The sequence below is a fragment of the Budorcas taxicolor genome, chromosome 15 (genome assembly GCF_023091745.1).
Source record: "Budorcas taxicolor isolate Tak-1 chromosome 15, Takin1.1, whole genome shotgun sequence".
NCBI lineage: Eukaryota > Metazoa > Chordata > Mammalia > Artiodactyla > Bovidae > Budorcas > Budorcas taxicolor.
The window spans coordinates 77,631,326-77,775,504 of NC_068924.1; the positions used below are offsets into that span (position 1 = coordinate 77,631,326).

The window sequence follows — 144,179 nt, forward strand, 5'->3', positions numbered from 1 at the left end:
AGTAATAAATATTAAAGACACTGGTGCGTTTCAAAGTGCTTTTTAAGCTGAAGCCATTGCTACTATGGATACTGAAAAATACTGTCAGTTGATTGCCCACTATATGGTACTGAAGGTACAAATTTGAACAAGGCACATTGCCTGCCTTGTACTTTTAACAATCTAATGCAGTAATGCTCCAGGTTCACCTGATTTATTCTCTGCTTACTGCTCTGGCTTATCAGAAATCAGTTTTCTTCATGCCGGGGGAAAAAAGATTCCAATTGAGGACAATCAGAGGGTTTGATTTCAGTCCCTTACCTTGAAATGACTCATTTGATCATCTCCAACTCCCTGACCCATGAAAGCAGCACCTGCACAAAACTCTATTTCCTTACACACCAGGTAGGTGAGAAATATAACACACGTGGGGCGATGGAAATGGATCTCACAGAAACAAATGTCTCTCCAAACTCACATCGTGGACATCTTTGCTAATCTCTTAAGTGCAAAGCAGAATCTTTAAAGACTCCCTTGTATAATGTCTGTAATCTTGTTCACCTCATTAATTCAGTCTACATCTGTCTAATGGGAAACTGAAGTAATCAACCAGATAATGAACACCTGAAAATTTGCCATTGAGAGGCCTGAATTACTCATCTAAGCTGGTGACATTAGGCAAAATGATTGGGGGAAAATGCTTCTCTCCACCTCATGATGCTAAGCTACACACACACAGACACACAGACACACAGACACACACATAAAATGTTATGTAATATGACATCATAATATACAGTTTAAGTTAAGCCTCCCTCTGGCCCCAGTGAGCTTGGATGGTGAGAAATGGAATTCAAGGGAAGAAATATGTGATTTAGAACTTAGTTTCTACCACTGCACACATATTGGGGTTCCCTGATAACATACTGTCTTTAGGGTCTAAGTACTTTAAATATTTCTCTATAAAATCAGAAAACCAGGGTTTAAAAAAAAAACTAATTACATAAAAAAGGAAAAAATACATTTTTTCTCTCTCTCTCTCTTCTGCTTCCCCAAGGTGAAATTAAGCTCAAAGATATTACTTGTCTTAGGGAGGTAGGAAAAGATTTCCCTCCAGAGAATTTTTAGAGGGAGAAGATAATTAGACTCTTTTTGATAAGATATGCAGATGAATTATGAGTGATTATCTGACACCAAGGTGCAAGCAGCTGCAGAGCTGCTTTCCCCCTGAGCTTGCATCTTAGAGAGGCCATGGTTCTTTGCTTTCTGTCTGTTGTGGAAGAAAACCAGAATGCAACTGTAATGTGGCAGGGGAAACAATGAAAGTCGTATTAATTGTAGAAGGTCAATCTATGGAGCAGGAAAGTGGCCTTTCTTTGAGAAACTCTTTAAATTTTATTTAATTCTTACTCCAAATATGACTAAACAACAACTCCAAATGCCTTCTATATGAGGCAAGTCACACTGTTAAGGTTAAACAAATAACCTGAGAAAGGACCTGAAAAAGTATTTGAAGAGATATAATAGCTGAAAACTTCCCTAACATGAGAAAGGAAACATTCACCTAAGTCCAGGCAGCAGAGTCCCAGGCAGAATAAACCCAAATAGGAACACACTGAGACACATAGTGAGCAAACTGACCAAAATTGAAGGCAAAGAAAAATTACTAAAAGAAACAAGGGAAAAGCAACAAATAATATACAAGGGAAACTCCATACAATTATCAGCTGATTTATCAGCAGAAACTCTAGGTGAAAGGGAGTGGCATGACATATTAAAATAATGAAATGAAAGGCCCTAGAACAAAGAATATTCTAACCAGCAAGGCTCACACTCAAGTTTGATGGAGAAATCAAGAGATTTACAGACAAGCAACAGCTAAGGCAATTCAGCACCACCAGAACAGCTTTGCAAACAAATGTTAAAGGAACTTCTCTAAGCACACACACACACACACACAAAAAAAACAGAAATAAGAAAATTACAAATGGAAAAGCTCCCCAGTAAAGGTAAACAGAGTTGTTGCCATTGTTTAGTTGCCAAGTTGTGCCTGATTCCTTGTGACCTCATGGACTGAAGAATGCCAGGCTCCCCTGTCTTCACTATCTGTCGGAGTTTGCTCAAACTCCTGTTCATTGAGTCAATGATGCCATCCAACCATCTTATCCTCTGTTCCCCCTTCTTCTCCTGCCCTCAATCTTTCCCAGCACCAGGGTCTTTTCCAACGACTTGGCTCTTTCCATCAGGTGGCCAAAGTATTGGAGTTTAGGCTTCAGTATCAGTCCTTCCAATGAGGGATTTCCTTAAGAATTTCCTCTCCATTCCGCTCCAATGAGTTGATTTCCTTTAGGACTGACTGGTTTGATTTCCTTGATGTCCAAGGGACTCTCAAGAGTCTTCGCCAATACCACAGTTTGAAAACATCAGTTCTTCGATGCTCAACCTACATTATGGCCCAACTCCACATTTCTGCCTGAATACTGGAAAGGTGTGAAATCATTTGCACACAAATATAATAAGAAAGGCAGCAACTGTGATAGAGGAGAGAAGAAATGCAGTATATTGGAAATGCATTTAGAATTAAAAGACCAACAACTTGAAGCAACCTTGTTTATATATAGACTGCTATATCAAAACCTCATGGTCACCTGAAACCAAAAATCTATTGGGTTGGCCAAACAGTTCATTCAGGTCTTCAGACAAATCCAAATGAACACTTTGGCCAACCCAATACAACAGATACACACACAAATAAAGAAAAAGGAACTCAAACATGACACTAAAGTTAGCCATCAAATCACAAGAGAAGAGGGGAAAAGAGGAAAGGAGAGGGAAAGGCCTACAGAAACAAATCCAAAACAATTACCAAAAATGGTAATAAGACACGGATATCAATAATTACTTTAAACATAAATAGATTAACTGCTCCAACCAAAAGGCACAGACTGGTTGAATGGATAAAAACACAAGACCTGTATACACGTTGTCTTTAAGAGATCCGCTTCAGTCCTACGGACAAATACAGACGGAAAGTGAAGAAATGGAAAAGGGGGGTCCATGCACATGTGAATCAAAGGAAAGGTGCAGTGGCAATACTCACAAGAGACAAAATAGACATTAGAATAAAGACCATTAAAAAAGATAAAGAAGGACACTATGCAATGATCAAGTGATCAACCCAAGAAGAAGATACAATAATTGTAAACATATACACATGCACCATAAGAGCATCCCAATACATAAGTCAAATACAGCCAGAAAAGGAGAAGGGAAAATGACAGTAACACATTAAAAGACAGATCATCCAGAACACAAGGAAACACAGAACTTAAGTAGCTTGTTAAGCCAGACAGACATAATTGATACTTATAGAGCATTCCACTCAAAAGTAGCAGAATACACATTCTTCTCATGTGCACAAGGGAACATTCTCCAAGATTCACCACATGCTGGGCCACAAAGCAAACCTCAGTAAATTTAAGAAAATCAAAATCACATCACGCATCTGCCCCAACCACAATACTATGAGATTAGATATCAACTACTAGAGGAAAAAAAAAAAATTGTAAAGCAGGTGGAGGCTAAATAACATGCTACTAAACAACTAGTGGATCACAGAAGAAACAAAACAGAAAATCAAACAATGCTTGGAGACAAATGAAAATGAAAGCACAGTCATCCAAAATGTATAGGATGCAGAAAAGCAGTTCTAAGAGGAAAACCTGCAGCGATACAGTCTCACCTCAGGAAGGAAGGGAAATCACAGACCTGAGAAAGCCTGACATCATACTTAAAGGACTAGAGAAAGAACAAGCAAAACTCAGAGGAAAACCTGCAGCGATACAGTCTCACCTCAGGAAGGAAGGAAGATCACAGACCTGAGAAAACCTGACATTATACTTAAAGGACTAGAGAAAGAACAAGCAAAAAAAGTAGCAGAAGGGAAGAAACCAAAAAGATCAGGACAAAAATAAATGAAATAGAAAGGAAGAAAACGATAGAAAAAAACTCAGTGAAACTAGAAGTGGTTCTTTCAGAAGATAAACAAAGTTGATAAACCTCTAGCCAGACTCATCAAGAAAAAAAGGAAGGGGGCCCAAACTGATGAAGAGATAAATGAAAAGGAAGTTACAACAGACACCCTAGAAATAAAAAGAATCATAAGAGACTATTGCAAGCAACTACAAACAACATGCCAATAAAATGGACAACCTAGAATAAGTGGACGAGTTCTTAGAAATGAACAATCTCCCAAGACTGAAGCATGATGAAACAGAAAATATAAACAGACTAATCACAAGTGCTGGCATTGAGACTATGATCATAAACCTCCCCGTATGCCACATTCTCATCTATTCATCTACCTATGGATGGGCATATAGGGTGCTTCCATAGCTTGGCAACTATAAACAATGCTGCAGTGACCATTCCGGTGCACATATCGTTTTGGAATTCGCGGTTTTGTTTTCCTTGGGTATATACCCAGGAGTAAAATTAATGGTTAATGTGGTAGTTCTACTTTTACTTGTTTTTTTGTTTGTTTGTTTTGTTTTGTTTTGTTTCCCATAGGTGTCACAATTGAAGAAAGATTCCTTTCTGAAATATCCAATGGCTCTGCTCAAACTCAGGGGGAAAGTTGGAGGGTCATTAGGATGCAGGTTGACAATAAACTGCTATGTAACAAAATTAGTCATAGTGGAATAACACTGTGTCAAAACAGAAACAGCTTCAGCTATGAAGCCAACCATAACCAAGTTCAAATCCTAGTTGAGTCACTTTCCAGCTATGTTACTTTGAGCTGTTCATATCTATTCTGAAACTCATCTGCAATGGGGCTAAGGATCAACTGTTAAGACTGACTGAGAAATTGCAATTAACATTCTGAAACATAGCAGTTGTGCAACAAAAGGTAAAAACAACTATGAGAATCAGAAGGTCAACTGCAGTGCTGAATGCAAAGGCATGAATCTGCCGCTTGAAACAGCAAATGCTTCTTAGAAAACCACAGTTTGGGTCTTTAGTTTGTCACCGGAAGAGTTTGTTAGGCCGTCAGAAATCACCTTTTGCCCTTCATGAGAATTTACTTAGCAGATTTTGCGATTATCATCAGACTTAAAGATTATGTAAATGATACAAGAATGTTAACAGCACATCAAAAGATAAATGAGTACACCTAGCATTAAAGACCTAAGGACACTCCTCATCAGGTGAGAAAGAACAATCAGGGATAACACTGACATCAGTCACAAGGCTTGGCACTGCTAAGGTGAGATAGGACCTGGGGGGTTAGTTTAAGTGGGACTTGCACTCACCCCCTTCATCTCCATCACAGAAAGTATATATGACAGAGCAGAGGTGCACAGCTCTGGGTCTTAGCTTTCCACTGAACCAGTCATTCACTCTGTAAGCAAATACTGAACACTAGTTAGTGCCTGCTTTGAAAAACGCAGACGTGAGAAAGGCATGCTCCCTGCCTTCAAACCATCGCTGATCTAGAGGAGGAGAGAGACAACCAAGGTGACGGCAACACGAACAAGACGCGACCAAAGCGGAGACCTCACCGCGGGAAGGGATAGCGGGGCACAAACAAGGAGCTTCAGCTCCATCAAGGCTGAGCACGAGGCAGCAGAACCGTGCGCTTCAACCGAACTCAAGAATGAGCAGGAGTACCCTGGAAAGGCAGGGTGGTGGGGACTAACCTGGGCGTGGTGACTTCTTTGTGACGTCACACATAGACCTTAACAGGAGTGCAGAAAGTCTAAGAGGGGGGCAGATGGGAAACCACTGTGAGCAGAGATCACACACCCTGCCTTTCCTGTGTATCCTCTAAGAAGGCCGAGCAGGATGATTGGCACATATGTCTACAGGAGATAAATATTTATTATGAAATGTCATATTATCTGAAGATTTAATTTGATATATAACAGTCACACGTATTTATTATGAAATCTCATTTCATCTGAAGATTTAATCCCATATATAACAGAGACAAGTATTTATTATGAAATCTCATATTATCTGAGGATTTAATCACACACTCAATAGAGCAGAATCATAAGTACATTTTGTCTATGGTTAAGGGAGAAAAGTGAAGACCCAACTTTACCAGAGCAAGGAAAACAGACAGGGCTTCTGTTTATCTAAGAGCCAGAAGGCATCTCAGATATTCTCCGATGCAATGTTCAATGATCAGCCAAAAAAATAGCTTTTGATTTATAAGTCAGTATTCTTTGGGATCCCTGAGTCCTTGAGAACAGCATTAATGCATCACTCAATGTGAGATAAGGATATGGAGACCTCAAAAAGAAAAATGGTTGTGCAATGCATCCAGCTAATCAACAATGTTCAAACTACCGTGCAATTGCACTCATTTCACAAGCTAGCAAGGTAATGCACAAAATCCTTCCAGCAAGTCTTCAGCAGTATGTGAACCAAGAAGGACCAAATGTACAAGCTGGATTTAGAAAAGGCAGAGGAAATAGAGATCAAATTATCAAAAGCTGTTGGATCATAGATAAAGCAAGGGAATTCCAGAAAAACATCTAATTCTGCTTCATTGACTACACTGAAGCCTTTGACTGTGTGGATCACAACTGTGGGTAATTCTTAAAGAGATGGGAATACTAGACCATATTACCTGCTTCCTGTATGTAGGACAAGAAATAACAGAACGGGATGGAGAAATGCGCTGCTTCAAAATAGGAAAAAGTACATCACGGCTGTTTATTTTCACCCTGCTTATTTCACTTCTCTGCAGAGAATATCATGTGAAATGCCAGGCTGGATGAATGACAAGCCAGAATTAAGATTGCCAGGAGAAATAACAACGTCATGCATGCAGAGGATATCATTCTAATGGCAGAAAGAGAAGAGGAACTAAAGAGCCTCTTGATGAAAGTGAGAGAGTGAAAAAGCTGGCTTAAAATTCAACATTCAAAAGATGAAGATCATGGCATACAGTTTCATCACTTCATGGTAAACAGAGGAGGAAAAAGTAGAAACAGTGACAGATTTTATTTTCTTGGGCTCCAAAATCACTGCAAATGATGACTGCAGCCTCAAAAGTAAAAGACACTTGTTCCTTGAAAGAATAGCTATGACAAACCTAGACAGTGTCTTAAAAAGCAGAGACCACTTTGCCAACAAAGGTCCATACAGTCAAACTATGACTTTGCCAGTAGTCGTGTATGGATGTGAGAGTTGGACCATAAAGAAGGTTGAGCACCAAAGAATTGATGTTTTTGAACTGTGGTTTTAGAGAAGCCTCTTGAGAGTCCCTTGTACAGCAAAGAGATCAAACCAATCAGTCCTAAAGGAAATCAGCCCTGAATATTCATTGGAAAGACTAATGCTGAAGTTGAAGCTCCGATACTCTGGCCACCTGATGTGAAAAGCTGACTCATTGGAAAAGACCCTGATGCTGGGAGAGATGGAAGGCAGGAGGAGAAGGGGATGACAGAGGATGAGATGGTTGGATGGCATCACTGTCACAATGGACATGAGTTGGAGCAAACTCCAGGAGATAGTGAAGGACAGGAAGCCTGGGGTGCTGCAGTCAGTGGGGTCACAAAGAGTTGGACGCGACTGAGTGAACAACAACAACAACAATTAATAATGAGGGTTAAAACCCAGGTGCCTTGATTAATATTTGCTTTATCACGGTTTAGGCACCACCTTTTTGAATAGGCAACCGCCAGCACCATGACTCTCAGAATCTCTAATTACAGACCCATTCACAGTTCACAATGGTGCAATTTATGTTTATGGGCAGAGTTTCAGCTTCCAGTTTATCTTGAATAAAACTAAGTCTGTGGAAAGCAAACAGAAAGTGTCAGGATAAATGAGGCCAGCCTACAATGATGAAAAGAGGGTTTTTTAAAAACCCACATTCTTTGGCCTTGTCATATTGCTGATTCGTGCCTTCACACATGAAAGCGGGGTTTGTCTTACATTCTGACTAGATGGTAACTTAAACTTCTGAGCCAAAAGTCGGAATTGTTTTCTTCGTTGAAGGATGGTGGTAACTGATTTTTCGCCAGGAAACTGTAAGAGCAGAGCCATCAGTTTGCGCTGCTCTTTACCTCCGTCCGACCCTCTCATCAGCAGTCCCTGACGAATGGCAAATTGATGTTATCTGAAGCACTCTTGATGGAACAAGGAGTCTAGTACTAGACCTGGGGGATGAATGAACCATCGGGTGTGGCAGTTCAAGAAGCTCTGAAAACCTATTTGTTCAGTAAAATCATCTGGGAGACCTAGAAAATGCAGAATCTGGAAACCCCGTCTTGAACTAACTGGATCAGAATTTCCACAGGCTGATACCCAGAATTCAACGTTTACTAAAGCTTTCCCGGTAACTCATAATTATCCAGTCCACCCAAGTAAATTTTTGCAACATTTTTTAGAACATAAGATTCTAAGTTCAAATGATGGCATCAACTATGGCAATCAATTCTAATCCTACATGAGATATAAGAACTAGACCTGCTGTCCTTTTCCTTCCTCCAGGTATTTCATCTTTATAGGACCCTGCCTATTTATTCATTAAACAAATAATTATGAAATACCTATTCTGCTAGACTTGAGAATATGATAGTGGGCACAATAAAAATGATTATTTTCTCATGGAGCCTATTGCTCTCAGTCACTAGAATACTACAAGAGATCTATCCAGGAAATTTTCCTGAATTTATATCTTGACTTTTTTTAATCTCACTTTTTGCACTTGCTACAGATAAGCCTTTGGGCTTCCTGGTCCAAGTCGTGGAGAGCAACTGTGGTCAATAGCTCTTAAAATTACATATCCTCCACTCAAGATAATAGCTGATTCCAAAAGAAGTTCTCTGGCTCAGCTGGAGCTGAGTAGCTCTCCTGAATCATCCTCTGTGGCTTCGAGGAGAAGGGTCACATTACAGAGACAGAGTTGATCCAATTGAACTACATCATCGGAGGCTGGGGCAATTCTATTAGAAAGAGATGATGGATAGACAATTAAATACATTTCAACAGCACTTCTCAGAGGACAATTCATTTGAGCTGCTTACTGTCTGGATTTTGGCTCTGCTCAAATAATTAAGCTCTTATAGTCATTCTTTCATTATTCACTCATAAAACATTTACTATACATTGACCCGGTCCAAAAGATAAAAAGAATCAAGAATTGTGTAGAGATTAGCAGTTAAGGCAAAAAGGCACATAATGAACATTAGTGTTTAGCGAAATATTCTAAGTACTAAGAAAACACAAGAGACTTAAAGATATCTTCACATGTTTCCTTAAATGAGTCTTAATGTCTATATAGACGTTGTCCTGGCCAGGTAAAGTGAGAAGGTTCCCAAACAAAGTATACTGTAGAAACAAAGGTTTTTGTGCAGCAGAAGGAAGTTTCATGGCTGAGAAGTGTAACTATGGCTAGAAGACTAGTCATTGTGAAAGTGATTTGCCTGTCCTGCCACTGTGAGCTGTGAAAATAAGAGCAAGTTACTAAAGCATTTAGTGCTTGTCCCATAGGATTGTTGTGAGGATTAGCTTTTCTAATGCACGTGAAGGGTTTAGAATACTGCTGGCACATCTTTGGTGCTTAATAAACGTTTTCTTATTGTTACCACTGTCAAATCATCATCACCATTATTTCAAACAAAAGTGCTATTCCTGGGGGTTTTCTTTTACTTGTGAGAGGAGAGCCCATTTCGTTTATCATCATACCACAAATATCGTGATTCGGATATGGCCCAGGTGCCAAGGAGTAAGTTCAAAGATCACATACATTCGGTTGCTGATAAGGTCATGATAGATGCCATAGGCTTAGCTGAGGAAATTCCTTTCTTCAAAAAACCACATGCTGTTTTTACATAATCATACACTCCCACCAAGAATTACCAATTCTACTTGGTGTCATAAAAGATTTCTACTGGCTCTATCTGTCATTCAGCCCAGTCCCCACCATGGAGTCCATAAACCGGAATCCAACTTCATTCTTTCAGAATAATATTCCAAAGCACGAACCAATCTCAAAAATACAACTCCACACCACAGAGACAGCTAAATTCCAACTTTAGAATTATTTCCTGTGTATTCTTAAGACTTTGGCTCAAGAGATGAGACCAATGCTCCCTTAGGTTTTAGTAAGACTTAGAAAATTGTTTCTATTCCTGCCAATCCTTTATCTCTTCAATTACCAACCATGAGGACATTATCATTTTGAACCAGAAAAATCCATCCCCAAACCACTATCTTTGTGGATTCTTTTATTTCTAGCTTTGCCAAGGACCCCAACCTTGCTTCTTCTGTACAAATAGGGCTCTTTCTATTAAAATTTGCCAGTCACTGTCTAGGTGGTTAGAACGCAGATATAAAGGCCATGATCCTTAGTAAGTGTCCCTGGGTGAAACTCAGGTGATTAAAATGAACACATACAACATTGTAGGAACCAGCACAAGGCCGGCACAAAATAGATGCTCAATGTGAGCATGTTCAGATGAATTTTGTCTCTTACACTGAGCCATAAGACACTAATTATATTTGATTGGCTTGACGTTTAAAACACAGCAAGTATATGTGATTCAACCTAATGAGGGGTCTGATGGGATTAATCATTGGGTATTGTTGGAGTATGAGGAAATAGCTACCTGGACTAAAGATTTGGCTTTTAAAAATTCAACTTTTTTCCTTGTTAGAAAAGCAATATATCAGAGAAGAATCTTAAAGAATAAGTTCATTTGCACAATTTCTCCACTTTAACTGCCACTCCTCATGTGCAATCCATCATCACCTCTCCCTCGGAGTACTGCAAGAGCTTCTTAACTGGCTTCTCTGCTTTCATTCTTCTTGCACTTGGGCAGGAACTTGGGTGAGCATACATGTACACATGTATGAAGGACATGAGTTTGAGCAAGCTCCGGGAGACATCAAAGGACAGGGAAGCCTGGTGTGCTGCAGTCCATGGGGTCACAAAGAGGTGGACACGACTGAGCAACTGAACAGCATAGAAGAAAAACTGAACACATAGGAGACTTCCCTGGTGCTCTAGCAGTTAGGGATTTGCCTGCCGATGCCGCGGACACAGATTCAATCCCTTGTCCAGGAGGATCCCACATGCCATGGAATAACTAAACCACAGCAACACCACAACTACTGAGCCCACACTCTAGGGCCAACAAGACAGCTGCCAAAGCCTGTGTGCCTAGAGTCCATACTGCACAGCAAGAGAAGCCACTTCAACAAAGAGCATCCCTTGTTCACTGCAACTAGAGAAAGCCCGTGCTAGGCAATGAAGACCAAGCACAGCGAAAAATAAAATAAATAAATAAATAAAAATAAACAAACGGGGGCCTATGTAAAAGCTTTCCACAGCAAAGGAAACCACCAACAGAACAAAAAAGAGAACTTAATGAATGGAAGGAAATATTGGTAAATGATATGAGCAAAAAGGGATCCAAACAACATAAATGGCTCATACAACTCAACCTCCAAAAAACAAACAACCCAGTTAAAATATGGGCAGAAGAAATGAATAGACATTTTTCCAAAGAAGACATGCAGGCGGCCAACAGATACATGAAAAGATGCTCAACATCGTTAGCCATCAGGGAAATGCAAATGAAAGCCACAATGAGGATTAAAGAAAAGGAAAAAAGAAAGAAAAGACAAAACCTCAAATTGTAAACAGAAACAAGAACAAAGTAACATATACACAAAAGCAACGACAACAGAACCAAAAACAAAACAAAACACAAGAGGACTAAAGAAACCAAAGAAGAAATTGAACAATTTTTAAAAAGCTAAAATAAATAAATAAATAAAACCAAAGCAGAGTGCCAACTGAAGAATAAAGCAAAGAAAACAAAACAGACAAAAATTATCAGAAATCATTAAAAGATAATTAAAATGATTGAAAGTTGAAATCTTCACACTTTTGGAAATAGGCATGGGCTTCCCTGGTGGCTCAGATGGCAAAGCATCTGCCCACAATTCAGGGGAGACCCAGGTTCAGTCCCTGGATTGGGAAGATCCCGTGGAGAAGGAGACGGCAACCCACTCCAGTATTCTTGCCTGGAAAATCCCATGGACAGAGGACCCTGGTAGGCTACAGTCCATGGGGTTGCAAAGACTTGGGCACCACTGAGCAACTTCACGTTCTTGAGAATATTATACTAAGTGAAAAAAATCAAGCAGAGAAAGACAGCTACCATACGACTTCACTCCTTTCTGGATACAAACGTGAAATGTTAAAAACAAACATACAGTGCAGTGGCTCCTCGAGTGGGAGTGCTGGGAGGATGGTAGAATGGGTAAAGGTCAACTGCATGGCAACTGATGAAAAATAAAACTTCTCATGGTGAGCATGCTGTACTGCTTCAGAAGTTGAATTATATTATAATTTCCCACACCTGAAATTTATATAATGTTGTAAACCAATGTAACCTGAATAGAGTGTTACAAACATTTTAAAGTCAAAAATGCTTTTTTCGGAAATTTAAAACCCTTAGGGAGAAATAACAGCTGTCAAAAGAACAATTTGCTGTATGACTGAGGGAATTCAAACAGGGGTTCTATGACAGTCTGAAAGGGTGGGATGGAGAGGGAGACACAAAGGATATGGTCATACCTGTGGCTGATTCTTGTTGATGTATGACAGAAAGCCACAAAATTCTGTAAAGCAATTATCCTTCAGTTCAAACTTTTTTAAAAAATTTTTTTAAGTAATCTGAGAAAAGAAGAATAAAAGGAAAATTTCCAATCTTAACAACAACAAAGAAAGAACATTTCCCAATTCCAGGAGGCGTTCATAGCCTCCTAGAGGTTTTGCAAGTTTCTGCTCACGTGTTGAATTAAAACAACTCTTCCTTTCAATGGGGGAGAGCTAATGAGCCTGACCCAGCATGACGCCAGTGCAGACAGTCAGCAAAGGAGGAGCCAGCCCCTCCTCCCAGGGGTCAGGCCACACCATCCTCTGGGCTGTGATTGGCTCCAGCTCTTGACTAAGGGACACTTAATGATGGATAAGAACTCTGCTAAAAGATCAGCCAGCAGAGAGAAGAGAGAAAGGTAGACCAACATTCTGGAGTGCGGGGAAAGGTAGTACAGTCTTCATCAGGACAAAAAAGACACAGGACAGAGAAGTGAGAGGCTGGGAAGGAGCTCACCATCAGGTTTGCCAAGAGTCAAGTAGGCTAAACAGTTTTCTGTGTAGGCTTACTTCACAGGAGAGGGAAAAGGTCATTCTGTAGTTCAGTCAGGTGAGAATTAGAAATTCCAGGTGTCAAGCCAGAAATTCTAAAAGTACAAAGACAATGACATTTGAAGAAAAGCCTGAGGGCAATGGGAGCCTCATAGATGAGAACCAGCTGGACCTAGGTGCGAAGCATCAGCCAAATGGGAATCCAGGAGCAAGTGGGAAAGCCAAGCTCTCTGCAAGGCAGGAGGCGAATGCAAAGTGCGACTTGCCCAGAAAAAGCCTCAACACATACACCTGGCAGGAGATCCAGAGACACAATCAGAAGACTGATCAGTGGCTGGTGATCAATCGCAAGGTCTACGATGTTACTGGCTGGGCAGACTGGCATCCCGGTGGGCGGCAGGTCCTCCACTACTGCACTGGGGAAGATGCCACGGTAAGGTGCTCAAAGCCTGCCCTCTCGCTCTCTGTTCCAGCTGCTGGGTGGCTAGGACCTTGGCTGTCTTTCCAAAAGCATTTCAACTACGTGTTCAAGCTCCATGATCACTCATCTCCTCCCAAACCAATTTTCTAGGATTCCTATCCAGCAAAAACTTGAAAGCTAATTGCACTAGGTTTGGGGTGGGCTCACATGCTGACAGTAGATACTATGTATATTGCAGGTTTTGGTTTTTGTTCTTGGCATTATGTTTTTTGTTTTATTTGTTTGGTTTTGAAATGTAGTTATTGTCTTATAAGAAGAAAATTACAAATAGGTGAGCAAAATCTGGGAAAAACGTCTTCACCCAAGTAGAAATTTCTCAGACTCCTAACAACTGGGGTGCGTGAAGTAGACAGCAGTCCATCTGGCGAGCATCAGAATGCTGAGTGGTGTTTGAAGCGTACAGTGACACAGGCTTTTAGACTTTGTAGAGCTCTTTTTAGTCATGCAGTTCATTCAGTGGGATACAGGTGATACAGCCCACTTTTATGGAAGAAGTAACTGAAATCAGAGTGGTTAAGTGACTGACTCAAGTTCACCAAGCCAGCAGATCTCAGATTCAAAACACTTATCTTTCTTAACTTTCAGTCTTAACCACTTTCCTTCACTGGTTTTCCTCATAACTCTCCTCCACCAAAATAGCTGAAAAAAATAGACTTTCAATGGATGCCTAACATACCATGCATCATGCATGTTAAGTACCTTTCAGTTCAGTTCAGCCGCTCAGTCATGTCTGACTCTTTGCGACCTCATGAATTGCAGCATGCCAGGCCTCCTTGTCCATCACCAACTCCTGGAGTTCGCTCAAACTCATGTTCATTGAGTCGGTGATGCCATCCAGCCATCCCATCCTCTGTCGTCCCCTTCTCCTCCTGCCCCCAATTCCTCCCAGCATCAGAGTCTTTTCCAATGAGTCAACTCTTCGCATGAGGTGCCCAAAGTATTGGAGTTTTAGCTTTAGCATCAGTCCTTCCAAAGAACACCCAGGACTGATCTCCTTTAGAATGGACTGGTTGGATCTCCTTGCAGTCAAAGGGACTCTCAAGAGTCTTCTCCAACACCACAGTTCAAAAGCATCAATTCTTCGGCCCTCAGCTTTCTTCACAGTCCAGCTCTCACATCCATACAGCCACATTCAACTCTTTGCGACCCTATGGACCACATCCCGCCTGGCACATCCCATCTGTCCTTGGGATCCTCCAGACATGAATACTGAAGCGCGTTGCCATGCTCTTTTCCAGGGGATCTTCCTGACCCAGGGATCAAACCTGTATCTCTTACCTCTCCAGTAATGGCAGGAGTGTTCTTTACCATCAGCACCACTTGGGAAGCCCTAAGATACCACAGACACATTCAAAGGCATGGCCTCACTTAAACCTCACCATAAGGAAAGTGAATGGTATTCCCATATTAAAGATGAAAAAAACTGATGCTAACACATGAAAATAATGTATCTCACAGTCCACAAATAACAGCGACAAATTTTAAAAATCAGATAGGTTTTTTACCATAAAGCCCTTGATAGCTGATCTTAAAAATAAAATTTCCATTTAATATTGAAGAAGGAGGTTTCTCAATCCTTAAATATATTTAGGAATCCCTTCTAAAATATTCTATAAGAAAGTTGGTTTTAGCCCAATTAGGAACTTTTTCTCCATATTATACACACGAAGAAATGGAGAATAAAAGGTGTTAAATAAACTAATTCAAGATCAGAAAATTAGCATATTATCGAGTAGAAATTTAAACAGATTATTTTTATGTTACCCTTATGGTTTTCATGTTAGTATATAATTTTTCCAACTGGTTTCAAAGCATAGGACTAAAAATATTGATTCATGAAGCTCTGCTCTGTGAGTGTTACCTGACTGATAAAAACAGAATACACAAGCATACGGCAAGCTTGTAAAGTAAGAAAGATTTTGGGTTTTGACACTAGCAACATCTTCTTTCCCCAATTCTCATTTTCTCCAAATTTCTCAACTTCTCTGTCTAATCAGGGTCCTCTACCATCTTCTTGTCTTGATTCTGTAGTCAGAGGAATGCCTTTATGAACACACCCTTCCACATCTCCACCACTCCAATCTGATCTGATATTTTTAAAGCAAAGCTCAACCTTTTCCTGGGAAAGTGTGCATGAGCTTGTAGTCCAGGATGGGAGTCTCACATGTGTCAGGAAGACCCTAGGAAGCCAGAGAGCTGAAGATAGAAGAAGCCAAGTGACAGGCATTTGTGTAAGAATTGAGAGAAAAATTAACAAAAATAAAGGGAAAAAATACTTGTTGACAAATAACAGAAAATCACAAAATTCTGTAAAGCAATTCTACTTCAATTTAAAAAAAAATAAAGTGGCAAAGAAAGAGGGAAAAAATACCACAGATCTCATCTCCACAACACAAAGAAAATATGGACGATGCTTTTCTAACACAAGTCACAGAATCAGCTCAGAGGATGTGTTAGAAAAATATGTACCTTCAACCACCTTGAATATAACTGGTAGATGTAGCTTGCAGAAAGCAGGTCAGCTGATGAATTTGCAATTTGCTGGTGAGTTTTTATCTCCCAGAAGTTAGAGAAAGACCACGATTCTGCATCCAATTCTAGTCAACAAGGAAGAATTGATTAATAAAATAGAAACAATCAGAACCTGTGGGAAAATACCCATGACACCTCAGGATTAGTGCCTTAAGGATGAACACCCTGAGCATGGTCAGTCATGTACCCTAGACTTTTAGAAGGCAGATCCAGAATGTTCAGAGGAAAGTCCCCAGTGGATGATGGCTAGAGAAGATGGAAGGGTGCCAGGAGAATTCTGACAACTGTGGTATTCCATGGCCACTCAGAGTCCATGGAGCCTGAGGTGCGGTATACTGGTTAGATAAGCCTGGGAAAGTCCCTGAAATGCTCTGGAACTCAGCTTCATCATCTGCATAATGGGAATGACCTTACCCATCTAATTAGTAAATGAGACTAAAGTTTGTAAAGTGTTTAGCATAATGCCAGACACCCTTTTCATTAAACCATAGATATTGTTATTTGTATCACACGTCCATAGACTCAGAGGTATGCTTAACATTTCCTCTTTACCACCTGCTTAGAAATCCTGATTGTTTGCTGCCAACTCTTTGGGAACAGAGGAGTATGTGGTGGGGAAACGGCGAGACTCTAGTTAGAGAACCTGAGGTCAGATGCTGTCTCTCTACAGCCTAAAAAGTGTTTGCAGGTGGTGCCCTGAAAGGCAAATGTGCACCAAATATGATCTCTGTGCACAAGCCCTGGACCATAGCTGCACCTGCCCAGAGGGGGGCATCTTTCCTTATTTACATAGAAACTCTTCTCCAAGCGTCCATCCTTCTCATGAAAAGTACACAATGATACCAAGGTAGCTTGTTCCATAGAGTCACTCATTCATTCATTCATTCATTCATTCATGTGGTCAATCATTCTAAAACTTTTTGAGGTGTCCAGTCTAATGATTAAGAGTACAAATTTGGGCATGAAAGAGGTGTGGTTTGCATCTTGTCTCCACTACTTACTAGGAATGTCCTGAGGAGCTTGCTGAAGCCTTGGAGCCTCAGCTCCTTTATCTAGAAAGTGGGATAATGATACTTCTGTCTTAGTATGGATGTCAAAGTCAGCAGAGATAAAATAAAGGTCTTCTTTTTATACCTGGCACAGATTAAACACTCAAAAATGACATTTATTATTCCTTAGTTATTCTGAGATAAGTTGTCATTTTGTCCAAAGAATTCTACTGAGTTAGTTAGTTAGTTCAGTTGCTCAGTCATGTCTGACTCTTTGCCACCCCATGGACTGCAGCACGCCAGGCCTCCCTGTCCATCACCAACTCACAGAGTTTACTTAAACTCATGTCCATTGAGTCAGTGATGCCCTTCAACCATCTCATTCTCTGTCATCCCCTTCTCCTCCCACCTTCAGTCTTTCCTAGCATCAGGGTCTTATCAAATGAGTCAGTTCTTCACATCAGGTGGCCAAAGTATTGGACTTTCAGCTTCAACATCAGTCCTTCCAAAGAATATCCAGGACTGATTTCCTTTAGGATGGACTGGTTGGATCTCCTCGCAGTCCAAGGGACTCTCAAGAGTCTTCTCCAACACCATAGTTCAAAAGTATCAATTAATCAGCGCTCAGCTTTCTTTATAGCCCACTCACACATCCATACATGACTACTGGGAAAAAATCATAGACTTGACTAGATGGACCTTTGTTGGCAGAGTAACCTCTCTGCTTTTTAATATGCTGTCTACGTTGGTCATAACTTTTTACCCAAGGAGTAAGCGTCTTTTAATTTCATGGCTGCAGTCACCATCTGCAGTGATTTGGGAGCCCAAAAATATAAAATCTGACACTGTTTCCACTGTTTCCCCATCTATTTTCCGTGAAGTGATGGGACCGGATGCCGTGATCTTTGTTTTCTGAATGTTGAGCTTTAAGCCAACTTTTTCACTCTCCTCTTTCACTTTCATCAGAGGCTCTTTAGTTCTTCACTTTATGCTATAACAGTGGTGTCATCTGCATAACTGAAGTTACTGATACTTTGCCCGGCAATCTTGGTTCCAGCTTGTGCTTCATCCAGCCCAGCGTTTCTCATGAGGTACTCTGCACACAAGTTAAATAAGCAGGGTGACAATATGCAGCCTTGACGTACTCCTTTTCCTATTTGGAACCAGTCTCTTGTTCCATGTCCAGTTCGAACAGTTGCTTCCTGACCTGCATATGGATTTCTCAAGAGGCAGGTCAGGTGGTCTGGTATTCCTATCTCTTTCATAATTTCCCACAGTTTATTGTGATCCACACAGTCAAAGGCTTTGGCATCATCAATAAAGCAGAAACATATGTTTTCCCAGAACTCCCTTGATGTATTGATGATCCACCGGATGTTGGCAATTTGATCTCTGGTTCCTCTGCCTTTTCTAAATCGACCTTGAAAATCTGTAAGTTCATGGTTCACACAATGCTGAAGCCTGGCTTGGAGAATTTTTAGCATTACTTTACTAGCATGTGAGATGAGTGCAATTGTGCCCTAGTTTGAACATTTTTTCGCATTGCCTTTCTTAGGGATAGGAATGAAAACTGACCTTTTCCAGTCCCATGGTCACTGCTGAGTTTTCCAAATTTGCTGGCATAATGAGTGCAGCACTTTCACAGCGTCGTCTTTTAGGATTTGACTGGAACTCAACTGGAATTCCATCACCTCCGCTAGCTTTGTTCATAGTGATGCTTCCTAAGGCCCACTTGACTTCACATTCCAGGATGTCTGACTCTAGCTGAGTGACAATACCATCATGATTATCTGGGTCGTGAAGATCTTTTTTGTACAGTTCTTCTGTGTATCCTTGCCAACTCTTCTTAATATCTACTGCTTCTGTTCCATCCATACCATTTTGTCCTTTATTTAGCCCATCTTTGTATGAAATGTTCCCTTGGAATCTATAACTTTCTTGAAGAGATCTCTAGTCTTTCCCATTCTATTGTTTTCCCTATTTCTTTGCATTGACCGCTGAGGAAGGCTTTCTTATCTCTTCTTGGTATTCTTTGGAACTCCACATTCAAATGGATATATCTTTCCTTTACTCCTTTGCTTTTCACTTCTCTTCTATTCAAAGCTATTTGTAAGCCCTCCTCAGACAGCCATTTTGCCTTTTTGCATTTCTTTTTCTTGGGGATGGTCTTGCTCCCTTCCTCCTGTACAATGTCACGAACCTCCATCCATAGCTCACCAGGCACTCTATCAGATCTAGTCCTTTGAATCTATTTCTCAATTCCACTTAATAATACTTACAGATTTGATTTAGGTCATACCTGAATGGCATAATGGTCTTCCCTACTTTCTGCTATTTAAGTCTGAATTTGCTGATAAGGAGTTCATGATCTGAGCCACAGTCAGCTCCCAGTCTTGCTTTTGCTGACTCTATAGAGCTTCTCCACCTTTGGCTGCAAAAATATAATATATCTTTTTTCGGTGTTGACGATCTGGTGATGTCCATGTGTAGAGTCTTCTCTTGTGTTGTTGGAAGAGGGTAAGTCTATCATACAAGACACAGGCATATCAATTCCTATTATAGAACATATTGTTGATTTGATTGTTTCTTCAAAATATATGATTTAAAACTAATGCACAATGCTAATAACTAAAGTCAAGGCTTAGACCTTCTCACCTAGAAAAGCTTACCTATGAAAAGCCAGAAACAACCTATATGTCCAGCAAGAGCAATTAATCACATAGATTACAACATGTCCGTATGAAGCATCCTGCATGCTAAGTTGGGCTAAGTTACTTCAGTCATCTCTGACCCTATGGAGCCCACTAGGCTCCTCTGTCCTTGGGGATCCTCCAGGCAAGAATACTGGAGTGGGTTGTCCTGCTCTCCTCCAGGGGAATCTTCCCTACCAGGAACCGAACCTGCATCTCTTATGTCTCCTGCATTGGCAGGTGGGTTCTTTACCACTAGCACAACCTGGGAAGTCCCAAGTTTTATACAAGTAAGTGAACTATATTTCCAGGTTCCACAAAAGAAGTAAACACACACCTCTTGTGAGGTATGCACAAGAGCAGACAGTTCAGAACAAAGGAGTCATGGCTATTACCAAAGCTGCATGCTCAGCCACCTCAAGTCTGAACATCAGGGTCTGAGAGGGACACTGAGAAACTCAAGCTCTTCATCAGAATAAAAATCCAATATGACAGGAAAAAGTTGACAAAAGCCTGGAGGAAATATAGCAAAATTTATTTCAACTGCTTGGAAGACTGCAAGGTGGACGAGGATAGAGCTGTGTGCAGGTCCAAAAGACTCATGTGGAATCAGCAGAGGCAAGGCTGGGGTGGGGCAAGAGAGGAGGTGTACAGAGGTGGCATACAGATCAGGTTCACATCACGAGGAAGCACCAGCAGAATAGGTCTCCCGGCTTGGCCACATCCTTTGCTCAGCACAATCCTGGTCAATATGATGGCTTGAGGATGAGAAGAGGGGAAGGAGGAAGAGAGGATGAAGGGTGTGCGAGGTAAAGAAAGAGAGAAGGAGGAGGGGGAGAAAGGGTCTTGAGTTCTGAGCGAAGGACTCTGGATTTTACCATCGCTGTATGTCTTCCTCTCCTCCCACTGCAGGTAATGACACTTCTCTAGCCCAGCATCCTTCCCTACACCCAATCCTACAAGGAAACCAACCAGGATTCTAGCTGTTTGTAAAAGGAAAGTTGTCATCAGTCATAACTGCATCTTTTGTGGGCTGTCAACATTTTTTACTTTAAAATTAAATTTTAATTTGATTTTCATTTGAATGATGGTTCAAGTTGAAAACAAGGTACAAGAGTAAAGAGACAGGTGCAGTTAAAGGGCTAATGGGTGGCAAAGGCCATGAAGAGGGACTCTTTTTCAAATGTCAGCCTGGTGGTTAAGTAAAAGCTGAAGATCAAGAAGAGTTAGTCAAGGCAGAATGGATACAGGCATCTGTATGGCTGAGTCCCTTTGCTGTCCGCCTGGAGCTATCACAACATTGTTAATAGGCTACGGCCCCATATACATTCTTTTTAAAAGAATCAAAAGGAAGGAAGGAGTCCAGGGAACATGCTGAAGTCCTGAGAAAGGCACTGACAACAGAAATGAGGAAGAGGGGTGGATAACCAGGAGACATAATTTATAATAGGGGATAAGTGGCTGGGTAAGTAAGCAGGGGTAAGGAGTCTAAACTGTCTGATGGATGCCTTATGTATGTAGGTGGGTGGCAGTTGCCATTACGAGATAATGAAGCTGGAAAGATGAACAGCTTTGGTGGGGGCAGTGGAGATAGAGAGAGAGTCTGGCCTGGAGCTTAGTTAAGTATATCACAGGAAAAAATCTCAAATAATGAAAATTCTCAAATAATAGAGTGAGTTATGGCAAAAATAAATAGATAAATAAATACCACTCTGTTTATCCGTGTGGGTGGAGGGGAATCTTAGTGACTTCATGTAAACATTCTCCACTCCAAAGTGGCTCTTTTCCCAAATGAAGGCAAAGACTATATTCTCCAGATAAATCAGCCTACTCAAAACTTGTGATCTCCCAGAAATACAAGGGACCTTGATTTAGCATTTGCCTTGAAACAGGTGAGATCTGAGAAGGAACCAGAAGAGGAACTACCCAAAGGTGTAGGAATGGGTGTCCGTGGTTGGGTATTGAATATTCTGGGGAGGTGGTGTTTTTTTTGTTTTGTTTTGTTTTGTTTTGTTTTTCGGCTGTGCTGAAAGGCATGTGGGACCTTAGTTGCCCAACAGGGATGGAATGCACACCCTCCATTGGAAGCATGGAGTCTTAATCACCAGACTGACAGGGAAGTCCCCTGTGAGCTTTTGGAGATAAGTAAATCAAAATCTATGTTCTGGTTATATTGTTTTGTGACTATATACATAAATTCACCATGGGTGGGTTTTTTTTTTTTCTGAATTTTGGGAAATTTCAACCCACTTCAGAGGAACCAAACAATAATAATAATATAAAAACATCATCATTTTAATAGCATCTGATTCCAAAGCTTAAGCTTTCTGTTGCTTGGCTAAGTCTTCGGCAAGGTTATGTAATGACGGAATAAATGAATGAAGGAATAAATGAATGAAGGGATAAATGAGCCCATGGAGCAGACTAAGTAGTATCCACAGTTAGAAAACAAATCGAAGCCTCAGAGATTAAGCAAATTTCCCGACATAAACAACATGCCGCACTGCTCCCTGCAGTGTGTTCTGGTGTAAGTTTAATAGGCACACACTTTGATTGATTGCAGAACAACATTTGGCAAATGGAGTGTCTCCTGAATTTCAACCCACACATACCCTCTAGGCCAAGTGCCTTGATGCGGGGCACAGCCTGTACAGAGTAGTTAAATTACAAGGACATGATCCTTCTCAGGCCTTCTCACTTTACATACTTGTCTCTCCCACTAGGGATCATACTGCTCTTCCAATAATGGGCACATTTCCAGCCCCCATTAAATATCAGCAAAAAATCAGCAGGATTTCAAAGTCACTGTGAAAGCAAAGATAATCACATCTTTCCTCTCTGCTGATACTGTTTGGGAAATGATCAGTTTTAAGAGGAGCTACAGTGTTAATTTATGAAGAGGTTAGGAAATAGAGATGATGGTTGAGAAGTGAATCAAAAGATAACAGATGAAAATGAGAGATAACAAAGTAGTTAAGAGATCAGAAAATAGAGATGCTGAGGGAGGGGAAGAGACAGCAGTGCTTAAGACCCATATCCTTTGAAATCAATACTTCTCAACTTTCTCCTTTTTAGAGAAGTCATATACTGCTCTGTTCATTCACCCTTCCCCTTATTCATCCGCCATCTCTTGATCACATGTCATATTCCAGGCACAGCGAAAAACATCAGGTATAATTTAATCAATAATGCATTGTCTCAGTCTTCAAAAAAGTAAAAGCCACTAGAGAAAGGCCTTTGTGAATACACAGGTTCACTGCAGCATCATTTGAAAAGCTTTAGGAACAAAGTGTCATGGGAGCCCAGAAGAGTCATGGGAAGCCCATAAATAACTTTCCTAACTGTGTTAAGAAGCCATATTTCATCTGGATATTCAAGACTGAGAAGGAACTTTTAAGTAGGAAAAAAAAAAAATGGAGGAAAGCAGTCAAGGCAACGGGAGCAGCATGTATTAAAAGCTTCAGAACTATACAGGGTCCTGCAGTGTTTATCGAATAGGGAGAGTTCCACTGGACAGGATGAGGCATGAAGCGTATGGTGAGAGGTCAACCTGGAGAAGTAGGTTGGGGCCACAGACAAAGTGACACACGTGATTAAAACCTAAGGTGGGGAAACACTTTACTAACTGCCTAGCATGCATATACTGATCTTAACATCCTCCCAAAACAATCTTGTGTCACCCTTCTTTCAGGAAAAGAACTGTACATGTTAAGGCTGGAATGGACCTTTATGGCTTCCTGGCTGTAAAGCCACATAGCCTTGAGTTCAAATCCTGGCTCTCCCACTTACTGTGGCAATGTTCTGAGATTTGGAGTCTTTATATGTATAACAAAGTGATGGAACCTCACAGAAGTAAGTTGATGATGATGAGCTGGCCCATAGAGCACCTTGTACACAGGATACACTAAGAACATGGTGTTACTCCCTCTCGCCTTCATTTACCCCTAGACTTTCTTCAGGAGGAGCATACTTGTCAAATAAAGTTAATTAAGAAAAAATAACAACTCATTTTTGAAGGTCTTTTGAGAAGATTTCACAACTTACTCAGTATCTAGACTCTAATAGTGAATTCCTTCAAACTGAATATTCTAAGACTGCCTGAGCCATATTTGTACTGCCCATTAATGCAATGAAAAGAGTTCCACACAGCAGGGCAATTCTTACTCTTCTGGAAAACTCTGTAGGTCTTCAGGCTCTGTTGTCACAGTATTGACCTGTGAATCTTGCTGAAGATCAGAAGAAACAGTGAACCCAGAGGAATATTAGCTTCAGCACACTGTTCCAGGGCTCTGGGCGACTTCTCAGAGTAACATGCAAGTCCAGGGCCTCACCCCTGCTCTACACCCTGACCTTGATCCCTCAGAGCGTTTCTCACTCTCCTCTGTTCCTTAACAGCAGGCAGAACATGATTTTTCAGTATGGGCCACCCTGAAATGTTTTAGTCACATTGTTTATCACCGAATGACTCTCATCCTGGTTAGGTAAACTAACTTTAGTGTCATTGAATGTGACAACGAAAACACATCTTTGGAAGCAGCATTTCCCAAGGGGGTCAGAGCAAGTGTACAAAGGCAGAAGGAGCAGCAGGTCCTGGACTGGTTCTCACAGATACAAATCCCTTCTTACATCACCGAATCTAGAAAAGTGAGTCTAAAGAGTTGATACTGCACGCTTCTGAATAGCCTCATTCATGTCATATATATACATACAAGCCTATACATATGAAAATGCTCTATGTGTAGGTTTGTATGTAGTTCTAGATGTATCTAAAGTTGCTTTAGATTTTGAAGATGGAGGGTTCATTGTCTTCACTAAAACAATTCAGAGCTCACTTCGAGTGGAGTATGGAAAGAAAATCTCTGAACTGTTATATTTAATTGAAGAGAAGGAAGGCAGGTCTCTCTTATCCTGTGTATCTTAGTCATTCAGTCATGTACAACTCTTTGCAAGGCTGTGAACTGTAGCCCATCAGGCTCCTTTGTCCATGGAATTCTCCAGCCCAGAATACTGGAGTGGGTGCCATTCCATTCTCCAGGGTATCTTCCCAACCCAGGGATCTAACCGGGGTCTCCTGAATTACAGGCGGATTCTTTACCATCTGAGCCATCAGGGAAGCCCAGAGGCACACGTATAGGAAAGAGAGCTAATATGTTTGAGAATTTACTATAAACCACTCAGATTCTAATCAGCTCAATTAATTTTTATAACTTTATAAATTGAGTAGCTATTACCATCACTCCCATGTTAGGGAAGAGAAAACAGGAGCATGGACTGGTCAAGAGACTTGTCCACAATTACACAGCAAGCATAGACTTACGTGTAGGAAGGCTGCTCGGGGATCCGGTTTCTTAATCAGCACTCTGCAACACCACCACTCCAGGGTATTGTGTGTGGATTCCACATATTCAAATTAATAAACCTTGGTTATTTTTCTTCATAAAGACCATTCCTATTCTCAAAACCATAATAGCATGAAGTCCAGTGTCTTACTCTTGGAGAAAGCTCCTTCCCCCAAAGCAGTTTAAATCCCTCGAGGAAAAAAAAAAAGTCTATGTCTTCTTTCCAAACTTAAGCAGGACATGAGAATCAACACTGCTTCTCATAGCCACTTGGAGTTACTTACTACTTAACATGGGAATGGAGTTGGAAAAATATAGTGGGTCAGCTCTATTTTGTGCCTGTCTCCAGCCCCTACAGAGAATGCTATGGTGCTTTTTTGTTTTTTGGTTTTTGTTTTTTAGAAAGAATGCTAAGGCTTCTTCAGTGATAAACTTAGCCAAGAAAGTGCCACTTTAGACAACTAAGGGTTCAAGGGCTTTGCTCCCATGCTCTCTTAGACATTTGTTATCATCATCAACTTTAACTTGTCTTTCCTTGGAAATAACTCAATGCAAGAGCCTCTGTCCCCTGGTCCTTGACCAAGAACTAAAAGAGAAACTGATAGACGTGGTTTGCATAGGCAGTCTTGGTTGCTGCACGCTCCAAACAGTGTGAGCAACTTCCACACCAAGCCTGAGGTTTGACTCTAAAGATTCACCATGGCCCACAATCTCAAAGCCAACTACTTCTTCTCATGCTCAATAAAATAAACAACAATCTCTTCCAATGCTTGGGGATCAACTTTCCACCCAGGACTTGCCTAGTAAGCCATGCACTCAGTGGGTGGATCTCCAGTGTGAGGCTCTCATAGAAGAATTTCAAGGGTAACTCTGATCAGTGAACTTGAAGTGTCAACCTAGAGTTAGAAGTAAATGCTCTATAACATAGTCTGTGCTGATTCCTAAGGTCGGTACAGAATGAGGTAAGACAGGGGAGATATCTGTGAATAAGCATGTCATTTTTAAGCCTCTAACAGTTCTCTCTGATTCACAGGACGTCTTCAGAGCCATGCATCCGGACCCTGACATTGTGCGGTTGTACCTTAAACCACTGCTCATCGGAGAGCTTGCTCCGGAAGAGCCCAATCAGGAGATAAACAAAAATGTGAGTGAGGTCTCGGGACCCAAGAGTATGTGGAGAGATGAGGAAGAGGTATATTTCAGGGGCAACTTATCATTTTCTGTGGGAAACCAGCCATTCTGCCTGGGAGGACCTGCAATAGCATAAATGCTGTTAAGTCACTTCAGTCATGTCCGACTCCAGGCGACCCCATAGACGGCAGCCCACCAGGCTCCCCCGTCCCTGGGATTCTCCAGGCAAGAACACTGGAGTGGGTTGCCATTTCCTTCTCCAGTGCATGAAAGTGAAAAGGGAAAGTGAAGTCACTCAGTCATGTCCGACTCTTAGCAACCCCATGGACTGCAGCCCACCAGGCTCCTCCATCAATGGGATTTTCCAGGCAAGAGTACTGGAGTGGGTTGCCATTGCCTCCTCCAAATAGCATAAATGAGTGGATTCCAAATATTTCAAAATAATGACATCCTCCTGAGATCCTCAGAATTCTTAAACCTCTGAGAAACAAAGGAATGGGATGCTTGGCCCTGTGCCAAATGGTAATTCCATGTTTCTAACTACCTACTTCTTGCCACACAACTTACAAGTAACTTTTCTTTTTCCATGACTGCTTACGATTGTTTGATGTTCCCTGTTAAACCAGTTTCCATGAGAGCAGAGACTATGTCAATTTTGCTCATCCCTCAGTCCTCAGTACCTACCGGTGCAGGATTGGACCTGTAGTAGGAATTCCATAAATAGCTGTTGAATCAATGATGTGACTATATCCTAATTATAGTTCTTTTTACAATTGGAGAAATTACAGTTCCAGGAGAATAAACTACCTTCTGAAAAGCAAAGACAGGAACTCCAGTTCACCTCTACCTGTCTCCAAACCTTTGGGTATTCCCCACGAAAAGCACCACTTTTTTATTTCACCAAGACTTTGGTTGACTGAAAAAGTGTCTTCAAAGGGCAGGGCCTCCATAAGACTAGAATTCACTAGAATGGTTGCACACAAAGCTTAAAGGGATTTTAGGTAATATTAAGCACTTCTTCTTTTTTTTTTTTTTTTTTTTTTTTTTTTTGCACTTCATGTTTTAAAACAGCTTACAATTGTACCATTCTTTTGAAATACTTTGTACAAGGTGGTGATCCAGATATCACTGTGCAGCAGAAAGAATATGAATTATATTTCCATTTTAAGAAATGAAGAAACAAACTCACAAGGGGATAGCAGGAATCTGAGGAAAGAGGACTGGTTAAGTGCAAGCCCAAGACGAATACTTAGGCTGACACCTGAGGCCCATGTGCATCCCTCAAGGCTGTGTGCCAGGAAGCAAAGCACGGTACTGAGACGAGTGGGCCATCAGGCACACAGACTGGACACAGCCCGGTTCCTATGACAAGGTGTAGGAGCCGAGATATTGTTGTTTGGTCAGTAAGTCATGTCTGACTCTTCACGACCCTGTGAACTGCAGCACACCAGGCCTACATGTTCCTACACTATCTCCCAGAGTTTGCTTGAACTCATGTCCATTGAGTCCATGATGCCATCCAACAATCTCATCCTCTGTCGCCCTCTGCTCCTCCTGTTCTCAGCCTTTCCAGGCACCAGGGTCTTTTACAATGAGTTGGTTCTTTCCATCAGGTGGCCAATGTATTGGAGCTTCAGCTTAACCATCAGTCATTTCAGTGCAAATTCAGGGTTGATTTCCTATAGGGCTGATAGGTTTGGTCTCCATGCTGTCCAAGGGACGCTCAAGAGTTTTCTCCAACACCACAGTTCAAAAGCAACGATTCTTTGATGCTCAGCCTTCTTTCAGGTCCAACTCTCACATCCATACCTGACTACTGGAAAACCCATAGCTTTGACTATATGGACATTTGCTTGCAAAGTAACGTCTCTGCTTTTGAACATGCTATTTAGGTTTGTCACTGCTTTTCTTCCAAGGAGCAAGCATCTTTTAATTTCATGGCTGCAGTCACCAGCTTCAGTGACTTTTGGAGCCCAAGAAAATAAAGTCTGTCACTGTTTCTATTTTTCCCCATCTATTTGCCATAAAGTGATTGGACTGAATGCCATGATCTTCATTTTTTGAATGTTGAGTTTGAAGCCAGGTTTTTTACCCTCCTCTTTCACCTTCATCAACAGACTCTTTAATTCCTCTTCACTTTCTGCCATTAGAGTGGCATGATCTTATCTGAAGTTGTTGATATTTCTCCCAGCAATTTTGATTCCAGCTTCTGCTTCATCCAGCACAGCATTTCACATGATATACTCTGCATATAATTTAAATATGCAGGGTGATAATATACAGCCTTGACATACTCCTTTCTCAATTTGGAACCAGTCCATTGTTCCAAGTCTGGTTCGAACTGTTGCTTCTTGACCTGCATACAGGTTTCTCAGGAGGCAGGAAAGATGGTCTAGTGCTCCCATTTTGTTATGAGTTTTCCACAGATTGTTGCAATCCACAAAGGGTCAGAAGAAACAATAAACCCAGAGGAATGTTAGAGTAGTCAGTGAAGCAGGTTTTGTTTTTGTTTTTGTTTTTTTCAATTCTCTTACTTTTTCCATGATCCAACAGATATTGGTAATTTGATTTTTTGATTCCTCTTCCTTTTTTTAAATCCAACTTGTATATCTGGAAGTTCTCAGTTCATGCACTGTTGAAGCCTAGTTTGAAAGATTTTGAGCATTACCTTGCTAGCATGTGAAATGAGAGCAATTATGTGGTATTTTGAATGTTCTTTGGTCTTGCCTTTCTTTGGGATTGGAATGAAAACTGATTTTTCAAGTCCTGTGACCACTGCTGAGTTTTCCAACTTTGCTAGCATGTCGAGTGTAGCACTATAATAGCATTATCTTTTGGGATTTCAAATAGTTCAGCTGGAATTACACCACCTCCATTAGCATTAAATCACCTCCATTAGCATTTTTCATATCAGTGCTTTCTAAGGCCTACTTGACTTCACACTCCAAAATGTTTGGCTCTAGGTGAATGACCATATCATTGTGGTTATCTGGATCATTAGAACTTTTTTTGTAGAATTCTCTTTATTCTTGCCACATCTTCTTACTATCTTCTTTTCGGTGAGGTCTTTACCATTTCTGTCCTTTATTGTGCCCATCTTTGCATGAAATGTTCCCTTGACATCTCCAATTTTGTTGAAGAGATCTCTAGTTTTTCCCATTCTATCATTTTCCTCTACTTCTTGCTTTGTTCGCATAAGAATGCTTTCTTATCTCTACTTGCTATTCTCTGGAACTCTGCATTCAGTTGGGTATATCTTTCCTTTTCTCCTTTGCCTTTCACTTCTCTTCTTTTCTCAGATATTTGTAAGGCCTCTTCAGATCCCACTTTGCCATTTTGCTTTTCTTTTCCTTGGGGATGAGTTTGGTCACCACCTCCAGTACAATGTTATGAGCCTCTGTCCATCGTTCTTCAGGCGCTCTATCAGATCTTATCCCTTGAATTTATTTGTCACTTCCACTGTATTACTGCAAGTTCCTACCTGAATGGCTTAGTGGTTTTCCCTACTTTCTTCAATTTCAGTCTGAATTTGGCAATAAGGAGTTCGTGATCTGAGCCATAATCAGCTCCCAGTCTTGTTTTTGCTGATGTATAGAGCTTCTCCATCTTTGGCCACAAAGAATATAATCAGTCTGGCTTCAGTATTGACGATCTGGTGATGTCCATGTGTAGAGTCGTTTCTTGTGTTGTTGGAAGAGGGTGTTTGCTTTAACCAGTGCATTCTCTTGGCAAAAATTTGTTAGCCTTTGCCTAGTTTCATTTTGTACTCCAAGGCTAAGCTTGCCTATTACTCCAGGTATCTCTTGACTTCCTACTTTTGTGTTCCAATTCCCTATGATGAAAACGATATCTTTTTTTGGTGTTAGTTCTAGAAGGTGTGGTAGGACTTCAGAGAACCATTCAAATTCAGCTTCTTCAGCATTAGGGGTCAGGGCATAGATTTGGATTACTGTGATACTGAATGGTTTGCCTTGGAATCGAACAGAGATCATACTCTCATTTTTGAGACTGCACCCAAGTACTACATTTTAGACTCTTTTGTTGACTATGAGAGCTACTCCATTTCTTCTAAGGGATTCTTGACCACAGTAGTAGATACACTGGTCATGTGAATTAAATTCACCTATTCCCTTACATTGTAGTTCACTGATTCCTAAAATGTTGATGTTCACTCTTGCCATCTCCTGCTTGACCACGTGCAGTGATTCATGGACCTAACTTTCCAGGTCTCTATGCAATATTGTTGTTTACATCATCAGGCTTTACTTTCCCCACTAAACACATCCATAACTGGGTGTCATTTCTGCCTTGGCCTAGTCTCATATTCTCTCTGGTGCTATTTCTCCACAGTTTCCCAGTAGTATATTGGACCTCTACTTACCTGGGGGGGGGGGGGGGGGGTCATCTTTCAGTGTCATAGCTTTAGCCTTTTCATACTGTTCATGGGATTCTTGAGGCAAGAATCCTGAAGTGGTTTGCCATTCCCTTCTGCCATTCCCACTTCCACCATGGCCCATCCGTCTTGGGACCCTGACTTTGAAGGGCTTGAGACTGTGGGATATGAGTCTAGGCCAGTTACCAAACCTGTCTGTGGTTCAGTGTCTCTCTGTGTAAAATAGCAACAATAGAATCAACCATATAAGTGTTATTGGGAGATTACTGAAAGAGTTAAAGGCATTTAAAGTGCTTAGAACAGTGCCCGGAATGTAGAAAATGTTCAATAAACTTTAGAGACTACAATTATCATAAACTCAGCAGTCACGCAAGTACCTTGCAAGCCTCTAACTTTACAGAGTCATTTAGGGAAGGACGCACTAGGGTAAAAAGAGGAAATGATGCAGAGCTTTGTTGTTTTCCCTAAATATTTTCTCTAAGGAAAACATAATCCCATTCATGGTTGAGAGCTATAATTGTTCATTATCTAAAACAGTGTTGATCCCTGAGGGTAAAGAGCTGATATGAATTTTCTTTGTGCATCTGTGATTACCCGGAGATATGTATATAGACAATTAGTGTTTGAGCACAAAACTGAATGTCAGGAAGTACAGGCTAAAGTCCAGCTTCCATCACTTGCTGAGGATTTCACATTAATCACTCTTCTGGGCTTTAGTGATCCCCAACAGTACAGTGGCTGTGATGGTAAAATCAGCCAAGCTTGGAAACACCCTGTTGCTGTTGTTCAGTTGCTAGGTTGTGTCTGACTCTTTGTGACCTCATGGACTGCAGCACGCCAGGCTCCCCTGTCCTTCACCATCTCCCAGAGCTTGTTCAAACTCTCATATCCACTGAGTCGGTGATGCCATCCAGACATCTCATTTTCTGTTGTCCCCTTTTCCTCATACCTTCAATCTTTACCAGCATTAGGGTCTTTTCCAATGAGTCAGCTCTTCCTATTATGTGGTCAAAGGATTGGAACCTCAGCTTCAACATCAGCCCTTCCAATGGATATTCAAGACTGATTTCCTTTAGGATTGACTGGTTTGATCTTCTTGCAGTCCAAGGGACTCTAAAGAGTCTTCTCCAACACAACAGTTCAAGCATCACTTCTTCGGTGCCCAGACTTCTTTATAGTCCAATTCTCACATCCATATATTACTACTAGAAAAACCATAGCTTTAACTAGACAGACACTTGTTGGCAAAGTAACGTCTCTGCTTTTTAAAATGTCGTCTAGTTTTGTCTTTTCTTCCAAGGAGCAAGCAAGGTTCAGTTTCATGGCTGCAGTCATAGTCTGCAGTGATCTGGGAGCCCAAGAAAATAAAGTCTGTCACTGTTTTTATTGTTTACCCCATCTATTTCTCATGAAATCATGAGACCAGTTGCCATGATCTTCATTTTTGAATCTTGAATTTTAAACCAGCTTTTTCACTCTCCTCTTTCACCTTCATCAAGAGGCTCTTTAGGTCCTCTTCACTTTCTGTCATAAGGGTGCTGTCATCTGCATATATGAGATTATTGATATTTCTCCTGGCAATCTTGATTCCAGCTTCTGCTTCATCCAGCCCAATATTTCTCATTATATAGTCTGCATAGAAGTTAAATAAGCAGGGTGACAGCATACAGCCTTGATGTACTCCTTTCCCAATTTGGAACCTCAGTTGTTCCATGTCCAATTCTGTTACTTCTTGACCTGCATACAGGTTGCTCAGTAGGCAGGTTAGGTGGTCTGGTATTCCCAGCAATTGAAGAATTTTCCACAGTTTGCTGTGATCCACATGGTCAAAGCCTTTAGCATAGTGAGTGAAGCAGAAGTAGATGCCTTTTGGAATTCCCTTGCTTTCTCTATGATCCAACAGATATTAGCAATTTGATTGCTGGATTCTCTGCCTCTTCTAGATTCAGCTGGAACATCTGGAAGTTCTTGGTTCACGTATTGTTGAAGCCTAGATTGGAGAATTTTAAGAATTCTTTTGTTAACGTGTGAAGTGACTGCAATTGTGCAGAAGTTTGAACATCCTTTGGCATTGCCTTTCTTTGGGATTGGGATGAAAATTGATTTTTCAGGTCCTGTGGCCACTGCTGAGTTTCCCATGTTTGCTGGCATATTGAATGCAGCACTTTAACAGCATCATCTTTTAGGATTTGAAATAGCTCAGCTGGAATTCTATCACCTCTGCTACCTTTGTTGGTAGTGATGCTTCCTAAGGCCTACTTGACTTCACACTCCAGCATGTCTGGCTCTAGGTGAGTGATCACAAAACCATCATGGTTATCTGGTTCATTAAGATCTTTTTTGTATAGTTCTTCTCTGTATTCTTGCCACCTCTTCTGGATATCTTCTGCTTCTGTTAGGTCCATATGGTTTCTGTCCTTTATTGTGCCCATCTTTGTATGAAATTTTCCCTAATTTTCTCAAAGAGATCTCCAGTCTTTCCCATTCTATTGTTTTTCTCTATTTCTTTGCATTGATCAGTGAGGAAGGCTTTCTTATTTCTCCTTGCTGTTCTTTGGAATTCTGCATTCAGATAGGTATATCTTTCTTTTTCTCCTTTGCCTTTCACTTCTCTTCTTTTCTCAGATATTTGTAAGGGCTCCTCAAACACTGCTTTGCCATTTTGCAGTTATTGTCCTTGGGGATGATTTTGATCACCATCTCCAGTACAATTTATGAACCTAGGTCCATAGTTCTTCAGGCACTCTGTCTATCAGATGTTATCCCTTGAATCTATTTCTCACTTCCACTGTATAACTGCAAGTGATTTACTTTAGGTCATACATGAATGGCCTAGTGGTTTCCCCTACTTTCTTCAATTTCAGTCTGAGTTTGGCAATAAGGAGTTCATGATCTGAGCCATAATCAGCTCCTGGTCTTGTTTTTGCTGACTGTATAGAGCTTCTCTATCTTTGGCTGCAAAGAATATAATCAATCTGATTTTGGTATTGGCTATCTGATGATGTCCATGTGTAGAGTCATCTATCATGTTGTTGGAAGAGGGTGTTTGTTATGACCAGTCTGTTCTCTTGGGAAAACTCTGTTAGCCTCTGCTGAGCTTCATTTCGTACTCCAAGGCCAAGCTTGCCTGTTACTCCAGTTACCTTTTGACATCCCTTGCATTCTAATCCCCTGTGATGAAAGAAAGCTAAGCGCTGAAGAATTGATGCCTTTGAACTGTGATGTTGGAGAAGACTTTTGAGAGTCCCTTGGACTGCAAGGAGATACAACCAGTCCATCCTAAAGGAGATCAGTCCTGAATATTCATTTAAAGGACTGATGCTGAAGCTGAAACTGCAATACTTTGGCTACCTGATGTGAAGAACTGACTCATTTAGAAAGACCCTGATGCTGGGATAGATTGAATGTGGGAGGAGAAGGGGATGACAGAGGATGAGATGATTGGAAGGCATCACCACCTAAATGGGCATGAGTTTGAGTAAGCTCCACGAGTTGATGATGGACAGGGAAGCCTAGCGTGCAGCAGTCCATTTGGTCACAAAGTGTCAGACACGACTGAGTGACTGAACTGAACTGATGATAAAAAGAACATCTTTCTTTGGTGTTAGTTCTAGAAGGTCTTGTAAATCTTCAGAGAACCATCCAACTTCAGCTTCTTCAGCATTAGTGATCAGAGCACAGACTTGGATTACTCTGCTAGTGAATGGTTTCCCTTGGAAATGAACAGAGATCATCTGTCATTTTTGATTTTGCACCTAAGTACTATATTTTGAACCCTTTTGTTGACTAGCACACTTGTGTGATCTATTAAAGTTATCTGTGGCCACCAGCATTCTGATGTTCATGGGGTCTTTAGAGATGAGCCCATCCAGACCCTTCCCAGGTATTGGATCATTTAAAAGTTGTATCAGTGAATTTTGAAATGAATTTTCTTGCTTCTAGGATTGTTCATACCTTTTTTTTTATTAATATTTCAAATTTTACTCTTTTCTTTTACATCTGAACAATCAAGTTTTCATTCTTATACCCTGGTCACTTTCTCAACAGTCTGAGTTTCAAACCCACTATAGTTATTAAGCTAAGGAGATATTTCTTCCCAGGCCTTCTGCTGACTCTCGAGTATGTGCAAGTTCATAAATCCATGCTGGCACTTGACGTACATACGTAAGCACAGTACATGTACACAGAATAAAGACTCCTTCAGCCAATAGACACACCACAAATACCACAGGACACCCTGTCTTGTTCCTCAGAGCTTCTGAGCATCTCACAAGAAATTCATCCTTTGAGCTAATCTAAGTGAACGCTATCTGTCATAAAGGAGTATTTTGCACACACTAAATAGCTGATAACATAAAAAGTAACACAGAGCCGTATAGATAGCAAAGTTCCCCAAAGTATAATCAGAGATCAAACAACACATTGATTTAAAAAGGCAATTATTATTAATAGCTACACACTTCTACATACAAAACAGACAAACAACAAGGACCTACTGTTTGGCAGGGATCTATATTCAATATCTCGTAATGGTCTACAATGGGATAGACTCTGAAGAAACGATATGTGTGTGTGTGTGTGTATATATATATATATATATATATATATACACATATATATATATATATATGTATGATTTGCTGTACACCTGAAACCAATACAACATTGTTAATCAACTATACTTCAATAAACCTTTTGGTTTGGAAAAGTAGAAAATTAATTTAACGGGTTTTCCCTGGCAGCTCAGTTGTTGACTTCTCCTTTCAATGCAGGGGGTGCAGCTTTGATCCCTCATCAGGGAATCCAGATCTCACATGCTTCACAGCCCCCAAAAAAACAAAAACGTAAAATAAAAGCAGTATTGCCACAAATTCAATAAAGACCTCAAAAGAAATTATCTGCATCAAATTTGTTTAATTAATCAGTTTTTAAACGAATTGTTAAAGTTATGTATCTGTTCACTGAACCTCCTCCATCCCCCCAAAAAGAAGTAAGTTATAAGTCCCATTACAATGTGAGGACAGTTTACAAATCACTACTCATTTGTCTCTTCTCCAGAAAAAAAAAAAAAAAAAAAAATTATCATAACTTGTTTTAAGCATTTTGCTTTCTGTTAATTTTTTAAGGTTTCGTTTTCTTGTTTAAATTATGCCTAATTAAATTTATTAAATAAATAAATGTCTATTCATAAAATTAAGGTATCATACATTGATAAAATAGATTAATAATACATGCTCATCTGTGCTCCCTTTCCACTGAAGGAACTAATTCCTTTCTTGCATGCTTATTTCACAGTCCTGGTTGGTGGAAGATTTCCAAGAACTGCGGAGGACATTAGAGACCTTGAATATGTTCAATGCCAACCTGGGGTTCTTCTTCCTTCACCTTGCCCAGATCTTGATTTTGGAGGCCCTGGCTTGGGTAATAGTGTGGCATTTTGGCAGTGGCTGGCTTATCACAATATTCATTTCTTTTCTTCTCACGGTTGCTCAGGTAAGTAGGTATCTTAAGCCCAGGCAGTGGCTCTATGGGAAGCCTCAGAAGTTTTCTTCTCTCTTTACACTGGTATCAGTGGCTGCCTGGCACTTCCTGTTAAGCTAAGTTATCTGTAACATGGGGTAACAATTTTTTATGGAAATATTCTGAGGAGAACTAAGCAAGTTACTCTGTAGAGTACTTAGCACAGAGACTGGCATGTGGTAAATATCCTTACAGTTGCTGCTCTTTGCCCGACGTTATCCACACAATGTAACTGCAGTTCCGTTCTAGGCCACGTAACCTTCACCTTTGTCCTTCATTCATTAACCAACCAACATTTCTCATGGTTGTTCGACGATTTTGTTAAGATTATAGGCACACACACGAGCTTATTTTGTTCTCTTTTTAATCACTCAGTTGTTTCCAACCTTTTTGACCCCATGGACTGTAACTGGCTCCTCTGTCCATGGATTTCCTCAGGCAAGAATACTGGAGTAGGTTGCCCTTCCCTTTACCAGGGAATCTTCCTGACCCAGGGATCAAATCTGAGTCTGCCACATTGCAGGCAGATTCTTTACTGTCTTAGCCACCATGAAGAAAGGAAGCCCCACATTAATTTATACCTATACGTGTGTGTGTGTGTGTGTGTGTGTATATATATGTGTGTATATATATATATATATATCACTATTTATACATGCTGTTTAAACATGCTTCCACTTTAAAAAAAAAAAAAGATTCTACTAAAAAGAAGTTATATATCTGTATTTTTTAAAAAAATTATGTGAGACCCTAGCCAAAAGCCTCATTTCACCAATACTTATCAATACAGCAGTCTATGAAGAGAGTCTATTTACTATTACATGATAATAGGATGGTTTTTCCAGTGGTCATGTATGGATGCGAGAGTTGGACTGTGAAGAAGGCTGAGCGCCAAAGAATTGATGCTTTTGAACTGTGGTGTTGGAGAAAACTCCTGGGAGTCCCTTGGACTGCGAGGAGATCTAACCAGTATATTCTAAAGGAGATCAGCCCTGGGATTTCTTTGGAGGGAATGATTCTAAAGCTGAAGCTCCATTACTTTAGCCACCTCATGCTGAAAGTTGACTCATTGGAAAAGACTCTGATGCTGGGAGGGATTGGGGGCAGGAGGAGAAGGGGACGACCGAGGATGAGATGGCTGGATGGTATCACAGACTCGAAGGACGTGAGTCTGAGTGAACTCCAGGAGTTGGTGATGGACAGGAGGCCGCAATTCATGGGGTGGCAAAGAGTTGGACATGACTGAGCGACTGAACTGAACTGAAGGATCATGTATTCTACCAGAAATGGCAATCAGCAACTGGCATGTAGCAGGGCAATTGATAAATCCTTTGAATGAAGCACAGATCTCTGAAGATGGCATTCTATGACCACAACACTGTATTGTGGACACAAAGGGAAACACACCTGACCCTGCACTTGGGAAATGGTCTTCCAGGGGAGGAGCTGGTCATTGAAATATGGAGACATGATATAAGGCAGAAGGAAAAGAAACAAGCATGTGCTGTTGGAGCAGAAAGAGGTATCTAATTCTAATTGAGGCAATTGGGGATGATTTCATGGAGAATTAACATCAGTGTTAATTACAAAATTTTATCTGCTCATTTTTTTCTTGAAAAGTCAACGTGCTTTATTCTTTGAAAAACAACTTTTGGAATCAAGAAAGGAAACAAATATTTGACTGCTTAGCATTATCAGGAATTTTACATGTATTCAGCTGCAAAACAGCTGAATGAGCAAGGTATATTATAATCCCTGCTTCTCAAACAAAGAACTGAGTTCAGAGGTACCGACTAGCTTGCCAAGAGTTGTATAACTTGTAAAGTGGTGAAGGACAGTTTAGAGCCCTAGTCAACCTGACTCCAAAGGCATCCTCCTTCCATTCCACAATGGAGATTGTGGCATTTGAGAGAAGAGTACTGTCAGCTAACAGAACCACCTGTGCAAAGGCACAGAGATGGGAAAGAACACAGCAAGTGTGACAGACACACACAGAGATCTCTCAATATTCCCAGGGGTTCCCAAGTCTACCAGAGGGCTCACTTACTAATTTCTTCTTACCTTGTCAACTTCTCTGACAGTAACCCTGTCTCTTCTAGGCTCAGGGTTCATTTCTGCAACATGACATGGGACACCTTTCCATATTTAAGAAGTCCAAGTGGAACCGCCTGATGCAAAAATTTGTGATGGGTCATCTCAAGGTACAGAATGTTCCAGGAGTATGATGGGATTCTGAAAGTCATTTCACTAAGCAGTGCTTTCTACATACACTTATCAGCAAAAAATGTTACTACACACCCCACAAGTAAATGTAAATATACTAACAATGTAGTGACTACACACACACACACACACACACACACACACACATTATAACATATATGCTAAAATTAGAATTTTAAATGTTTAGGAGAAATGGTTAATTTTATTTCAGAAGTTCTGTTTTTTCTTAGCCAACAAACTATTTGGCCCAATCCCTGGTACACCATTAAAGAACCACTTCTCAGGACATATACCCTATAAAGTCATGAGTAGAGATATTCTTAGAAGGGGTCTGGACATGTACTTCTAGGAGGCTAGGGGAATCCAGCAAACCATTTAATCCTGGGAAGACAATGTACAAATAAAAGAAATGATGCAGAATAGATAAAAGTTTAACAAAAGAGAGAAACCATGGAAAGTTAGATGGCTCGGTTTAAGAGTTGAGGGTTGCAAAATCCAGACTACTGGAAAAAGCAGGGGCAGTTGGTCTTATCCCCCTCAGATATGCTCCAGAAGGACAGGAACACTATCCTATGCACCCCTGAAATGCAGCACCTAACAGAGTGCCTAACACACAGTAGGCCTTCAATAAGCATTTGTTGAATGCATGAAGGAATGGATGGATGGATGGAATGATGGATGGATAGATGGACAGATGCTAGATAACAGGACATGGATTGATGAAAGTAAGTTTTAGCCCAGGCTCTGATAATGCTCACTGTGCAACCCTGAACAAGTCAGATTCTATCTCTGGCTCTCAGTGTTCTCATCTCGAAAACCAGGACTTCAACTGGATATCAGCTTTTCTATGATGTTCTAGGATTTGGTGAGAAACCAAATGACAGAATGATCTCTGTTCGTTTCCAAGGCAAACCATTTAGAATCACAGTAATCCAAGCCAAGCTAACTCTGCTAGCCTTTGCCCTGCTTCATTTTGTACTCCTTTTCAGTATTCTTGCCTTGATAACCCCATGAACAGGATGAAGTGGCAAAAAGATATGACACTGAAAGATGAAGTCCCAGGTCGGTAGGTACCCAATGTGCTACTGGAGAAGAGTGGGGATGTAACTCCAGCAAAAATGAAGAGACGGAGCCAAAGTGAAAACAGTGGTGAGCTGTGGATGTGACTGGTGGTGGAAGTAAAGTCCAGCGCTGTAAAGAGCGATATCGCATAGGAACCTGGAATGTTAGGCCCAAGAATCAAGGCAGATTGGAAGTGGTCAAACAGAAGATGGCAAGAGTGAGCATCGACATTTTAGGAATCAGTGAACTAAAATGGACCCGAATGGGCGAATGTAATTCAGATGAACATTATATCTACTACTGTGGGCAAAAATTCCTTAGAAGAAATGGAGTAACCCTCATAATCAACAAGAGTCCTAAATGCAGTACTTGGATGCAGTCTCAAAAATTAAAGAATGATCTCTGTTCATTTCCAAGGCAAACCATTCAATATCACAGTAATCGAAGTCTATGCCCCAAACACTAATGCCAAAGAAGCTGAAGTGGAATGGTTCTATGAAGACCTGCAAGGCCTTCCAGAACTAAAACTGAAAAAAGATGTCCTTTGCATCAAAGGGAGCTGGGATGTAAAAATAGGAAATCAAGAGATACCTGGCGTAACAGGCAAGTTTGACCTTGGGATGAATGAAGCAGGGCAAAAGCCAACAGAATCTTGCCAAGAGAACACACTGGTCACAGCAAATACCCTCTTCCAACTTTATTATTCTTGTATATATTTCAAATATTTTCATTTTAACACAAAAGAAATATAAAAATTCTTTCTTCATTCTGAGGCTTTGAATCTAGTATGTATTATATCCTTACACAGCCCGCCTCAATTTGACTGGTCACTTATTAAGTGCTCAGTGGCCACAAATAGATAAGGGCTACTCTATTGAGCACTGGAGATCTAAAATACACATTAATCAGTTTTTGAGAGATGTCATATATTCAGTAAAAGCTATGACTATTGCTTATTCTTCTATAAATGATTAACATAATAGGGGAAGGGAAGAGAAATTTAATATCTCAATATGCCAGTATTCTACATACAGCAATTCATGTCTCCTTAAACAACCCATGCAGGTAAATGTCATTGTATTATACTATATTTACTGAAGATGAAACTGAACATCAAAGGGTAGATAATTTTCCCAAACCACACAGATGCATTTATACGTCCAGTGGATGCAAGTAAGTTGATGTGCTTACAAATCCTTTTCTCTGTTAAAACCTTAAGATTTTGACTGAAAGAGAAAAAAAGTCCCAAACAACTTAATCAGAGATGACATGAGCTCGGCATCAACTAAAATACTTTTATTCTTTCATATTTAATGAGATCACTGAAGCTTGAACACGTGATGATCAGAGGCAAACCCCCATAGGAGATGACTTCAGATCCATGATTCTTTAAAATATTCATTGAAGTAGGAACCCTGGGGCCATTTTCCCCCCAGAACTAATTAGTTTTAGAGCTGAAGTTTCTTTATTTATAAAATAAGAAGTGTTCTATCTGCTCTACCTATTTCATGGTTCTTTTTAAAAGGAGGACAAAAAAAAAAAAAAAGATGGAAAAACATTTCATTTCAATGGTTTTTATTCTTCTTCATTATCAGGAGTTGTTTTAACCTGGAATTTGTGTTCCTGGGTAAGATAATTATTTGCTGGTAAGCTTTTAGAGCCTCTAGGCAATGAATCATTCTGTGACCCAGGAATGAGGGGTGGCGGCATGTTCCAGGAATCCATATCCTAATTAAACTTTGGAGATGTAGGCAGAAAACTCTGATTGTTACTATTCAGACACTGGTCAGGTCCGACTCATTGTGACCTCATGAACACAGCACACAAGGCCTCCCTATCCATCACCAGTTCACAAAGTCGCTTTTTTCATGTCCATTGAATAGGTGGTATCATCCAACCACCTCATCCTCTGGCATCCCCTTTCCTTCCTGCCCTCAGTCTTTCGCAGCATCAGGGTCTTTTCCAGTGAGCTGGCGCTTCACATCAGGAGGTCAGGATTGGAGCTTCACCTCCAGCATCAGTCCTTCCAATGAATATTCAGGGTTGATTTTCTTTAGTTTTGGAAAACTCTGATAATGAAAGATATTTCAGGAGAGAAATCTTGCATCTAATGAATGTTCTTTTCTCCTTAGGGCTTATCTTCAAAATGGTGGAACAACCAGCACTCCCTACACCATGTAAAAACAAACATCTACCCCAAAGACCCAGATATTGACACAGGCCCATTTTTTGTTATTGGAGATTTACAACCTGTCGAGGTATGTTTAGAAATGCTAAGCACTAGAGAAATGTTTCAGGAAGTAGTTCTTGGAAAGGTCTACGCCTTTGTCTTGAGGAGATCAGGCTGGAGATTCTGGCTTCAAGTATGTTATCAGAGAATCTCTTTGTAAGTCCAGGATATAGATTTTACTCATTTTTTAATATAAATTTATTTATTTTAATTGGAGGTTAATTACTTTACAATATTGTTTTGGTTTTGCCATACATCAACATGAATCTGCCACAAGTATACACATGTCCCCCATCCTGAACCCCCCTCCCTCCTCCCTCCCCATACCATCCCTCTGGGCCGTCCCTGTGCACCAGCCCCAAGCATCCAGTATCATGCATCAAACCTGGACTGGTGATTCATTTCATATGTGATATTATACATGTTTTAATGCCATTCTCCCAAATCATCCCATCCTCACCCTCTCCCACAGAGTCCAAAAGACTGTTCTATACATCTGTGTCTCTTTTGCTGTCTTGCATACAGGGTTATCGTTACCATCTTTCTAAATTCCATATATATGCGTTAGTATACTGTATTGGTGTTTTTCTTTCTGGCTTGCTTCACTCTGCATAATAGGCTCCAGTTTCATCCACCTCATTAGAACTGATTCAAATGTATCCTTTTTAATGGCTGAGTAATACTCCATTGTGTATATGTACCACTGCTTTCTTATCCATTCATCTGCAGGATATAGATTTTAAATAAGTGAATCTGGTGTTGTAAGAAAAGAAGAAAATGTGGAAGGAATGACTTCATGATCTTAAAAATCATTCAGGCTAAATCACATAGAAGGCATAGCAGTACCTTCAACAAGTGCTAAATCATGAAACATCTATATATCTAGTTATGTCAACTAATTCTAGCTGTTGGAGGAAACTAAGCTGTTATTTTTAGTTTAGGTTCGTTTTGGTTCATTTATACATGAAACTCAGCTCAAATGCCTCATAATACACAGGACCTCGCCTCTAATTCAGATTTCTTAAGGAAAAGAAAAAGGAAGGCAAACTCCAGGATGTCTCAGCTGTTGACTTTCTTAAACCTCAGCTTAAACACCAACATGTAAGGATTATTACCAAGATTTTTAGAGTCTGCTTTCAAGATAGAAGGCAGAAGGATAACCACAGAAAGGTATCTTTCCTTGAGAAGAAATGATGGATCCTGAGAATTACGTGCTTAGGAAGAGGCTCTGTTTCCTTCTGGAAGAATTTAGGAGCTTTCTAAAAACAAAGGAGTGTAGCTTGGTCACTTGCTGTGTGGACTTTGTCGTAACCAGAATTGTGCAACTTTCTCAAAATAGGTTTTCCCAGTTTGGGAAGACAACCTTCTTCCAATTAGGGAAGAGTCTCCTGCCAAGATATAAAGAAAATAAAAGAAAGAAAGAAACTTTGACTGCATTCTTCAGTCAGTTGTTCTTCACAATGACTCCACAAACAAGTCAGAGCTCTCCAAAGTTTGCAAACACCTAAAGTGAAGTCGTTCAGTCCTGAGTGACTCTTTGCGACCCTATGGACTGTAGCCCCCCCAGGCTCCTCCACCCATGGGATTTTCCAAGCAAGAATACTGGAGTCGGTTGTCATTTCCTTCTCCAGGGATCGAACCTGGGTCTCCCACATTGCAGGCAGACTTTACAGTCTGAGCACCATGGAATCCCTGTGAACTCCTCTGCTGATCACTAAACTTATGACACTTTGACTTCTCTCCTCCGTCCCTCACAGCAATGGAGATCTGTCTCACTGGAGTTCGTGAGGCAGCCTGGCCCCTCCAGAAGTCCCTCCTGTAGAACTGTGTCCAGTTCACATGCTGCCTCTTCACAGAGGATGGAGACATCATCACTCCTCCATCATTCGAGAGGCATATCCCTCGAGGCTTAGGTTTCTATTTACTATAATTTCAGAGCCAATGCACACCACATTACTTACAATCAGTTATCTCTAAATTCAGCTATTTTACAACACAACTAATTCTGATAAGCCTTAAATGTTTCTGTTCTTCCCATTTTACTGTCAGTCTTTCTACCACTTTCTTCAAACATTCATTCCTTTAACAAGTATTATTTAAATCCTCTAGGCCCAGGTCCTGTGCTCATACTCTGGAAAAGTTAGACTTCTCCTTTGGAACCATACTCATAAGTCAATCCTTCACCTACATTTGCCAACTCTCCAGAATTCTCCACCAACTTCCTCTTCCAAGTTTCCTACCACTTAAATATCCAGAAGCTTGGGAGTAACTGCAAATAACTATCGTTACTTTATCACCATGACATTTATTTTTATTTATGATAGTAAGAGAACCAAGGGTCAAGTCTAATATCTAAATAACAGAAGAAATATATAGAAGGGAAGGTGTCAAAAGAATGGGAAAAGCAAAAAATTAAACACGGCTCACAGTGTTGTAACTGAACATAAGGTAAAATTATAGAGGGGGTTTGAATTATCATTTATTCATTAATTCCTTCAACTAAACGTTTATCAAGTGTCTCTTAGGTTATAGAGTTAAACCATTACTTCTATGCCTCCTCTCAAGATATTTGCTGCCTTTGGGCATTTGGGCACAGACTAAATTAACTAAGAAGACTCCTAGGAAATGACTCAAATTCCAAGTGGTAAGTTTATATATTATCAAGCCTTAAAATGAGTAAACCACAGCATGAGATCCATGATGGAATTAAAGGATGAAAGATGAAGTAGATACCAGAGTTCTGACTATGTGTTTTATAATGTAACTATTCAACAAATATCTGTTAAATGGATGAATGGATACAAGCAGACTGAGCTTCAAACAGAATTCTAAGCACATAGGTTGAAGAAGACCTTGAAAACTTATCAGAAATATTTCTCCTCCATCACCATTCTATTTACACCAGGACAAAAATTTTAAAATGGCTCCCATGAGAATAATAATAAATGATCAGTTCACTTCAGTTCAGTCGCTCAGTCGTGTCCGACTCTTTGTGACCCCATAAATCGCAGCACACCAGGCCTCCCTGTCCATCACCAACTCCCGGAGTTCACTCAGACTCACGTCCATCGAGTCAGTGATGCCATCCAGCCATCTCATCCTCGGTCGTCCCATTCTCCTCCTGCCCCTAATCCCTCCCAGCATCAAAGTCTTTTCCAATGAGTCAATTCTTCGCATGAGGTGGCCAAAGTACTGGAGCTTCAGCTTTAGCATCATTCCTTCCAAAGAACACCCACGGCTGATCCCTTTCCGAATGGACTGGTTGGATCTCCTTGCAGTCCAAGGGACTCTCAAGAGTCTTCTCCAACACCACAGTTCAAAAGCATCAATTCTTTGACGCTCAGCCTTCTTCACAGTCCAACTCTCACATCCATACACAACCACAGGAAAAACCATAGCCTTGACTAGACGGACCTTAGTCAGCAAAGTAATGTCTCTGCTTTTGAATATGCTATCTAGGTTGGTCATAACTTTTCTTCCAAGGAGTAAGCGACTTTTAATTTCATGGCTGCAGTCACCATCTGCAGTGATTTTGAAGCCCAAAATAATAAAGTCTGGCACTGTTTCCACTGTTTCCCCATCTATTTCCCATGAAGTGATCGGACCAGACGCCATGATCTTCGTTTTCTGAATGTTGAGCTTTAAGCCAACTTTTTCGCTCTCCTCTTTCACTTTCATCAAGAGGCTTTTTAGCTCCTCTTCACTTTCTGCCATAAGGGTGGTGTCATCTGCAAATGGAATAAACCATCCCTGCAAGAATTGCCCACATTTAAGTAAAGAAAAAGGCACCACAATATTTCCTTCCCCTTCAGTTCTGGTTCCTCAGTGCCTTCACTTTGACAGTAAATGAACTCTGACCAGATGGCTCTTTCCATAGAGATTCTACACACACACACACACACACACACGCACACAGAGACACACATGCACACACACAGACACACATATGCACACACACATGCACACACACACATACAGACACACACACATGTGCACGCGCACACGCACACACACAGCCTTGAGTATAGTAACAGAAGTCTATATTGTTCTTACTTGTGTTCTATCCTCTCTCCATTCAGTATGGCAAGAACAGAATCAAATTCTTTGACTACGAGAAGCAGCACCTGATCTTCTTCCTGGGTGAGTCACCAGAGAGCCACAATCCTTATCACCCCGTTTCCTTGAAGCAAACAGCTGTCGAGCCAGAAGGCATGACTGAAATGCTCCCACAGAGAGACGATCCCAGGCCTTGTGCCTCAGAAAAGCAGCCTGTTTTATTTCAGACTTACTGGGTTGGAATCTGAAGAGGAAAACAGAAGAGTGATTAAGCATTCTTAATGGGCATCTCATCACTCTGGCTACTGTACAGGGAAGGTGATGGTCCAAGAAGGATGGGAGGCAGGATGCCAATCAAGGGGCCTGGTGTCTGTGACTCTTGTCCTGGATAAACTAAATGCAATACTTATCAAGAAGAAAAGGACAGTGGTATATGGATAGGGAGGAAAAACAGGAAAAGAACGCTCAAGCACTGACAGTAGGTGCCAGGAAAAGCAGAGTCTCATGAATAAAAGCCAGCTGTAGAGCTTCTGTGTGGAAAATAGTTGACTGTTCCCACAGCTTACATACAGCTGTAGAAGGTATTTTAGTGGACAGATACACACACACACATACACACACACACACATTTAATAAGACAGGTCGGGATATGTTCTAGGCTTGAGAGAAAATAGAGTAGCTGAATAATGCTAATAACAATACAAATATTAGAAGCAAAAGTGTTTTGCACTTAACCAAGTCAAACTCATGATTGCTCATGAAGAAAAGTTTAGGACCCCAAAATATGCTCATCTGAAACACGCTTACTCATTTGGAAAAGAAACCCAAATTAGGAAAGATTCCAAACATTTCCTAAAGATCAGTGGTTCTCAACTAAGAACATTGCTGCCCCCAGTGGGACGTTTGACACCGTATAGATACTTTTTTGATTATCGCAACAAAGAGGGAAGAATGGTATTTACACCCATGGGGCAGAAGCCAGGGATGTTATGAAATGTCTTATAGTACGCAAACAGCCCTGAACAATAAAGAATTATCTGACCCTAAAATGCCAACAGTGTTAAGATTCAGAAACTGTTACAGATGATCTGGCTTGCCCACACATTGGCCACCAAGGGTCATCTGTCTCATGCCTGACCGGGATAGCCTGTAAGTCCATTTTCTGGGACACGAGGCTCAACCACCACTGCAGCCTCTTCCACGGCTAGAATTCTGGGCATTTCTCCTAATGCAGTTATTCCCTTTTATAACCAAAAAGGGTGTGGAGGACATTGGTGCCCCAGTTTGAAAGGGAACTCTTCCAGCCCAGACAGACGTATATTCACATAAGAAAAAACTGTTGGAGTCTCTTATCTGAACTCTCCTCCTGTGTGTAGTAAACCAATACAGCCTTAGCTTATGAGGAATGGATGAATACTGTAGCTCGCTGCAGAATGCCCAGCTTACAAACCACATCATCCTCAGGAGCTGTTTCATTTTGTCATTTTCTTTCAAATGTCTTCAACGTAGTATGACAGGTACAAATGAGTCATACTCAACCTGTCAGAGAGAGATGAGGCTTGACACTTCATAAAGGTGGCGAGACAGCTTTCATGCAGATTCCTGTAGTAGGGAAAGGTAATTCAGTATAGGCTGAGCTCAACTCTCCAGCAATGAAAGGTGGGAGACTTTTAAAACACTGGGACATGCTAATGGGAATCAGGGAAAGAGGATAAAGGGAGGGGAAGCTGGTCATGTGGTTAAGCCACATGTGGCTTCTCACTGGTGCTTATCAAAGTCAAACTCCTAACCTCCCAGAGGCTGCAGGACAGAGCCCAATCTTCAAAGATTGTATTTCAAAGGGATAACTCCCAAGTCCTTGAGAAAAACATTTCTGGGTCAGAGAAGATCCATCTCAGAGGGACAGATTAAGAATTTTATAATTGTAAGTTTTCTAACAAATGATTGAAGAAAAGGAGGTCAGAAGCCTACTGAACAAGCAGTAAGTTCTTTAGACAGTCTTGAACTTTCTCAGGCAGGGACTTTAAGGTGTCAGTGTCATCCCAGGAGCACGACCTTAAATTGTTCTTAGAAACTATTTCTAGCATTTGTGTGAGTTTCTTAGTGTGTAGGGTGGAGAAAATCATTTGTGCTGACAGTTCACAGACTCTGAAAATCTATGGGTCACGTTTGAAGCCTAGTTAGGATGGGGACTCAGAGCATCTGACTAAATTTTGATTAAGAAGAGAGTTGTCAAAATCTGAAGGGCCTCCATATGACTCCTACCTGCTCCAGGCAACTTCACTGGTCCTGGGGGAGATGCAGGTCTGCTCTGTATCTGCCACCTCAACATATTGTGACAGGGCCCAACATGAAGGATCGTGAAGAATTGAAGGATTCCAGGGACCTTGAGAAAACTTGAAAGCTCACAGCAGAAGCCCTTCCAGGATGCCTTCATGGAATGACTCAGATCTTCAAAGCTTCCCTAGTCTCCTTAAGGGAGCTTGAACTGAAGGCCTGGTTCACCCTCAGAGGCTCTGAAAGCCCAGCAGCCTCCAGGATGTGGTTGTGAGTTTCCACCGTGCATCCTTCTCAGGGGCAACACTCCAGGGGCAGCATGCTAGGAGATCACCTCCCGGTAGGGATCAGTCTGCTCATGTGTTCACTATCTTCTTGTTTTTTTGTTTTTTTTTTTTTCTTCTTCTTCTTCTTCTTCTTTTTTTCAGTTTCCCCCTTTGTCGTACCAGTAAATTTCAACCTGAGGTCCATTCTACATATGTGCCACGGAAGGCACTGGGAGGTGAGTAACTCGATTCCTTCTCTAGAGCTAGATCAGGCTGGTAGAAAGGGGAAGGGTAAATGCTTGATCCTTTCCAGATGCAGCTTCCTTGAGTATAAGGATATAAGACTTAACCAGTTTTATTTCCACTAGCTTAACTTTCAAGCACTTCTTTCTGCAGGACATTGCCTGGGCCATCAGCTTTTATATCCGCTGTTTCATCACATTCGGTCCTTTCTACGGAATCTTTGGAACCATGGTGCTCATATATTTAGCCAAGTAAGAAAACAATAATATTATCCTACTCTTACTGCCTGGATGGTCCTCTTACCTTTCTTACTTGATCTATTTATGATTGGCAAAGGTTTGCAGTTTATGACACCAGACTGCATTCTTGTAGCTGAGACACTTCAAGAAAATGTGGGATAAAACAGCTGAAATAGTTGAATGAGTTTCTGGGAAACTGCATTTGCCCAGTCTTGCCTGTTTTCCCACGTGATTAATTCCCAATTACAGTATAGTAGTCCCTCAGCATCTGAGGAGGATTAGTCCCTGGACCCACCTCAGTTACCAAAATCCAAAGATATTCCAGCCCCATAGTCATCTATCCATATATGTGGTTCCACAACTGTGGACTCAAGCAACCACTAATCTTGTAGTACTGTGTGTTTTCTTAAAAATATCCATATTTAAGTGGACCTGCATGTTTCTCAAAGGTCAACTGTATTCTGCCTGATCACCAAGTCCTTCAAACTGTAATTGAGCTGGACATCATAATTCTTACCAAAGATAACAGGAGGCCAATCTTTTTAAATTTATTTTATAACTACAGATTTTCCCCAAACCAAAATGACTTTAAACTGAATAACCCTCTTCAACTTCCCAATGTATTCCTTCCTCATTCATTTGCACTACTATTAATAAAATAACGGTAGCTACTATGCATCAGGCAATTTGCTAAAGGCTTTACCTTGTGGGCTGCCCTGGTGGCTCAGACAGTGAAGCGCCTGCCTGCATTGTGGGAGACCCGGGCCAATCCCTGGGTCAGGAAGAACCCCTGGAGAAGGAAGTGGCAACCCACTCCAGTCTTCCTGCCTGGAGAATCCCACGGGTGGAAGTGCTGATGGGCTACTGTCAGTGGGGTCGCAAAGAGTCAGACACAACGGAGCAACTTCATTCACTTCACATGCATTGTCTTATTTGATGTATCAAAAATGCACACCCAGGCAACGCAGATAGTCTCAATTTCATTTTTCTGATAAGAGAACTAAAGTTCAGAGAAATTAAATCCCTTACTCAAGAGCAAATAAGGGCCAGTGGCAGTGCCAAATCAGAGCTTGTACTCAGTTCTATCTGACGACAACAGCCAAGCTGTTAATCACGTTGCGTATATCCTTAATTTGTTGTTGCTTTAGTCGCTAAATCATGTCTGACTCTTTTGTGACCCCATGGATTGTAGCCTGCCAGGCTCCTCTGCTCTGGGGATTTCACAGGCAAGAATACTGGAGTTGGTTGCCATTTCTTTGTCCAGGGGATCTTCCCAACCCAGGAATCAAACCTGGATCTCCTGCACTGGCAGATGGAATCTTGACCACTGAGCCACCAGGGAAGCCTGACCTTCAGTTATCTAGGTATCTTCTGAGCCTGGCACCAATGCCTACAGAAAATACTGGGGACACTGCTCTGGTCCAGTAGGCTGCAAGACAGGTAGTGTGACTGAATACCTAGTATGCCACCTTTAGATATGAAAGGTCTGCAAAGAAGAAGAACAAAAAACCACCACATGATGGAACCTTTGAGTCACTGCCATTTCCTCTACTGCTCAGCCAGATCTGCCAGTGGTTACGCAAGCCCAGTGACTGGAACTTAGACTCCCCAAGGAATGATCATATCTTCTTATTCTCTTAAAGGTTTTTGGAAAGTCCCTGGATTGCATATGTTACCCAGATGAGCCACATACCAATGAAAATAAGCAAAGAGGGGAACCAGGCCTGGTTCAGCTCTCAGGTAATAATGCTGTTCCGGGAAAACATCCACCAAAGCATTCTGATTACTGTCTGATTACCTCAAATAATGTTTGTTGGAGGCTTGCCAGGGGCCAGGCACTGTCAACTGTTTTGCATGTAGCTACATGAGATGTTGCTACATGTACCTACATACTCAGAATATTCCCACTTTGCAAATGATAACATTGAGGTATGAAGAAGCTGCACAGCTTGTGCAAGATCACACAGCTAAGTGGCAGAAGCAGGTTTTGTTTATTTATTTGGCCACACTGTGTGGCAGGCAGGGTCTTAGTTCTCCTACCAGGGATCAAACCTGTGTTGAGCACACAGTCTTAACCAGTGGACCAGTGGAAATTCCCTAGAAGCAGGTTTAAAACCTCAGCAGTTTGATTTCAGAACCTTGGCTTTTAACCAAGGCTTAATAAACTACAGTCCAAGGGACAATCTAGCCCAGTTTTTTTTTACTTTATTTTTTTAAGTTTTATTGGAACACAGCCACACTCATACATTACATATTCTCTATGATAGTTTTCATTCTAAAACAGCAGAACTGCGTAGCTGTGATGCAGAATTGAAACATTTACTGTGCGGCACTTTACAGGCAAGGTTTACTAAACCTGCCTCAACATGATACGATCTTTCAATGAATCTCACACTCCTAGAATAACAGAAGGGAGAACCCTGGAATCCCCCTCATTTCATTGTATAGATAGTGGGGCCCAGAGAGGAGACTCAGTATTCTCAGCAAGCATGCTGTTAACGATTAAAAGATTCATGACCCATGCGGAATACCACTGCCTCCTAAGCCTGACACTGGCTATGCCGTGATTAACTGGAGAATCCAGTCATCATACTGCTTCCTTCTCCATGCTCATTTGCAAATTCAGTGGACATTCCACACAGTAGTGATTCTCAATCTTTTTGGTCAAGAAACCACTCTTAAAACTTGTTGAGAACATCAAAGAGCTTTCGTTGCTGGAGGTTATATCCACTGAGACTTACTGTATTTGAAATTGAAACTGAGAGTTTTTAAATATCTATTAATTAATTTTAAAATAACACGATTAAGCCAATAAAGGTTAACATCAGGGTGATTACATCATCCCATGTTTAATAGCCTCTGGAAAAAACCATGCTATAAGCGTGCATGAATGAGAATTAAAAAAGGCAAATACTGTCTCAGAAGTATTATGGGGATCATTTTGACCTTGAAGATCCCCTGAAAGTGTCCTAGGGACCCCAAGGTGCTCTAAAGTACACTCAAGGAACCCTGACATAAAGCAACTGCAAAAATACCATTCAAAATGGCAACAACCCTAACAAGAATTAAATCTTAGAAAGGCACTGAATAAAAGTCACATTCATAAGCATTCTAAGTAGTCTGAAGAATCCTATGAACTTTGTACAATATAAAATACATTAGATTAAAAAGGAAGCTACTTGTATATATTAATAAATGTATTTCTATGCACAAAACTCTTGATTTAAGCCCTTGCATGCTTTATTCCCCATTTAGAAGTCCTTTAAGTCTATTCTGTGGTAATAATATTCAAACTCCCACAATTTCTACGAGTCCTACAATCCCGCTTCCATCTGCCAAAGTCCTTACTCATGATACCTTAGTCTTCTGATTTTGAGGGCTGATAGTGACTTAGTCCTCTCAGATCCTATTCACTTCTTCATATCTGTTGCCTTATCAATACTTCTTAGCAAAATGCCTATTTCCTTTATAATTGTAAGGTCCCTGAGACCTGGGACTTATTTTTATCCCGCATGGTTTGTTACATAAAATACGTACTCAATCAGCACATGTTGAATGATGGATAAACAAAAGAATAACTAAATATCTTGTTTGATACGGGTTCATTTATATCTAATGTAAGCTTTTTCTTTGCAGGTCTTGGCCACCTGTAATGTTGAACATTCCTTTTTCAATGACTGGTTCACTGGGCACGTGAACTTCCAAATTGAGCACCAGTGAGTAAGAGAAATAGTTTATGATAAAGGGCAAGGGCTGTCACTAATAACCGCCCTCCATAGAGTCCAGAGAGGAGCAGGAGACTCGCAATCTTAAGGGAAAAAAATGAACCAGGATTCTCTAAAGGATGCTATTTTTCAATTAACGACAATGATAGATAAGGGAAGAAAGAAATGAAGGAAGTGTCACAATTGCAAGTAAATGGAGTGAAATCTTGGAAAAGTATCAGTGACTCAGTTTCCAGATTCCTATGGGCTTAGGAAATGGTGATGTCTTTGCATTTTCTTTGTTGGCAAAACCTAAGAAAAATCAGGACACTTGAGTAACCAACTTGTGTTCAAACTTAACTATGTTATAATTCAAATATTTACTTATCTGTGTCTTTAGAGCCAAGTTTACAAAATAACTAATGAAGTGGAGTCCCTGCTGCAATTTATACATGGTATCTGGAAATACTTTGCCAATGGGTCAGTTACCAAGAGAAAATGGGTAGTTCACACCTTGATGCAAGTTAAAACACTGAGAGTCAATTTCCCCAGAGTGTCAGGGGAAAGGCTTTCCACATTCTCTTTGTCTAACCATGTGAGTCTATGATAGTCAAAGAAAGAACAAGACCTTTATTTGTTCAAGGAATTTTTTTTCATTCTCTCTCTCATATTAGGGCTTGAAAATTTCAGCAAAACAAAACAGATTCTTACTCACAGTTTCATCAAAGGAGAGGTTTCCATCCGAGACGATCATCCGGGAGACTGATGAAAACTTGGGATTAAAAGTCCATCTCTCCTCCCTTCTCATTCCTTTCCGGGGACTTTGAGCTATGTCCCATCACTTAATAAACATTCATCTATTCTTGCTAGGAAGGTAGAAAGAGAGACTAAGACAGAGATTAGCAGGGGCAGGGTGGGCAGTTCAGTATTTCCAGTTCTCTAGGTAGTTCTAAATGGTAGAAAGTTCTAAATGATTTACTTTCATTGGATCAGGCCAAAAATAACAAGTTGATGGAGCTAAAACATATTCTCTTAGTTCTTCCTAAACATCTGCCACCCACAAGGCTTGTAGAGGTTTAAGGGATAAGATGAGTCTGGCAGCAAGTTTAATTTCCCAGAACAAATGTATTGTGCAAGGTCAAGGTTGGGTCTGTGTGGCTGATACCATTTTATTTTGTAAAAGGGGAAAGGGAACTTTGGGTTTCTCCTTAGGTCTGAGAAGTTTTATATCTCCTTTCTCTGTTTCCCTAGTCTATTTCCCACAATGCCACGCCATAATTATCACAAGGTGGCACCTCTGGTGAAGTCACTGTGTGCCAAGCATGGACTACCATATGTGAAAAAGCCCATCTTGAAGGCATTTGGAGATATTCACAGGTAATAACAGTCCCTCAACCCACAGCTCTCATTTCCCTTCACTGTTTGTCCCCAGACTCTTCACTGCTTTATGAATCGTTCAGCCAATAGCTATTTATTAAGGAGCATCCACGTGCCCAGCATGGACCCGAGGCTCAGTACGGAACAACGCTAACACAAAAATGATAACAGTCATTCCTACCATTTACCTGCTGCCTTCTGGGTACTTCTTAGTGAAAATACCTTGACACCCTACTAAATTTCAAGCTTCTTATAAACCAGGGTTCTGTGTTATTTGTCTTTGTATCACCCACAGAGCCTTGACATGCTTTAGAACTTAACCGGTGGGAGGGACTCTCAAATCATCTGGTCCAGGGTTGCAAACTAAGATGCTTGCAGGGTCTGGTGGGACAGACAGGGGTGACTCTTCCTACAGGAACTGAGAATCCGTACTCATCCTGAAGCATTCACAGTTCCCTGGAGGATCCTGTGCTTGTCAAATTAACTGCCAAAACCTTGGTTGCCATTTTTTTTTAAGATTAGGAAAAAGAAAAACAGTATCCTATTAATATGAATAAATAATGCAGCCAGGCTAGACCTAGTCATATCAGATCCCTGAAGAGTGATCCATCTTCACTGTCTACCATTGCCCTCCTCCTTTCCTGCCCTCCAGATATCTGACCTCCCTACAGTTGCCACAGAACTCCCTGCCCCTTGCCATGACCCATCCTTGGTCACCTTCTCTTCTACCGGAATAATCTTCCAACTTGCCACCCGCCTCCTGTCACCTTCTCAAGTTCCATTCACTCTCCAAAGCTCACCTGAAAGGTCTTTTCTTCATCTCAGTCCTCCCTTGCCCCCAAGACTACACCTGTAGAGAAGAAGAGAAATGCTTGGTTCTCTTCATGTCTGACCTTTATCACAATCATGGTTCAAGAGCATATTGGGTAATACGTGTCTCCCAATGCAGACCAGGAATTCCAGGTGGACAAGACTCTCATCACTCCTATTCACTCCTGTATCACCAGAGCCCAGAAAAATATTTCCCTTTTTAAAGTAGGTGAGGTAGGTGGGTACAGGATGAGTTGGTTTATAGTTATATGATTTATCTTATAGAGATTCAGCCGAGCTTTTTCTTTTCATACTGGAGAAAAGGGAAATGATGCTTTGGGGTACAGAAAAGCATGCAACAAAAGAAAATCTCAATCTCCTCCATATAGAAAATGTGAACTCACCTTCTAAAACATAAGTCAGAATGTATTTGACTCCCTCCACCGGGCAAGATAGAAAGAGGCCTTTCAGATATAGCTGAAAATGACAGCGTTGTAAAGTATTAAGTAAAAGAGCAAATGTTCCATGAAGTAGCTCCTTTGACCCGAATCTCACCTACTCATGATTTTGTCTGCACCTCTTGCAGGGCCCTGAAGAAGTACGGAGCCCTCTGGAAGGAGGCTTACTGCACACATTCAGAAATATAATCCAGATGTGCTGGTGCTAAAGAGAAAAACCACAGGCCCCAAAAGTGTCACTTGTACTAAAGCCCATGATACCAAACCTCTATAATACCTGACAGAATTGCACTTAAAGCCTTCCCCAGAAATACAATCTTAATCAACTAGTCTGGAATTTTGGGGTAGGCAGTGTGGTGATAATCTGTTGCATTCTACCCCTTCTCCATTCCTGCCCCTGGCCCAGTGAAAGATTTATCTGCATGATAAAACCCTTGTAATCCCTCCCCCCTCATAAAAAAAAAAAGGTGTCTGCCCCAAATATACTTTGCTGATGGCTTCCTTGCCTTTCCTTTCTTCCTATAAAAACCTTCCATTTGCACAACCCCTCAGAACTCCCTTCTGCTTAATAACTGGGATACTGCTTGATTCATAAGTCATTGAATAAAGCCAATGAAGTCCTCAAATTTACTCAATTGAAGTTTTTTTAACAGCTTGTTCAATAAACTTCCCAGAGGAAGACATGAAGGCCTATTACTTTCACAATTTCCTAGATCACTGAGCATGGCGTTCGAATTCAGATGATCAATCCTGTGGATCATGTCTGCCCTCTGCTCACTGGCCACATGGATAAAGATGGCTTAACTGGGCAGACTTCCATGTAAACTAAATGACTCATGAGAGTTATGTTACAGTCCTACCTGAAATTCTTCAAAGGATTCCCATTGCTCTTGCAATAAAGTTGCAATCTGCAACCTGGTGATTGCCAACAGACTACCAGCATTGGCCCTCCTCCAGGAGCCCTGCCCCACCTTGTATAGTCCCTCCCTCAGCTTCAGCCCCAGGCAGCCAAAGTAGGCACAAGGGAAGAATTTTTGATCTCAAATAACACCCAAAAACTAAGTCTCCATACCACCTCCAGGGAACCAAAGGATCAGGACATGACTGGAATTTGAATGCCAGAATCCTTTTAGAAGTGAAGGGTTCTCCATCCTAGAAGATCCCATGTTGAAGCTTCAACCATATCCCATCATAAATGGACAAGTTACAAAATCCACTCATTGAAACCTGCTTCACCAACATTTCTGCCAACTAATACATCCTCCACCAACTCATAATGTTTGACCGAATCTCAAATCAAAGACACAGATTTGAGCCCTCCCCACGTCTCCTCGTCAGCTGGCCTCAAAATAGAACTCTTCTCAAAAGCTGGTGCCATAGTATTGGTTTCTACGTGCTTCAAGTAGTGAGCCCTTTGCTTGGTAAAGATTTTAGGGAAGCCTCCCCATTAATTCAAGGCCTCCTTTTGATATATTCTGTAGTAATTACTAAAGGTATAATTTGACATCCATTTATGTGATTCCTTAGTTTTCCACTGTAACCTGCAATATCCGTAAGAGTAGAGACTGCCTAACATGACAGAGACACCCAATGACAACGTGCAGAAGGAAAGGAGGGAGGGAGCTGGAGAGGAGAAAGGAAGGGGGGAAAGAAGGAGTTTGTCAACTACAAATTGGCACTTGACAGCTACCTCTACAAAGAATAAATCAAGTGCTGCTGCAGCTGCTGACATTCAATACCCTCTGAAAGGAATATACAGTGGAGAACAGGAATGAGGCACTCTGTACTCTTGGAAAAACTGGCAGGACAGGTCTTCAGATAGTTAGATATTTGCAGAAGAAGATTTTATGAGCCCAGTTATTACATCTCTTCATGTCCAGAAAAGCACTAAACTCATTAATGGCAAATTTGCTCATGACTAGCAGCAAACCTCTGCCAAAATGCGTGCATGACTGCAGGTGCCCCCTTCACTAAAATCATATATGACACTTACCTTATCCCCTAACAAGACACTGAACTTTTTTCAGAGATAAGAGAACAAAAACTATAAGTCAGGCAGAAGGTCCTCTTTGGAGCAGTTTCTCAGAGCTATCAGAAATCCTGTCTCCCAGCCTGTAGTCCTCATTTTGCCCCAACAGAGCTTAACTCACAGCTCTCATACTGGGCCTTTCTTTCAGTCTATAGAAAGAAGGGAGAGAGGGAGGGAGGGAGGGAGGAGGCAGGAAGAAACAGCTGTGTGTAAATGTTGCTGTTCTTCAGTCTCTAAGCTGTGTCCAGCTCTCTTTGTGACCCAAGAATTGCAGCACACCAGGATTCCCTGTCTTTTGCTGTCTCCCAGGGTTTGCTCAAACTCATGTCCATTGAGTCAGGGATGCCATCTAACCATCTCACTCTCTGTTCCTCCCTTCTCCTCCTGCACTCAGTCTTTCTCAGCATCAGGGTCTTTTTTAGTGAGTCAGCTCTTCAAAAATAGGTAGCCAAATACTGAAGTTTCAGCATCAGTCCTTCGAATGTATATTCAGGGTTGATTTCCTTTAGGATTGACTGGTTAATCTCCATGATCTTCAAGGGACTCTTGAGAGTCTTCTCCATCACCACAATTGAAAAGCATCAACTCTTTGGTGCTCAGTCTTCTTAATGGCCCAGATCTCACATCTGTACATGATTGCTGGAAAAACCATAGCTTTGACTATATGGATGTTTGTTGGCAAAATGCTGTAAGTATCAGTTCAGTTCTGTCGCTCAGTCGTGTTGGACTCTTTGCAACCCCATGAATCGCAGCACACCAGGCCTCCCTGTCCATCACCATCTCCCGGAGTTCACTCAGACTCATGTCCATCGAGTCCGTGATGCCATCCAGCCATCTCATCCTCGGTCGTCCCCTTCTCCTCCTGCCCCCAATCCCTCCCAGCATCAGAGTCTTTTCCAATGAGTCAACTCTTCGCATGATGGCCAAAGTACTGGAGTTTCAGCTTTAGCATCATTCCTTCCAAAGAAATCCCAGGGCTGATCTCCTTCAGAATGGACGGGTTGGATCTCCTTGCAGTCCAAGGGACTCCCAAGAGTCTTCTCCAACACCACAATTCAAACGCATCAATTCTTCAGTGCTCGGCTTTCTTCACAGTCCAACTCTCACATCCATACATGACTATTGGAAAAACCATAGCCATGACTAGACAGACCTTAGTCAGCAAAGTAATGTCTCTGCTTTTGAATATGCTATCTAGGTTGGTCATAACTTTTCTCCCAAGGAATAAGCGTCTTTTAATTTCATGGCTGCAGTCACCATCTGCAGTGATTATGGAGCCCCCCAAAATAAAGTCTGACACTGTTTCCACTGTTTCCCCATCTATTTCCCATGAAGTGATGGGACCGGATGCCATGACCTTCGTTTTCTGAATGTTGAGCTTTAAGCCAGCTTTTTCACTCTCCTCTTTCACTTTCATCAAGAGGCTTTTTAGCTCCTCTTCACTTTCTGCCATAAGGGTGGTGTCATCTGCATTCCTTCTAATTACAGAGTAAGATAAATTTTATCAAGTTTATGAAGAGCATTTCTACATTCTAACTCTGAATTATTAAAATTCTTAGCAATAGTTATGAGCATCTTCTAAGCAGCAAGTACTGAGTTGTACCCTTCATAAGTATTATTCCATTTAGTCCTCACAACAATTCCAAAGGGCAAGCTTTATAATTCATCTCATTTTGTAGATAAAAACATGAGACTTAAGGGAAGCCGAGCGACTTGCCTGATGGCACAGGTGAGCTGAGTGTAGTCTCAGACACAGGGATGTCTGACTCCGTAGTCAACACTCATTAACCTCCAACAAACCAAAAGTGAAGGGGAATTAAATGGCATTACAAGTCATGAGCAGTGGGCACATTTGAACTCTAATAGCTTCTCAGAAGCTGATGGAATAAGTATTAAAGGAGTTATCATTCCACCTCACTGGGATCAGCCACCTGGGGAGGGGAGGATACACGGAACATACGACAGGCACAGCAGCAGCATAGTAAGGATGCCTGTTGGCTAGTCTCTACTCCCTAACCCTAAAAGAGTATTATTCACCTCAGAGAAACTCACTGGGAGAGAATCAAGCAGAGATTTCTCCTTTCAGAAGGGACAGACACTGCAAAAGACATGGAAGAACAGAATGGAGAACTGGATTCGAGTCTTTGCAATTACGTAGCATGAATTCAGCCTGGGAAGAGTTCACCTTCCTTGGGCTTTTCTCTGATATTCTAATTCCTTGAAATAGCCTCCCTCCTTTTCATAAAATCAGGTAGTGAACTATTCCCTACATTTTCAGTCGGGCATTAGACAAGGGTAGCTGCTTGGATTAGAAGTCAGGAGCCTCAGTCCTAATTTCAGCTCCTCAATACCGTACCGTGAAATTGCCCATGTCTCTCACACATTGCCTCGATCTGTAAAACAGGTGGGTACATAATATTACCTGGTTTATCTGAAACATAGCATTGTTGGGAAAACCAAATAAAGTAAGGCAAATAGAATACTTTCATAAGCCATGAACACTCATTCACATGCTGGTTATTGTTATTACTGTAATGATGGTTCCTCCCATCCTGGACCCATCAAAAGCAAGAGTGGCCCCAAGGTCAACAAGATTTACAGGACAGAAAGACAGGGAACCATCTTAATGATCCCAAGGGCACATTTCCTTAGATGAGAGAATTATGAGTTACAAGTGAGACAATGATTTCTCCTGTTACAACAGGTAACAATTGGGAGTCACCTTCCACCTCTGACTTTACTCAGTCCCCTGGAACCAGCAGCCAGATCTTAAGCCAGAGGAATAGGGAGTCATGGGCTCCAGTTTTCCCAACTTCTAATTAACCATGTGAGTGCACAACTCTCTACTGGAAATCATACCCAATATATCACTTGTTCCTGAAACAATACACTATAAAGTATTTTCTTAGCTATTTCCCTGATAATCATCCACCTGAAGGACATAGAAAGTATAGATTGAAAGTAAGCTCTACCCAGAGGAGGAATCACGGGTACTGTTTCTTTCCCACATTCCTTTATGAAAACTTGCATAAAGACAGTCATGTTGAAAGAATTTACCAGTGAACATCTATCTGGTCAGCTATCATCCAAATTTTGATGTTACATTTTAGTAAGTTTGTTTTATTTTATATCTATCCATCTGTCTCTCTATCCATTAATCTATCTCTAAATTTTCAGGGGCTTATTTATAAAACTAAACCTCAGATTATGCAAATAACAAAGTTCATTGCTCATCTTCAATAAAGAATTGTGTAGCAGCTTCATCTTTAAGGGGGTTTTATCGGAATGTTGCTATGTGAAGGGAATATAACATGGTTAACGTTGTGGAAAATAAATTTACTCAGTATAAACCTTCTTGTGCAAACATTTATCCTTCATTATTTATTGAGCTTTCAATATTTATTGAGCACTTACCATGTGTCACACTTGGACCAGATGATGTGACCAAGAGATCCAGGAGCCCAGGTTCTTGAAGCTCACAACCTAGTAGAAAAAAAAATTAAATAAATAAATGGAAGAAAAACCAAGATCGTCACATCTGAAGAAAACAAAAGGGTGTTTTCAGAGTGATAAGCAGGGACTAATCAAAATAAGGAGGGTCATGGAAAAAGGAGGAAATAATACTTGGTCAGGCAACGTGCTGTCAGAGTCTCTGCAAAACCTATGAGTCACTCCCATCGTGTGACTTGGAGGCTTTCACCACTACAGGTGGGATAGGAGAGCCCTCCTCTGTCTAAACACCCCCTCAGTGCCATCCACACATGCCCAATCTTGAAGCAAAGGATGGAGGGGAACTAAGGCAAAGGGGCAGAAAATGTCACAGTGCACCTAGAATCCCTAAGGACCACTCAGAGAATGAAGCTTCCCTGGTGGCTCAGATGATGAAAAATCTGCCTGCCAATGCAGGAGATCCAGGTTCTATCCATGGATTAGGAAGATCCCCTAGAGAAGGAAATGGCAACCAGCTCCAGTATTCTTGCCTGGAGAATTCCATGGACAGAGGAGCCTGTTGGGCTACATACAATCACAGAGTCAGACGCAACTAAGCAAGTCACACTAATATACTCAGAGAATGCAAGAGGGCAAAGCTGCTTAAGTGTAACTATGTCAGGCACAGGGGCCATTTTTGGAAGGAGAGGAAAAAGGAACAAGGTCATAATAACTGACTGTGTTCTTAAATTTATGAAATACTCCTGCATAATAGAGGAAAGTGAAAGTGGCTCAGCCATGTCAGACTCTTTGTGACCCTATAGACTAGTCCATGGAACTCTCTAGGCCAGAACACTGGAGTGGGTAGCCTTTCCCTTCTCAAGGGGATCCTCCCAACCCAGGGACTGAACCCAGCTCTCCCACATTGCAGGCAGATTCTTCACCAGCTGAGCCACAAGGGAGGCCTGAGAATACTGGAGTGGGTAGCCGTACTCCACTGCTGACCCGCTCCTGACCCACTTCTTCCTGACCCAGAAATTGAACTGGGGTCTCCTGCATTGCAGGTGGATTCTTTACCAACCGAGCTGCATAATAGAAGAGATCCCCCGCACAAGGCTGGACAAATTAAGGCTGAGTCATTTGCACTTCTATAGACAGAACCTCAATTAAAGAAAAATGTTTCTGTTTATGACCCTACTGTAAATCACAGTCCCTCTAAGTAACTTCAGACCAGTATTGGAACTTGACAAGATAACAGTTCACGCTTCCCTACACGACACAAAAAGGCTCATAAATTACGGCCTTCCTGCCCAGTCACCCTTTCTGCGAGTCATCACCACCATGCTTTCAATGATGCAGACCCTCAGAACTCTGTCTTATTACCTGGAAAGCCTCCACCATGAGCACCTCTCCTTGGATTGGAGCATGCTGTTCCTTGAGCTTGCAATATTTTTGCAGGCTACTCCACCTTGCAAGCTTCTAGTCACGCCACATAATTCAAGTCAAAAATTAGCCTGAAACATTTGGGATTCCCCCACCATCTTGCAAAAACAGTATGAATCACTCACTGTTCTTTGTAATGGTGATCCCCAACGAGGTACACTTCCGTACAAGGTACTGACAAGGATTCATTTCCAATATATACAAAGAACTCATGAAACTCACTCTCTAAAAACAAACAACCAATCAAAAAATTGGCCGAAAGTCTAAGACACACAGATAGCCAAGAGACACAGGAAAAGATGCTCAGCATCACTAATTGTTCAGTTCATTCAGTTCAATTCAGTTCCATTCAGTCGCTCAGTCATGTCCGACTCTTTGTGAACCCATAGGCTGCAGCACACCAGGCTTCCCTGTCTATCACCAACTCCCGGAATTTACTTAAACTCATGTCCATTGAGTCGGTGATGCCATCCAACCATCTCATTCTCTGTCGTCCCCTTCTCCTCCTGCCTTCAATCTTTTCCAGCATCAGGGTGTTTTCAAACGAGCTGGTCCTTTGTATCAGGTGGCCAAAGTATTGGAGTTTCAGCTTCAACGTCAGCGCTTCCAATGAACACACCCAGGACTGATCTCCTTTAGGATGGACTGGGTGGATCTCCTTGCAGTCCAAGGGACTCTCAAGAGTCTTCTCCAGTTCAAAAGCATCAAATCTTCTGCACTCAACTTTCTTTATAGTCCAACTCTCACATCCATACAGGAGAAAGGCAAATCAAAGCTACAATGAGGTGCCAATCTACTCTGATCAGAATGGCCATCATCAAAAAACCTACAAACAATAGATGCTGGAGAGGCTGTGGAGAAAAAGGAGTTCTCTTGCATTGTTGATGGGAACATAAATTGATACAGCCACTTGGAGAACAGTATGGAGATTCCTTAAAAAAACCTCTAAAAATAGAATCACCACTGCTGAACATATAACTGAGAAAACCATGATTCAAAAAGACACATGTGCAAAGCACCATCAACACCAAGAACTCAGGATTCCCTCCACATCTGTCCTCAACTCTCAATATTTAATTAAAAGAATGGTTACTATGGCATGTTCTTGCTGAATTCCAGGCACAGGGTTGAGAATTTTATGGATATTATCTCACTCAAACCTCAAACACTTGAAAGAGATAAAAACCTGCCTAGAGCAGTAGGAAACTTGCTTAAACCTCAGATAACTAAAATAAAAAGTGTATAAGATACACATTTCTCTAAGAAGTAAAATAGTTTTTAAAAATAGCAAATAGCAACTATATTTAAGCATTCTATGAATAATTTGCAAAATAAGTTAAAACACATAAAGTGTTTAGAACCTTGTTTAAAATAGATAATATATAATTTTAGAATTAATATTAATATTGTTTGATTTCTTTATTTTGAACACTGAGGTGCTTTTCCTATCCTTTAGGGAAGATGGCATAAAATCACAGAAATTGCAGCTTTTCTGGTAATGTGAAATTCCTATCTAATTCCATAAATTTTATCAAGTAGTGCTCTGACAAGAATATTAGAGATGCATGAATGGTCAGACAAATAGGCATTGCTGATTTTAAAAATCAAAAGCAAACAAACATGTAGTCCCTGCCTTCAAGAAAGATAATGTAATCAATCACGGAAATGTAACTGTAAGCAAATATTGTAACACCAGGCTTCCCAAGTGGCTCAGTGGTAAAGAATCTGCCTGCCAATGCAGAAGACACGGGTTCAATCCCTTGGTCAGAAGATCCCCTGGAGGGGAAATGGCAACTCACCCCAGAATTCTTGCCTGGACAATCCCATAGACGGATGAGCCTGGCAGGCTCGCTGTGAGGTCACTAAAGAATCAGACACGGCTGAGTGACTAAACGACAACATTATAATACTCTCTCTTTTGCAGGCAAATTTAAAAGAAAAAAAATTGTTAAAAGGATTTATCTCCTGTACTTTCCAATAAATTTTGTTCTGAAATTAAACTTAACCTTAAAAAAATATTAGTCTATTTAAAAAGATGAAAGAAGGTGATTGGGGTTTTTTTTGTTTGTTATGTTTTTTAATTTATTTATTTTAATTGGAGGCTAATTATTTTACAATATTGTAGTGGTTTTTGCCATACATTGACATGAATCAGCCATGTGTGTACATGTGTTCCCCATCATGAACCCCCCTCCCATCTCCCTCCTCATCCGATCCCTCTGGGTCATCAGTTGAACCTGAAGCAGGTTAAACGTAAAGAGGTAGGTTGAATGGAGTTTTTATTTTCCTTCTATATACTTTAGGGATTTTGACTCTTTTTAGTAACAGACATGAATTAATATAGCCTTCTAATAGGAATTTAAAAGAATTATTTCCATCTATAAACATATTAAATATAATTGATGACATTGTTTATGAATGATTTAAAATTTTTTTCTATGTAATTATTTGTGTGCATACATGTACAGTCATAAAAAACCCAGTCCGACTTCAGCATAACAAGAAAAGATGCTTTTGTTGGATAAATCTTGCCACCTTGTGGTGTCTAAAAATAATACTGTGCTTGAAGTATTCACGCATGTGGTCAACAAGAAGCACTGTCCTTTAACCAGGCTCTCCTGCCCTAGTCACTTATAGAATCCATACCCTTCCAAGTATCCATAATCTAGAATCCTCACTTTGTAGTATTTATTATGCTGAATAATTTACATATATTTGCAGTTGTTTATTTTCCTGTCTCTTCTCTAAACCACAGACCCCAGGAACACTGGGTGATTTTTGCCCTGAGTCAGACATGACTGAGCCTGCGTGAAGTAAAGCACAGTGTTTCACACACATACACAGTGCAATGAGCACTATATCCACGCTAATAACACATCCGCCCTCTCACATCATCGTGTGTGTGTGCGTGTGTGCGTGTGTGTGTGTGTGTGTGGAGGTCGCCTGAGGTCTACTCTCTTAGCAAGCTTCCAATATAATATAACTGTTAACCGTGACCACCATGCAGCACTTTGGGTTTCTCAAACTCATTCATCGTTCATAACTGAAACTTCACACACTTCAACCAATATCTCCCTGTTTCCCACACCTCCCTGTCCCTGCTGTACTCACTATTTCTATGAATTTGACTTTTTGAGATTTCACATGTAAGTGGGATCCTGCAGTGTTTGTCTTTTTATGCCTGGCTCATTTGCTTCGGATAACGTCCTCCAGGGGCTTACCAGGTGGCAACTGCAATAAAGAATCCTCTTGCAAAACAGGAAACACAAGATATGCGGGCTCAGGCTCTGGGACCGGAGGAGCCTGAAGGAGGAGCCCACTCCAGGATTCTCCCCTGGGAAATCCCCTGGACAGGGGAGCCTGGGGGGCTACGGCTGACGGGCTCGCAATGCGTCGGACACAACTGTGCTCCGGACCGAGCACGCTATCCTCCAGATCCGCCCATGTTGTTGCAAAACCCAGGCTCCCTTCATTCTAAAATTGTAGGGACAGATAAAGATGTGGCGCAGTTTCTTTATCCGTTCATTCATCAATGGACATTTAGAATATCCAATGTACTGATTTCATTTTCTTTGGGTACATATTCAGAAATGAAATTACTGACTCATATGGTAGTTCTGTGTTTAGAGAAACCTCCGAACTCTATTCCATAAAGCCTATGGCAATGTTCCTTCCCCAAAATGCATGAGGGTCCTTTTTCTCTACATCTTTCACTGCACTTGTTATCTTTTGTCTTTTTGTCAATAGTCATTCCAACACGTCTGAGTCCATACCTCATTATGGTTTTCATTTGCGCTTTCCTGATGACCACTGATGTGGAGTATATTTTTATATACCTAATGGTCATTTGTATGTCTTCCTTGGGGAAAAAGGTGCCTATTCAAGTCCTTTTCCCATTTTTAAAATCAACCTCTTTGATATTTTCTTCTACTAGGATGTTTGAGATCCTCACATGTTTTGGACATTAACTCCTTATCACATCTATGATTTTCAAGTATTTTTCCAAGTACAGGTTGTCTTTCCATGATGATGATAGTTTTCTTTGCTGTGCAGAAGCATTTTGATATAGTCCACTTGTATATGTTTGCTTTTGATTTCTGGGCTTTTGGTGCCACATTCAAAAAATCATCGCCAATGTCAAGGATATTTCCCTCTATGTTTTATTCTAGTTTTTACAGTATAAAGTGTTACATTTAAGTCTCTAATCTATTTGGGGTTGGCTATTGCATGTGCTGTAACAGCAGGGGCCCACCCGTATTTCTCTTTTGCATAATTACTCATGGCTTTTTATTGCAGTCCTCTCACTTTTATCTTAAAACAGCATTGTTATGCCTTGTAATACCTATTTAAAAATATTTCATCAATTCAGGACTTCCCCGGTCATAGATTTTCTCTGAGTGTGTTTATGTGTGTGTATAGAGTATATGCCAAAGCCTTTGACTGTGTGGATCACAATAAACTGTGGGAAATTGTGAAAGAGATGGGAATACCAGACCACCTGACCTGCCTATTGAGAAACCTATATGCAGATCAGAAAGCAACAGCTAGAACTGGATATGGAACAACAGACTCGTTCCAAATAGGAAAAGGTGTATGTCAAGGCTGTATATTGTCATCCTGCTTAATTAACTTATATGCAGAGTACATCATGAGAAGCGCTGAGCTGGAAGAAGTAGAATCTGGAGTCAAGATTGCCGGGAGAAATATCAATAACCTCAGATATGCAGATGGCACCACCCTTATGGCGGAAAGTAGGGGGAACTAAAAAGCCTCTTGATGAAAGTGAAATAGAGTGAAAAAGTTGGCTTAAAGGTCAACATTCAGAAAACTAAGATTATGGCATCTGGTCCCATCACTTCGTGGGAAAGAGATGGGGAAACAGTGGAAACAGTGGCAGACTGTCTTTTAGGGCTCCAAAATCATTGCGGATGGTGATTGCAGCCATGAAATTAAAAGATGCTTACTCCTTGGAAGGAAAGTTATGACCAATCTAGATTCAAAAGCAGAGACATTACTTTGCCAACAAAGGTCCGTCTAGTCAAGGCTATGGTTTTTCCTGTGGTCATGTATGGATGTGAGAGTTGGACTGTGAAGAAAGCTGAGCACTGAAGAATTGATACTTTTGAACTGTGGTGTTGGAGAAGACTCTTGAGAGTCCCTTGGACTGCAAGGAGATCCAACCAGTCCATTCTAGTATGGCAAAACCAATACAGTATTGTAAAGTAAAATAAAGTAAAAATTAAAAAAGCAAACAAAAAAATAAAGGAAAGTGAAAATGTTTAAAAACATAAATAAATAAATAAAGGAGATCAGCCCTGGGTGTTCTTTGGAAGGACTGATGCTAATGCTGAAACTCCAGTACTTTGGCCACCTCATGCGAAGAGTTGACTCATTGGAAAAGAATGATGCTGGGACGGATTGGGGACAGGAGGAAAAGGGGACGACAGAGGATGAGATGGCTGGATGGCATCACCGACTCCATGGATGTGAGTTTGAGTGAACTCCGGGAGTTGGTGATTGACAGGGAGGCGTGGCGTGCTGGGATTCATGGGGTTGCAAACAGTCGGATACAACTGAGTGACTGAACTGAACTGAGCTGATACAGTACAGTGACTGAACTGAACTGATACACATACAAAGTTTACATGTATTGAAACTATATAAAGTATGTTTGCATTTATTTGCTATACCCATTCAGCAGATTATACCAGTCAACTATCTCTCAGAGAAAAGATTCATTTTTTTAAAAAAAAAAGCTGGCCAGAAAAGAAAGCAAAGTTGATTTAGTTGAGAGCAATGGTCTTTATTTCCTTGAGTTTCAAGACTATTTCCTTCCCCTTACGGCCTCTGTCAAAAAGTACCAGGAAGCATTGACTTTCTTTTTTAAAAATTCTTTGCTTCTCTATCACATATTTCTAAAATTCCACAAGAATATGATTATCTTTTTTAATAGAATGTCCTTTGGGAATAGTCATGAGTTAATCATAAAATGTTTAATATTCTCTTTCAGTGTGATTAGTTATTTGAGCCTTATTATCCTCCCTCCTTGCTTCTTTCCACTGTTTTTTATAATATCATGGGACCCTACAAGGTGTAACCTCCCTAACCATCAGGAGGACCAGGTTCTTAATGCTGCACTTCTACCTCCATGACCTGAGACAGTCAGTTCTTTATTTATTCGTCCCTCGTCTCACAAACAGAAGGATCAGCCCTGATTATCGCTAAGGCAGTTTTCACTTCTAACATTTCTGGGATTCAGAAAAACTTTGAATGAGTTTCAAACCTGAGCAATCAGTAGTTTAATCTTCGGAGAAGCTATTACAGCAAAAAACTAACAAGTTTTTCATCCCAGTGTGAGACAGACTCCAAGACCCAACATTTTAACTAATCTTCTCTCTAACAAGATGCTTTGGGCATTATTAAGACTGATTGAGTGTCCAGAGAGGGGCGATTACTAACATTGGAATAAATCATTTGCCTCACTCCTAAACAAGTTTCAGAGGAACTAATTAATGAAGGCAGTTGTAAATAAGAAAACCTCTTGGGTGATCATTGCTGTTCAACTCTGAAATGTAGCTCTTGATGCCTGATACAGTGAGGCAGCAAAGAACTGACCTCGGGGGAATCACAATGTCTTTGTAAATTAACGTAAGGTGCAGACTAGTTCTTTCTAGCACTGTAAGTTTATTGATTGTTATCCTAGTTTCTTGAAGTTAGATTGTTTGCCTTACAAAACAAACAAAAGAAAAATGTATTCCCATTTAGCAAAAACTGGCAAAGGTGGAAGATTCAGTTCCTTTATAAAAATCAGAAGATATAGAAAAGGCTGTAATTCAAATTCTTTGCTAGTTGAGGAACATGGGTCCTAGTCTTCAAAAGCTACATATTTTGTTATTCCCATTACATGACATTATAGAAAAGGCAGAAATATACAGACAGAAAAAGATCACTGATTGTCCGGGGTTTGGAGGAGGGTAGATACATAAAGTAGGTGAAGTGCAGGAGATGTTACGTTAGAAAAATTAAGAAAAAAGTGCATAGGATCTCTCTGTATTATTTCTCATACTTATGTCTCATATTCCTCATAATTATTTCTCATTATTTCATCTACAATTATCTCAAAATAAAAACTTAATTAAAAACAAAAACAAAACTGTATGTGTGCCGCAGGAGGACGCTTTAGGTTGGAACACCAGCTCTTGATCTCCAGCAAGTTATTTAAAACCCTTGAGTTTCTGTTTCTTCAAGCGTAGCTGCAAGCTAGTGGTGCCCAGAGTCAGGAATCACATGGGGATAGTGTACAAATGTGCCTAGAGGATACCAAGTGCTCAATAAATATTACGTCTCCTTCCTGCTTAACCATCACTACTATTCTCTCCCAGGCTATTGCACTAGCTCCTACCTGGTCGCATCCCCTCTAGATGCTCTGACCATCCTACACAAAGCCACCTTTCCAACAGGGTAGCCCTAATGTGATAAAAATTAGCCTCTTTCTAGAGAATAATGTTCCAACTCACTAAACCAATTAGATATGACTCCGTCTATTTTTCTACTCACATCCCATACCACGCGACTTCACCATTGCCATAATCTCAGCTAAACGTGACCCCTGTTTGTCACCTCACCAGGCCCCTCCTCGGGTCATTCCCATCACCTGCTATCCCTCTCATCACAGCTGGGCATCCAAACCCTACCTTCAGGCCCGTCTCAAAGGTCACCTCGTCCACAACGACTATTTACTGCCTAGTCTAACACACAGTGAGTATTCCTTCCTTCTTCCCTTCCTTCCTTTGAGTCTTCATCAAACCCTGTGTTTCCTTCTTATGACTATTGACAATTCTGTCATAAGTTTTAGTCATTATATGTTAGCCATGCTTTATTCGATTGGGACTTTCCTAAGGATAGAAACTATATTTTTTCTGGTTATTTTTATTAATAGCAACAATAAAGGCCAACAAATGATAGTATTTTAAGTGTAGTAAATAAGCCCTATTTTGTTGCTCAGAAACAGTAGTAATTCTATTTTATAAATGTGAAAATGAAGCCCTTCTGGGAGCAAGGTATCTGGATCTTAAAGACAAAATTAACGACCAAGTTCAGTCTGACACTCTCCCCTTTGACTTCCTAGCCAGTAAGCTTCCCAGACCAATATCTTCTTAATCTTACTGGGACAAGATCACCAGTTCTGTGTTGTCAACGTTCTCAACAGTCCGTATGCCCTCAGGATTCCCACATGAACCTTACACATTCGCCAGAGTATTAGTTTCATCTCACTTTTACAAAACAAAACTATGCAAAGATTATAGTCATTTAACTTTCCCAGTCCCATCTTCTATTCCCGTTGTTCTTTTCCCACCAAAGTGTCCACAAGCCCAGAATCTCCTAAAAGCCCTTAGAAGTACCTCATCAAGGGCAAAATCCATGCCATAGGGGCCTCAAGTTTAAACAGGTAAATCAAAGTATGAGATGAGAATGGTGAATGTGTCTTTTATACAGAGAAATACTAAGTTAGAAATTGGAAGTCTATAAATTGGCAAGGGAATGCTTAAAGCATTGTTATTGACTGATACTGAATAATAAATATGTTAAAGAGGCTAATTTTCAAATCCCAATCTCAATTAAAAATAAATAAAAGGAGAGTTACTACCCTCGAAAAGGACAATAGAGAATTACGTGGACATTCTTAAGGGTATTCTAGGATCCTTTTAAAGTAGACATTATAAAAACATACTCATTATAAAAAGCTTAAACAACATAGAAACATAGAAAATTTTTTTCAATGATCTCATCACACAAATATAACTGCTATGAAGTTAGGTGGTTCACTTCTGATCTTGCTTGTTTTCAGCCTTTCTCCCCTGTTTCGTGTTTTGAAAACATCTGTATAACATTTTATTTTTACTACATATTTAGCCAGAGAATGATATCTTTGCAATTTATAAACACTTGTTTAAGACTGGCAATAGCTGAAATATATTTTTATATATAGGACATAATGCTACAGTTCATTGGGCTTAACTGTTCAACAGAGAAAAACGATTATTTTAGTAGTTGATCATTCCATCTGTAGCCAGGTGCATCTGAGCCCAGAGCTTGTACTTTTTAGGATGAAATTCATAAAAGCCATTTTAAAATTATTTTGAGGTTCTCATTTTTTAGTTGTTGGTTTTTTAGAGAAAAGGTAGAGACCTGGATACTTCTTTAAGGCAGAACATACACCCTTATTCTGTACAAATCCTATCAATCAACTTTTTCAAAAAATCATGGTAAAAGAACATAAACATATATAAAATTATCATTTTAATGATTCAGTGTATAATTGACATTATATGTAATTGACAGTGTAAGTGTTCTTGCCTGGAGAATCCCAGGGAGGGGGGAACCTGGTGGGCTGCCGTCTATGGGGTCGCACAGAGTCAGACATGACTGAAGCGACTTAGCAGCAGCAGCAGCAGCAGCAAGTGACGTTAAGTAAATAACACCATCATACAACCATTGCTGCCATCCAATTCCAGAATTATTTTTTCATCATTCGAAACTAAAACCTGTACCTATCAAACAATAACTCCGTACTGTCCCCTCCCCTACCTGCTGGTGACCACTATTCTATCTTCCATCTCTGTGAATTTGACTACTCAGCTTCCCTGCTGCTGCTAAGTCGCTTCAGTCATGTCCAACTCTGTGCGACCCCATAGACGGCAGCCCACCAGGCTCCCCTGTCCCTGGAATTCTCCAGGCAAGAACACGGAAGTGGGTTGTCATTTCCTTCTCCAATGCATGAAAGGGAAAAGTGAAAGGGAAGTCGCTCAGTCTTAGCTTCTCAGGTGGCACTAATGGTAAAGAACTCTCCGGCCAATGCAGGAGATGTAAGAGACGCAGGTTTGATTCCTGGGTCGGGAAGATCCCCTGGAGAAGGAAATGGCAACCCGCTCCAGTATTCTTGCCTGGAGGGTCCCATGTAAAGAGGAGCCTGGCAGGCGACAGTCCATAGCGTCACACAGAGTCAGACAGAACTGAAGCGACTTAGCACAAGTACCTCACATAAGTCGAACTATACAATATTTGTCCATTTGTGTCTGGCTTATTTCACTAAACTGAATATTTTAAATTTCATTCATGTGATAGCATGTATCAGAATCCCATTCCTTTATGAAGCTGAATAATATTCCACAATATGGATATCCGCCTGCATGGCAGGAGACCCAAATTCTATTCCTGGGTTGGGAAGATCCGCTGGAGAAGGAATAGGCTACCCACTCCAGTATTCTTGGGCTTCCCTTGTTTCTCAGCTGGTAAAGAATCCACCTGCAATATGGGAGACCTGGGTTCAATCCCTGGGTTGGGAAGGTCCCCTGGAAAAGGGAAAAATCTACTCACTTCAGTATTCTGGCCTGGAGAATTCCATGGACTGTACAGTCCATTCGGTCACAAAGAGTCGGACACGACTGAGCAAATTTCACTTTCATTTTTCACTATATGGATATATCACTTTGATTATCCATTTATTTGTCAATGGATATTTGGGGGGGGGGTCCACGTTTTTGACTATGAGGAATACTCCAGCTATTGTCAGTAACCTTCTTAGCCATGCAAGGACAAAACAAAGATTTTCTACTGAAATTAGGATGAATATGATAATATAAAATATTGGCTAGTTTATGAACATTCATTTCACAAATACTACTAAGCACCTACTCTGTAGCAGGCATTCAACTAGGGGGACAGTGCTGAATGAAAACAGCTTTTTGATTAAAGTACAAAGTACAAGCATGCCTAGAAATATCGGGACAAAGACGGGGAGCTGGCCACACACACCTGGCAACCTCCTCAGGTACAATAAGGAAGGCAGTTTGCAAAGTGTGCTCTGATGGCCTTCCCCCCACCGCCCAGGACCCCAAGGAGACTAACTCCGACATCCTCTGCTTCATTCTCTGCTTTGCCATCGTATGCTAATCTGGTTAATACAGGCACCTGAAGAACTGTCTCCATGGCCCCATTGTGGATAAGGGCCATGGTACAGCAAGATAGGTCTGTGGAGAGGCAGTCAGGCAGGAAGGGGTGAATATTGTGTCTGGTGAAATTTCCTGGCAAATACAGGTCCACCTGGGCTCCCAAATCTGTCTTCACATTCATCAGAAACATGTGCACCTTTAGCTGACTTGTCATTTTACTGACATCTAAGTGAACTCCGGGAGTTGGTGATGGACCAGGAGGCCTGGCATGCTGCGATTCATGGGGTCACAAAGAGTCAGACATGACTGAGCGACTGAACTCACTAACTAACTAAAGCTGCAACGTGACTATCTAACACCACGTGAACATTCCACAGTTTAGACATTCGTCAGCTTTTGGAATGTGCTCTATGTGAACATAAGGCTGGGTTTGAAATTCATTTGCATTGTAACAGGAAGTCTCAACACTGTGTTTCTCAAAGGGAGAAAATGAAGAAGAGCTTTAACATCATTTCTTTAAATTTAATGTCAGGCCCTCTAAGTATTTGAATGAGGCAAAAACTAAATTTCAAATTATTATTATGGATAAAATTGATAGGGCTTCTCTGGTGGCTCAGATGGTAAAGAATTTGCCTGCAGTGCAAGAGACCTGGGTTCGATGCCTGGGTCGGGAAGATCCCCTGGAGAAGGAAATGGCAACCCGCTCCAGTATTCTTGCCTAGGAAGTCCCATGAACAGAGGAGCCTGGCGGGCTACAGTCCGTGGGATCACAAAGAGTCTGACATGACTTAGTGACTAAACAACACCCACAAATAAAACAGATAACTGATGAGAACTGGCTACATAGCCCAGGAAACTCGGCTCCATGCTCTGTGGTGAAATAACTGGAAAGAAAATCCGAAAAAGAGGAGATAATATGCATATGTAGAGCTGATTCATTTTGCTGCATAGCAGACACTAGCAAAACAGTGAAAAGCAACTATACTCCAATAAATAAATTAAATATATTTTTTATTTAAAACATTATTCTTCAGAAATTTTTCATTGTCATTTCAACTGAAAAAGCTGAGGTAAACTGTTGGAAGCAAACTCAAGTTTTCCATTCAAAAATTTGGAAAAAAAATATTTGTAATTTTTATACAAATTCAAATCACCTTTCTTATCATTTTGAATTGTATTTGTTTCATTAAAATATGATATTTGAAAATAATTTGAAAATAATATAATATCCCACTTGGATACCCCAGTCATTTCCCAGTGTCTTCAGGGTGCTGAACAATTAACATGTTTCTTTATGTTACCATGACATGAAATCTTTTCAGCTCTATGATGACTACTTATATGTGTCAATTTGGCTGGGTCACAATGCCCATCTGTGGCCAAACATTATTCTAGATGATTCTGTGAGGTGTTTGGGGATAAGAATAACATTCAACAGCGAACTTTGAATCAGATTGCCCTCCAGCATGTGGATGGGCATCATCTAATCAGTTGAAGGCTTGAATAAAATAAAATACTGATCTTTCCTGAACAAGAGAGAATCCTGTGGCAGACTCCTTTCAGATTTGAAATTCCAGCATTGGATTTTCCTGTGTCTTCAGCTTGATGGTTGGACTTGAATTATAACAACAACTCTTTCCTGAATCTCCACCCTATAGAATTTGTACTTGCCAGCCTCCATAATATCATGAGTTCATTACTTAAAATAAATGCCATTCTACTTATACACACACATGCTATTGGTTCTGTTTCTCTGGAGGACCCTGACTAATACAAACACAAATGACAACATCACACAGCTAGAGTTCCTTAGGTAACAAGACGCTATTCCGGTTACCTCACAAAAATTAACTATGTAACTACTATTATTATCATTTTCACTCTATATATGTGTTTACAGAAGCTCAGAGATATTAAGTAACTTTCCCGGGTTTACACAGCTATTAAGTAGAAAAGTAAGAATATAAACCCAAGTTCTGTTTTAATGTATATGATCTTAACTAATATGTATTAATAATATACTTCTTCTCTAGATCTGAATAAGAATAGTGTTTTTCAAACTTATATTTTTCAACTTATATTAATGGGAGTAAAATCACTGTGCATGGAGATTGCAGACATCAAATTAAAAGAGACTTGCTCCTTGGAAGAAAAGCTATAACAAACGTAGATAGCATATTAAAAGGCAGAAACATCACTTTACCTACAAATGTTCATATAGTCAAGGCTATGGTTTTTCCAGTAGTCATGTACAGATGTGAGAATTGGACCATAAACATGGCTGAGCACTGAAGAATTGATGCTTTTGAACTGTGATGCTGGAGAAGACTCTTGAGAGTCCCTTAGACTGCAAGGAGATCAAACCAGTCAGTCCTAAAGGAAATCAACCCCAAATATTCATTGGAAGGATTAATGCTGAAGCTAAAGCTCCAATACTTTGGCCACCTGATGTGAAGAACTGACTTATTAGAAAAGACCCTGATGCCGGGAAAAATTGAGGGCAGGTGGATAAGGAGGCGACCGAAGATGAGATGGTTGGATGGCATTACCAACTCAATGGACATGAGTTTGAGTAAACTCCAGGAGTTGGTGATGGACAGGGAGGCGTGGCATACTGCAGTCCCTGGAGTTACAAAGAGCTGGACACGACTGAGTGACTGAACTGAACTGAACTATTCAACTTTATTTCTTTATTCTATTCTATTCCTTTAAACAATTCTATTCTATTCTGTCCTACAAAACTGATTTCACTAACATTCCCATTGTTGTTGTTCAGTCACTAAGTCGTGTCCAACTCTTTGGAGCCCCGTGGACTGCAGCCTGTCAAGCTTCCTGTCCTTCACTGTCTCCTGGAATTGGCTCAAACTCATGTCAATATATGGTCAAATCTATCAGGTTTTTTCGACAGTTATTTTATGCACCACTACCCCCATGTATCTTTACTGGTATTATGTTACACTTATGTTTACCCATCATGATTTTCAAACCAAACCCCAGAAAATATCCATTAAATATATGTACCACATCTTTTTTACTCATTTATCCATTTATGAACAATTAGGTTGCTTCCATATCTAGGCTATGTAGATAACACTTCTATGAACATTAGGGTACATAAGTCTTTTCAAATAAGTGTTTTTGTTTTCTTAGGATAGATACCCAGGAATGGAATTGTCAGATTGTATGGTAGTCCTATTTTTAATCTTTTGAGGAAATTCCGTATTGTTTTTCATAGTGGTTGCTTTAATCTACAGCCCTATCCACATGCACAAAGGGTTCCCTTTCTTCACATTTCACCAACACTTGTTATTTCTTGTCTTTTTTAGTTTGCCGTTCTAACAGGCATGGGGTGATACCTCACTGTGGTTTTACTCAACCATAAAAAAAATGAAAATTTGCCATTTATTACAACATGGATGGACCTGGAAGGTTTAATGTTTAGTGACATAAATTAGATAGAAAAAGACAAATGCTGTACATTTTCTCACACACACACACACACACACACACACACACATACACACACACACACACACATATAATTTTATTCCATTCCATCAGAAAGTCTTTCAAGCTTGAAATGCATTAGAGATAAGCCCAAGGGTCTGTGTTACTCTAAACTGGCTCTGTGGACCACTCCATTTGTCAGAAGTTGAACAGAAATAGATCTTTACTTCATGAGATACATATAACTCCTTGTATTAAGGCCATTCCCAAAACTGGTGTGTATAGCCAAGGCTTTCATTCCATTTATGAGGTTGAACATAAAACTCCACATCATTTATTTTACCGACTCCTATCGATCAGAGCTAAAGGTGCAAACAATGGCATTTTAAAAGTCCAATTCCAAGGAGTCAGCAGAGAAAGAAAATAGATATACAGAGTTTTTATTAAAAATAGTAGCTGATACTAAATAATAAACTTTTTTTGAAAATAATTGGATTATGAGGTGGCTGAGAGAAATCAAATTAAATGAGCTGTGGATTTGAACTATAACTTTGGCTTATTATACAGAAAAGATCACATACAAGGCTTAATGAATCCACATTGATTGACAAGATGAATGAATAATTGGATGGATGAGTGGATAATGGGGTACCACTGCATCCCGAAATACTTGCTAGAGGCCTGGAACCTTAGGAATCTACAGTCTGTCATTTTATTTTATTTTATTTTATTATTTTTACTTTATTTTACTTTACAATACTGTATTGGTTTTGCCATACATTGACATGAATCCACCACGGGTGTATACAAGCTCCCAATCCTGAATCCCGCTCCCACCTCCCACCCCATATCATCACTCACCTCCCACCCCATATCATCACTCTTGCACCAGCCCTAAGCATCCTGTATCCTGTATCGAACATAGACTGGCACTTCGTTTCTTACATGATAGTATACACGTTTCAATGCCATTCTCCCAAATAATCCCACCCTCTCCCTCTCCCTCAGAGTCTAAAAGTCCGTTCTATATATCTGTGTCTCTTTTGCTGTCTCGCATACAGGGTCATCATTACCATCTTTCTAAATTCGGTATATATGTGTCAGTGTACTGTATTGGTGTTATCCTTTCTGGCTTACTTCACTCTGTATAATCAGCTCCAGTTTCATCCATCCATCTCATTAGAACTGATTCAAATATTTTTTTTTAATGGCTGAGTCATACTCCAGTGTGTATATGTACCACAGCTTTCTTATCCATTCATCTGCTGATGGACATCTAGGTTGTCTCCATGTCCTGGCTATTATAAACAGTGCTGCAATGAACATTGGGGTACATGTGTCTCTTTCAATTCTGGTTTCCTCGGTGTGTATGCCCAGCAGTGGGATTGCTGGGTCATAAGGCAGCTCTATTTGCAATTTTTTAAGGAATCTCCACACTGTTCTCCATAGTGGCTGTACTAGTTTGCATTCCCACCAACAGTGGAAGAGGGTTCCCTTTTCTCCACACCCTCTTCAGCATTTATTGCTTGTAGATTTTGGATCGCAGCCATTCTGACTGGTGTGAAATGGTACCTCATTGTGGTCTTGATTTGCATTTCTCTGATAATGAGTGATGTTGAGCATCTTTTCATGTGTTTGTTAGCCATCTGTATGTCTTCTTTGGAGAAATGCCTATTCAGTTCTTTGGCCCATTTTTTGATTGGGTCGTTTAGTTTTCTGGAGTTGAGCTACATAAGTTGCTTGTATATTTTTGAGATTAGTTGTTTGTCACTTGCTTCATTTGCTATTGTTTTCTCCCATTCAGAAGGCTGTCTTTTCACCTTACTTATAGTTTCCTTTGTTGTGCAGAAGCTTTTAATTTTAATTAGATCCCACCTGTTTCTTTTTGCTTTCATTTCCAGTATTCTGGGAGGTGGATCATAGAGGATCCTGCTGTGATTTATGTCGGAGAGTGTTTTGCCTATGTTCTCCTCTAGGAGTTTTATAGTTTCTGGTCTTACATTTAGATCTTTAATCCATTTTGAGTTTATTATTGTGTGTGGTGTTAGAAAGTGATCTAGTTTCATTCTTTTACAAGTGGTTGACGAGTTTTCTCAGCACCACTTGTTATAGAGATTGTCTTTACTCCATTGTATATTCTTGCCTCCTTTGTCAACGATAAGGTGTCCCTAGGTGCATGGATTTATCTCTGGGCTTTCTATTTTGTTCCATTGATCTATATTCCTGTCTTTGTGCCAGTACCATACTGTCTTGATGACTGTGGCTTTGTAGTAGAGCCTGAAGTCAGGCAAGTTGATTCCTCCAGTTCCATTCTTCTTTCTCAACATTGCTTTGTCTATTCGAGGTTTTTTGTATTTCCATACAAATCTTGAAATTATTTGTTCTAGATAGCTCTGTGAAAAATACCACTGGTAGCTTGATAGGGATTGCATTGAATCTGTCGATTGCTTTGGGTCGTATACTCATTTTCCCTATATTGATTCTTCCAATCCTTATATTTGAATTCCAATCCAATTCTTTACCACTTGTAAATCCGTGAACATGGTATATTTCTCCATCTATTAGTGTCCTCTTTGATTTCTTTCATCAATGTTTTATAGTTTTCGATATATAGGTCTTTAGTTTCTTTAGGTAGGTATATTCCAAAGTATTTTATTCTTTTCGTTGCAATGGTGAATGGAATTGTTTCCTTAATTTCTTTTTCTACTTTCCCATTACTAGTGTATAGGAATGCAAGGCATTTCTGAGTGTTGATTTTATATCCTGCAACTTTACTACATTCATTGATTAGCTCTAGTAATTTTCTGGTGGAGTCTTTAGGGTTTTCTATGTAGAGGATCATGTCATCTGCAAACAGTGAGAGTTTTACTTCTTCTTTTCCAATTTGGATTCCTTTTATTTCTTTTTCTGCTCTGATTGCTGTGGCCAAAACTTCCAGAACTATGCTGAATAGTAGCGATGAAAGTGGGCACCCTTGTCTTGTTCCTGACTTAAGAGGAAATGCTTTCAATTTTTCACCATTGAGGATAATGTTTGCTGTGGGTTTGTCATATATAGCTTTTATTATGTTGAGGTATGTTCCTTCTATTCCTGCTTTCTGGAGAGTTTTTATCATAAATGGATGTTGAATTTTGTCAAAGGCCTTCTCTGCATCTATTGAGATAATCATGTGGCTTTTATTTTTCAATTTGTTAATGTGGTGAATTACGTTGATTGATTTGCGGATATTGAAGAATCCTTGCATCCCTGGGATAAAGCCCACTTGGTCATGGTGTATGATCTTTTTAATGTGTTGTTGGATTCTGATTGCTAGAATTTTGTTGAGGATTTTTGCATCTATGTTCATCAGTGATATTGGCCTGTAGTTTTCTTATTTTGTGGCATCTTTGTCAGGTTTTGGTATTAGGGTGATGGTGGCCTCATAGAATGAGTTTGGAAGTTAAACATCCTCTGCAATTTTCTGGAAGAGTTTGAGTAGGCTAGGTGTTAGCTCTTCTCGAAATTTTTGGTAGAATTCAGCTGTGAAGCCGTCTGGACCTGGGCTTTTGTTTGCTGGAAGATTTCTGATTACAGTTTCAATTTCCATGTTTGTGATGGGTCTGTTAAGATTTTCTATTTCTTCCTTGTTCAGTTATGGAAAGTTGTACCTTTCTAAGAATTTGTTCATTTCTTCCACGATGTCCATTTTATTGGCATATAATTGCTGATAGAAGTCTCTTATGATCCTTTGTATTTCTGTGTTGTCTGTTGTGGTCTCTCCATTTTCATTTCTAATTTTATTGATTTGATTTTTCTCTGTTTCTTGATGAGTCTAGCTAATGGCTTGTCAATTTTATTTATCCTCTCAAAGAACCAGCTTTTGGCTTTGTTGATTTTTGCTATGGTCTCTTTTGTTTCTTTTGCATTTATTTCTGCCCTAATTTTTAAGATTTCTTTCCCTCTACTAACTCTCGGGTTCTCCATTTCTTCCTTTTCTAGTTGCTTTAGGTGTAGAGTTAGGTTATTTATTTGACTTTTTTCTTGTTTCTTGAGGCATGCCTGTATTGCTATGAACTTTCCTATAAGCACTGCTCTTATAGTGTCCCACAGGTTTGGGGTGGTTGTGTTTTCATTTTCATTCGTTTCTATGCATAATTTGATTTCTTCTGTGATTTGTTGGTTATTCAGAAGCGTGTTGTTCAGCCTCCATATGTTGGGATTTTTAATAGTTTTTCTCCTGTAATTGAGATCTAATCTTAATGCATTATGGTCAGAAATGATGCTTGGAATGATTTCGATTTTTTTGAATTTATCAAGATTAGATTTATGGCCCAGGATGCGATCTATCCTGGAGAAGGTTCCATGAGCACTTGAGAAAAAAGGTGAAATTCATTGTTTTGGGGTGTAATGTCCTATAGATATCAAGTAGGTCTAACTGGTCTATTGTCTCTTTTAAAGTTTGTGTTTCTTTGTTAATTTTCTGTTTAGTTGATCTGTCCATAGGTGTGAATGGGGTATTAAAGTCTCCCACTATTATTGTGTTATTGTTTATATCCCCTTTCATGCTTGTTAGCATTTGTCTTACATATTGCGGTGCTCCTATGTTGGGTGCATATATATTTATAATTGTGATATCTTCTTCTTGGATTGATCCTTTGATCATTATGTAGTGGCCTTCTTTGTCTCTTTTCACAGCCTTTGTTTTAAAGTCTGTTTTATCGGAGATGAGTATAGCTACTCCTGCTTTCTTGTGGTCTCTATTTGCGTGGAATATCTTTTTCCAGCCCTTCACTTTCAGTCTGTATGTGTCCCTTATTTTGAGGTGGGTCTCTTGTACGCAGCATATATAAGGATCTTGTTTTTGCATCCATTCAGCCAGTCTTTGCCTTTTGGTTGGGGCATTCAACCCATTTACGTTTAAGGTAATTATTGATAAGTGTGATCCCATTGCCATTTACTTTATTGTTTTGGGTTCAGGTTTATACGCCTTTTTTGTGTTTCCTGTCTAGAGAATATCCTTTAGTATTTGTTGGAGAGCTGGTTTGGTGGTGCTGAATTCTCTCAGCTTTTGCTTGTCTGTAAAGCTTTTGATTTCTCCTTCATATTTGAATGAGATCCTTGCTGGGTACAGTAATCTGGGCTGTAGGTTTTTTTCTTTCATCACTTTAAGTATGTCTTGCCATTCCCTCCTGGCCTGAAGAGTTTCTGTTGAAAGATCAGCTGTTATCCTTATGGGAATCCCCTTGTGTGTTGTTTGTTGTTTTTCCCTTGCTGCTTTTAATATTTGTCCTTTGTGTTTGGTCTTTGTTAATTTGATTAATATATGTCTTGGGGTGTTTCGCCTTGGGTTTATCCTGTTTGGAACTCTCCGCGTTTCTTGGACTTGGGTGATTATTTCCTTCCCCATTTTAGGGAAGTTTTCAACTATTATCTCCTCAAGGATTTTCTCATGGCCTTTCTTTTTGTCTTCTTCTTCTGGGATTCCTATAATTCGAATGTTGGAGCGTTTCATATTGTCCTGGAGGTCTCTGAGGTTGTCCTCATTTCTTTTAATTCATTTTTCGTTTTTCCTCTCTGATTCATTTATTTCTACCATTCTATCTTCTATTTCACTAATCCTATCTTCTGCCTCTGTTATTCTACTATTTGTTGCTTCCAGAGTGATTCTGATCTCATTTATTGCATTATTCATTATATATTGACTCTTTTTTATTTCTTCTAGGTCCTTGTTACACCTTTCTTGCATCTTCTCAATCCTTGTCTCCAGGCTATTTATCTGTGATTCCATTTTGATTTCAAGATTTTGGATCATTTTCACTATCAACATTTGGAATTCTTTCTCAGGTAGATTCCCTATCTCTTCCTCTTTGGTTTGGTTTGGTGGGCATTTCTCCTGTTCCTTTACCTGCTGGGTATTCCTCTGTCTCTTCATCTTGGTTATATTGCTGCGTTTGAGGTGGCCTTACTATATTCTGTGGAGTTCTCTTTATTATGGAGTTTCCTTACTGTGGGTGGGGTTGTATCAGTGGCTTGTCAAGGTTTCCTGGTTAGGGAGGCTTGTGTTGGAGTTCTGGTGGGTGGAGCTGGATTTCTTCTCTCTGGAGTGCTATGAATTGTCCAGTAATGGGTTGTGAGACGTCAATGGTTTTGGAGTAGTTTTGAGCTGCCTGTATATTGAAGCTCAGGGGTGTGTTCCTGCGTTGCTGGAGAATTTGCGTGGTATGTCTTGTTCTGAAACTTGTTGGCCCTTGGGTGGTGCTTGATTTCAGTGTAGATATGGACGCATTTGATGAGCTCCTATTGATTAATGTTCCCTGGATTCAGGATTCTCTGATGTTCTTAGCATTTGGACTCAAGCCTCCTGTTTCTGGTTTTCAGTTTTATTTTTACCCTAGCCTCAGGACTTCTCCATCTATAGAGCACTGATGATAAAGCATCTTGGTTAAAGATGAAAGGTTTTTCCACATTGAGGGGCACCCAGAGAGGTTCACTGAGTTACATGGAGAAGAGAAGAGGGAGAGGGTAGTTAGAGGTGACTGGAATGAGATGAGGTGGGATCAAAAGAGGAGAGAGCAAGCTAGCCAGTAAGCATGTCCTTATGTACGCTCCACAGTCTGGACCACTCAGAGGTGTTCACGGAGTGGAAGAGGAGAGGGAAGAAGTAGACAGAGGTGGCCAGGAGGATAAAAGAGGGAAATGAAAGGGAGAGAGAGAGATCCGGCCAGTAACCAGTTCCCTGAGTGTTCTCCACCGTCTGAAACACACGGAGAGTCACAGGGTTGGGTAGAGAAGAGAAGGGGGAGGGAGGAGACAGAGGACACCTGGTGGAGAAAAAAGAGAGCCCAAAGGAGGGGAGAGTGGTCAAGCCAGTAATCTCACTCTCAGGTAAAATTGGGTACTGAAAATTGGGTTTTTACATGTACAAACTTGACAACAAATACCAAAAAGCAAAGATTAAAACTCTGGAGTAGAGATTGGATTTTCAAAACTACAATATTAAAGAAAAGAAGAAGAAGAGGAAAAAAAGAAAGAAAAAACAAAAAAAAAAAAAAAAAACAAAGCCACAAGAGTTATTAAAAATAATAATTAGAGAAAGAGTACTTAAAAATTTAAGAAAGTTTGAAAAAAAAGAGGAAAAAAAAAAAAGAAGAAAAAACAATCACGCAACCCCATCAACTCAAAAAAAAAAAAAAAAAAGATTGTAAAAGTAGTAAAGATATATCCGGCCCTTTCTCTGGTGTTGTGGGCTGTGTGGGGTCACTTCCAAGGCAGTTCCCTCTGTTTAACTTCCTCTGTTTACTGGTCTCTTCAGTGACTGATTTCCATCTTGACACAGGCAGGGCGGTGGTGCACAACTAGGTTCACTGTTCAGTCATGCTGTGGGGAGGGAGGGATGCTGCAAATAAATATTACTTGCGTGTGCTTGCAGTGTCTCATCCACTCTGGGCTTGCCCCTGCTCATGGTGCACACCACTCAGGCTCTACCTAGCTCCGCCGGGTAACAGTCTGAGGCCGGCCCTAGGCTTCATGCACCTCCCCGGTCTAAGCCGCTCAGGCTCGGCACTCAGGAAGCCCTCAGAGGTGCAGATTTGGTTGGGCCTGCGTTTTGTGCCCTTCCCAGGTCCGAGTAGCTCAGGAGTTTGGCGAGTGCAATCGCTGCTACTATGGCCTTTCCCTGTTGCTCAGTTTTCTGGGTGTACCACTGGCATTCCTTCTCAGGCGGGTGATGACTGTCCAGAACCCCCAGAAGTCTTAGTTAACAAAGAAGCCTGCTTGCATTTTGGTAAGTAATGTCTCTCTTGGGCTGCGATTGCCCCCTTCCAGCCCTTAAGGCTCTGGCTGCCTGTAACCGGAGGGGGATGGTATGCAGCCGGCTATTTCTGATCTGTCCTTTGTTCTGTGCTCAGTCTTGGTGGTGTCTTATGTTCGAGCGTTTTGCCTGGTAGCTATCCCACAGTCTGGTTTGCTAGCCCAAGTTAGTTTGCTCTGTCCACGCGTGGGGTGTTCCAGCCCAATTCTCAAAAAAGCACTGCTGGCTGCGCCTCCTGCTCCTCCCTGCCCAGCCCCCACTTGCTAGTGGCAGATGCAGGCGTCTGCGCTGCTTTTCCGCTGGGGGGAGTTACTGTTAGGCTCATAATCTGTTGGTTTTAATTATTTATTTATTTTTCCTTCCTGTTATGTTGCCCTCTGTGCTTCCAAAGCTTGCCACAGACTCGGCTGCGAGAATGTTTCCTGGTGTTTGGAAACTTCTCTTCTTAAGAGACTCTTCCCGGGACGGGATTCCCTTCCCGGGACGGCGCTCCCTCCCTATCTCCTTTGTCTCTTTTTTCATCTTATTATATTTTTTCCTACCTGTTTTTGAAGCCAATGATCTGCTTTTCTGGGTGCCTGATGTCCTCTGCTGGCATTCAGAAGTTGTTTTGTGGAATTTACTCAGCGTTGAAATGTTCTTTTGATGAATTTTTGAGGGAGAAAGTAGACTTCCCATCCTCTTCCTCCACCATCTTAGGACCGCCCCTGCACAGTCTGTCATTTTAGCTTTCTCCTCCAATTTCCTTTCTAGATAAGAATTTATGCCCTACAAAACGTCCTTTTCGACATGGCCCTATGAATGGCATCTTTGACCTCCTTATTCCTCAAGCAATAGGTAAGTGGGTTCAACATGGGGATGCCTGCACTGTAAACCACGGACACCACTTTGTCGAGACCCAGGGAGACGCAGGCACTAGGCCGGACATAAATAAAGAGAAGAGGGCCATACAGGATAGACACGGCTGTCCCGCATGCAGAGCAGGTAGAGGAGGCTTCGCATCTCCCGTCAGCAGAGCGGATCTTCAGGATGGGGATGAGGATGTCAGTGGAGGAGCCGAGGACAGTCAGGCCACTGTAGACGCCCACAGCTCCAGCCAGGTCGAAAACCACCCTCTTGTTGAGACTGGTGTCAGCACACACAAGGGAAAGCAGAGGGGGCAAGTCACAGAAGAAGTGGTGGATGACATCGGGGCTGCAGAAAGGAAGGCAAAAAGCATCACGTGTGCATCATGGGGTTCAGGAACCCGGTGACATAGGGACCCACCACCAGCTGGAGTCAGAGTCTCTGGGACATGGCGACGGAATACAACAGTGGGTTTTGGGTGTAGCCACAGCGGCCATAGGCCACGGATGCCAGAGAAAACACTCTGCTATGACAAAGAACCCAAAGCGCCCCTGCTGCCAAGCACAGACCCGGAAAGAGACGGCTTTCCTCCTCACAAAGAAGTCGGAGAGCATCTTGGGGCTCACGACAGAAGAGAAGCTCATGTCCACGGAAGACAAATGACTGAGGAAAAAGTACATCGGTGCGAAGGCGGGAATCCATCTGTATCAGAACAATCGTACCCAAGTTTCCTGATAGGTTGATGAGGTAGAAACTCAGAAAGACCAGGAAAAGGCAGACCTGCAATTGAGGGCTGAAATTCAAACCTCTGAAGATGAACTCTGTGACCCTCGTGTCGCTTTCGTTAGCCAGGGACAGACTCTGGATTCCGCTGGAGAAAAGAAGAGAAATTTGGTAAGCACGTCTTCAAAACGGGGACCCAGAAAAAAATAAACTAGTCCCTAGGAGAGCATGCCAAAGCCTTTGACTGCGTGGATCACAATAAACCGTGGAAAATTCTGAAAGAGATGGGATTACCAGACCACTTGACCTGCCTCTTGAGAAACCTATATGCAGGTCAGGAAGCAACAGTTAGAAAGTGGACATGGAACAGCAGACTGGTTCCAAACAGGAAAAGGAGTACGTCAAGGCTGTATATTGTCACCCTGCTTATTTAACTTATATGCAGAGTACATCATGAGAAACACTGGACTGGAAGAAACACAAGCTGGAATCAAGATTGCTGGGAGAAATATCAATAACCTCAGATATGCAGATGACACCACCCTTAGGAAGAAAGTGAAGAGGAACTAAAGAGCCTCTTGATGAAAGTGAAAGAGGAGAGCGAAAAAGTTGGCTTAAAGCTCAACATTCAGAAAACAAAGATCATGGCATCCAGTCCCATCACTTCATGGGAAATAGATGGGGAAATGGTGGAAGCAGTGTCAGACTTTATTTTCTGGGGCTCCAAAAATCACTGCAGATGGTGACTGCAGCGATGAAATTAAAAGATGCTTACTCCTTGGAAGAAAAGTTATGACCAACCTAGGTAGCATATTCAAAAGCAGAGACATTACTTTGCCAACAAAGGTCCGTCTAGTTAAAGGCTATGGTTTTTCCAATGATCATGTATAGATGTGAGAGTTGCAGTGTGAAGAAAGCTGAGCACCGAAGAATTGATGCTTTTGAACTGTGGTGTTGGAAAAGACTCTTGAGAGTCCCTTGGACTGCAAGGAGATCCAACCAGTCCATTCTGAAGGAGATCAGCTCTGGGATTTCTTTGGAAGGAATGATGCTAAAGCTGAAACTCCAGTCCTTTGGCCACCTCATGCGAAGAGTTGACTCATTGGAAAAGACTTTGATGCTGGGAGGGATTGGGGGCAGGAGGAGAAGGGGACGACAGAGGATGAGATGGCTGGATGGCATCACGGACTCGATGAACGTGAGTCTGAGTGAACTCCGGGAGTTGATGATGGACAGGGAGACCTGGCGTGCTGCAATTCATGGGGTCGCAAAGAGTCGGACACGACTGAGCGACTGAACTGAACGGAACTAAGGAGAGCATATGACTTTTAGTTGCATGCTGTGGCTAAGGAAACAGAAGTGAAATGAGGCCAGGGCAAAGGATCAGATTTGAAGCTATAATATTACAAGGTTCCCTAGGAATCCATCAATATATGGGTGAGAAAACCACAGCTTAGAAACTCAAATTCCCATAACCAATAGCAGAGAAAATTCTAGAATAAGTATCCAGTAATTCCAACTTCAGTGACGTTTACCTGAGCTCACCAGGTGGGTATGCGACTGGTGAAGTGATGTAGGAGAGTGAAATGAAACAAGCCGAGAAGAATGAGCAGCTGCCCCGTGTTAGGCCATGTGCTGTGCACCTCGGGATTACAGCTTAAGCCTAAGCGCATGTTCTGCAAGTGCTCTGACCCTAGAAAAGTTACTTTTCTTCACCTGTGAAATAGGAGTAATAATAGTAATACCTACCTTGTAAATTGCTGTGAGGATTAGATGAGTTAATGCGTGCAAACATCTAACCGAGTCTTATTGAGTTTCCAGTAAGTGCAGACTGATTATTGGCATTTGTGCCTTACATGTTGTCTTTAACAAACCTGCAGGCTAAACATCATATTTCCTTTTACATAGGAGCAAAATAAAAGTTTAATCCTTTTCCCTTTACTAGTGACCGGCAGAAGTGGGCATCAAGTATTACCTGTCAAAGCAGACTGTAATCTTTCTTTTTTCACACTGTAACAATGTCTCCTGTGTCTTCAAAAATCCTTTCATCTTAAAGAGGTTAAACATGTACATTGCAATAGGAGTACACAAAACACATTTTGGCTTCCTATTTTTTTGAGGTTACAGCCAATGGTCATTAGTGGGAAGCCCATAGGATACTAGAAAGCTGAGTTTAAGCATGACTTTATGAAAACAGTACATGGAAGAAACCATGAGAAGAGCCTGAATTAGCCCAACTCTATATCCTCTATGTATTCTTTTTTCATGCACTGTAAGTATGGCCGTGGTTAGGTCAGCTGATCTCTTTGAACCTGAGTTGCTTCATTCATTCAATGCGGCTGAAACCCCTGTAACTTGACCTCTCAGAACTCTTACTCACTTAGAATGAGAGGGTTGATGTGTAAGTGCTCAGAAAACTGCACATACTTTAAATTTTTATTTGCCCAGGAATATTGGAGTTCAACATCACACTTATGCTAAGCACTTTTCCTTCACTTTTTATTTTGAAATTTATTATTCAACTTCAGCAAGGCTATACCTCTGAGGCCCAATAATATAGCTTGCATGATATTCTTCACTTTAGGGAAATTAAAGAGAAAGGTAGGATGGGCCGTCAAGCCGTCCACCTGTCACACCCACCACTTGTTGACACTTTCTCCAGGATCACTCAGGCACCTCATCTCAGTCTTCCGTTTGCCCTTTGCCGAAAGCGCATCAACTCCTGTCGTCAGTCTTTGTTGCTAAACCTGCTCAAGCCTTCTTTACTTTTCTTGAGGTTACAGCCAATGGTCATTAGTGGGAAGGCCATAGGATACTAGAATGCTGAGTTTAAGCATCACTTTATGGAAACGGTACATGGAAGAAACCATGAGTAGAGCCTGAATTAGCCCAACTCGATACCCTCTATGTATTCTTTTATCATGCACTGTGAGAATGGCCTTGGATAAGTCAGCTGATCTCCTTGAACCTGAGTTGCTCAAGCGCTTATACAGGCCGTGCTGGGACTTCACGGCTGAGCGGCTTTTTCCCTGGGTGCGGCGGGCGGAGGTTCCTCTCTAGCCGCGGTGCTCAGGCTTCTCACTGGTCCTTCTCCTGTTGCTAAGCACAGGCTCTAGGGTGCTCGGGCCTCAGTGACTGCAGCCCATAGGTGCGACAGTTGCAGTGTGCGGACTCCACCACGGGCTCAATAGCTGTGCAGCACCCACGAAGCTGATCCACAGCATGTTAGATCTCCCCAGGTCAGAGGTCAGACCTGTGTCTCCTGCATTGGCAGGCGGAGTCTTTACCATTAAACAACCAAGGAAGCCCCTGCCCAAGCCTTCTGCATGACATTTTAATTTCTCAGTTTTTCGATGTGGCTTGATGCCTAGAATAGACTACAGTGATCCAACAGGTGAGACCACACAGGATGAGGAACTCAAGTCACTCTGGGGTTCAGAGTGCTTAGGATAACAACACCACAGCCCACAATAACCTTCTTTCAGCAAGGAGAAAGGAAATCACCCAGATGGCTCAGACTGGAATGTGAACTGAATTCAGGGCTTTTCTTTTCCCCTGTTCCTGCTGCTAAGGCATCTCTGATCCGTTTTATACTCGTGTTATAATATTTTGATCCAACTGCAGAACCTGAACTTTTCTCTACCTAGGTTATCTCTTCTTAGACCTTCCTCAACCATCCATCAAAGACAAGGGTCATGCCATCGTGGCCATGAGTCAAATATGAAATTTGCTTTCGATTTACTTCATTTATGTTCTCCTGAACTTGCTAAAAATCAGGTAGGAAAAGGAACAGATAATGATTTAGAAGTTCTTAACTTACGTTTCACTGGGGTCCCTCTTCTTTAAAGATGGCAAGAAGAACTAAAGTAAAAACAAATCAAGCTTGTTAGCTTTCATCTCTTCCCTTAACTTCACACATAGAATGGGTCCAAAATTTCAACAGTCATTTGATTTTGTTTTTTGCTTTCCTCCAGAAAGAAGGTGTGGAAGACTCCACTGTAACACATACAGAGTCTTAGCCAACTAGCTGCAAGTCCCCCGAATTCGTTGCGTCATTTTCTCTGTGTTCTTACTGAAGATGTCCTGTCCCCAAAGTGGACTGTATCTTGGGAAAGAACAGTTAAGGGAAAGTGCAATTAAAATTCTGCTCCATAACCTCAGTCAGTCCAGTGAGATCTATTTTCTGATAATTTTATATTTGTTTCTAACTGGATATAGGCTCTCCATTTTCTCTAGTTCCAAGCTACACAAGGAAACTCTATGGAATCCTTTGTAAATTAGCAGACGGGACTTCTCTGGTATCCAGTGGTATCCGGTCCCATGCAGGAGGTGCAGGTTCAATTCCTGGTCAGGGAGTTAAGATCCCCTGTGCTTTGTGACCAAAAAACCAAAATAACATAAAATAGAAGCAGTATTGTAACAAACTCAATAAAGACTTTAAAAATGATCCACATCCAAAAAAAAAAAAACCTTAAAAAATAATGAAGGAAATGTGAACACACTTTTATTGTGATTGATAAGCTGATGCTGCCACCTCGTGGCAACGTTTAACACCACCTTGCAAAGGAACTATAACAATGTTACTTACTTCACTAAGAACCTTGCCTACACTTTATTTGAACACACCCTGTATTCAGTATGGGGGCAATACAGCAGAAAGTGGGCTTCCCAGGTGGCTCAGACTGTAAGGAATCTGCCTGCAATGCCGGAGATGTGGATTCAATCTCTGGGTCAGGAAGTTCCTCTGGAGAAGGGAATGACTACCCACCTCAGTACTCTTGCCTGGAGAATTCCATGGACAGAGGAGCCTGGGGGGCTACACTCCACGGGTCACAAAGAGTCAGACACAATTGAGTGACTAACGCTTTCTATATGCACTGAAGCTTCCCTGGTGGCTCAATGACAAAAAGTCTGCGGGCAATGCAGGAGACACAGGTCCCATCCCTGGGTTGGAAAGATCCCCTGGAGAAGGGAATGACAGCCCACTCCAGTATTTTTGCCTGGAGAATTCCATGGACAGAGGAGCCTGGTGGGCTACAGTCCATGGGGTCACAGAGTCAGACACAACTGAGTGATTATCACTTACAGTTCACTGTATTCACTGAGATCCTGTTAAATAGCAGATGAATAAAAAGGTGGAGGGGAATCTTTCTTTGTAATACTAAATATTTAAAATCGGGTTTATAATAGTTTAGAAAATAAGGTCATTTTGAGGGAATCTTTATTAACATGATGCTGGAGCAGGACTAGTATGAGTCTTAGAAGCTAATGTTTTGTCACATTTCTTTCAAAATACCCTAAGAGAGATTTGCTGTTGTTTAGTCACTAAGTCGTGTCAGACTCTTTGAGACTCCATGGACTGTAGCTGCCGGGCTCCTCTGTCCGTGGGATTTCCCAGGCAAGAATTCTGGAGTGGGTTGCCATTTCCTTCTTCCAGGGATCCTCCTGATTCCTGGATGGAATGCATGTCTCCTGCATTGCCAGGTGGGTTCTTTGCTGCTGAGCCACTGGGGAACCCTAAGATAGAGCTCACAAATTTCTAGTGAATAAACTGCTTCAGAGTCATATATTTCCCTACATTAAAGAAGTAGTGTTTCTCCAGGACATTCGATCAATAAGAATTCCTCTTTTCCTGGGCTACTAAAACTTTATATAGTTTAATTAAGAACTGATTTTGTCTTATGCCTATAAAGATGATAATATGGAATTTTTATTAACTTGAAGAATATTGTACACCCATGGCTGATTCATGTGAATGTATGGCAAAAGCCACTACAATACTTTAAAGTAATTAGCCTTCAATTAAAATAAATTAATTTGCGAAAATAAAAAATTTTTAAATTATCTTACTGAAGTCTAAAAAAAGAAAGCTATTGCATTTACTTTGCAAATCAAATTTAAAAATCAACAAAACCTGCAGTCAATACTGCTATAAATGTTTTTATATAAAAAAAGAATATTGATAATAAAAATAGTAAAATGTCGCTTACAATCTTCTGAGCACTTTTTCATGATCTTGTACTTATTTTTATATTCATCCAGTGCCTCACATAATGTTGTCCCCATTTCACAGATGAGCAAAATAAACCTTTTGTTTAAATTATCTGTGATACTAAATACTGCTTCTTATTTTAAATTTTTCATCATGTAGTCTCACTTGGGTATCCTGAAATTAACTGGGACATTCCCATTTAACTTCTCTCTTTCTGCCTCTGTCTCTGTCTCTCTGCCTCTCGCACACACAAAAATCTAAGCACATTAAAAATGAGGTTTTGTTGTTGTTTTTTTTTTTTTCAGAGTGTTTCTCACATTGCTCTGGCATAGGAAGTTGTGAAAACGGTGTCTTTCTTTCACCAAAATATCTTCTTTAAACCTTCCTCTCTCTTGCCTCAAAGTTTCATTTCAGATGTGTTTATCTGTCTAATCAGATCTCCCTTTTTCCTTCTTTGGCAACAGAATTACTCTTTTATTATAAATAACTTGTCCATCCTAGACCTGATAGGGCTGTCAATCATGAGACCCTGCCTCTCCCGAATTAATCACTGATGTAAGCACTTGCTCCAGCGGAGGAAACCAGTGAGGAAACCCCAACACTCTGGACACAGCCACCAGATTACTAAGCACGAGTTGGGTCAAAATCAACATTTGTTTCTCTTGAAGTGTGTCAACTGGAGAGAGAGACAGTAAATAGAAACTATTCCTTTACTATCTTCTCTGAATATTACTCTATTTTAATGTACTAAACCTAAAAACCAAGTCAACAGTCAACCAAAGTATGGTACAGATAAGCTGTTGCCACCTCTGCCTCCAAAATAGGCATCTGGGTTAATTTGAATCAGGATTGCCTAGTCCTATGATATAAAACTCAAAATAGGTGACTTTCAAAAAGTATTTAAAGGAATTTATTTTTACCACAATATAGGACTAATACGGTTGTACAAAGTATCAGGGATGCGAATGCTTCCTTGTGGTCCAAAATGATTGCTCAAGTTCCATCATTAAAGCCGCACAAGGGAGCTAGCTGAGAAGAAAGGCACTGGTCTGAAAGTATAAGAAGACTTCCTATAGGTACCTCACAAATCTTCCACTTACCCGTCAGGACTTAGTAACGTGTCAACACCCAATTACAAAGGACGATGAGAAACGCAGTCTTTCATACTGCCTTCCCAGGTAGCGCTGGTGGTAAAGATCCCACTTGTCAGTGCAGGAGACATAAGATACGCGGGTTCAATCCATGGGCCGAGAAGATCCCCTGGAGAAGGAAATAGTAACCCACTCCAGTGATCTTGCCTGGAGAATCCCACGGACAGAGAAGAGTCAGACACAATGAAAGCAACTTGGCGCACATGCACACAGGCTTCAATGCACCAACCAAACATAGGTCATCCGTTAAAGATGGGCAGAATGAAATATGGGATGTTTCTTCAGCAGTTTCTGCTGCAGAAGTAGATGGGGTCCGTTTGACTTCTCATCTATTGCTTTTCCTCAGTGATCTGAGTATGATGATGGCATTAATACAATAGCTAGAAGTATAAGCTTTACTGTCTGAGGATCTGAGTTGGAACCCCCAGCCCCACGACAAACCAGCTGCATGACCCTGCCTCCACTGCAAGACACACTCCACCTCTTTATGCTCTTCTTTCACAGTAGTACTGGCCACAGTTTGATTTGTCTTTATTTGCAAGCCTCTCTCCTCTCAATGCGTTACTCCCCTGATGGCTCAGAGGTTAAAGCGTCTGCCTGCAATGCAGGAGACCTGGGTTGGATCCCTGGGTCGGGAAGATCCCCTGGAGAAGGAAACGGCAACCCACCCCAGTATTCTTGCCTGGAGAATCCTGTGGACAGAGGAGCCTGGTGGGCTACAGTCCATGGGGTCACAGAGTCAGATACGACTGAGCGACTTCACTTTCTTTCTTTCTTTCTCCTCTCAGTAGAATGTAAGCTCCATGTAGGAAGGGTCTTTGCTTGTGTGGCTCACAGATACATCCTCAGAACCTGGGATACTGCCTACCTACCATCATATTATTATAAGTCATCACAAGTGTATTTGTTAATCATATAAATTATTTTGGCAATTAAAACTCCTACTGAGAATAGTTAGTAACAATAGTCCAATTAAAAGTATTTAGGATTTATGATTAAAGAATATTCCATAAGAAATCTTTTCATATAGTACATGTACCTACACAGAAAGATACTAGAAGAATATAAACAAATGCTTTAACACAAATGTTCCGTACAGACCAACCATATTATATAAGGACTTTTGTTTTTTAATATCCCATTAGCTCATAAAATGAATTGCATACATCGATGTATTTCTGAGTTCTACATATACTATACAAATACATATAAACAAGAAATAACTGAAATAAACATATGAAAATATGTTTATGTGACCACTACAACTACATGTGATTTTTATCTCTTTCATGTTCTATTTTCCAAATATTTTAGAGTGATTTTAAGTACCAGCTCCAGAAGTGTCTTTTATTATTCTTCTTAGGCAACAAAAAATATATATTTTTTTAAACTTTAGTCACAAATATTTTATATTCTTATTAGTTTTTTGTTGGATTTTTACACTAAATTGTATAATAACCCAAGCAAGTTGAAATAGCCTCTCAATTTTTTAAAAAAACTGCCCATCATTTTTAAAGAGTGATAAAAACCATGGTCCAAGAAAGTAACTTATGGAATCTCCAGGATGGCTCAAAACTTGTCACACTCAACGCGATCTTTTGTGAAGGATACAAACAAATCTACTCTCCATCGGCATCAGGATATCTGACTTCAACCCCATTATGTTTGGCTTTGAAATGGTTCAAGTGAGATTTGGGAGGGTGCAGTCACTGACCCATCACCCTGAGTTCAGATGGGAGCCACTTCCAGCTAGGTGGAAGGTCCACTGTTTGAATGAGCTCCACTTCAAGCCTCCACAGCCTTGACAAAGTAGAATGTCTACTCGGATAATCCCTGTGTTTCAGGGAATTTTCAAACACCTGAAGAAGACCCAAGAGCCCCTAATCCTTTCTAAAGGTTGGGTTCTGCATCAAGAGATAATTTCAGATGCTCAGGGACTTACAGTAAACACTGTATCCTCTTTCCTGACCAATTACTCTTTCTTAAATTGTTTATAAATCTTTCTTTCTTTGATTGAGACATAAAATGAGGTATAGTTTGCCCTGATGGAGTCTCCAGACATGAGATGAACAAATTCTAAGCCTATAAGACCTACACTGTTTCTAGCATCACTTTAGCTTCCCAGAGATGCAAGAGTCAGTCTTTCTAGGGGAGGAGGATGAACTGTGGTTTGCATCAATTACTGCTGAGACTCAGAGTAGTCACTGGATGGCCGTGAATGAATTCCCTGGCTTTTTTCTTATGTAGCTATCCTCCCAGATTGCTTCAGAGGGGCCCAGAGTCATCTCACTTGGCCTAGGGAACACGTGAGTCATGAAGGTCCCTGTAGCCTTAGGCTCACCCAGAACTACCTGGACCCAAATAACTCAGGCGTAGTAGGTTTTTGTATTCTTGCCACCTCTTCTTAATATCTTCTGCTTCTGCTAGGTCCATACAATTTCTGTCCTTTACTGAGCCCATCTTTGCATGAAATGTTCCCTTGGTATCTCTAATCTTCTTGAAGAGATCTCTAGACTTTCCCATTCTGTTCTTTTCCTGTATTTCTTTCAACTGATCACTGAGGAAGGCTTTCTTATCTCTCTTTGCTATTCTTTGGAACTCAGCATTCAAATGGGTATATCTTTCCTTTTCTCCTTTGCTTTTCACTTCTCTTCTTTTCACACCTATTTGTAAGGCCTCACCAGAGAGCCATTTTGCTTTTTTTGCATTTCCTTTCCATGGAGATGGTCTTGCTCCCTTCTCTTGTACAATGTCATGAAGCTCTGTCCATAGTTCATCAGTCACTCTGTCTATCAGATCTAGTCCCTTCAATCTATTTCTCATTTCCACTGTATAGTCATAAGGGATTTGATTTAGGTCATACCTGAATGGTCTAGTGGTTTTCCCTACTTTCTTCAGTTTAATTCTGAATTTGGCAAGAAGGAGCTCATGATCTGAGCCACAATGAGCTCCTGGTCTTGTTTTTGCTGACTGTATAGAGCTTCTCCATCTTTGCCTGCAAAGAATATAATCGCTCTGATTTCAGTATTGACCATCTGGTGATGTCCATGTGTAGAGTCTTCTCTTGTGTTGTTGGAAGAGGCTGTTTGCTATGACCAGTGCGTTTTCTTGGCAGAACTCTATTAGCCTTTGTCCTGCTTCATTCTGTACTCCAAGGCCAAATTTGCCTGTTACTCCAGGTGTTTCTTGACTTCCTACTTTTGCATTCCAGTCCCCTATAATGAAAAGGACATCTTTTTTGGGTGTTAGTTCTAAAAGGTCTAGTAGGTCTTCATAGAACCATTCAACTTCAGCTTCTTCAGTGTTACTAGTCAGGGCATAGACTTGGATTACCGTGATATTGAATGGTTTGCCTTGGAAACAAACAGAGATCATTCGGTCATTTTTGAGATCACATTCAAATACTGCATTTCAGACTCTTTTGTTGACTATGATGGCTACTCCATTTCTTCTAAGCGATTCCTGCCCGCATTAGTAGACATAATGGTCATCTGAGTTAAATTCACCCATTCCAGTCCATTTTAGTTTGCTGATTCCTAGAATGTCAACGTTCTGTCTTGCCATCTCCTGTTTGACCGCTTCCAATTTGCCTTGATTCATGGACCTGACATTCCAGGTTCCTATGCAATATGGCTCTTTACAGCGTCAGACCTTGCTTCTATCACCAGTCACATCCACAACTGGGCATTGTTTTTGCTTTGGCTCCATCCCTTCATTCTTTCTGAAGTTATTTCTCCACTGATCTCCAGTAGCATATTGGGCACCTACCGACCTGGGGAGTCTCTCTTTCAGTATCCTATCTTTTTGTCTTTTCATACTGTTCATGGGGTTTTCAAGGCATGAATACTGAAGTGGTTTGCCATTCCTTTCTCCAGTGGACCACATTCTGTCAGACCTCTCCACCATGACCCATCCATCTTGGGTGGCCCCACATGGCATGGCTTAGTTTCACTGAGTTAGACAAGGTTGTGGTCCATGTGATCAGATTGGCTAGTTGTCTGCGATTGTGGTTTCAGTCTGTCTGCCCTCTGATGCCCTCTTACAACATCTTCTGTCTTACTTGGGTTTCTCTTACCTTGGACGTAATTTTTCATCTCTGGGTGACTTTTTTAATGTTGCCATATATGTCTTCTAGTCCAAAATCATAGATTAATTAGATCAGTTTTGTGACAGTATGTTATAACATCAAAATTAGTATTAGAAATTCAACTGTGAAAAAGCTCATTAGAGATTGGGACAGGAAAAAACAAAGGAATGCTCCAGAAATTTTCTTTGGTGCAGAGATCTAATAAAGGTATTTTAAGGAATTGTGTGTGGTTCAAAGGGCTTCCCAGATGGTGCTATTGGTAAAGAACCCATCTGCCAATGCAGGAGACATAAAAGATATGGGTTCTTCCCCTGGGTGTGGAAGATCCCCTGGAGCGGGGCCTGGCAACCCACTCCAGTATTTATGCCTGGAGAATCCCATAGACACAGGAGCCTGGTGGGCTACAGTACATAGGGTCACAAACAGACAAGATTGAAGCAATATAGCACTGTTGTTTGTGGTTCAAAGTCAAGATTAACAGCAATCTCTTGGCAGCAGGATTTGATGCATGGGGTTTGAACTTTATTCTTTTCCTGGGAAAGTGAGAAGCAATCATGGTGTCCAAATGACAGGAACATAAATTCTGATCAAGCAGCCTCTCCTTTTCCCATTCATTCAGAATCCTTGCTAGATGGTATAGAATCATAGGAACTTTCCCAGTTCACTTGATTTTCATGGAAGCCCTTTTTTCCCCCATATCCTGTATTGGATATGAATTTAGGTCTTAGGGGGAAAAAAATCTTCTTTTTTCTAAATATTCCTTTTGTTGATGAGACCTTAGTGTTAAAGGCTTCACTCCTTTAGAGAAAGTCAGGAAACCTTGGAAGACTAAGTCAGAGAGAAAGAAGCAGTTCTCATCCAGTGTAGAGATCACGCAGGGTAAAAGCAAGGGTGAAAGTCTGTGCCCTCCAGCAGCTGAGTGAATTCTCACAGTGGCCATAAGGAGGTAAACAGAGAGTACATGGACTGCAGCCCAGCAAGCTCCTCTGTCCATGGGATTCTCCAGGCAAGAATACTGAAGTGGGTTGTTATTCCTTTCCCCAGGCTATCTTCAGGACTCAGGGTTGGAACCAGGGGCTCCTGCATTGCAGGCAGATTCTTTACCATCTGAGCCACCAGGGAAGCCCCCTTTTAACTTTCTTTCCCACGCAGGTGGCTAGACCATACCTATAAATCCAGACATAAACAGTAACAACCTGGATATTGGGAACAGAGGATCTCATTGTGTTATATTATGCTATAAATGTAAACATTCCATAATAAAAATATTTTTGAGTAAAAATACGTTGGATGGAGTGTCAGAGCATTCGATGGCAAATAGTAGGGCAATGTCTTAGAAATGACCTGGAGAATAATTGGAAATCAGCAGTTGTCATGAGCTATAATGGTGTTCGCAAAACAAAGAGCAGAAACCCCTCTCCACCACCATAACACACCATCTTTGTGGCTCAGCAAATAGATAGAGCTCTGGTTTCCAGAAGATATTTAGATGCCATAGATGTTTAGAGGAACGACGTACCATCTGCAAGAGCCCCAAGAACCTCTGCTCTAAGGCACAGATCAGAACAGTGATAATTTTCTTTCCATCAAGAGAAAGAAAAGTCACCTCATTACACTATTAGCAGCAAACACATACACATCTGAAATGGTTCATCCCAGCCTCCATCTAATTAATTGTTTCTACAATAAATAAATAATGGAAATTAAATGGAGGAAATTTCTGAGCTAACATCCTGATCCTTTTAATAGCCTCCTACTAGCACTATTTCTGTCTCTCTGACTATTTAGCACATGCCTCATTCCTGCAGAGGCAACAGCTTCATTGAATGCAGGCCATTATTCCTAGCCTGTACACTGGCTCTGCATCTTGGTATCCAGTTGATTCCACAGTCTGCTCACTTCCCTTGAACCCATTCACTCCATGCCCAGTCCAGTCCCTGTAACGTGCTATTCTTAGTATAGTTGCAATGTTCAAAGCAGATACAACAACTTCTGGTCTGAGGAAGGATTGTGACCCTATCCTTTCATCCATACTGCCTGAGAAATCATTTGCTTATCCAACAACCCCATCAAGATATTTATCTGGGCAGGGGTTTGAGTTAGATTCTACACCCTATTTCTTTCCTACATCACTACTCAAGCATGTCTGTTTTTTGTTTTGTTTTGTTTCCCCTACTCATATGTGGATCTCTGTATAGCCTAGAGATAAATTTTACGCTTTTAATTCACCAATAGCTATCAGGGCTAAAAATAGATGTTGTTAGAATTTAGTTTATACCAAATGGATACTTTTCAAAATGCACTTAAATTTTATGAAAATGATTGCAATTCATATAATTCCTCTTTGGATTCTTCTGAGGTTGAGGGGAGCAGAAAGGTGTTGAAATAATTTTTATCTCCATTCTATTGTATTTTTTTAGTTTGAGAAGAATAACAGGAAAATACTAACAAGACAATAAGAAACAAATTTTCTGCATTTTAGTTACCAATAACTTCTCAGCACATCGTTCCTGATTTTTTAGAAGTTTTCTCATTTTTTTCATTCACTTCTTTGTAATTTATTTCTGCTTTCTGTAGTAAGCTATCTCTATCTTTATTTGAAAGAACTAGGGAAAACTGAATATTAATGCTAACGTAATAGTTGGAAAACTAAAGAGTTCTTGTTGTTGTTGTTTTGCTTTTGTGTTTTGGTTAACATTTTTCTTTACTTGCTTAGCTGCATTTTCTTTTTATTTTCAGTGATCATGATATTGTATTTTTGGAAGGTAAGAATTAAGAAAATAAACATAATAAATACTAAATATAATGTATGGAGCATTATTTACTTTGTAAAGGCATATGTAAGAGAAGTAAATGTTCTGTTTGATATTTTCACCTCTACATGTAAGGATAGGGGTAATGTTTGCTGTTCCAAAGAATCTCACCTCATCTGGACATTTCTGGTGGTCCAACTAGTGTGAGAGCATTAGTAACTAGGTTTCCTCAACATTTATTAGATTCCATCATATTCTCAGCAATGAAGATATCTGAGGAGAAAGAATCGCTCTGAGTCTGGGTGATTGGGGATTTTTATCACTAATAGGGACATGGTGAAATGGAGCTTTTAAAAAAAGGTACTAAAATAAAAATCATGTAGAAGAACGGAAGGATAGCATCCCCAAATTCTGCAAACTTTTTAGCATCTTTGGATGATGGTCAGATAGTCTAACCATGTCTGGAAGCTTTACTTTTTAATCTATTTTCTGCTTTAGATGGAAATTTAACTTTTGAGGCAAAACGTTCTCCTGGCGATGATCCTGCACAAAGCAGCTTTCACTTCTTTATTTCTCAAGCTGTAGATGAGAGGATTCAACTTGGGAATCACTGCTGTGTAGAACACTGCCACCACTTTATTGAGATCCAGAGAAAAAACTGCGCCTGGCCTCACGTAGATAAAGAAGAGAGTCCCATACAAGATGGAGACAGCTGTGAGATGGGAAGAGCAGGTGGAAAAGGCCCTGTGCCTCCCATGAGCAGAGCGGATGCTCAGGATAGAGATGAGGATTTAAAAATAGGAGATTAATATGGTCAGGCTGCTGACGACAAGTACAGATCCAGCCACGATGAAAACTAGCAATTTATTGATCCGCGTGTCAGCACATACCAGAGAGAGAAGCGGGAACATGTCACAGAAGAAGTGATTGATAATGTTGGAACCACAAAAGGGAAGTCGAAAAGCAGCTGTTGTGTGGGTCATGGTGTTCAGAAATCCAACAGCGTAGGGTCCGACCACCAGCTGTATGCAGAGCCTGTGGGACATGACAACTGAATACAGCAGTGGGTTACAGATGGCCACGTAGCGGTCATAAGCCATGGATGCCAGGAGAAGGCACTCGATGGCCACAAAGAACCCAAAGAATCACTGCTGCAAGGCGCAGCCCAGGAAAGAAATGGCTTTCCTTTCAGCGAAGAAGTCTCTGAGCATCTTGGGGCCAACCACGGATGAAAAGCAGACATCCACAAAGGACAGGTGACTGAGAAAGAAGTACATCGGTGTGTGCAGGCGGGGATCCGTCCGGATGAGGGTAACCATGCCCAGGTTTCCCGTCATGGTAACAAGGTAAAAAAGAAGGAGGAGCAAGAAGAGGAAGCCTTGTGCATGCAGATGGCACTTTAAGCCTGTGAAAATAAACTCCGTGACCCTGGTATAGTTTTCACCAGCCATTGGTTAGTTCAGTCACTAGAGTGAGAAAAAAAAAAAACAAGAAATTGATAGTGCACAAAGCTTTAAATTCCTTAAAAGCATAACATTATCCATATGAAAAGAAATTGCAGGTTTTCAGTTTAGGAACGTTGGCATAAAAAAGCTAGAATAAAACGCCAGCAAATCAAATACAGTTCTAAAGAGCAATACGGCTTAAATGTTTTAGAGAGAAAATTCGGGTTTAACTAAGAGTTTGTTTGACATTAGAAAACCTATAAAATATTTTAAATGTTGGCCAGTCTTATTTTCCCATAAATCCATTTAACTCATCTTGAACATTCGAAGATAAATAGAGAAGCAGAAATAGGTTTAAAAAGTGAGTTGAACTTACATGTCAGTGAGTTCCTTTCTTCTTTAGAGAATTAACACTGGAGTACAAACTGTGCTCTTTTTTCAGCATGCATTTCATCTTCCCACCCAGACCTGTGCCTTTGCATAGAGAGGAAGTCCGACTGTCTAGCAGTCACTTGGTTGTAGTCTTTCTTAGTTTTTCCTCCAAGGAAGTAGGAAGATTTCATTCTAAAAAAAATGTTTCCACATGAATTAAGGTTTTCGTAAGTAGTAACATCATTTTTTGTTCTGGGAGAATTTGTTTCCCTAAAGTATGCCATACCTTGGGAATTTTATTAAGAGGAGAGGAAATTAAAATGTTCTTGCTGCCCCTAAATGCTTTTAAAAATCCTCTGGGATCAAAATATTTCTTTTCTGTGTTTGACTCCTTTGCTTACCTCCTTCTTTAGCTATTTACAGAGTAAACTTCAGTGTAATGATGACTCAATTTCTGGAACTGTTTATCTAAAGTTCATCATAGTAGAGAATTTTCCAAAGGATACCTTATTTGACATTGTGATCATTTTAGTTAGCGTCTTTTTCCAATACAGACAAAAAAAAAAAAAAAAAAACTGAGAATCAAAATATGTGAAGAATTTCTATTATATTTATACAGAGTTTTCCATGAGAAATTGAGAGATGTTTCACTGACAAAGGCAAATCTAATGCTGCATTGGAGCTTTACCAATCATTTTGCCAGTTTCTAGTGAGACTGAGCAACTTTGCAACATTTACAGGACATTTACATAACCAGTGGTTGGTTACTCAAGTGTTTGCCCGCATTTTTTTCACCAGATTCCCTGATTTGTTAAATATATATATATATATATAATTATTATCCATGTATTTCAGGTATACCAGCTATATTCATTGTAAATACATCTTTCCTTGGTGTGTCTTACACGTTTATGCTCTTAAAGGCAAGCCTATGGTCTCAATTTTAATGTGGTTTAGAGAATCAATATTTTCCTTTTAGTATTTTTGTAGCTTTTTTTAAAATTTGTAACCACATATCACAGAGATCCTCTCCCATATTATTTTCTAAATGTTTTAATTCCTTGCCTTTCACATCTTGATTTCCAAATCATCTTGAGATGACCTTACTATGTGTTGTGAGGTAAGGGTAAATGATCACTTTTTTCCCATGCAGACATTCAATGGATCCAATACCATTTTTTCAAATCTTTTCTCTCCTCAGTATCAGTCAATTCAGTTCAGTCACTCAGTCGTGTCCGACTCTTTGCAACCCCATGAATTGCAGCATGCCAGGCCTCCCTGTCCATCACCAACTCCCAGAGTTCACCCAAACTCATGTCCATCGAGTCAGTGATGCCATCCAGCCATCTCATCCTCTGTCGTCCCCTTCTTCTCCTGCCCCCAATCACTCCCAGCATCAGAGTCTTTTCCAATGAGTCAACTCTTCGCATGAAGTGGCCAAAGTACCGGAGTTTCAGCTTTAGCATCATTCCTTCCAAAGAACACCCAGGACTGATCTCCTTCAGAATGGACTGCTTGGATCTCCTTGCAGTCCAAGGGACTCTCAAGAGTCTTCTCCAACACCACAGTGCAAAAGCATCAATTCTTTGGTGCTCAGCTTTCCTCACAATCCAACTCTCATATCCATACCTGACCACTGGAAAAACCATAGCCTTGACAAGACCTTTGTTGGCAAAGTAATGTCTCTGCTTTTCAATATGCTATCTAGGTTGGTCATAACTTTCCTTCCAGGGAGTAAGCGTCTTTTAATTTCATGGCTGCAGTCACCATCTGCAGTGATTATGGAGCCCCTCAAAATAAAGTCTGGCACTGTTTCCACTGTTTCCCCATCTATTTCCCATGAAGTGATGGGACCAGATGCCATGATCTTCGTTTTCTGAATGTTGAGCTTTAAGCCAACTTTTTCACTCTCCTCTTTCACTTTCATCAAGAGGTTTTTTAGTTCCTCTTCACTTTCTGCCATACGGGTAGTGTCATCTGCATATCTGAGGTTATTGATATTGTGCTTCTTCCAGCCCAGCGTTTCTCATGATGTACTGTGCATATAAGTTAAATAAGCAGGTTGACAATATACAGCCTTGACATACTCCTTTTCCTATTTAGAACCAGTCTGTTGTTCTATCTCCAGTTCTAACATATACTGCAGTGTAATTAACCAACATAGTCACGAAAACTGGCAGAAAGCATGACAAAGAATACATAAAACAAAAATTCTAGGATATTACTAGCTACTTTTATCCTTCAAAGTTACTGAACTAAAATTAAATGCATTTTTTGTTGTTCTTTATTTTTTAATTGAAATTTAAATACAGTTTTTTAAAATATAAATTTATTTATTTTAATTGGAGGTTAATTACTTTACAATATTATATTGGTTTTGCCATATATCAACATGAATCCGCCTGTTCCCCTCCTGAACCCTCCACCCTCTTCCCTCCCCATACCATACCATCCCTCTGGTTCATCTCAGTGCACCAGCTCCAAGCATCCAGTATCATGTATCGAATCTGGACTGGTGATTCTTCTCATGTATGATATTATACATGTTTCAAGGCCATTCTCCCAAATCATCCCACCTTCGCCCTCATAAATACATATTAAAGAAAGTCTTTAAGGATGACAAAGTGTAGATCTCAATAAGTCTTATACTAGTACAAAACATCATTTATTCCCCCATTTTTTGATTTGTTGCCATGTTCCAGAAAATAGAACACAAAAATATGGCTGAAGGAATATTATAACTGGAGAAAATAAAACCATGAGACCAAATTGTGGAGTCACAAGTAATGCATTGACTCTTCATAGCTGTTGGTGCGTTATCTGTAAATATAGAACTAATATCTTGCCTATGTCACAAAGATCAATACATTATAAGAATAATAGCTAATACTTTATTAAAGAACATGGAGGCATTCTGTACTTCATGTGCACAAAGCATATGATTACAGCAGCAAAATCCCAATAAGTTATTACTATGACTAAAGAGTATAGAGGATATAAAACGCCTTGGGAATAAACCTACACCAAACATGAAGGTAATATTAGAGAGTGCTATGGTTACATACTTCCTGAATATCTCACTTTTTCAGGTTTACTGATATATAATTAACATAATATTTTATTAAGCCCAAGGTATACAGCATAATGATTCAATATTTGTGTATATTGCAAAATGATTACCCCATTTAGCTTATCATCACCTAACACAGTTCTGAATTTTATTTCTCATCATGAGAATGATTAAAATTTCCTTTCTCAGCAACTTACAAATATAAAATACAGTATTGTTAGCTATAGAAACTGTGCTATATTTTACAGCCCCAGAACATCTTTATCGTATAATTGAAAGCTTTAAACTTTGACCTTAATACATTTTTTAACAGTCTATGTTGAAAGAGTCAAGGTCAAGATTACAGACAACGAGAGATCTCAACACACTGTAAGAAAAACAAAAGTACTGCTAAGTCACTGCTATGATTACATTTACTCAGGACTGAACAAAGAACTTCTGATATCCTAGTCATAAAATTTTTTATATGAATAAGAACATTTTTAAGTCTTAGGATTCAATAATCTACTCTTTTGAGTTTAAAGTTCTAAAATCCATCCCTACTGAATCAGAAATGAGAAAAACAAAGTGAGAAATTTATAACCCAAGACATTGTATGACTTGTCAATGACCCAAAATCTCAACATAAAATAAAGATCCAGTACTCTTGCCTGGAAAATCTCATGGATGGAGGAGCCTTGTAGGCTGCACTCCATGGGGTCGCTAGGAGTCGGACATGACTAAGCGACTTCACTTTCGCTTTTCACTTTCATGCATTGGAGAAGGAAATGGCAACCCTCTCCAGTGTTCTTGCCTGGAGAATTCCAGGGACGGGGGAGCCTGGTAGGCTGCCGCCTATGGGGTAGCACAGAGTCAGACACAACTGAAGGGACTTAGCAGCAGCAGCAGCATACCCAGCCCACGTGGTTATGTCTTGCTTACTGATTACTCTCAATCTGTAGTATAAATGGTGTTCCAGTTAATTTACCCATAAGAAACTTCTTCCTTCCATATGTCCTTCTGAATGATTCTTTTACTTCCCTGTTTCTCAGGCTATAGATAAGTGGGTTCAACATGGGGATCAGGGCTGTGTAGAACACAAAAACCACTTTATTAATATCCAAGGAGAAACTGGAGCTTGGACGTACATAGATGAAGAAGAGTACCCCATAAAGGATGGAGACAGCAGTCAGGTGTGAAGAGCAGGTGGAGAAGGCCTTCCACCTCCTGTCAGCAGACGGATCCTCAGGACAGTGACAACAACTAAATGTAGGAGGCCAAGGTGATCCGGCCACTGAGTACTCCTGGAGCTCCAGCCAGGAGAAAAGTAAAACTTCATGGACCCGTGTATCTGCACATGCCAGGGAGAGAACCGGAAGAAGGTCACAGAAGAAGGGACTGATGATTTTTGGACCACAGTAAGGCAGGCAAAAGGTGAAAGTTGTGTGGATCATGGTGCTTATAAGGCCCTTGATATAAGGAGCTTCCACCAGCTGCCCACAGACTCACTGAGATATAATGAGTGTGTAAAATAGGGGCTTACAGATGGCCATATGCCAGTCATATGCCACGGAAGCCAGGAGGAAACACTCAGTCACTACACACTGACCAAAAAAAACAGATCTGGGCAGCACAATCAAAGAAAGAGATGACTTTTTCCTCCACAAAGATGTCAGTTAACATCTTGGGACCAATGACAGAAGAGGAATAGACATCCACAAAGGACAAGGGGCTGAGAAAAAAAGTTCACGGGGCTGTGCAGTCGAGAATCCATCCAAATGAGAGTGATCATCCCGACGTTTTCCAGAAAAGTGGCCACATAGACCAAGAGAAATATCACAAAAAGAACAACCTGCAGCTGGAGGCGATTTGTCAAGCCCACGGAAACAAACTCAGTCACCAGAGTTTCATTTTCCATAATCCATTTCTCTGATCTAATCTATAATGAGAATGAGAGAGATCTTTCTTTGGAGTCCATTCATAATTGGGTTTCCTCATTTTAAACATGAATGAATCTTTTCTCTTTTTTACATTTACAGGGTAGATCGACAGACAACACTCCTGACTTCTGCCTCTGAGTGGTCATCATCCACTTATAGTTTGCATGATATTAAGTCACTAAACCTCAGTTTCTTCTTGATTAAAACAGATTTTTAGGTGTAGAAGTAGCTTTTGGAGATTATCTAAAGCAATTCCTCTAACTGTGCCAGACAACGTTTCTTAAAATCCCTGCCTTTGAACCAAGGATATTTTAAGACATGTTTCACAGATAAGGTATCATGTGCATTTAATGAATTTGGGCTGATAGTTCTCACTCCCACCCTAGATAAAGGCTGTAAGAAATATAACTTGCTTGCTAACTGCTTCAGATTCTGGGGGGAAAAAAGTCAGTGTGTTGTCTAAAAGATAACTTCTGAAGTCTAAGAAGGAATGCAAGCTCAGACAAATGAAGTTGGCTTTCGAACAGAGTTCAAAGTCCTTAGCAGTATCTACTCTGTGATGCCTTCTCCAAAACCCCTATATTCCTCATATTATTAATGCACATGCTGATTACTTTATCAAACTCCATTCTTTTTTCAGCCCATTAGAGAGACGAGTTCTTAAACATTCAATAGGTGCTGTAATCAATTGTGACATCAGAATCTGGGAGAGAAGAATGATATCTTAAGCAAGAAAATGACACACCTGGGCATTTATCCCCCTAAAAACCTATGTTGACAGAAAAACCTGGACAACTGTATTCATAGAAGCAGTATTCATGATGATCAAACACTTGAAATAACAAAAATAATTGAGCAAACTGTGGGATATCCATACCACAGAATACTATTCAGTAATAAAGAGGAGCAAAGTATGGCACAGGCAACAATCTGGCTGAGTGTCAAGAGCGGAGCTGATAAAAAGGAAAACAATCTGAAAAGGTCACGTACTCTATGAGTCCATTTATAAAACACACTCAGATGGCAGAATTTTAGAGATGGAGAAGAGGTTGCCTGGGATTAAGAATGTTGGGAAGGAGGATGGTGGTGTTACTATAAAAGGATAACACACAGGAGATCTTTGTGGGGATGGAATAGTTTCGTATCCTGATTGTGCTGGTGATTAAACAAATCTACATGAGTGCCAAAACAATACAAAACTATACGCATAACATAGCGATGTCAATTTCCTGGGTTTTTGTATTGCACTATAGTAGTAAACTGGGGTAAAACTGACAGAAAGGTACATGAGACCTCTCTGTACTATCTTTGAAGCTTCCTGTGAATATTTATTTCAAAATAAAAAGGTTTTAGAAAACAATGAATAGAAAGTTAGAGGGAGGGGAAGTGAGTAGAGCACTATAGAAAAAGGAAAACTTAAGAAGGGAGATACACATTTTGGACATGGAAATAATCACGGTGATTCCAGCCACACAATCACCCAGAAACACTGAGTGTGTGCAGGAGATGTGTTGACAGAAAATGAATGCCAGCGTTCCCTGGTAAGTCGCCTTGAAAAGGATTTTACTTAACAGGAAATTAATGAAATAAAGGCAACAGACCTCCTGTGGTCTCAGAGGCAATGGAGCTCAGAGAAGAAAAGACCTGGAGGGGTGGAATTTCACATTAGTCAAAAATATCATACCTAAGTAGTGAAATGTTTCTTTGTAAACACAGAAATCATTTCAGGTCATTTATACTTATGTTCACTTTCACTCAAAGATGGAAACAAAGCATTTGAAGTGTCAAAATAAAGGTGATTAAAAAAAAATCTGTGAAGATGCAACAGAATATGCTCATCTGTGATCTCAATCAACTCAAAGTATTATGTGAAAGCAACAGTTTCTGACTGGCAAAACACATATCACTTTATTTTTCCCAGCCTTGCCCAAATAAAATATTCCAGTTCAGAAAACTCATCATCTTTGGACATTAGTAGCATAAGATTTAAGTTAGCTGATTCAGAGGTTTGTTTTCTACATATAATATTCCAGTATATGTAATGTGAAGAAATTAAGACCCAGAGAAACCAACCAAGGTCTCATCATTTTAACATTCTATGAGCCCATATGTCTTAAAGCACATTCAGCATCTCTATGCCAAATACAAAATTCAAACAAAATGTACATTCAAGTTAGGTCATTTAAACCAAAAGACAAAGATGAAACATTCTATTTCTACCAAATTATCCCTCATAATAAGCTTAAAGATAATGCTTTCCTAAGCTTCTAAACTCACCTTCCAAGTCTGGCTTCCTGATGGCAGTTTGGGAAATTTCCTAAAAAGGAAAAGAAAAAATGCCCTACTGTGACAACCTAGAGGGGTGGGATGGGGTGGGAGGTGGGAAGAAGGTTCAAAAGGGAAGGGACATATGTATACCTATGGCTCATGTTGATGTATGACAGAAACCAACAGAACATTGTAAAGCAATTATCTTTCAATTAAAAATGAATAAATTAAAAACAGACATGACCAAAACTAGTTATGTCCAAATTAATTATGAAATTAACATTCCCTCATATGAATTACTCTACAAATGTAGACATGCCATTTTTCTCTCAGCTTCTTCATGTTGACTAGGAGGATAGATAATATTCTGATACCATCTTGAAACTTGGATCTTCTTAATAGCACTTTAGTGAATTCATTGACTCAACTCTGCACAACACTCACCAGAGGATTTTCTAAAAAGCTGTTGTGTAAATTATCAATAATTCCTACAAGGACATGGAAGCTCAGGAGATCAGGCTTATAGAGAAGAAATTAAAGTCATTTTATGAGAAAATAATTTTGGGGCTTTGACTCAAATGTACTTGCACCAATTAAAACTACACCTCCATTTGTAACCATCTGCCTCTGAAATTCCCACTCTGAACCTTCAACTATAACATAATTATCACCAGTCCTTGACACTATGCAGTTTGAGAATATAAGATAAAGTCCTGCTTCAGAGAGGTTACAATCAGAAGGGGAGTCTGAGTCCACAGCAGCACTAAGGACCCCAAAACTGCTTCACAAGCTAAACTACAAGGGTGGGATCATTGTAACAGAAGTTTTGGGAATAGTCTCTTGGACATAAGCAATCTCAAAAGGTGATTAAGATATTCAGTTCAGTTTAGTTCAGGCATTCAGTCATCTCTGAATCTTTGTGACCCCATGAATCACAGCATGCCAACTCCCGGAGATCACTCAAACTCATGTCCATCAAGTTGGTGATGCCATCCAGCCATCTCATCCTCTGTCGTCCCCTTCTCCTCCTGCCCGCAATCCCTCTCAGCATCAGGGTCTTTTCTAATCAGTCAATTCTTTGCATCAGGTGGCCAAACTATTGGAGTTTCAGCTTTATTTTTTTAATATAAATTTATTTATTTTAATTGGAGGTTAACTACTTCACAATACTGTATTGATTCTGCCATACATCAACATTGAAGCATGTATAATATCATCTATGGAGTTTCAGCTTTAGCATCAGTCCTTCCAATGAACACTCAGAACTGATATCCTTTAGGATGGACCGGTTGGATCTTCTTGCAGTCCAAGGGACGCTCAGGAGTCTTCTTCAACACCACAGTTCAAAAGCATCAATTCTTCGGTGCTCAGCTTTCTTCACAGTCTAACTCTCACATCTATACATGACCACTGGAAAAACCATAGCCTTGACTAGACGGACCTTTGTTGGCAAAGTAATGTCTCTGCTTTTCAATATGCTATCTAGGTTTGTCATAACTTTCCTTCCAAGGAGTAAGCGTCTTTTAATTTCATGGCTGCAATCACCATCTGCAGTGATTTTGGAGCCCCCCCAAAACAAGGTCTGACACTGTTTCCACTGTTTCCTCATCTATTTCCCATGAAGCGATAGGACCAGATGCCATGTTCTTTGTTTTCTGAATGCTGAGCTTTAAGCCAACTTTTTCACGCTCCTCTTTCACTTTCATCAAGAGGCTTTTTATTTCCTCTTCACTTTCTGCCATAAGGGTGGTGTCATCTGCATATCTGAGGTTATTGATATTTCTTCTGGCAATCTTGATTCCAGCTTGTGCTTCTTTCAGCCCAGTGTTTCTCATGATGTACTCTGCATATAAGTTAAATAAGCAGGGTGACAATATGCAGCCTTGACGTACTCCTTTTCCTATTTGGAACCAGTCTGTTGTTCCATGTCCAGTTCTAACTGTTGCTTTCTGACCCGCATATAGGTTTCTCACCATCATGATTATTTGTTGTGGTGGCCAAGAGGAGCTACTCCACGTCCGAGGACGGGGGTGGCGGACGAGAGGAACCACCCACATCCAAGGAGCAGTGGCTGCACGGGTGCAGGAGGGCCGAGAGGAGCTACTCCACGTTCAAAGTCAGGAGGCGTGACTCGCCCAAGGTAAGGACCAGCGGCTGTGCTTTGCTGACGCAGCCATGAAGAGATACCCCACATCCAAGGTAAGAGAAACCCAAGATGGTAGGTATTGCGAGTGGGCATCAGAAGGCAGACACATTGAGACCATGATCACAGAAAACTAGCCAATCTGATCACACAGACCACAGCCTTGTCTAACTCAATGAAACTAAGCCATGCCCGAGGGGCAACCCAAGACGGGCGGGTCATGGTGGAGAGGTCTGACAGAATGTGGTCCACTGGAGAAGGGAATGGCAAACCACTTCAGTATTCTTGCCTCGAGAACCCCATGAACAGTATGATTAAGGTATAGGTAAGTAAAAATAAGGTGGACTGATGGTATCTAAGCAGCAGAGGAGTGCTAAAATTTGGACAACATCTTTGAAAGACAAAATAAGTACACACTGTATATATGAAAATTTCAAAACTAAAAATAGGATTGGACTCAAACTTCAAAGCATTTTAACATTTAGAGTAAAAATTCTTACTCTAAGCAATGAAGAATCTTTCGAGGTATTACAGAAAACAGATAATATCTATTCGCATAGGCGTTGCCCCAGGACATTCATCCTGCCATTAGAGATGCATCCTAGGCATCCTTCAAGAGGATGCGCTGGTCACAGCAAACACCCTCTTCCAACAACAAAAGAGGAGACCCTGCACACGGACGTCACCAGATGCTCAATACCAAAATCAGACTGATTATATTCTTTGCAGCCAAAGATGGAGACGTTCTATACAGTCAGCAAAAAACAAGACCGGAAGCTGACTCTGGCTCAGATCATGAACTCATTATTGTCAACTCCAGACTTAAATTGAAGAAAGGAGAGAAAACCACTAGACCATTCAGGTATGACCTAAATCAAATCCCTTATGAGTATACAGTGGAAGTGAGAAATAGATTTAAAGGATTATATCCGATAGACAGAGTGCCTGAAGAACTGTGGATGGAAATTCATGACTTTGTATAGGAGGCAGGGATCAAGAACATCCTCAAGAAAAAGAAATGCAAAAAGGCAAGATGGTTGTCTGAGGAGGCCTTACAAATAGCTATGAAAAGAGAAAGTGAAAGTGAAGTCGCTCAGTCATGTCCAACTCTTTGTGACCCCATGGACTGTAGCCTACCAGGCTCCTCTGTCCATGGGATTTTCCAGGCAATAGTACTGGAGTGGATTGCCATTTCCTTCTCCAGGGGATCTTCCGAATCCAGGGATTGAACCCAGGTCTCCCACATTGTAGACAGATGCTTTACCGTCTGAGCCACCACTGTGACAAGAGAAGCGAAAGGCAAAGGAGAAAAGGAAAGATACACCCATTTGAATGCAGAGTTCCAAAGAATTGCAAAGAGAAATAAGAAAGCTTTCTTCAGTGATCAATGCAAATAAACAGAGGAAAACAACAAAATGGGAAGACTAGAGACCCTTCACGGAGAAGGCAATGGCAACCCACTCCAGTACTCTTGCCTGGCAAATCTCATGGACAGGAGCGCCTGGTAGGCGGCAATCCATGGGGTCACTAGGAGTTAGACAGGACTGAGCGACTTCACTTTCACTTTTCACTTCCCTGCATTGGAGAAGGAAATGGCAACCCACTCCAGTGTTCTTGCCTGGAGAATCCCAGGGACAGGGGAGCCTGGTGGGCTGCCATCTATGTGGTCGCACAGAGTCGGACACGACTGAAGCGACTTAGCAGCAGCAGCAGCAGCAGAGATCTCTTCAAGAAAATTAAATATACCAAAGGAACATTTCATGCAAAGATGGGCACAATAGAGGACCAAAATGGTATGGAGCTAACAGAAGCAGAAAATATTAAGAAGGGGTGGCAAGAATACACAGAAGAGCTGTACAAAAAATAATCTTCATGACTCAGATAATCATGATGGTGTGATCACTCACTTAGACCAAGACATCCTGGAATGTGAAGTTAAGTGGGCCTTAGGAAGCATCACTGTGAACAAAGCTAGTGGCAGTGATGGATTTCTAGTTGAGCTATTTCAAATCCTAAAAGATGATGCTGTGAAAGTGCTACACTCAATATGCCAGCAAATTTGGAAAACTCAGCAGTGGCCACAGGAGTCAAAAAGGTCAGTTTTCATTCCAACCCCAAAGAATGCTCAAACTACCGCACAATTGCACTCATCTCACATGCTAATAAAGTAATGCTCAAAATTCTCCAAGCCAGGCTTCAACAATACGTGAACTGTGAACTTCCAGATGCTCAAGCTGGATTTAGAAAAGGCAGGGGAATGAGAGATCAAATTGCCAACATTTCTTGGCTCATCGAAAAAGCATAGAATTCCAGAAAAACATCTACTTCAGCTTTGTTGACTATGCCAAAGACTTTGACTTTGTGGATCACAACAAACTGTGGAAAATTCTTAAAGAGATGGGAATACCGGACCACCTGACCTGCCTTCTGAGAAACTGGTATGCATGTCAGGAAGCAACAGTTAGAACTGGACATGGAACAACAGACGGGTTCCAAATCAGGAAAGAGTCTGTCAAGGCTATAAATTCTTACCCTGTTTATTTAATTCATATGCAAAGTAAATCATGAGAAATGCTGGGCTGGATGAAGCACAGCTGGAATCAAGATTGCTGGGAGAAACATCAATAACTTAAGAAATGCAAATGACACCACCCTTATGGCAGAAAGTGAAGAACTAAAGAGCCTCTTGGTGAAAGTAAAAGAAGAGAATGACGAAGTTGGCTTGAAACTCAACATTCAGAAAACTAAGATCATGGCATCTTGTCCCATCACTTCATGGGAAATAGATGGGGAAACAATAGAAACAATGATAGACTTTCTTTTTGAGGTCTCCAAAATCACTGCAGATGGTGACTGTAGCCATGAAATTAAAAGATGGTTGCTCCTTGGGAGAAAAGTTTTGACCAACCTAGACAGCATATTAAAAAGTAGAGACATTACTTTGCCAACAAAGGTCCATCTAGTCAAAGCTATGGTTTTTCCAGCGGTCATGTATGGATGTGAGAGTTGGACTATAAAGAAAGCTGAGCACCAAAGAATGTATGCTTTTGAACTGTGGTGTTGGAGAAGACTCTTGAGTCCCTTGGACAGCAAGGAGATCCAACCAGCCCATCCTAAAGGAAATCAGTCCTGAGTGTTCATTGGAAGCACTGATGCTGAAGCTGAAACTCCAATACGTTGGCCACCTGATGTGAAGAGCTGACTGATTGGGAAAGACCCTGATGCTTGGAAAGATTGAGGGCAGGAGGAGAAGGAGATGACAGAGGATGAGATGGTTGGATGGCATCACCGACGTAATGGACATGAGTTTGAGTATACCCTAGAAGTTGGTGATGGACAGGGAGGCCTGGCGTGCTACAGTCTATGGGGTTGCAAAGAGCTGGATAAAACTGAGTGTCTGAACTGAACTAGGCATCCTTCAAAGAGATTAAGGTAATTAACTCATCTATAATCTCATAAGAGCCCAATGAAGTCGATTACTACCAAGTCCAAGATTCTCCTTACTGCCACCAGTACCCTCAGATACTTTCCACTCTGGCAACAAGTAAAGCAAGATGCTCGCTCACAAACTTACTCTCTCTTCCTTCTGTTTACAGTGTATCTCTAACGTATATCTGCACAGTTTTCTCCTTCACTTCATTCAGGTGTCTGCTATAGTATCCCCTCATCATGGACCCCACTCAGTAGAAATAAAATGACAAGGAAAAAAAAAAAAAAACTTCCCCTATAAGAAAATGCTAGATAGTTAAACATTAAAGAAGGAAATAGAGTTAATGTTTTCATCTATTTGAGGAGGATTCAACTTAGATGTAATACATTTCCTCTAAAATCAAGGGCAGTCTCCAAAATTTCTCATACAAGATCTCATGAGAAAGAAACGTACGGAAAGGGAAGGGAGAGGAGCAGGAAGGAGCAAAGGAAAGGGAGTACAGGAAATGGAGAAAAGAATAAAACATTATTTGGGGAGGGCTATGGCCATGCTGGTATTTTGAAAAGAAAAAGAAAATATTCTTGTTTTCAAAATTCTCATGTAACAACAGAGTAAGCCATTTATAACAACTTTAGTCCCTTATGGCTCAGCTGGGAAAGAATCTGCCTGCAATGTGGGAGACCTGGGTTCGATCCCTGGGTTGGGAAGATCCCCTGGAGAAGGGAAAGGCTTCCAAGTTCAGTGTTCAGGCCTGGAGAATTCCATGGACTGTATAGTCCATGAGGACACAACTGAGCGACCTTCTTTTTCATAGCTAAAGGAGTAGAATAAAGAACTGTCAGGAGTATATGTAGTGAAAGTGAAGTCGCTCAGTCCTGTCAGACTCTTTGCAACCCCATGGACTGTAGCCTGCCAGGCTCCTCCACCTGTGGGATTTTCCAGGCAAGAATATGGGAGTCAGTTGCTGTTTCCTTCTGCAAGGGATATTCTTGACCCAGGGATCGAACCTGCATCTCCTACGTTGCACGCAGAGTCTTTACCGTCTGAGCCACCAGGGAAGCTAGACTGGAAGCTAAAAAGCAAACGGAGAGACTAAAAATCAATAATCCTAGAAGGTGAGTGAACATTCCAATGACGAGTGATGTGAATCTTAAATCAGCTTGTGGTGAAAAGACATCAACGAGCAGAATGATGAAAGAAACTGATCCAGGGAGAACTGGAATAGAAGTATTTCTCTAAACCAACTCTCTTTCTAGTTGGTTAAGAAGAGATTATAATTATGACTTAAAGTAACTGTTGGAGAAGGCGATGGCACCCCACTCCAGTATTCTTGCCTGGAAAATCTCATGGGCGGAGGAGCCTGGTGGGCTGCAGTCTTTGGGGTCGCAAAGAGTTGGACATGACTGAAGCGACTTAGCAGCAGCAGCAGCAGCAGCAGCAGTGTGTATAGGACAATTCCAAATTTCCAAGTTATTCCTTCCCCCACCCAGCTTTCCCCTTTGGAAACCATAAGTTTGTTTTCTAAAACTGTGAGCATGTTTTTGTTTTGTAATTAAGTTTATTTGTATCATTTTTTTTTACATTGTGCATATAAGTGATATCCTATGGTATTTGTCTTTCCCTCTTTGACTGACTACACTTACTATGATAATTTCCAGGGTTAGTAAAATGATGTTGGAAATTTTTCCAAGACTGACAATTAGTGATGGTAGTTCCATATCTGGATAAATTTAAGACAAGATTTTGTATACCATTCAAATTTCATACTTGCATTGTCACGTGTTCAACAATTGTTGACTCACTTTCCATTGCTCAGCTTTTACCAAGGTCCATGAAACCTTTATTAATGAACTCTGGTGAACTTTCCCTTATACCATTTGATTTTCTGGGGAAGATTAAAATGTTTTCCCACATATAAGAATTTTTCCATGATGTGTTTATTTTGCAACTGGAACTTTTTGAATCCCACAGTTCATTGCATTTGACTATTTCAATCTCTTGTTAATAAAAAATATGCTTGCAAAACACACACCCACAAAAAGAAAAGAATGCATAAATGTTCTTCTGGATGATGTTACATTTATACCATATATATATAATATTTTGTATTCTCTATTATTTTCCAAAGAAGACTGAAGAAAAAACAATATAAACAGTAGTTTCAATGTATACAACTGTCAGACCTAGGGATTAAAAAGAGTCTATTTCTCAGTCCAGTATTCTCTTTACCACACATAAGCAAATCAACATCTTTGATGCAGCACAGTTAGAATTCTATTTTATCCACCTTTAAAAATTGCTTTCCTTTCAAACTTCCTACTGAATGAATTCTTCACTCTTTGCTCCTCAAGCTGTAGATAAGAGGGTTCAACATGGGAGTTAATACCGTGTAAAAGAGGGAAAGCAGAGACATTACTTTGTCAACAAAGGTCTGTCTTGTCAAGGCTGTTCTTTCCCAGTGGTCATGTATGGATGTGAGAGTTGGACTATAAAGAAAGGTGAGCACCAAAGAATTGATGCTTTTGAACTGTGGTGTTGGAGAAGACTCTTGAGAGTCCCTTGGACTGCAAGGAGATCCAACCAGTCCATCCTAAAGGAGATCACCATTCCTTCTTTTGAAGGAATGATGCTAAAGCTGAAGCTCCAGTCCTTTGGCCATCATGCGAAGAGTTGACTCATTGGAAAAGACTCTGATGCTGGGAGGGATTGGGAGCAGGAGGAGAAGGGGACGACAGAAGATGAGATGGCTGGATGGCATCACTGACTCGATGGACATGAGTCTGAGTGAACTCTGGGAGTTGGTGATGGACAGGGAGGCCTGGCATGCTGCGATTCATGGGGTCTCAAAGAGTCAGACACGACTGAGTGACTGAACTGAACTGAACTGAAAGCAAGATCATCAGTACCAAAACTCCTAAGAAAAACCTACTTCAAATATGAAAACACCAATAGGTCATTAAAAGATTATACTATACCAAATATTTAGAGATGAGTTAACACTTATCCTCTGAAACTATTCCAAAAATTTGCAAAAGAAGGTAACTTCCAAACTTATTCTATGAGGCCACATCACCTTGACACCAAAACTAGACAAATATGTCACACACAAAAAAGAAAATTAGAGGCCAATATCACTGATGAACATAGATGCAAAATTTCTTAATAAAATACTGGCAAATGGAATCCAGCAATACAGTAAAGCGATCGTACATCATGATCAAGTGGGATTTACCCCAGGGATGCGAGAATGGTTCAATATCCATAAATCAATCAATGTGATATACCATATTAACAAATTGAAGAATAAAACCTATATGATCCTTTCAATTGATGCAGAAAAAGCTTTTGATAAAATTCAACATCCATTTACAATAAAAACTTTCCAGAATGCAGGCATATAGGGGATATACCTCAACATAATATGATAAACTCACAGCGAACATTATATTCAATGGTGAAAAGCTGTATTTGTAATGAAACAGTACATTAAAAATATCATACATCATGATCAAGTGGGATTTATTCCAGGTATGCAAGGATGGTTTAACATCCACAAATCAATCAATGTGACACCCCACATCAACAAATTGAAGAATAAAACTTATGAGTAATGAAATAAAGAAATAATGAAATAAAGAAAATGTTTCTTTAATAAAATTCAGCATCTTTTTATGATTAAAAACTCTCAACAAAGTGGATACAGAAGGAACATACCTCAACATAACAAAGACCCTTTATGAAAACCCCACAGTTAACATTATGAATGATGAAGATGTCCTCTAAGACCACTAGCAAGTCAAGAATGGCCATCTCATATCTTTTATTGAATAAAATCTTGGAAGTTGTAACCACAGAAGTTAGACAGGAAAAAGAAATAAAGGCATTCAAATTGGAAAGGAAAAAGTAAAACTGTCTTGTTTACAGATAAAATGATGCTATATATAGAAAATCCTAAACATGCCACAAAAAAAACTATTAAAACTATTAAATGGATTCAGTAAAGTTGCAGACTACAAAATTGATATACAGAAATCTGTTGTGTTTTTTGATAAAAACTATCAGAAACAGAAATTAAGGAAGCAATCCCACTTACAATTCACCAAAAGAAAATAATTAGGAATAAATATTACCAAGGAGATAAAAGTCTTATACTTGGAACACTATAAGGCACTGATGAAAGCAGCTGGAGATGATACAAATAAATGGAAAGAAACTGGATTAGAATAGTTAATATTGTTAAAATGATCATACTACTCAAACCATTCTACAGATTTAGGGCTATCCCTATCAAAATACCAATGACATTCTTCACAGAACTAGAATAAATGATTCTAAAACTTGTATGGAAATACAAAAGACCCCAAATAGTCCAATCAATTTTGAGAAGGAAGAACAAAGCGACAAATATCACACTTCTTGATTTCAACGTATTCTACAGAGCTACTATAGTCAATATAATATGGTGCTGGCACAAAAACAGACATATAAATCAATGGAACAAAAGAGAAATCTCAGAAATAGACACACTTATATAGGCAATTAATCTACAACAAAGGAGGCAAGAATATACAGTGAGGAAAAGACATTCTCTTCAGTGAATTGTGTTGGGAAAACTGGACAGCTATATGCCAAAGAATCATGGGCTACTTTCTTACACCACATTCAAAAATAAACACAAAGTGGAGAAAAGATTTATATTTAAGACCAGAAACAAAAAATTTGCTAGTAGAGAGCATAGGCAGTGCCATCTTTGACATTACTCTTCACAATATTCTTCTAGATATGTCTCAGACCAGAAAAAAAAGAAGCAAAAATAAACAGATAGGACTATCAAAATGCTTTTCACAATGAGAGGAACTCTCATTAAAAAAAAATGGCAGTGTACTGAGTTGGAGAAGAAATGCAAATGAGAGTTTGATATTTAAAGAACTCATATAACTCAACAACAAAAACAAAATCTGATTTAAAAAGGGAAGATTAAAAAATAGATATTTTCCAAAGAAGACACACAGATGGCCAACACACACCTGAAAAGATGCTCGACATTACTAATCAACAAGGAAAATCAAATGAGATACCACCTCACACTTTTCAGAATAACTATCAAGAAAAAGATAAAAAATAACAAGTATTGGTGAAGATACAGAGAAAATGAACACTTATGAACTGTTGGTGGGATTATAGATCGATGTAGCCATATGGAAAACAATATAGACGTTGCTCTAAAAATTAAAAAATAAAGCTGCCCTTTGATCTGAATCTTCTGGATACTTACCCAAAGGAAAACAAAAACTAATTCATAACACGTATACAGGGAGGTGGAATGGAGGTTCAAGGGGGTGGGGACATATGTATACCTATGGCTGATTCATGGCAGAAAACAACTCAACAATGTAAATCAATTAGCTTCCAAATAAAAATTAATTTAAATGTAAAAAATACATATACACCCAACATCATTGAAGCATTATTTACATTAGCCAAAATAGGGAGACAACTTAAGTGTTTACAGCTTGGCATATATACAGACATATATAGAGAGAAATATGTGTATATATACCAAGACACACACACACAATGCAATATTATTCAGCCACAGGAAGGCATGAAATCTTGATATTTGTGACAACCCAAATGGAGCTAGAGGATAGTATGCTAAATTAAATAAGACAGACCAAAACAAATAGAGCGTAATTTCACTTATATACGAAATTTAACCAAAACAAACCAAAATTAAAATAATCTCATAGAGAACAAAATGATTTCCAGAATGGAGGAGGGTGAAGTTGATATGGGTGAAACAGGTGAGAGGGATTAAGAGGTATAAGCTTCCACTTAGATAATAAATAAACCACAGTTCAGTTAAGTTCAGTTGCTCACTCATGTCAGACTTTGTGATCCCATAGACTGTAGCACACCAGGATACCTGATCCATCACCAGCTTCTGGAGCTTGTTCAAACTCATGTCCATCATGTCGGTGATGCCATCCAATCATTTCATCCTCTTGTCATCCCCTTCTCTTGCCTTCAATCTTTCCCAGGATGAGGGTCTTTTACAGTGAATCAGCTCTTCCCATCAGGTGGCCAAAGTATTGGAGCTTCAGCTTCAGCATCAGTCCTTTCAATGAATATTCAGGATTCATTTCCTTTACGATGGACTGGCTTGATCTCCTTGCAGTCCAAGGCATTCTCAGAGTCTTCTCCAACACCACTGTTCAAGAACATCACTACTTCGGCACTGAGCCTTCTTAATAGTCCAACTCTCACATCCATACATGACTACTGGAAAAACAATAGCTTTGACTAGATGGACGTTTGTTGGCAAAGTAATGTCTCTGCTTTTTAATACATTATCTAGGTTGGTCATAGCTTTTCTTCCAAGGAGCAAGTGTCTTTTAATTTCATGACTGCAGTCATCACCTGCAGTGATTTGGAGACGAAAAAAACAAAGTCTCTCACTGTTTCCATTGTTTCCCCAACTATTTGCCATAAAATGTTGGGACTAGATGTGATGATCTTAGTCTCTTGAATGCTGAGTTTTAAGCCAGAGTTTTCACTCTCCTCTTTCACTTTCAAGAGGCTCCTCACTTCCTCTTTGCTTTCTGCCATAAAGGTAGTGTCATCTGCATATCTGAGGTATTGATATTTCTCTCAGAATCTTGACTCCAGTTAGTGCTTCAACCAGTCTGGCATTTCACATGATGTACTCTGCATGTAAGTTAAATAAGCAGGGTGACAATATACAGCCTTGTTGTACTCCTTTCCCAATTTGCAACCAGTCTGTTGTTCCATGTTCAGTTCTAACTGTTGCTTCTTGACCTGCACACAGGTTTCTCAGGAGGCAGGTAAGACAGTCTGGTATTCCCATCTCTTGAAGAATTTTATAGTTTGTTGTGATCCACACAAAGTCTTTGGCATAGTCAAAAAACAGAAGTTTGATGTTTCCCTAGAACTCTATCGCTTTTTCGATGATCCAGCGGATGTTGGCAATTTGATCTCTGGTTCATCTGCCTTTTCTAAATACAGCTTGAACATCTGGAAGTTCTTGGTTCACATACTGTTGAAGCCTGGCTTGGAGATTTTTGAGAATGATTTGCTAGTGTGTGAGATGAGTGCAATAGTGCAATAGTTTGAACGTTTTTTGGCATCACAAGATGAAATATACAGCATAAGCAATATGGTCAATAACACTGTAATATCTGAGTATGGGGCAGATATTAGACTATCATGGTGATCATTTAATAAGCATGCAAATGTTAAATCATTAGTACATCTGAAATTAGCATAATGTTGTATATCAACTACTTTTCAATAAAAATAAAATATTTAATAAATGTCATTTTGTAAACACAATGAAAATTTTATTCCCATGATCAATCTTTTGGCTAATTTTCAAATGGGAAAATAACCATACAAAACCACTGGAATTTGTCCAGGATCATGGGGCAAATTAGTACCATTGTTGGAACTAGAATCCATGTCTCCTGATTCTCACCCAGTGCAAAAAAGACATCGAAGAGAATCTTAAGATCTCTGGACAAAAAGTGATAACTGGAGTGAATCTAAATCTGCACCTCAATGTTCATCACAGTATTATTTACTACAGCCAAGATATAGAAGCAACCTAAATGTGCATCCGTAGAAAAATGGATAAAGAAGACATGGTATATATATACACAATAGAATATTACTTAGTCATAAAAAACAATGCAATCTTGCCATTTTCAGCACCATGGATGGATCTAGTAGGTTTTTTCCTAAACTAAATAAGTCAGAGAAAGACAAATACCATAAAATTTCACTTATATGTGGAATCTAAAAAGAAAAACAAACATAATAAAAGCCAAAGCAGTCTCATGTAGAGAGAGAACAGACTTACAGACAAGAGGAGTGTGGTCAACTGAGCAAAATAAGTAAAGGGCATTAAGAGGTGCCAGTGTTAGTTGCTCAATCACGTCTGACTCTGTGATCCCATGAACAGTAGACCAGCAGGCTCCTCTGCCCACGGAATTCTCCAGGCAAGAATATAGGAGTGGGCTGCCAATCACTTCTCCAGGACATCTTCCTGACCCAGGGATCGAACCCGGATCTCCTGCATTGCAGGCAGATTCTTTACCAACTGAGCCATGAGGGTGAACTTCTAGTTATAAAATAAATAAATCATGGTACTATATGATGACTATAGTCAATATAATATTGTAATAACGTTGTATGGCAATAGATCATGATTAGACTGAGTATGATGGCCATTTAGTAATAAAATCACTGTTGTATACCTGAAACAATATAATACTCTGGGTCAATTATATTTCAACACACAAAAAAAGCCACTGAAACAGGAGCCTTCAAAACCTGATCAATGACAAGAAAAGACCAAGAGATGGCAGTACATCCACATACAAAGTGGTCAGCTGTATTTCCTTTCTTCAAATGTTTTTCCTCTCCCTTCTCAAAAACAAACAAACAAAAAAAAAAAAAAAAAAAACACGCAACAGACCATCCAAACTCAGCCATTGATATCCTGACCACACCACAGTTTCTCCTTTGCCTGATTAACCTTCAGCTCAGTTCAGTCCAGTTTCTCAGTCGTATCCAACTCTTCAAGACCCTGTGGACTGCAGCACAGCAGGATTCCCTGTCCATCACCAACTCCCGGAGTTCACTCAAACTTGTGTCCATCGAGTCAGTGATGCCATCCAACCATCTCATTATCTGTCACCCCTTCTCCTCCAGCCTTCAATCTTTCCCAGCATTGGGATCTTTTCCAAGAGTCAGTTCTTCGCAGCAGGTGGCCAAAGTATTGGAGCATCAGCATCAATACTTCCAATGAATATTCAGGACTGATTTCTTTTAGGATTGAATAGTTTGATCTCCTTACAATCCAAGAAACTCCCAAGAGTCTTCTCCATCAGAACAGTTCAAAAGAATCAATTCTTCGGTGCTCAACTTTCTTTATAGTCCAACTCTAACATACATACATGACTACTGGAAAAACCATAGCTTTGATTAAACGGGCCTTTGTTGGCAAAGTAATGTCTCTGCTTTTAATATGCTGTCTAGGTTGGTCATAGCTTTTCTTCCAAAGAGCAAACATCTTTTACTTTCATGGATGCAGGCAGCATTAGCAGTGATTTTGGAGCCCAAAAAAATAAAGTCTGTCACTGTTTCCATTGTTTCCCCAACTATATGCTTTGAATTGATGGACCAGATTCCATAATCTTAGTATTCTGACGTTGAGATTTAAGCCAACTTTTTCATTCGTTTTTTCTTTTCTTTTTTTTTTTTTTTTTTTTTTTTTTTTTGCATTTAGCACCCATTTGGGATTGTCTTTATTTTTTCAATATAAATTTATTTATTTTAATTAGAGGCTAATTACTTTACAATACTGTATTGGTTTTGCCATAGATCAACATGAATCCACCATGGGTGTACACGTGTTCCCCATCCTGAAACCCCCTCCCACCTCACTCCCCATACCATCCCTCTGGGTCATCCCAGTGCACCAGCCCTAAGCATCCTGTATCCTGCATCGAACCTGGACTGGTGATTCCTTTCATATATGTTATTATACATGTTTCAATGCCACTCTCCCAAATAATCCCACCCACGCCCTCTCCCACAGAGTCCAAAAGACTGTTCTAGACATCTGTGTCTCTTTTGCTGTCTCACATACAAGGTTATCATTAACATCTTTCTAAATTCCATACGTATGTGTTAGTATACTATATTGGTGTTTTTCTTTCTGGCTTACTTCACTATGTATAATAGGCTCCAGTTTCATCCATTTCATTAGAATGGATTCAAATGTATTATTTTTAATGGCTGAGTAATACTCCATTGTGTATATGTACCACAGCTTTCTTATCCATTCATCTGCTGATGGACATCTAGGTTGCTTCCATGTCCTGGCTATTATAAACAGTGCTGCAATGAACATTGGGGTACACGTGTCTCTTTCAATTCTGGTTTCCTCGGTGTATGCCCAGCAGTGGGATTGAGGGGTCATAAGGCAGTTCTATTTCCAGTTTTTTAAGGAATCTCCACACTGTTCTCCATAGTGGTTGTACTAGTTTGCATTCCCACCAACAGTGGAAGAGGGTTCCCTTTTCTCCACACCCTCTCCAGCATTTATTGCTTGTACACTTTTGGATCACAGCCATTCTAACTGGTGTGAAATGGTACCTCATTGCGGTCTTGATTTGCATTTCTCTGATAATGAGTGATGTTGAGCATCTTTTCATGTGGTTGTTAGCCATCCATATGTCTTCTTTGGAGAAATGTCTATTTAGTTCTTTGGCCCATTTTTTGATTGGGTCGTTTATTTTTCTGGAATTGAGGTGCATAAGTTGCTTGTATATTTTTGAGATGAGTTGTTTGTCTGTTGCTTCATTTGCTATTTTCTCCCATTCAGAAGGCTGTCTTTTCACCTTGCTTATAGTTTCCCTTGTTGTGCAGAAGCTTTTAATTTTAATAGGTCCCATTTGTTTATTTTTATTTTTATTTCCAATATTCTGGGAGGTGGATCATAGAGGATCCTGCTGTGATTTATGTCGGAGAGTGTTTTGCCTATGTTCTCTTCTAGGAGTCTTATAGTTTCTGGCCTTACATTTAGATCTTTAATCCATTTTGAGTTTTTTTTTGTGTATGGTGTTAGAAAGTGTTCTGGTTTCATTCTCGTACAAGTGGTTGACCAGTTTTCCCAGCACCATTTGTTAAAGACATTGTTTTATCTCTATTGTATATTCTTGCCTCCTTTGTCAAAGATAAGGTGTCCATAGGTGCATGGATTTATCTCTGGGCTTTCTATTTTGTTCCATTGATCTATATTTCTGTCTTTGTGCCAGTACCATACTGTCTTGATGACTATGGCTTTGTAGTAAAGCCTGAAGTCAGGCAGGTTGATACCTTCAGTTCCATTCTTCTTTTTCAAGATTGCTTTGGCTATTCAAGGTTTTTTGTATTTCTATACAAATTCTGAAATTATTTGTTCTAGCTCTGTGAAAAATCCTGTTGGTAGCTTGATAGGGATTGCATTGAATCTATAGATTGCTTTGGGTAGAGTACTCATTTTCACTATATTGATTCTTCCAATCCATGCATAAAAACGAATGAAAATGAAAACACAAAACCTGTTCAGTTCAGTTCAGTTCAGTCACTCAGTCGTGTCCAACTCTTTGCGACCCCATGAATCGCAGCACACCAGTGGGACCCTGTAAAAGCAGTGCTAAGGGGAAGGTTCATAGCAATACAGGCATACCTCAAGAAACAAGAAAAAAGTCACATAAATAACCTAACTCTACACCTAAAGCAACTAGAAAAGGAAGAAATGAAGAACCCAGGGTTAGTAGAAGGAAAGAAATCTTAAAAGTTAGGGCAGAAATAAATGCAAAAGAAACAAAAGAAACCATAGCAAAAATCTACAAAGCCAAAAGCTGGTTCTTTGAGAGGATAAATAAAATTGACAAACCATTAGCCAGACTCATCAAGAAACAAAGGGAGAAAAATCAAATTAATAAAATTAGAAATGAAAATGGAGAGATCACAACAGACAACACAGAAATACAAAGGATCATAAAAGGCTATTATCAGCAATTATATGCCAATAAAATGGACAACGTGGAAGCAATGGACAAATTCTTAGAAAGGTACAACTTTCCAAAACTGAACAAGGAAGAAATAGAAAATCTTAACAGATCCATCACAAGCACAGAAATTGAAACTGTAATCAGAAATCTTCCAGCAAGTAAAAGCCCAGGTCTAGACAGCTTCACAGCTGAATTCTACCAAAAATTTAGAGAACAGCTAGCACCTATCCTACTTAAACTCTTCCAGAAAATTGCAGAGGAAGGTCAACTTCCAAACTTATTCTATGAGGCCACCATCACCCTAATACCAAAACCTGACAAAGATGCCACAAAAAAGAAAACTTACAGGCCAATATCACTGATGAACATAGATGTAAAAATCCTTCACAAAATTCTAGCAATCAGAATCCAACAGCACATTAAAAAGATCATACACCATGACCAAGTGGGCTTTATCCCAGGGATGCAAGGATTCTTCAATATCTGCAAATCAATCAATGTAATACACCACATTAACACATTGAAAAATAAAAGCCAAATGATCATCTCAATAGATGCAGAAAAAGCCTTTGACAAAATTCAACATCCATTTATGATTTAAAAAAAAAAAAAAACTCTCCAGAAAGCAGGAATAGAAGGAACATACCTCAACATAATAAAAGCTATATACGACAAACCCACAGCAAACATTATCCTAAATGGTGAAAAATTGAAAGCATTTCCCCTAAAGTCAGGAAAAAGACAAGGGTGCCCACTTTCACCACTACTATTCAACATAGTTCTGTAAGTTTTGGCCACAGCAATCAGAGCAGAAAAAGAAATAAAAGGAATCCAAATTGGAAAAGAAGAAGTAAAACTCTCACTGTTTGCAGATGACATGATCCTCTACATAGAAAACCCTAAAGACTCCACCAGAAAATTACTAGAGCTAATCAATGAATATAGTAAAGTTGCAGGATATAAAATCAACACACAGAAATCCCGTGCATTCTTATACACTAATAATGAGAAAATAGAAAGAGAAATTAAGGGAACAATTCCATTCACCATTGCAACGAAAAGAATAAAATACTTAGGAATATATCTGTCTACCTAAAGAAAGGCAATGGCAACCCACTCCAGTACTCTTGCCTGGAAAATCCCATGGATGGAGAAGCCTGGTAGGCTGCAGTCCATGGGGTCGTGAAGAATCGGACTGAGTGACTTCACTTTTACTTTTCTGTTGGACCCCTTTCCTCGTGCTGGCTCCCGGCACTTTTCACTTTCATGCATTAGAGAAGGAAATGGCAACCCACTCCAGTATTCTTGCCTGGAGAATCCTTGGGACAGGGGAGCCTGATGGGCTGCCGTCTATGGGGTCGCACAGAGTCGGACACGACTGAAGCGACTTAGCGGCGGCAGCAGCAGCAGCAGCAGCAAAGAAACTAAAGAGCTATATATAGAAAACTATAAAACACTGGTGAAAGAAATCAAAGAGGACACTAATAGATGGAGAAATAAGCCAACTTTTTCACTCTCCTCTTTCACTTTCATCAAGAGGTTCTATAGTTCTTTACTTTATGCCATAGGGGTGGTGTCATCTGTGTATCTGAGGTTATTGATATTTCTCCCAGCAATCTTGATTCCAGCTTGTGCTTTATCCAGTCTGGCACTTTGAATGATGTGCTCTGCACATAAGTTAACTTAGCAAGGAGACAGTATACAGCCGTGATGTACTCCTTTACCAATTTGGAACCAGTCTGTTGTTCCATATCCAGTTCTAAATGTTGCTTCTTCACATGCATACAGATTTCTCAGGAGAAAGATCAGGTGGCCTGGCATGCCCATCTCTTGGAGAATTTTACAGCTTTTTGTGATCCACAAAGTCAAAGGCTTTGGCATAGTGAATAAAGCAAAAGTAGATGTTTTTCTGGAACTCCTTTGCTTCTTTGATGATACAACGATGTTGGCAATTTGATCTCTGATTCCTCTGCCTTTTCTAAATCCAGCTTGAACAGTTGGAAGTTCATGGTTCAAATAATACTGAAGCCTGGCTTGGGGAATTTTGAGCATTACTTTGCTAGAGTGTGACAAGAGTACAATTGTGTGATAGTTTGAACATTTTTTGGCATTGCCTTTCCTTGGAATTGGAATGTCCTTGGAATTCCAGAACTGTGGCCATTGCTGAGTTTTCCAAATTTGTGGCATATTGAATGCAGCACTTTCACAGCATCCTCTTTTAGGATTTGAAATAGCTCAACTGGAATTTCATCATCTCCACCAGCTTTGTTCCTAGTGATGCTTCCTAAGGCCCACTTGACTTTACATTCCAGGATGTCTGGCTCTAGGTGAGTGATCACACAGTCGTGATTATCTGGTTTATGAAGATTTGTTGTTTTTTTTTTAGTTCTTCTGTATATTCCTGCCACCTTTTCCTGATATCTTTTCCTTCTGTTAGAAGCATTTCTGTCCATTGTGCCCATCTTTGCATGAGACATTCCTTTGGTATCTCTAATTTTCTTGAAGAAGTCACTAATCTTTCCCATTCTATTTTCTCTATTTCTTTGCACTGATCACTGAGAAGACTCTCTTATCTCTCTTTGTTGTTCTTTGGAACTCTGCATTCAAATGGGTGTATCATTCCTTTTCTCCTTTGCTTTTTGTTTCTTCTCGTATTCTCAGCTATTTGTAAGGCATCCTCGGACAACAATTGTGCCTTTCTGCATTTCTTTTTCCTGGGGATGGTCTTGACCCTGTCTGCTGTGCAATGTCATGAACCTCTGTCCATAGTTTTTCAGGCACTCTGTCTATCATATCTAGTCCCTTGGATCTATTTGTCACTTCCACTGTATAATCGTAGGGATTTGATTTAGGTCATACATGAATGGTCTAGTGGTTTTCCCCATTTTCTTTAATTTAAGTCTGAACTTGGCAATAAGGTGTGCATCATCTGAGCCACAGTGGCTCCCAGTCTTGTTTTTGCCAACAGTATAGAGCTTCCCCATTTTTGTCTGAAAGGATGTAATCAGTTTGATTTCGGTATTGACCATCTAGTGATGTCCATGTATAGAGTCTTCTCTTGTGTTATTGGGAGAAGATGCTTGATATGAACACTGTGTTCTCTTGGGAAAACTCTATTGGCCTTTGCCCTGGTTCATTTCATACTCCAAGGCCAAGTTTGCTTGTTACTCCAGGTATCTCTTGATTCTTCCTTTTGTATTCCAGTCCCCTATGATGAAAAGGACGTCTTTTTTGGTGTTAGGTCTAGAAGGTATTGTAGGCCTTCATAGAGCCACTCGGCTCCTTTGGCATTAGTGGTTGAGGTATAGACTTGGGTTGCTGTTATATTGAATGGTTTACGTTGAAAATGAACAGAGATCATTCTGTCCTTTTTGAGACTGCACACAAGTACTGCATTTCAGACTCTTTTGTTGACTATGAGGGCCCCGTTCAGTTCAGTTCACTTCAGTCGCTCAGTCCTGTCCAACTCTTGGCAACCCCATGGACTGCAGCATGCAAGACCTACTTGTCTATCACCACCTCTCAGAGTTTACCCAAACTCATGTCATTGAGTTGGTGATGCCACCCCAACATCTCATCCTCTGTCATCCCCTTCTCCTCCTTCACTCAATCTTTCCCAGAATCAGGGTCTTTTCAAATGAGTCAGCTCTTCGCATCAGGTGACCAAAGTATTGGAGTTTCAGCTTCAACATTAGTCCTTTCAATGAACACCCAGGATTGATCTCCTTTAGGATGGACTGGTTGGATCTCCTTGCAGTCCAGGGGACTCTCAAGAGTCTTCTCTAACACCACAGTTCAAAAGCATCAATTCTTCAGTACTCACCTTTCTTTATACTCCAACTCTCACATCCATACATAACTAATGGAAAAACCATAGCCTTCACTAGATGGGCCTTTATTGACAAAGTAATGTAACTGCTTTTTAATATGCTGTCTAGGTTGGTCATAACTTTTCTTCCAAGGAGTGTCTTTTAACTTCATGGCTGCAGTCACAATCTGCAGTGATTTTGGAGCCCAGAAAAATTAAGTCAGCCACTGTTTCCACTGTTTCTCCATATATTTCCCATGAAGTGACCAGACAGATGACATGATCTTAGTTTCCTGAATGTGAACTTTAAGCCAACTTTTTCACTCTCCTCTTTAACTTTCAACAAGAGGCTCTTTAGTTCTTCTTCACTTTCTGCCTAAGGGTGGTGTCATCTGCATATCTGAGGTTTTGATATTTCTCTTGGCAATCTTGATCCAGCTTGTGCTTCTTTCAGCCCAGCGTTTCTCATGATGTACTCTGCATATAAGTTAAATAAACAGGGTGGCAATATACAGCCTTGATGTACTCCTTTCCCTATTTGGAACCAGTCTGTTGTTCCATGTCCAGTTCTAACTGTTGCTTCCTGACCTGAATACAGGTTTCTCAAGAGGCAGGTCAGGTGGTCTGCTATTCCCATCTCTTGAAGAATTTTTCCACACTTTATTGTGATCCACACACTCAAAGGCTTTGGCATAGTCAATAAGACAGAAATCGATGTTTTTCTGGAACTCTCTTGCTTTTTTGATGATCCAGCAGATGTTGGCAATTTGCTCTCTGGTTCTTCTGCCTTTTCTAAAACTAGCTTGAACAATTGGAAGTTCACAGTTCACATTTCACTGAAGCCTGGCTTGGAGAATTTTGAGCTTTACTTATCTAGCATGGGAGATGAGTGCAATTGTGCAGTAGTTTGAGCAACTTTGGCATTGCCTTTATTTGGGATTGGAATGAAAACTGACCTTTTCCAATCCTGTGGCCATTGTTTAATTTTCCAAACTGCTCACATATTGTATGCAGCACTTTCGCAGCATCGTTTTTTAGAATTTGAAATAGCTTAACTGGAATTCCATCACCTCCACTAGCTTTGTTCATCATGATGCTTCCTAAGGCCCACTTGACTTCACATTCCAGGATGTCTGGGTCTAAGTGAGTATGAGTCATCTCATCATCGTAATTATCTGGGTTGTGAAGATCTTTTTGGTACAGTTCTTCTGTGTATTCTTGCCATCTCTTCTGAATATCTTCTGCTTCTCTTAGGTCCATACCATTTCTGTCCTTTATTGAGCCCATCTTTGCATGAAATGTTCCCTTGGTATCTCTAATTTTCTTGAAGAGATCTCTATAGTCTTTCCCATTCCGTTGTTTTTCTCTATTTCTTTGCACTGATCACTGAGGAAGGCTTTCTTATCTCTCCTTGCTATTCTTTGGAATTCTGCATTCAGATGCTTATATCTTTCCTTTTCTCCTATGCTTTTCACTTCTCTTCTTTTCACAGCTATTTGTAAGGCCTCCTCAGACAGCCATTTTGCTTTTTCGCCTTTCTTTTCCATGGGGATGGTCTTGATCCCTGTCTCATATACAATGTCACGAACCTCCTTCCATAGTTCATCAGGCACTCTATCTATCAGATCTAGGCCCTTTCATCTATTTCTCACTTTCACTGCGTAATCATAAGGTATTTTATTTAGGTCATACCTTAATGGTTTAGTGGTGTTCCCCACTTTCTTCAATTTAAGTCTGAATTTGGCAAGAAGGAGTTCATGTTCTGAGCCAGTCAGCTCTCAGTCTTGTTTTTGCTGACTATATAAAGCTTCTCTATCTTTGACTGCAAAGAATATAATCAATCTGATTTCAGTGTTGGCCAGCTCGTGATGTCCATGTGTAGAGTTTTCTCTTGTGTTGTTGGAAGAGGGTGTTTGCTATGATGAGTGCATTTTCTTGGCAGAACTCTATTAGTCTTTGCACTGCTTCATTCTGCATTCCAAGGCCACATTTGCCTGTTACTCCAGGTGTTTCTTGACTTCCTACTTTTGCATCCCAATCCCCGATAATGAAAAGGACATGTTTTGGGGGTGTTAGTTCTAAAAGATCTTGTAGGTCTTCACAGAACCATTCAACTTCAGCTTCTTCAACGTTGCTGGTCTGAGCATAGACTTGGATTACCGTGATACTGAATGGTTTGCCTTGGAAATGAACTGAGATCATTCTGTCATTTTTGAGATTGCATCCAAGTACTGCATTTTGGACTCTTTTCTTGACTATGATGGCTACTCCATTTCTCCTAAGAGATTCCTTCCCACAAGAGTAGATATAACAGTCATCTGAGTTAAATTCATCCATTCCAGTCCGTTTTAGTTCACTGACTCCTAGAATGTTGACGTCCACTCTTGCCATCTCCTGTTTGACCACTTCCAATTTGCCTTGATTCATGGAACTAATATTCTAGGTTCCTATCAATATTGCTCTTTACAGCATTGTACCTTGCTTCTATCACCAGTCATATCCCCAACTTTGTCTTGTATTCCCTTTGGCTCCATCCCTTAATCTTTCTGGAGTTATTTCTCCACTGATCGGTAGCATATTTGGCAGCTAATGACCTGGGGAGTTCATCTTTCAGTGTCTTATCCTTTTGCCTTTTCATACTGTTCATGGGGTTCTCAAGGCAAGCATACTGAAATGGTTTACCATTCCCTTCTCCATTGGACTACATTCTGTCAGACCCCTCCACCATGACCCGTTCATGTTGGGTGGCCCCACATGGCATGGCTTACTTTCATCGAGTTAGACAAGGCTGTGGTCCATGTGGTCAGATTGGTTAGTTTTCTGTGATTTTGGTTTCCCTCTGTCTGCCCTCTGATGCCCTCTCTTAGAGCCTACTGTCTTACTTTGGGTTCTCTTACCTTAGAAGTGGGGTATCTCTTCATGGCTGCTCCAGCAAAACGCAGCCTCTGCTCCTTACCTTGGAAGTAGGGTAGCTCCTAACAGCCACCACTCCTGACATTGGATGTGGGGTCTCCTCTCAGCCGCTCCTGTGCCATGCAGCTGCCACTCCTGTATAATGGTGTAATGGTCATCTGAGTTAAACTCACCCATTCCAGCCCATTTTAGTTTACTAAGTCCTAAAATGTCAATGTTCACTCTTGTCATCTCCTGTTTGACCACTTCCAATTTACCTTAATTCATGGACCTAATATTCCAGGCTTCTATGCAATATTGTTCTCACAGCATTGACCTTTACTTCCATCACCCATCACATCCACAACTGGGTGTTGTTTATGTTTTGTCCCTGTCTCTTCATTCTTTCTGTGGTTACTTCTCCAGTAGCATATTGGCCACCTACTGACCTGGGGAGTTTATCTTTCAGGTCATATCGTTTTGCCTTTTCATACTGTTCAAAATTTGTCTTTGGAAGGCAGTGGGATTTGATTACAGAACTTACCCAAGACTAGGGAAACAGACTCTTGGAGGGCACACACACAAAAAAATCTTCTGTGCACCAGGACCCAAGAGAAAAGAGAAGTGATCCCACAGTCTTGACGTATTCGTTTCCCCATTTGGAACCAATCTGCTGTTCCATGTCCAGTTCTAACTTTTGCTTCTTGACCTGCATACAGATTTCTCAGGAGGCAGGTAAGGTGGTCTGGTATTCCAGTTTCTTGAAGAATTTTACATAGTTTGTTGCGATCCACACAGTTAAAGGCTTTGGCATAGTCAATAAAGCAAAAGTAGATGGTTTTCTGTAACTCTCTTGCTTTTTCTATTATCCAACGGATGTTGGCAAATTGATCTCTGGTTCCTCTGCATTTTCTAAATCCAGCTTGAACATCTGGAAGTTCACAGTTCATGTACTGTTGAAGCCTCACTCGGAGAATTTTGAGGTGCATATGAAAGGAATGAATTCAATGAGTCCAAAAACTTGCATCTTTCCATATATAGAATGCTAATTTTTTTTTAACTTGATACCTGATCTGTGATTTTCAGACTGCCTGCTCCCTTTGTTGCAAAATTCTATATAGCCTGACTTCTCCTCCTGCCTCTTTGGAGTAGTTTTCTCAGAGTTGCTGAGGTGTTGTCTCCTGGGCTCAGAGACCTAAACATTCCCACCAAATAAAATAACTCTACTTTCCGGTTGTGACCATATTTTTTAGATAACAGAATTTTTCAGGCAAGAATACTGAGTGGATTGCCATTTCCTACTCCAGGGCACTTCCCTACCCACGGATAGAACTCCCATCTCTTGGATCTCTTGCATTGGCAGATGGGTTTTTTTTACCACTTCACCTCCTGCAAAGCCACGATGGAAAGATCATGATGCCACGATCTTCGTTTTCTGAATGTGGAGCTTGAAGCCAGCTTTTTCACTCTCCTCTTTCACCTTCATCAGGAGGCTCTTTAGTTCTTTGGTAAGGGATTTTCCCATCTGTAAAACAAGTCAGGAAAAGCCCATCTGATACCGTTATCTATACAATAGGCACTTCTGGAGAGATGCTAAAGCACATAATATGGGGGAAGGCTGGTCCCTGGAGGGCACATAGGTCCTGTTTGAGTACAATTACAGAAACTGGGTGCAAATCATCTATCAGTATCATAGTTTTTTTTTTTAATGATTTCATTTATTTTTGGCTGTGAGTCTTCATTGCTATGTGGGCTTTTCTCTAGTTGCAGCAAGTGGGAGCTACTCTCTAGTTGTGGAAAGTGGGCTTCTCATTGTGGTGGCTTCTCTATTTGTGACTCCCAGGTTCTAAAGCAGAGGCTCAAAAGTTGAGGTTCATGGGCTTAGTTGCCCCATGGGATATGGTATCTTCCTGAATCAGGGATTGAACCCATGTGTCCTGCACTGGCAGGTGGATTCTGAACCTCTGAGCCACCAGGAAAGCCAGTGCTTTTTTTCTTGTTTGTTCTTATGACCAACATTAATAAACTAGTGCAGACTGCCCACCATGTCTCTCTCAGACCCTGGCACAGGAATATCTATCACTAGCTAGTTGACTTTATCCTGGGTTAACCAGGAGCATCACCTTGGCTCCAGGTGTCCCTGAAATAAGCAGACTTCTAACAGGTCAGCTGAGATTAATTCTGTACTCACATATGTAACCTGCACTTTCTCAAGCTATGGGGTGCCAGGGTCCAGCCCCAGTGGATCCAGGGTAATTTGAAGGGGAGACAGAGTAGGCGTCCTAGGAAAAAACTTGTTTAATTACAGATATAGAGAGAGATTAAAAAACAGATAGTGTAGTAGGAAAATTAGTGGAGAAAAGCAGGCTGAATAACTTGGTTTACGTGGAATACCAATCACCACCTACGTAGGCCACAGGCGTCTTTCCGTTCTCCCGAAGGAGAGGAGGCACTGAGGCCTCCCCAGTCCGATCTTAGAAGCCCAGGCAAAATTAGCAGGCTTGGTGAGTGCCCACGTTCCAGATGGGAATTCAGCCAGCAAAATGGGGACCAAGAAAGAAACGACACGGGGGAATCAGTCTTTCCAGAAACTGATCCAATTTCTTTATTTTTCAGGTTTGCTTATATACTTTTTGTTATACATAGGGATGAATACACAGTCATGCAGGGGGTCAGCAGACCTGACCCTTGTCAAAATCAGGTGCTTCATATAAAATTATACAAAGGTCTTATGGGTTTTTACATCATCTTCTGGCCATGAGGCCTGCTGACATTTTATGGCCCTTTCTGATAACGGTCAGTCAACCAGAAAACTTATTTTTTCCAGGGGTGAATTTTCTTAAACCAAGCGCCACCCTCCAAATAAAGTTGCATTCCTATAGGGTGAGGGTGTAGTGGGTTACAATCAAGGAAGGAATTTACTTAGCCTAAGGTTTAACATGATTAATCTTAAAGGTTAATACTTATTTTTCCTGTATGCTAGTTATATTCATTATAAGGGCAGGGAATATGGAGATTTAGCAGCAAATATTGGCTCAACAAATGAAAAACCCTTCACCAATATAATTTCTAATCAACCCGCTATACTATACTAATAATTTTGTAACTTCTCAAAAGAATCTGTATATAGAAAGTTTAAAGCATCTCATGCCTCTCACGGTTGGGAGGCTGTAAACAATCACATGTGGCTGGATGAACCTGATCAGGCAGGCTAGAGAACCTTCAGAGGAGTTTGTAAGTTGAAACACTCTTGTCACGCCCAGGAATTTTTATTAACTGGAGCTGCAAGTTAACTCCTTCTCTGAGAGAAATGGTGATGGGGGAACAGTCCCCCGTGAAGTCAGAGGTATAGGTGAGAGCATAAAACAGACTCTGGTTTTGGGGGTAGATGCTCGGGAAAAGGGGATTTCCTGAGGCTTGATCCCACCTTTGCGTATGCCGAAGCCTCCTTCCTCATGACCTTTGCCATGGGCGGAGTTCCTCATGCTGGCTCCCAGCAATGGGGGGACAATTAAAAATGAAGCGCTAAAACAATGATGGGAAATGTCTTTTGGCTCCGTCTCTATAACTCACCCCTACCTATCCCTATTCAAATATTTCCCTTTCAGCTCTGGCTAGCATTCTGAAGATCCCTGAAATCTTCTTGGCCACTGACTGCAACTGAGCCTGGGACCTGCTTTTCTTCCTGGGGCCAGACTTGGTTGCCACTAAGTACATCCAAACAGTAGTAATACATCCAACTCATGGTTGACTACTCTTGTCTCTGTTGCTGGAGATAGAAGATTCTCTTTCCAGTCTCAATGATGATGTTCTCATACACAAAAGGGAGAGTTACTATTTTATTCCTGCCAGTTAAGAATGGATACTCTGGACCTTGGCTGCTAATGTGGGACTGGCCACATATAAGCTCAGCACCACTGCTGTAAGTGGTTCTCTACTCAGATTAAAGGACTTCACTTGGTGAACTTGCCAACAGCTGAAATGAAAAGGATTTTGAGTCAAGTTAGAACATAAAGAAAGCAGTGCCTATAATGTCTCTGTGAAGGCTTGCTTGCAAGGTCTTCTCCTACGTTGCTGCTGATGAACTCAAATCCACTAAAACTGCTGCTTCTCTGAAAGATTGACTTCTCTCTTTGAGACAGTGTTTATCAGGGTGGACAGTAACTAGGATTCAAAGGACAAGTGATCAATTCAGGTCTTGACTTGAAAAGCCGCTGTAATAAGCCCTTCTCCATCCACAATAGAATAATACTTAGAAGCTCATAAGCAAGCAACCTGGATTTTTGATTGAGCAATATATTGTCAGGATTAACTAAGCAATGTTGGAATTATTCTTATACCAAGAACAAATTGTTTTTTCCAGGTCAATTGAGAAACAATTGGCATTGTATAAGTTCAAGATGTACAACTTGATGATTCGATTTCCACATATTGTGAAATAAAGATCGCAATTGTTTCAACTAATAGCCGTCATCTCATATAGATACAAGAGAATTAAAAGAAAGAAGACAGGGGAAAAGAAAAAACTTCTTCCTATGATGAGAATTTTCAGGATGTACTCTCTTAACATTTTTCCTATATATCATAGAGCAGTGTGAACTATAGCCATCGTATTGTCAAGAGCCAACTATTAACTGGATCAGGATGTGGGGACACAGGGGAGCAAATCTCATGCACAATAGGACAGAGAACAGAGGGATGAAATTTAAGGAGGGTCCAAGTGAGTAAGATGAGTAAACACCATCCCCAGCCCACAGCCAGCCTAGGTGAAGGCTGGAGTCTGCATGTCACTGGCTCCCTGCCTGTGGAACACAAGAGGTCATAAGGGGAATGGTCAGAATCACACTGATTGAGACTCAGCCTCTGATTAATTGGGGACCCAGAGGACATGGACTCGATCCCAATACATTAGAGATGGAGATGGCTGTCTAGTGTCTGCTTTCCTCCTAGACCACTTCCCTACTCACAGCAGAAAGCCTGGTCTTGAAAAGAGAAACTGAATTCTAGTTCCGATGAATTTGCTCCTGGACAAAATTATTCCCAGTCTCAAGGCTGTTCCAGGGGGGACTGTCTTCAGCCAAGCTCCCCTGAGCAGCAATTTCAGATCATCAAAGATGAATTGATCCTTTTTGATAAAAGGCTAGAGAAGCGAGCTATTTATTAGACATTGCTCCACAGGAATATACAAAGATGGATCAGGGTGACAGTTGGACAGACAAAAACAGTCATATAGAAAAAACAGAGCCATAGAGACAAAAACCTCGTTGTATGTAGGTTTGCAACCTTGTCTCCTCAGCTCCCCAGCCCAAATAGAGCATTTCGTCATAGGCTATGTGCAAATATAAAAGAAAGATCAGTAGTGGTGTAAGTAGATCCGGGGGGGAGGGGGTGGTTTTGGGGAAGATAGCAGGGGATGAATTACCCTTTCCAGAGAGCTGTGACCCTGTGAGCGGGTCATCATGAAGAATGCAGGGATCTGATGGGAGAACAGAGGAGAAAAGAGAACAGAGATGGGATGGCATAAATGAAAAGGAAAATTCAGGGACCTCCCTGGTTGTCCAGTGGTTGGGACTTCCAACGTGGGGAGTACGGGTTCCATCCCTGACCAGGTAGTTATCCTACATGCCTCATGGTTAAAAAAGCCAAAACATAAAACAAAAATAATATAACAAGTTCAATAAAGACGTTAAAAATAATCCACATCATAAAAATATTTTTTAAAAAGAAAATATCATTCTTCTTAAGTGAAAAACTCAGTGACTCCTGGAAGTTGTAAGTGCTAGAAAATGAGAGAGATGATGGAGGAGAATATTGACCTTGAATTTAAATTTGGTAGGCCTTTGGTAAATGTGAAAGCCATAGTTCCTTCCTTTGAAGAGCTGAAGATTTCTTTTAAAAAAAGAAAAATCAAGCTGTTCACAGAAGAGGTATGAATGCCTATTAATACATGAAAAAATGTGTTAAAACAAAACTGCATTAAACTAAAAAGACTTCACTGACCTATGGAGACTGCAAACTGAAGCAGGAATCTAATGAAACAGCCACCCCTGTGGATCTCAGCCTGAAGAGGTTCATTACTCCCACTAAAACTTTCTGCTGTGTGAATTTGTGGTTCATTTTCAGCTTCTACACTCCCGGTTAGAAATGTTCTGGCAGGGATGCTCCTGATACAAGTGTAGCCCCTAAATGATTCACATGAAGCTCATCTTTGTATCAGTACGAGAATGATGGAAGTTTAATTACAGAAATAAAAGACCTGTTGCCATTTGGAGGTTTGTGTGGATGAAAGCATCATATTTAGAGTTTTATGGCCAGCCCTACTCTATGCAGCCACTTTTATGTTACAAATTTTTGTCATACTGTAAGAGAGTTCTCACAAGGCAGTCTAGCCATGATAAACCTCCTTTTAGGAAAAAGAAGATGTGATAGCCCAAATGGTAAAGAATCCACTGCAATGCAGGAGACCTGGGTTAGATCCCTGGGTTGAGAAGATCCCCTGGAGGAGGGAATGGCAACCCACTCCACTATTCTTGCCTGGAGAATCCCATGGACAGAAGAGCCTGGTGGGCTACAGTTCACGGGGTCACAAAGAATAGGACACAACTGAGAGACTAACAAAGAAAAGAGAGTGAGAGAAAAAGCCAGCTTCTAGTACTGGAGACGGAAGTGAAGAGTCTGAGAAAAAGGAGCTCTCAGACTGAAAGCAAAAGGTTTGCTTGAATGTAAAAGCAGAATATCAAATTTAGTAATAATTCACATCTCCAAGGTGAATATTCGAGTCCACGTACTCTCTAGACAGAAATACAGGAATTTAACAGAGCTATTTCAGTTAAGTGTTTTCACCAGGGAAAAAACGACTCATCAAGTGAGAGAAATGATTGTAGTGGAAGCTGAAAAGGTGGTCGACTTGTCATGAGAAGATAAATACAGGAAACAAATGCCTCTCAGTAGGAATGTACTTCAGGACAAAGTCGGGAACATGTAAACACTCATTCTTAAACTGTAAAGGATGAAGGTACTAATGCATCTGCTGAAACGAAGTTTACAACTGAGTAAAGGTTGGTGGAAAATTTTTGAGATTCGTTTTAGCTTGCTTAATGAAAATTCAATCTAAGAAGAAACATTATTTTTATTTATTTCTTTTTCTAAATTGAAAAGCTGAAAAGGTTCATTGTGGGAAAAGTGTGGACAAGGATATATGCTCAACATATATCTAATATATCATCTAATCTAATATCATCTAATACAAGACAACAAATACTTGTATTAGATGAAAATGCTTTGGCACACAAAGATATCCAAGGAAAAATGAGCTCCTGAGGTTAGCAAGTTAGAGCCGACTAACTCGGTTTGGGAGGGTGATGATACAGTCTTTATTATTAAGCTGGATTTGTCCCACATCAAGAAAGAAAACTCTCCAGCACTGAGGAATAATACTAAGAACTTACTGCAGGCATGTTGGCTGTAAAAAAGGAAAGGGCGGAAAAGAAAAGGGAAAGAAAGGAAAAGAAAAATAAGCTTGGATGGATCCATTTCAAATAAATTTTAATAATATTTATCTTAGTAACTTTATATACCACTTCAGTCATATATTTGTACAATTTATTAATATGCAAAGGAACCAAATCCCAATTGAAAAGTAGAGAACAGAAAGTTTTTGGAAAATGAAATATAAATGCACCCCAAAACATATGAAAGGTTCTCACCCCTCTCATAAAATAAAACTGCAAATTGAGACTATGTTTAAATGACATTTCTCACCTGCTTGACTGGCAAAAATTCTAAAGTTTAACAATATACCAGCTTCTGCGGAAGCTGTGGAGAAATAGCCATTTACTTAGATTACACTGCTGGTGAAAATGCAAAATGTTTTAGTATCTACGGTGTACAATTTTATAATATCTATTAAAATTGAAAATAAACTTACTCTTTGGCTCTGATACTGTACTTCTGGGACTTTATCTGATAGATATTCCTACAAGTGTATCAACTCATATTACTGGTTATTTGCTGAAGTACTGTTTGTAGGGGAAAATATTAGAAATTACCCGTGTCCGTCAGTGTGGGACTAATGGACTATATTGCAATAAAAAATTAATGAAGACGCTTTCTATATTGTTTTAAATATGCCCAGAATATAGAAATAAAAGCAAACCGAAGAACTAATGGAAACTAAATCAAGGCTGTATATTGTCACCCTGTTTATTTAACATATATGCAGAGTACATCATGAGAAATGCTGGGCTGGAGGAAACACAAGCTGGAATCAAGATTGCCGGGAAAAATATCAAGAACCTCAGATATGCAGATGACACCACCCTTATGGCAGAAAGTGAGGAAGAACTAAAGAGTCTCTTGATGAAAGTGAAAGAGGAGAGTGAAAAAGTTGGCGTAAAGCTCAAAATACAGAAAACAAAGATCATGGCATCCGGTCCCATCACTTCATGGCAAAGAGATGGGAAAACAGTGGAAACAGTGGCTGACTTTATTTTGGGGGCTCCAAATTCACTGCAGATGGTGACTGCAGCCATGAAATTAAAAGACGCTTACTCCCTGGAAGGAAAGTTATGACCAACTTAGACAGCATATTCAAAAGCAGAGACATTACTTTGTCAACAAAGGTCTGTACAGTCGAGTCTATGGTTTTGCCAGTGGTCATGTATGGATGTGAGAGTTGGACTATAAAGAAAGCTGAGCACCGACGAAATGATGCTTTTGAACTGCGGTACTGGGGAAGACTCTTGAGAGTCCCTTGGACTGCAAGGAGATCCAACCAATCCATTGTGAAGGAGATCATTCCCGAATATTCATTGGAAGGACTGATGTTGTAGCTGAAAATTCAATACTTTGGCCACGTGATGTGAAGCGCTGACTCATCTGCACAGACCATAATGCTGGGAAAGATTGAAGGTGGGAGGAGAGGGGATGACAGAGGATGAGATGGTTGGATGGCATCACCGACTCAATGGACCTGGGTTTGGGCGGACTCTGGGGGTTGGCGATAGACAGGGAGGCCTGGCGTGCTGCAGTCCATCGGATCACAAAGAGCTGGAAATGACTGAGTGACTGAACTGAACTGAAACACAACCAAAATCTACTTGCATGATCATGGTCTTACCTTCCTTTTATCTCTCTAAGCTCATTTTCGATTTTTATTCTTTTGACTCATCACTTTTGAGCCCCACTGACCTTCCAAGGGGCAGTGGCTGCGTGGGTGCAGGAGGGCCTAGAGGAGCTATTCCACGTTCAAGGTCAGGAGGAGTGGCGGTGAGGAGATACCCATCATCCAAGGTAAGGAGCAGCGGCTGTGCTTTGCTGGAGCAGCCGTGAAGAGATACCCCACGTCCAAGGTAAGAGAAACACAAGTAAGACGGTAGGTGTTGCAAGAGGGCATCAGAGGGCAGACACACTGAAACCATAATCACAGAAAACTAGTCAATCTACTCACACTAGGACCACAGCCTTGTCTAACTCAATGAAACGAAGCCATGCCCATGGGCCCACACAAAACGGGCAGGTCATGGTGGAGAGTTCTGACAGAATGTGGTCCACTGGAGAAGAGAATGGCAAACCACTTCAGTATTCTTGCCTTGGGAACCCCATGAACAGCAAGAAAAGGCAAAATGATAGGATACTGGAAGAGGAACTCCCCAGGTCAGTAGGTGCCCAATATGCTACTGGAGATCAGTGGAGAAATAACTCCAGAAAGAATGAAGAGATGGAGCCAAAGCAAAAACAATACCCAGCTGTGGATGTGACTAGTGATAGAAGCAAGGTCTGATGCTGTAAAGAGCAATATTGCATAGGAACCTGGAATGTCAGGTCCACGAATCAAGGCAAATTGGAAGTGGTCAAACAAGAGATGGCAAGAATGAACGTTGACATTCTAGGAACCAGCGAACTAAAATGGACTGGAATGGGTGAATTGAACTCAGATGACCAATATATCTACTACTGTAGACAGGAATCCCTTAGGAGGAACGGAGTAGCCATCATGCTCAACAAGAGGGTCCAAAATGCAGTACTTGGATGCCATCTCAAAAATGACAGAATGATCTCTGTTCATTTCCAAGGCAAACCATTCAATATCACAGTAATCCAAGTCTATGCCCCAACCAGTAATGCTGAAGAAGCTGAAGTTGAATGGTTCTATGAAGACCTACAAGATCTTTTAGAACTAACACCACCACCCCCCCAAAAATGTCCTTTTCATTATAGGGGACTGGAATGCTAAAGTGGGAAGTCAAGAAACACCTGGAATAACGGGCAAATTTGGCCTTGGAATACGGAAGGAAGCAGGGCATAGACTAATAGAGTTTTGCCAAGAAAATGCACTGGTCATAGCAAACACCCTCTTCCAACAACACAAGAGAAGACTCTACACATGGAAATCACCAGATGGTCAACACCGAAATCAGAATGATTATATTTTTGGCAGCCAAAGATGGAGAAGCTCTATATAGTCAAGAAAAACAAGCCTGGGAGCTGACTGTGGCTCGGATCATGACCTCCTTATTGCCAAATTCAGACTGAAATTGAAGAAAGTAGGGAAAACCACTAGACCATTCAAGTATTACCTAAATCAAATCCTTTATGACTACACAGTGGAAATGAGAAATAGATTTAAGGGACTAGATCTGATAGATAGAGTGCCAGATGAACTATGGATTGAGATTCGTGATATTGTACGGGAGACAGGGATCAAGACCATCCCCATGGAAAAGAAATGCAAAAAAGCAAAATGACGTCTGGGGAGGCCTTACAAATAGCTGTGAAAAGAAGAGAAGTGAAAAGCATAGGAGAAAAGGAAAGATATAAGCATCTGAATGCAGAGTTCCAAAGAATAGCAAGAAGAGATAAGAAAGATTTCCTCAGCAATCAATGCAAAGAAACAGAGGAAAACAACAGAATCGGAAAGACTAAAGATCTCTTCAAGAAAATTAGAGATACCAAGGGAACATTTCACACAAAGATGGACTTGACAAAACAGAAATGCTATGGACCTAAGAGAAGCAGAAGATATTAAGAAGAGGTGGCAAGAGTACACAGAAGAACTGGACAAAAAAGATCTTCAAGACCAATAATCACGATGATGTGATCACTCACCTAGAGCCAAACATCCTGGAATCTAAAGTCAAGTGGGCCTTAGAAAGCATCATTACAAACAAAGCTAGTGGAGGTGATGGAATTCCAGTTGAGCTATTTCGAATCCTGAAAGATGATACTGTAAAAGTGCTGCAATCAATATGCCAGCAAATTTGGAAAACTCGGCAGTGGCCACAGGATTGGAAAAGGCCAGTTTTCATTACAATCCCAAAGAAAGGCAATGCCAAAGAATGCTCAAACTACTGCACAATTGCACTCATCTCACATGCTAGTAAAGTAATGACCAAAATTCTCCAAGCCAGGCTTCAGCAATATGTGAAC

At 40.5% G+C, this 144,179-nt stretch overlaps 1 protein-coding gene and 3 pseudogenes across 1 annotated transcript; 1 reads left to right on the forward strand and 3 right to left on the reverse strand.

Annotated features, from left to right (window-relative positions):
* The first annotated feature begins 13,271 nt into the window (after window positions 1-13,271).
* LOC128059977 (fatty acid desaturase 2-like protein FADS2B) lies at window positions 13,272-55,368 on the forward strand. Its single transcript, XM_052652204.1, has 12 exons — window positions 13,272-13,592; window positions 26,224-26,334; window positions 36,010-36,207; window positions 38,334-38,435; window positions 41,652-41,777; window positions 45,829-45,889; window positions 48,511-48,584; window positions 48,745-48,842; window positions 50,474-50,570; window positions 52,467-52,546; window positions 53,786-53,911; window positions 55,308-55,368. The coding sequence occupies exons 1-12, from the start codon at window positions 13,272-13,274 to the stop codon at window positions 55,366-55,368; spliced, it is 1,455 nt and encodes a 484-aa protein (XP_052508164.1).
* Window positions 55,369-85,029: 29,661 nt separating this feature from the next.
* On the reverse strand, window positions 85,030-87,910 carry LOC128059978 (olfactory receptor 1009-like; annotated as a pseudogene).
* Window positions 87,911-100,326: 12,416 nt separating this feature from the next.
* On the reverse strand, window positions 100,327-101,271 carry LOC128060760 (olfactory receptor 1009-like; annotated as a pseudogene).
* Window positions 101,272-105,624: 4,353 nt separating this feature from the next.
* On the reverse strand, window positions 105,625-106,604 carry LOC128059979 (olfactory receptor 1002-like; annotated as a pseudogene).
* Between the last annotated feature and the right edge of the window lie 37,575 nt (window positions 106,605-144,179).

Coding starts and splice junctions, on each gene's coding strand:
- LOC128059977 (XM_052652204.1), top strand. CDS start 13,272: ATGACATTTGAAGAAAAGCCTGAGGGCAATGGGAGCCTCATAGATGAG. Junction 48,843..50,473: donor GTGCTCATATATTTAGCCAA/GTAAGAAAACAA, acceptor ATTCTCTTAAAG/GTTTTTGGAAAGTCCCTGGA. Junction 50,571..52,466: donor AGGCCTGGTTCAGCTCTCAG/GTAATAATGCTG, acceptor TTTTCTTTGCAG/GTCTTGGCCACCTGTAATGT.